This window comes from Mytilus edulis, chromosome 7 (assembly GCF_963676685.1).
Source record: "Mytilus edulis chromosome 7, xbMytEdul2.2, whole genome shotgun sequence".
Classification (NCBI taxonomy): Eukaryota; Metazoa; Mollusca; class Bivalvia; order Mytilida; family Mytilidae; genus Mytilus; species Mytilus edulis.
Window position 1 is genome coordinate 79,250,042 of NC_092350.1, and position 144,179 is coordinate 79,394,220.

General features: G+C 31.6%; 4 protein-coding genes across 8 annotated transcripts; 1 reads left to right on the forward strand and 3 right to left on the reverse strand.

Annotated features, from left to right (window-relative positions):
• Positions 1-7,609: 7,609 nt before the first annotated feature.
• Positions 7,610-26,014, reverse strand: LOC139482290 (glycerol-3-phosphate phosphatase-like). 2 transcript variants are annotated; one of them, XM_071266087.1, is made up of 8 exons: positions 25,873-26,014; positions 16,238-16,305; positions 15,369-15,461; positions 14,333-14,470; positions 13,581-13,646; positions 12,872-13,019; positions 9,772-9,913; positions 7,610-8,195 (listed from the first exon to the last, which is right to left on the reverse strand). In XM_071266087.1, the coding sequence occupies exons 1-8, from the start codon at positions 25,949-25,951 to the stop codon at positions 8,003-8,005; spliced, it is 927 nt and encodes a 308-aa protein (XP_071122188.1). In that variant the 5' UTR covers positions 25,952-26,014; the 3' UTR covers positions 7,610-8,002. The 2 variants fall into 2 exon arrangements, with proteins under 2 accessions (XP_071122188.1, XP_071122189.1); XM_071266088.1 differs by lacking the exon at positions 7,610-8,195 and adding an exon at positions 9,015-9,292.
• A 228-nt stretch (positions 26,015-26,242) lies between these two features.
• Positions 26,243-114,660, forward strand: LOC139482291 (C2 domain-containing protein 5-like). Of its 2 annotated transcripts, none has more exons than XM_071266089.1 (31): positions 26,243-26,328; positions 31,023-31,142; positions 32,257-32,343; positions 32,953-32,993; positions 33,250-33,380; positions 34,006-34,101; positions 34,368-34,523; positions 34,912-34,972; positions 36,107-36,235; positions 40,699-41,027; positions 43,883-43,983; positions 44,992-45,100; positions 46,921-47,035; positions 47,400-47,603; positions 50,299-50,403; positions 52,141-52,230; positions 55,184-55,241; positions 55,695-55,748; positions 56,536-56,610; positions 86,318-86,380; positions 87,423-87,521; positions 100,273-100,377; positions 101,333-101,461; positions 105,010-105,096; positions 105,520-105,609; positions 106,756-106,858; positions 109,375-109,476; positions 109,759-109,802; positions 111,576-111,701; positions 111,990-112,136; positions 114,338-114,660. In XM_071266089.1, exons 2-31 carry the CDS (start codon positions 31,053-31,055, stop codon positions 114,473-114,475), a joined length of 3,264 nt encoding a protein of 1,087 aa, XP_071122190.1. In that variant the 5' UTR covers positions 26,243-26,328; positions 31,023-31,052; the 3' UTR covers positions 114,476-114,660. The 2 variants fall into 2 exon arrangements, with proteins under 2 accessions (XP_071122190.1, XP_071122191.1); XM_071266090.1 differs by having other exon boundaries at positions 40,879-41,027.
• On the reverse strand, positions 87,676-97,506 carry LOC139482292 (uncharacterized). Of its 3 annotated transcripts, none has more exons than XM_071266091.1 (7): positions 97,410-97,506; positions 94,387-94,439; positions 92,959-93,091; positions 90,667-90,765; positions 90,114-90,212; positions 88,967-89,068; positions 87,676-88,534 (listed from the first exon to the last, which is right to left on the reverse strand). In XM_071266091.1, the coding sequence occupies exons 1-7, from the start codon at positions 97,416-97,418 to the stop codon at positions 87,860-87,862; spliced, it is 1,170 nt and encodes a 389-aa protein (XP_071122192.1). In that variant the 5' UTR covers positions 97,419-97,506; the 3' UTR covers positions 87,676-87,859. The 3 variants fall into 3 exon arrangements, with proteins under 3 accessions (XP_071122192.1, XP_071122193.1, XP_071122194.1); XM_071266092.1 differs by lacking the exon at positions 97,410-97,506 and adding an exon at positions 96,502-96,583; XM_071266093.1 differs by lacking the exon at positions 97,410-97,506 and adding an exon at positions 96,316-96,412.
• An 11,235-nt stretch (positions 114,661-125,895) lies between the features above and the next one.
• Positions 125,896-143,189, reverse strand: LOC139483441 (uncharacterized). Its single transcript, XM_071267464.1, has 5 exons — positions 142,970-143,189; positions 142,444-142,604; positions 138,742-138,908; positions 130,873-131,045; positions 125,896-127,601 (listed from the first exon to the last, which is right to left on the reverse strand). The coding sequence occupies exons 1-5, from the start codon at positions 143,187-143,189 to the stop codon at positions 127,561-127,563; spliced, it is 762 nt and encodes a 253-aa protein (XP_071123565.1). The 3' UTR covers positions 125,896-127,560.
• Between the last annotated feature and the right edge of the window lie 990 nt (positions 143,190-144,179).

The window sequence follows — 144,179 nt, forward strand, 5'->3', positions numbered from 1 at the left end:
AAAAGCGATATTTACTATAGAATACTATGTACTGTTTTTTTTTAAATATATTTAGAACAGGTACAGAACATGTATAAAACTTATATCATTTATCATATATCATCAAAACTGCTAAAGACATTTGTTAATTCTTGTCTGACAATGTTCAGAAGCAAACACGTGTAATGCCCCCAACGGGGACTTGGTTGAAATTAAGCAGTGCTTCAGTGCCATGTTCTCTTTGTGTTTTTCGAATCTGCAATGTTTTTTGAATTGCATTATACAGGATATTAAAAATCCAATAGCATAAATAAAAATAGACAATGCATTACAATGAACAAAACCAGTTCAACTACTTTAGAAAGGCGGAAAAGAAAGTCGAACCGTCAAGCCATTAAACAATATCTTTTTAATCTGAGCGTGCAAATTATATTATATATTTTACTTAAAACACATTCGCTAAACAAAAACACCCTTGAGAAACCCAGACACTATATTAGTTGACAGTTTTCCCACCTGTTTTAAGTGGTAGTAAACTCGTAGTAGCCCACAATGCATTGTAGTTTATTGAAGCTGTTGGTCAGTTTTTCAAGGCTATGTTTTCTTTCTATTAGGAAAAATACTATGGTTTGCTGTTCGACGTGAGCAAATGTTCTGTGTTGAAGGCCGTAATTTGACCTATAATTGTTAACTTTTGTGCATGGTGACTTGGATGGAGACTTTTCTCATTGGTACACATACCATATCTTCTTATTTCTATAGAAAGCTTATTAACCAAATACAGTTAGCTTATATTTTAACTGGTTACAGAAATATAAAACAATTTTTATGATGTATTGATTGAAATAAGCATCAAATCATCAATTTTACAAAAGATTGTGTCGTTGTTTAGATTACAACCAAGAAAAACATTGCATTTAATCGCTGACACTTAAATACAAAAAAAAACCACCAGGATAAGATCAACAAATAGGTCAATATGACTTAAATTGTCAGTTAACTGATTACAGTTATTGTCCTTTCATGATAATTTTATTTAAAAAAAATGCCTTTGCTCACAATGTAGGCCTAGGAGAGCAACACAGGCTTTTAGAGCCTCTAGTTTTTATATCAAATTCAGCAGCATTCATATCTATACTATTAAACGAGAAGACCTCATTTTGGGTGTCGCTTCTCTTCTTTCCACAATAAATTAATCAACACGCCTCTGTGTCCTATAGGTACAGTGCATAGTCGCATTTGTCATCCATTCATATTATTATTCAGATTGAGTTATTTTGGGAGAAAAACGAGAAAAAAGGCATCCGGATATTGTCCCGTCATTGGACGAAATTTTAAGTCAGATTAGACTTCCGGTTTGCGTTTTTCTGTATACTTTGAACATACATATACTACAAATAAAGTATATTTTCAGAATTCTATCTGCTATCATTTTCAAGTTTACTATCTACGGCGGTCACAGAGTTTATTAAATAGAGAGAGTCTGTATACCCTATCAATGACCACCATGGATCGAATGATTAGTAAACTTAGAATTTACTATCTACGGCGGTCACAGAGTTTATTAGATAGAGAGATTCTGTATACTCACGTGTGTATACTATACCAATGACCACCATGAATCGATTAGTAAACTTAGAATTGAAAGTAAATACACTATATTTATATAGTTACTGTAATGAATGTTCATAATATACAGATAAGCGCTAAAAATATTCATGTGAACTTTTGATACCTTTTCTAAAATTCTCCAGTCATTAAATCTTTTACAAAATTCATTGATTACAAAAAAAGAACATGTGGTATGATTGCCATGTTGAGACAACTCTAGATAAGCGCTAAAAATATTCATGTGAACTTTTGATACCTTTTCTAAAATTCTCCAGTCATTAAATCTTTTACAAAATTCATTGATTACAAAAAGAAAGAAGATGTGGTATGATTGCCATGTTGAGACAACTCTTCACAAGAGACCAATATGACACAGAAATTAACAACTATAGGTCATCGTACGACCTTCAACAACGAGCAAAGCCCATACCCCATACTCAGCTTTAAAAGGCCCCGAACTGACAATGTAAAACAATTCAAACCAGAAAACAAGCGTCCTTATTTATGCACAAAAAATGAACGAAAAACGAATATGTAACACATAAACAAACGACAACCACTGAATTACAGGATCCTTACTTAAATGTTCATAACATACTAAATGTATGTTCATATTGAAATTGATAGAAAACCAAAAATTGGGAATTTTGGAAATAATGACCTATGACTTAAGATACTTTTGCTGAAATTCTCCAGTCATTCAATATTTTACAAAATTCTTCCAACAACACTTTACATACTTTAAACTACGCTCTGAATGACCGCGATTTCGCGGGTTTGTTCTAGTTCATACTTATATGTTCATGTCCCAAGTCAAGACCCTGTAACTCAGTGGATGTCGTTGGTTTAGTTTGTCACACTTTTTTTTATATATACATGTTATATAAATTAGGCAGTTAGTTTTCTCTGTTTCCTTATCGAAATTTGTCAATATAATGAACTATAAACTACTGTCATACAAGAGGGATATTTAGCTAGCTATTCAATCAGATTAAACCCACCATTATTATTACAAAAGTTATGAATGACAATATACAAAATAACAAAAATACCGAACTCTGAGGAAAGTCCGCAATCAAATGGAAAAATCAAAAGCTCAAACACATCAAACGAATGGATAACATCTGTCATATTCCTGACTTGGTACAGGCATTTTCTTATGTAGAAAATGGTGGATTAATAAAGGCAACAATAGTATACCGCTGTTCGAAACTCATAAATCGATTGAGGAAAAAACAAATCCGGGTTACAAACTAAAACTGAGGGAAACGCATCAAATATAAGTGGAGAACAGTTTAACGACACAACAGAACCACAACGTTAAAATGTAACACACACAGAAACAAACTATAATATAACAATGGCAATTTTCTTGACTTGGTACAGGACATTATAAGAAAAAATTGGTGGGTTGAACCTGGTTTTGTGGTATGTCAAACCTCCCGCTTTTATGGCGACAACATTACATGACAAGAATACAATACAAATAAATGAGAAAACATATAGGACAGAGAAACACACGAATAATAGCTGACAAAAGGTACCAGGTTTAAAAGGAGTAGGTCCAGTAAGAACCTTTTTTGGCCCCAAAATATAGCAGTTTTGCAAAATTGTTAAAATGTCAACTTTTAGTTATTTATTGGAAAGTAGAATGCTTCTGCTCCATAAGGGACGACATCAAAAGTTAAATGAAGGATGAAAAACTTAATTCACATAGTTTTTTCACTGACCCCCACACCCCCCTTCTTCACTTAATTTGGGAAAAATTGATTGACCAAAAGGGATATATGTAAAATCGAGTTTAGATTAACAAAACTTGCAGCAATGTTGACCCCCCACCCCAAACTATTTGATTTAAGTTTTTTTTTTTATCCTACATCGATCTTTTGATGTCGTCCCTAAATAGGGGCTGTTTTTGACAATACAATGCACATATATCGGGTACTTGCATCATTAAGTCATGCTAAATTACTGAAATCTTCACAACTTGATCATTTTAGTTAAAATTTTAGACGGTTTCCGTCTTAAATAAAAGTGGCCGCATTTGTGTTCATTCATAATATTGAAATGTAAGTTGTATTTGATGATTATTCATAACATATATAAAGGTTGAGGATGAACACGGATGCGGCCACTTTCATTTTTGACAAAAACCATCTGAAAAGTGACATTTTTTGGCATATTTGATAGATTTTTCATATTTAAGCTTGAGCGTTTTTAATGACTTAATCAGTTACAATCTTTCACATAAACTAATTGAATCAACTGAAATGCATTATGGACACTTAAGTGTTTACAAAGTGTCCAAAATCTTTCGTCAGATGAACCTGAAATTTGAGGCCAAAATCGGCTCTTACCGGACCTACTCCTTTAATACGCCAGACGTGCGTTTCGTCCACACAAGACGAACCAGTGACGCCCAGATGAAAAAGTTTGAAAGCCAAAACAAGTACAAAGTTGAAGAGCACTGAGGACCAAAAGTTTCAAAAAGTTGTGCCCAATACGGCTAAACCTGTTTTTATAGCTAGCTAAAGCTCTCACTTGTATGACAGCCGCAGAAAATTTCATTATATTGACAACGATTTGTGAACAAAACAAACTGACACAATAGGTACAAATGTTAATAAACAGCTGCGCCATGAGCGCATGATACGCCCGTCGTTTTGTGAAAAAAAACATAATAAATGTTTTTGGAATAACACGGGGGTTGTATAGGAAGTCATGCTAAGTATATCCTGACTCATTTCTTATTCCTTCTCAGTTTATATAAGAGACAAAAAAAATTGCTCACAACATGTTTTAAGTTTTAAAACAAAAAGCTCAATTGAAATTCAATAACTCAAAAATAAATTAAAAGAATCGTCACGAAAAATTATACAGATCTTTAGATTAATAACTAAGATGTGTGTGAAGTTTTATGCAATAATCATATATGGTTTCTGAGATACGGCGACATGTGAAACCTAACCCCCGATTTTACAAAAAAAAATAACTCTAAAACAAAATTTTGAATCATCACAAAAAAGTATATACAGATCTGTAGATTAATGTAACTAAGAAGTTTTAAGTAAAAATATTTTTCGTTTTTGAGGTACCAGGCAACATGTAACTCGAAGAATTCAAGCTCTTACCGTCTCCGATTCTCTCCACCTTTCGATGTAGTGATCGATAGGGATCGTAATATAACGACTGGATTATTCGGGTTAGGCAACATGTGAAAAAAACACACCCCTGTTTTAGTTAAAAAGTTTTAATCTTATTTTCACTTAAAAGTATTCAGATCGTTTGACCATCATAAGAAACCACTGTATTTAGTTTTATGAAATTTGGATGATAAGTAACAGTGCGACAGGTTTACGACGGATATACGGACGGACGGACAGAAAATGGGGTACAGCAGTCAACATTGTGTTACAATCTCAATGTAATAAAATAAATAGTGTACAACTTGAATAGTTTTACTACGTATTAATGGTTTTGATGTTCTTAAAGATACTACTCAAGATTAGGAGTGTGACTGTCAAAGGCGAAAAATATAGTTCAATGGTTTCACTTTTTTAAAGTATTTAACTGCACACCTACTCTTAATACTGTCATTATACTTTGGAACAATTTTGTTTATGGTGAAAAAAATAAAACTTGGGATGCGTTTTAAACGAAACTGAAACAATATCAAGACATACATTTCATACAGCTTTATAACTTGACGCAAATTGATAATCAAAAGCAAAGTTTGCTAACTGTAACTTAAATACTAAGAAATTCTGTATGTACACGTATCTGTGGAGGACGTAATTTCGTTCATCAAAAATGTGTCAGACTTTAAAACAACTTACTGGATTTGTAGAAATTGTCATTGTAAATAAAAAATTACAGTAAATAAATTGTATGTTATAAATGTATGTAATAAATGTCCTCAACTTTTACTATTTAGTACATATTACTAGTCCCATCGTACTACATTGCCTTTTTTCATGTAACAATAACGCAATGTAACCGTAGCCTCAATAATTATTGTTACATTCGTAATTAAACAGGTCCTTACCCAACCATATATTCCGGCATTTAGTCTCCAATGTAACAATAATATTTTTATTATTGTTACATTTCCATGTAACCGTAGCCAGTGCCCACATTTTATGCATTGTGAACCTGATGAAACCGAATACATGCCAAAACCAAACAAAATCTCAAGTCCCGAAATGGTTCGGTTTAGCCAGGTTTCAATGTATTATGCCCTAGACCCCAGATGGCTAACCCCCAGATAAAATTACTACACAGTAGATATTACTTAATCCTCAATGATTATCTGAACTAGCAAGACAAAAATGATTTTTTTCAATAAATTAGTGTTTTTGTTTTGAGATTTTTTTGTTTTTGTTTGTTTTTGAGATTGTGACTTTGATGACTGCTGTACCCATATTTTGACAATTTTACCTATTATGTTTGTTTTGTTCACATATCGTTGTAAATATAATGGAATTTGATGCGACTGTTATACAGCGCTATAAAACCAGGTTCAATCCACCATTTTCTGCATTTGAAAATGCCTGTACCAAGTCAGGAATATGACAGTTGTTGTCCATGAGTTTGATATGTTTTATCATTTGATTTTGCCATTTGATTAGGGACTTTCCGTTTTGAATTTTCCTCGGAGTTCAGTATTTTTGTGTTTTACTTTTTAATGAAAATAAGTGACAACCAGCTTATTCTTGATACTTCTTTACAGCAAAGTCTCTAACAATAATCTTCCTTAATCTGGATTTAAGTCATGTTGACTTATTTGTAGATTCTGTCTTACTGTTCTATCCTTGAGATCAATTATAGACTTGATGGTCAAGTAGATTGACTGGGGGAATTGTTGAACTCAAAATTCTTAAAACTAAGTTTGGTTCTTATTTGGCTGAGTAGTTTATTTCAAAGAAGAATTAAACTAAAAAAAACATTACTAGAGGAATAATAAAAATCATAAGTTGAAGGAAGAAAGACAAAACTAGAAAAAAAATATGAGAAAGAAAGTTTATTTTTATATAGCTTAATGTTATAAAAAGATATTTGAAAGTTGTCTCATTGGCAATCATACCACATCTCCTTATTTCATATTATGATACAGAACATGATAATCCAATCAAACATACTTTATTTTTAAATTTTTTTAAAGGTAAAGTCTTCAGCGGTCAATTATATGCATCTTATTCTGAAACAAACAATTTCACATGCATATTCTTTGTACAGATTCCATATAAATTTCATTTAGAACCTTGGAAAATGACTTTTGATTGAAGGCTTTAACCCATGGTGACCAATTGCAATGGGGGAAGTAAATGGTGAATACCTGATCCTTATACCCGTTAAATTATGGTCAGTGTAAGACGTATTATTCCACTGTTTATACATATTGAAAGTCTAATCAGTATTTGATTGGTTGAGACTATCCCATGTGTCATTGAACAAATCTTCATATTCCTTTCTAAGGATCATTTTCCCCTCTGAAATGTCGGTTAAGTTCTTATTCTTCATAAAATAGCGATAGTAATAATCATTATCATGGTCAAACGTATTTCATACAATAAAACAAAAAGACTAATAATTAATTTTCGATCCGTACTGTTTATCAATTGGTATGTCGTGTTTAGTTTAACTTATAAAAACAAGCGGATAAGAAAACAAAATGTATGCAAACTAATATTTAATGTATTGATAGTAAACAAAGCATAGGCAGTGGAATAAACATTCATTTTCCTTGGCCTCGGGAGATATGAAGATTGGCTCACCCTCGAAAAATCATATTTCCCTCAGGCCCAGCCCTCATGAAATATTCTTTGGTGAACAAAACTTCATATCTCCCTCAGGCTCGGGAAATAAATGTATAATTATTATCCCACTTATTTCAGTCACTTTAACAGGTAAACAAATTGTGATATCTTTATGGTTGTGTCATTCCAAAATTGATTGCACATAGCCTGTTATGAAACACACTATGTTAATTTCAGATACATTAATCAGTTCAAAAACTAAAGAAAATCTATATTTATTGTAAAATTATGTAACAAATTATAATATATTGTAAAACATTACATATTTGTGCTATATGTTTTGATAATATGTATTTTTTGTTTGTTGTGATCCAGAAGGTTTCTTATGGTTAAGTGGTCAAGATACAATCACAAAAATATTCCCTTGCAGTGTTACTTTGATCTTAAAAGGTTTCACAGACAAAGAAACAGATTAAAAATAAAAACTTGTAAACTTGTTTCACCTGACAATAGAAATTGTGAAATTCAAATTCTATAGCAATAAACAAGTTAACAGTAATTTAAAGGTTAGTTTGGATTATAATGAATATTCAGTACTAGTGGTTTTTGTTTGTATGAACACTATAAACAATAAATTATTATAAAACCTATGAATCCTATATAAACTGTTGTATAAAACTTCCTAGATCACCTAATTTATCACAATAATATTTGGGTATATTAAGTTTCTTGTCGTCTGTATCAGCCGACTTCTGGAGATCCTGTAATCTTTCATAGGACATATCACCACTGAATACCATTAACGAGTCCATACCACACAGATTGGCCATATGGATGTCAGTATCACTTCTGCAAATGGTAAAATATTAAATATCGTACAGACTCAAGTTGGGAGTAAAATTTAAAAAAATCAATTGTTTGGCTAAATGTACATTGCAGACTATCATCTTAACTTTTTTTGGTAAAATTAAAATTAGGACTGATCAACAGATATATGTTTGGATGGAGTAAAAGTTTTTGAAAAAATTTATTGACTTTTACAAATCCGATTTATTATCCTAGCAGTTAAATTTCAACATAATCTACAAAATAGTCTGATGGCTTCATTTATTGAAATAAACGCCTATTGTTATTAATTAAAATTATTCCTTGTTTTTTTTAATATATTGAATAATAACTTATTATTCAATATATAAAAAAAACAAGGAATAATTTCAATTACTATTCAATATATAAAAAAAAAACAAGGAATAATTTTAATCTTGAATACTTTTGAATTTTGGAAAGTTGATAAGAAATGTGTGTTGAAACCAAACCTAATAAAGGAGGTATTTATGGATAAGGGGCTTAGTTAATTCATACTAAAATAGCAGTGACTGCACTTGAATCTTAACCATGTATGGAAAAACACTATCTGTTTAGTTTACTTCAATTTAATTGTAAATAGAACAAAATTGATTTTATAGTAAATATAACAAAACTATTGCATATATGAGGTATAATTAATGTTTTATATGATCCCTGGGAAGTGAGGACTGAAAATAAATACATTAGCACCTAAATAAGCTTTTCCTGACTATCTACTAAATTAGTATGTCAAGTGTTTATATACATATAAATATACATAAGAATAAATATATAAAGAATAAAAAAACATAATAAAATGTAAAAATAGTTTGCACTAAATAAATAAAAAGCTGCTTAAAAAGGATGGTAACTCTGAAAATACTTGAAAATAAAAAAACATTGTATAAAAAAGTCATTCAGTTTATATCAGATTGCCAAATTCCTTCAGATCTGTACAGTAAAAGTCGGGTATATTGAACTTGGACTCAGGATCAGACTGGTCTTGGTATCTCTTAACATCCTCTAAAGAAGACACTCCTGTCAGTACAAGGAGACTTGACATGCCACACTTCTGTGCCACAAAAATATCTGTGTGGCAACTGAAAGCAGATATATGTTTACTAAATATCTGTTCATCCCTTTTTAAAATGGTTTAGTAATTGGGTTAGTCAATAAATTGTAATTCTTTTATACACCCACACTTTCTGTATTTTACAATATGACCTTACATTACACAATGGTTAAATTTATGTACGGCAGAAAAAAAAGAAGGGAAAACCTCTATATTCTCAAGTTAAAAAATCTTTTATTTGTCAGAGTTTTGGTAACTATAAATGGTTGATATAATTATCAAAGATCCACATGTTGCTAAGCATACCCTGGCCTTACTCATAATAAAAAGTATTTGAAATATTAAGTAGGTTCACAAATTGCACAAATATTACAACTTTATCATTAGAGTTATCTAAATCATTAATGTCTAAACATCATCTACCATGTCAAACCAGGCCAAGGTTATAACTTTCTAAATAAAGCAATGCACAACAATCAAGTTACTATGACAACAATAGCTACTTACCTATCTCCTACCATCATACATCTTGAAGGGTCAAGGTTATGTTCCTTCTTCAGAAGGTCAAACATGACAGAGTTTGGTTTTCCCACCACAACTGGTTCCTTTCTTGCTGGTATTTTAATGGCACCAACTACAGCACCAGTACCTGTGAACAGTAATTTCAGTTAGTGATTAGTGATTAAGGTTAAGTATATGACATTTTCAGATATAATTAACCATTAAGTGTGGGATCTATATCAATGACACAAAACATGCAACCCCACAATAACAAAAAACTACAAAACCAATAGACATGTAGATTTCTCCAAAATAGACAAGTGTGTAAATATACACTACACAAAGCTGTAAATGGCACCAAGTCTTAAAATCTTGTTAATAAATTTAAGCGTTGAGTCCTTAATATCAAATGCTGGTCAAAACAGGATGTCACCACTTGGGTCAATATCCCTAATGCACCTCTAATTGGGAAACTTAAAAGTTGTTCCTAAACAAAAAATCTTTGTGTAGTGATATTGGACATGTTTCTATTTTTAGCAAGTGACTGTCAGCTTAACCATTTGTGTTAATTTGAAAAGAAGAAGACCATATCATAAATGTGTAAAAACTAAGGAGCTATTGAATGTGTAAAAAGAACTTATAGTGTGAATAAAAAGATTTTTTCACGATGAGCAGCATTACAATTTTACAAAGGATTTTCATGGTCTGTTGATTTACGGAAAATTAATCTAGCTAACTTTAAAATTAAAAAATTGAACCACATATATGAAAATGTCTCAGCTTCAAAACAAGCCATCATACATATTCAAGTTAGCAATATGGACTGAGCTACAGAATTTTTGCATGAATCTCGGGGGGTTAACAATGATTGACATCAGAATATTTTCAGAGTTGCAATTAAGAAATAAGTATTTTATATGACAAGATACTCTGCTTTGGTATTTTTAAATATTCATTTGTAAAGGAAACATAATAATTAAATCTAAATAAATCCTTGCATCCTACAAAAAAAATGTTTATAAACAACAATCATTATATTTCTACGTTAATTATTTCTTACCATTTTAGTATTAAGTTTTATGAGTAATTGTTATTTATTTTTTAGTATTGTAATATATCCATAAAAGGGAAAGTAAGATAAATTAATTAAATATTTGAATTTTAAACGGTTGTGAATAAAAATATGTGTGTGTTTTCAATTCACAAAGCATGATTTTAAATCCTTGCAGCTCACAACAACCGTAATAATAATTCACAATAATCACAACAAAATTTAATTACAACCATAATGTTGATTATTTTATACTGTTTTAGTATGGATTTAGAAGTCTTTGCTTATATTTTGTATAGTAATATATTCACATAGTGGAATGTTAGAATTTGAAAATAGATTCATTTGATAAACAAAGTGTCCATCCATAATTACTTGACGTTTGTGTTTATTGATATTATATATATATTCAACAGAATTTGATTAAAAATTACTAACAGGAACATTTGTTTATTATAAAATTTCAATTCTTTTGTTTGTTTGTTTTAATAGTTTAACCTTATAGCATCTACATATTTGTACTATGGTACGGTTTTGAAAATTGTAATCATTGTGTTGATCAACTATCCTACACGTCTTGATTCATTCACATTATAGATCACATGTCAAAAGCACACTATCTGTTTGTGTTCTCAAAAATTCCGGATAAAATTTCAATAAATCTGTAGTCAAAACATTAAATGTAGGCCGTTTTACATTCAAATTCAACTATTAGATTAAGATATGTGAAGATGCAAATGCATATTCTTTTCCTGAGTATCAGTGAGATGCTTTCTATTTACTATGTCGTACGCTAAAATACAGCTTGCATGCAATACTATTAAATTCACTCGAGAAAGCATATTTTTGTTTTTGTTATCTAAAATCAGGACACAGCGGAAAGAGCTTTACATGTGACTTTCAAGCATGGTCATCATTACTAACGGAATTCTGACTTCGAGTTGTTTCTCTTTTGTTTCTTTTTTGAGTCATTGTCCTATTATAAACTTTGACCTTTTTGAAAAGCTGAGGATTGCCTACCCAAGGAATAGATTCCTTAACTGTGTAATGTATTTAGCCGATTAACTTTTTTAACATTCCAGCGTCACTGATGCTTTTTTTGTAGACTTAACTCGTGTCTGGCGTACATCATTTTAATTCTGGTATCTTTTTATATCTACATACCTTTTTATAAAAATTGGTTATTTTGAAAGTGTGTACAGGTATTCATAAACTTCTGAATTAAGAAATTCTTTGTGCAAAACAAATTTTCCCTGTAGAATGTTTGAATTGATTTAAGTAAAATCAGGAAATCCTTAAAATTTGAGAAGTTTTATGAGACCAAAATAAGTCTCTTCATAAGAGGTCCAAATCAATTGCATGCCACAGGTTTTACCGCATACAACATCTACCATGAGTAAAGACAGCTTCAAATACGAGTTGAGAAAAGAGCATTGTAGGAAACAAAATATAAAGATATGATGGATAAAATAAATGCATCCAGAATTCCAGATTATAAAGCAAACTGAGTGCATAAAATTTAAATTGCGATAGGTTTGTGCAATTTGCATAAGTCATCCGGTTAGCAGAAATTAGGATTTGCCAAAGGGTTATAATCGGAAAAAATTATGTACATTCCCAAGTAATAAACAAAATAGTCGAGCTTTAAAATAACTATTCAAATAGAAACTGTAAATAAACACTTTCAACTGGCTTCATCTATTCACAGTCAAGCATTTCAATTTAAAAGCAAACACAATTTCAGCAGCAATCTTTCAGTGACCTGGCAGTCAGCAGTCTTAGGTTCATGTATTGCTTTTCTTTTTTTAAAGAAAGCAACTTGTTTTTACCATTACTGTCTTTGGAAAATCAAATGTTAATTATTAAAACATTGTTCTAATCTTTTAAGAATGTGTAAGCAAAACCCGAGAAACAATAACCAAATGCTCTAATCCTTTAATTATTTGTAAATTGAAAAATAAAAAAAAATGGAAATCTGTATTCCATAATCTTATACATTGTACATATTTTGTGATAAGGGAACTCCTTGCTGGTCCATTTTAAACCTTTACTCACCAGGTACAACTAGATCCCCTGCTAAGGGTAAATGTGTATCCTCATTTGTGGCTACAAACAATGTTCCATTCTTTCTTATATAGCTAGCAGCTTTTGTCATCTTCATGTAATTTATATGTGGATCAAATCCAACAAGCACACAGCTCACCTGTAAATAGATTAACAAACCTTCGTCTGAGATATATTAGAGTATAGGGAAACTATAGAAAAAAAAAACATGATATCAATTTCATGTGCACAGCAATCTTTAAAAAAAAATTTAATTCAGAATTCGTTTATTTCAGTAACAATTTGATTGTTGTACAATAGCTAAAAAATTAATTATCAATTGTTGCAATTACAGAAAAAGTGGCATACAAACAATGCTATCCAAATTTAAATGACAATTTTTATTTTTGCTAAACCATGGCAAAAATAAACGAACTTACATTTGATTAATTTAGTCTGAAATATGAAAAAAGGGAGATGTGGCCACACATTAATGAAACGGCAACCTACCATCACAAATCAAAAGTAGATGTGGACACATGATTATTTCATTGTTTCACAGCTGTGCACAGTCTTTGTTCATTAAAATGTTTGGTCAATTGAGGAAGTGTAAAATAGAATAAGTATCATATGCTTTCAATAATGTATGCCTTTACCTAGCCATGGAACTATAGGACATATTTCCAAAAATATTGTTTTCATATAATAAGTTTTTGCTTACCTCTGGATCAAGATTTATGTGTTGTGGAATTCCAATTTGTTCAAAAGTCCCTGGAACTTCATCAGGCTAAAATTTAAATGAAACAAGTGACATTACCTATTGATGCTTTCATACATGTACATGATGTAACTGCACATTTATTGAAAAAAAATAGCTTATTTTTCATCTGTACGAATGTGTTGACTAATATTTGGATACTTGAGTTTTCTGTTTCTTACATCTATACAAGCTTCATTATAAACCAAAGAAGCAAAAAACACTGTCATCTAAAAACTATCTTTTTTTAAATCTACTTTTAGTAACATTGACCTTGATCTTTGACCTTTTGACCCCAAAATTAATAGGCTTCTTACTTTTCTTCTAAATATATTTTATTTAAATCAATAATGGAACCTTGCACAACCATCTGGAAACCATTTTTTCAAAGATTTTTTATCTTTACAGTAATACTTTCTATTTAATGAAGGAGCATAAAAAATATAAGTGCATTTAACTACCATCTTGTCTTGAATATACATGTAATGTCTGCTGCTGAACATTAAGCAGTCAATCAAAACAATCAATCATCCAGCTTCATGCAACCAGGAAAAATGAAACATTTTTTGAGGATATTACCATGGTTTCTACATAAGTAAAAATTAAGAATGCCTCATTTTGAATTACCTGTGATACAATATTTCCTAGATATCAAATTTGTATCAAAATATTACAAATTATTTGAAAAAGTGCATCCATCCTTTATTTGTACTTACCCCAATTCCAAAATGTTTGATACCAAAGCTATCTAACTCCACTCCCATGGATGTATTACCTACACAGTAGACTTTACCCTTTAGATTCTGAGCTTTGATATATTGAGCAGCAGCATGACCAGTACATATTACATCTTCCTGAATTATATAACATTATATTTTTATAATTTCTAGCTTTGTGGTGCTAGTGATGGTGTAGAGTTTCATTCGCAAGTTAAAACCACAAAGAGGAAGATTGAATATCCTATTTTACATAGTAGTTTAAATTTGTTAATCTTCATTACAAATAACTTTTCTGAGTTCCAATTGTTCCAAAGGATTGTGGTGGCAATCAGTATGATATATATATATATATATTTCAAATCTCATCTGGGCTTTGTACAATGCTTGCTTGTGAATTTTATTGCACTGTGTGAATATATCAGAACTATCCTCAATGATAATTGTTTGAGTGTGCTGTACAAAAACCGATTTTATTCTTAGCTCTCCTGGTCTACAGGGCCAAATCAACTTTTCTTATCACTTGTTTTGCATTGTTTTCTTCTGTTCATTTTTACAAAATTCTTATCTTCAATTGATCTACTGGTCCCAAATGAAACTAAACTTATGCACAGTCATCTTTGGGGTATCTTGTCTGAAGCCAATATATATAGGGCTAAAACTAAGAAAACTTGTATAGTTACAGACAACTGAAATTTCACTATAAACGTATATTGCATTTGTTTGCATCTGTCCTAACTCCTACGTCAGGAAACTGTTGTTGAGTGGTTGTCGTTTGTTGGTGTGGTTCATAAGTGTTTCTTGTTTTTCAGGGGCTTTTATACAGATTAGACCATTGGGTTTTCCTATTGGAATTATTTTACACTAGTCATTTTGGGTCTCTTTATAACTTGCTGTTTTCGATATGAACAAAGGCTCTGTGATAAAGACCCTACTTTGACCTATAGCTATAATAGTTTTCTTTCACACAATGTGATTTTGATGGAGAGTTGTCCACATCTTCTTATTTCTATGTACTAAACCTGAAATAACTTACCTCAGCAGCATGGAAGCCTAAACTTTTACATTTCTGTACATATTGGCTTCTAGTTTTACCACTGTTATTTGTAATGTAAAATATCTTCTTCCCCTGAAATCACAGATAACATTTCTTACTACAGATACTTATAATCTACTAATGGACACTACTAGTTTAACTGTCATTAGGAGTCTGTAGTTCAGTGGTAGTTGTTGGTTCATGTCATATTTGTATTTCCTAAGTTGTTTTGGATATAATAACCTGTTAGTTTTCTCATTTGAAATGATTCATATTTTTCATGTTGGAGCATTTTATAATTTACTATATCGTTTGAATTTTTCTCATTATTGAAGGCTGTATGGTTGTCTATAATTGATAACATTCACTTTAATTCAATTTTGGTGGATAGTAGTCTAATTGGCAAGCATACAAGATCTTTTTATTTTCATATTGTAAGTAATGATACATTCAATTAATGTAACACTGGTCCACTGGTCACAACCCTTTCAGAGGCACAAAAAAAACCCACACTGTTAGTGCACATTTGTGCTAATCTTTATTTTTCTATATAGTGTTTCAAGAATTCTTTTGTTCTCTTTTCTCTTGTCATTTTATTTTCCGACATACTACTTTTGATTGCCTACATGTAGATGTAAATTCTTGCAATATAAATTTTATGTTATCTTGTGGAAAATTTTCTCATTGGCAATTATTCTGCATCTTGTTATCTTTTAATTATATTAGTAATGACACAGACAGTGATTTATATCTATCTTTAACACATGAATTTGTCATTGTCTAATTGCACTTTATCCTAGCATCAGCTCCAAACAGTACTGGTATGTCTTAGTGACACAATATAACAACAGATACATGTATATACATACCAACTTTCTTAAAGCTGCAATAGTATCAGCACTACCGGGTATTTCTTTGCTAGCTTCCCATAAAACTCCTTAAACAGAAATTATTGGTGAAAATAACTATACACACACACTGATTGCTATTAACTGAAGATATAACTTGAGTGTTCCTGTTAAAGATAACCAAGAAACAAACTTCAGATTAGTATTTACAAATCTTTTTTTTACCATTTAGATCGTCAGAATTCCTTTATCCATTTTTATCACACAACATGCACAATGTCAATTAACATGATTAAGCTACTTCAATGATATTGCTGCTATCAGTTTTTAACATTTTACCTGATGCAATGTGATTTACAATGATATAGGGTGACTGCTGGTGATTGGATATGAAATTTGCACAATGGTGGATCAAAAAACTTCTTTGGCAAAAAAAGGGTCCAATATTGGCATCTTCATAGAAGTCAAGTTTAAATACAGTTACATATCAGTAAACATGGTTAAGGAGAGACTTTAGATAAATATCAATTCCAAACATGTTTATGTAAAATTAAGAATTGGAAATGGACAATGACTGTAAAAGAGACAAAAAACTGTCCAGGCCCCTAAACAAAAAATTATACTAGTTCAGCAAAAAAAAAACCAGAAACATCAAGTTGTGCTAGAGGCTGCATCCAAATCCAAATATTTTTACAAAAAAATTACACAATATATAACTATGTCCTTTAAGCACCTGCATTTGGATAACTACATATTAATCTTATTTATGTGCATTAGCCACGAGGAGGACTATAATATAGTAATTCTTTTTTGGTATTAGAGTTTGTGCTTGTGTTGTGAAGTGTTTAGTTATTCATATTTCTGTGTATTGGCTTTAGTGTCCTTTAAACACCTGCTCTTGGTGACTCCTGTATATACAGTTGGGTGCAGACCAAGCATTACATGTAAACGGGCCTAAAAAGTTAACGCGGCGTTTACTCGCATGCACTTCATGTAAACGCCGCGTTAACTCTGCGTTAACTCCGAAATTTTAGTAGACATCAATAGTAAACGGGCGTTTACTTTCGCGTTTACCTCCACGTTAACGAGAAAACCTCGCGTCTTCTAATTTTCTAAAGAGTAAACGGGTGTTTACTTTCGCGTTTACTTCGTGTTAATGCGAAAAAGGCGTGTCTTCTATTTTTGTAAAAAAAACGTAAACGCCCGTTTACTGTTTGTAGTAAACATGTGTTAACGCAGATTGTCCTCGTATCCTGGATACACTGACCTAATATATCACATAATGTACATCAAAATATCCATCTGTCCATTTTCGATCAACATATTGACGATTGCATTCAATGAAATGACACCTCTTTAATTAATTTATTATGTTGACAATTTACTTTAACAACATAGTTTTACATGTTTTACATGTACACATAGTTTTGCAATATTCAATTTTGGCATATTTTTTTTTTTAAATATGCCGGTTTAATTGTGAGTCGATATTTGTACATGTAAATTTTGAACGGCAGAAAAAATAGAAAATCGGGTGTTGAAAGTTTTTGGAGCTGACTTTTTTTGCAATTAATATATGTTGATATTTCTAATAAAAAGTGTTTTTGAATGTTAAGGTTTAAAACACATATACGTAAAATATTAAGTCATTTTAAGAACATAAATAAATGTACAAATGCACACGACGATTATTTTATAATATACACAATTAGTTAACGCGAAAAGTAAACACGCGTTTACTTTCAAGTGCACGTAAAAATACAATTGGGAAATCTGTAGTAAACACCAGTTTACTTTTACGTGCACATAAAACGGCAATTTACTAAACGGACACAGAGTAAACGCAGGTTTACTAGAGTAGACATTAGAAATTTCCATTTTGACCGTGTTAACGTAAATGAAGAAAAGGTGTGTTTACTAGTAAACGCGAAATTTCAAGTTAACTAACGAAATATGTGCAAGCCGCGTTAACTTGCGTTTACTTTATGTAATGCTTGGTCTGCACCCAACTGTATACAGCAATACTATTTGTTCATATACATCAACCACGAGGAAGGACTTGACACAAAAAGCTATTTTTATAATGGATGTGATGCTGCTTCTGGTGCATCAGGTCAATAAACACTAAACAAATTGGTTTAATCACTTCATGTATTATTAACTCAATTTATATTTCAAGTTTTTTCAGTTGTTTTTCTTTTTACTTTTATTAATTGTGTATTGTCTATTGCAATTGTTTGATATAAAAAAATCAATGTACTGACTTTACCGATAATGAGGTCCTCTATTGGAAATATAATTCATCTTATCTTATAGATGAACTAAAAAATTTTTAAAACCTATATGTGTAAACTATAGTTTATTTACAATTCCCTAATGACAGCAATGCTGGTTGTCAATTATGAGAACTCAATTTTGCCGAATAACTTGTACAATATAGCATTATAGTTAGTTTTCCAACCAATCGCTCAACATTGGAACGGAAGTGACGACACCCCTAAACGCACAAATGACGTTCACAAAAAACAAAGGTTTTGACGAAAAGGCAACTCAAAAGTTGTCTATTGAATAAGGGCAATAACTCATTTAGTAGATCTTATTGTATTGGAGATAATTTCTGTTTACATTTTCTACCTATGTATTATCATTTTCTAGATACCCCCCTTCTTGAAAAAACTAAAACTAAAAACTAAAACTAGTCAAAAATAATCATTTGAAGTGTACTAACACTAGGTCACCTCTAGTCTGGTGTTTTCCCAGGAAACACATGACGTCCTTGTGACGTTATGTATTGGTCGCCGGAAGGTCATGACTGACGTTACGTTAGTACGACGCTGTTGCAACGTTGTGAGAATGTAATTTTACATCACGTCAGATAAGACGTAGAACCGACGTCAGGACAACGTTATTATTGTTTTTAATAACGTTTATATTACGTTGTTACAATGTCATATTGCGACGCATCTGTCACGTATCTGTGACGTTATAGCAACGTCGTCAGGTTTTTGGTCGATAAAGTATTTTATTTGATTTTTACGCTATTATAAAAGAGGAACCATATTTTTGTCATCAATAATACATCGTAATAATAAAAAAAAATTAAAAAAAATAATTGCAATATGTACTGTACATCGATCAAATAAATCACGTTATTAAAACGTTGTTGCAACGTAATTGTCGACATCCCTAAAATTTACAATAGCAAAATTTATTCTTTTATTATGCACTAAATTTAATTTGTCTTGTTTCTATTGGTAGAACTAATGAACAATATTTGATATGAGGCAGGCATTACCTGTGAAAGGGGACGAAGTCTGTACGAATTTATTCATGTTAAAAAAAAGATACGGAAATACCGTAACGTTTCCGATTTTAGTTCCGTTGTTAGGGCTTTTAGATGTGACGCTATTTAAGTGATGACGTCATATTCAAAGTAAACGCGATCCACCAAGCCACTGCACTTAGATTCAACGTAAGTACATTTATCTGTATTATTTTACTGTTGTTTTTTTCTTCTTACTTTTTATAAAGTTTCTATTATAAAGGAACAGAATGATGTTCCCGTAAAATGTTGACGTCATAAAACAAAATATCTGACGCCACAATGGAAAAGTTCAAGAGGCTGGTATATGTCAAAATACAGTATTTGGTGTTTCGAGCATGATTTTTGTGCTCCAAGCATTATCACTATCAGCGACGTCATAATGTGCAAAATGATGTGAGAGGTGAATTTATAAGCAACGTCACAATGCGGGTTTTCTTCGTATAAATGTCGAAAAATGTCAACCGCTCGTCAAAAAGCTTCACATTGTGCCTCGGGGCTGATATTTTACGATATCAGCGTGTAGAAAACCAGAGTAATCTATACATATCGCACAACTATTCTGGTTTTCACACACATGCATGATGTAATATATAAAACCATTTTAAAAGATAGACATGATACAATGTAGATAAGATATTAAATGTTGTTGTACTCTTGCTTTATAAATTATTTTTACACAGACACAGTGATGGCATACCTTGAAAATAACTCAAGTGTATTTACAATATAATGTCTTGTGCATTGAACTCATTAACTAAAGAACTGATAAAAATTTAGTATGAATAAATACAAAAGATTTTTTACAAAAATCAACTTTGTAGTTTTTTAATTTCTGTGTCATTTTGGTCTCTTGTGGAGAGTTGTTTCATTGGCATTCATACCACATCTTCTTTTTTATATTTATATTTCTGTTTTTAAATTAAGGGTATTTTTTTTTTTAATTACATATATTTTAATTTTTATTATTATTTGAAAAATCCGGATAATTTTAAACATTTTTGACATTTTACTATGTTTTACAATTTGTATTCGTTAAATAGGTATATATTTGTATATAGTGTCTCATAAGCCTATTTAGGCTGGGCATTTGTCTTTTAAATGTTACTATTGTGCAATGTATATATTATCTGTATATATAAACATCTGTAGACGAGAATGTGACACTTTAATAAAATAAATTATTATTTATAATTATTTATTTTTGCAAGGGACAATATAAAAATCATACCACGTACTGCTCCTTTAATTAGGTCTTTCCACTTTTCTTTTTTTTTTTTTCCGCCAAATTTTGTTCTTGCGATAAACATTTGTTTCGCAATATGTCGCTTAGATATTTGGTATATGATATTGAACAGTTTATGCGCTTTTGAAATTTACCCTGCGTAACCGAAAACTTTTCTTTGTAGGAGTTATCTCCCCAAACACTGTTTTCCTTGTGTCCACAACTCCTTTGCAACCGTAAAAGATTACGACAAATTTATTTTATAAAATTGCTCTTTATATCCTTCGCATGATTTGTCCAATTTGGACCGAAGCAATATGAACGCTCCATATGAGAGTTATTTCCCTTTTCGTATTTGAAATTTTAAAATGTATTTTAAACTGGAACACCATAAGTGATAGAGACCTAGGATCTTTTTGATTTGAGGTCCTTGGTCCAAAAAAATGAAAATTAGGTCAAGGTCAAAGGTCAAGGTCATTTTTGAATTTGTCTTATTTTCACTCATTTTCATTAACCTTATAAGATATCGACAAATTATTTTGTATAAATTGTTAGTTGCGACATGTTGTAACTAAATAATTTTAGTTAAAAGGGTGCGTAAACAATGAATGGGAGTTTTAGCCCCTATCATATCTTAAATTATGTTTAAAGTGATATAACTTATTAACCATACATATTAGAGACTAGGGTCTTTTGATTTGAAATCCTCAGTTTGTGACCTTGAAATTGAGGTCAAGGTCATAGGTTAATTTGACGTTCTAGATTTTGACCTTTGCTTTAAATTCATATCTATACATCATAAAGCCATATGAACTGACATTTTAGACTGATTTTTTATATTTTAATATCAAAATAGATATTAACTGGTGGAAAGACCTTCAATTGTTCTCTGAACAATTGGTTTTTAATTATTATTATTATATGTATATAATGACTGAATAAATAGTCAACGATTAATCTTTACTTATATATATATATGTGCCAGACCGTATCTATGAGTTTTTGGACCGTATGCGCCGTACTTTTTCAAAATACTCATACGGTCGAACTAATATATTATAAAGAAGTTGGTCAAGTTTAATGCAAATGGCTTTTAATGCATAAATAGATCAAGATAACTTAACTCTCAAATTTATATAAAAAAGTTCAAATGTAATTGAAATAAAAACTTTATATTTTAACTATTCAAAAAATTCGCGCTAATTAAATCTGTTAATTTCTTGTATGTCTTAACATGTCGACCAGTAATACATTAATTGAATTATATGATCACTGAAATTGAATATATGGGAAGAAAACATAATGTGGGAGGACAATATTTAGCAATTTTACAAACAAAAATGTTAATGCAAGGGAACATGCATGAACAGCAAACATTTAAACGCAAAAAAATTATGTCCATCTAATTGTAATAATAACAATTTGTAATACTAAAAATAAAGATTGTGATAATGGTTGTCTAAATGAAAGCCATATGATCCAATAACATGTATGGTCAGCTCGTACTGGACCATAAGCGTGTACTCATACGGTCCAACCGCACACGTATGGTCGGACTGTACGCGTATACGTATACGGTTCGGACCGTACTTGTACAGTCCAAATACTCATATGGTCTGGAACATATATGTGACCCGCCATTACATTTGCAGGCTTATGGAGGTAGAACGTCATTGTTAGAAAAATTACAAACATGATAAATATCGAGATTCAATGAAATACATATTTGTGAAGAAGAGATAAACACTTTCGTTGGCTTCCTTTTTGCGGACGCCGAACTATACATCATATATAAGTTTGAAGAAGTTTTACTTTATCGTTTGAAGTGAAAAATATTTGAATCTACATTTTAAATTGATACAAAAAAAAATCAAATTCCTGCTTTATAGATTTCCTTTCATAAATGAAGTCTGAAATATATCCATAATAAATGCACCGTATCAAATGCATATAAGAGAACACCTACTTATAAACTGTTACGCATCGCTTACTATGTATAGAGACATGCATAATAAATCTAAATTAAAAAAAGGAATTTTTAAAGCTTACTTTGATAAATTTTAAACTAACTTCATTTCGACAAGTTTAAATTAAATGTTCAAAAATAGAGCTACAAACAAACAAATAATGCTCAGCTCTAAAGTTTTTCTTTCATAAATGAAGTTTGAAATATATCCATAATAAATGCACTGTATCAAATTAATATATGAGAACACCTACTTATAAACTGTTACGCGTCGCATACTATGTTTTGAGACGTGGATAATAAATCTAAATTAAAAAAAAGGAACTCTTAAAGCTTACATGTACTTTGTCAAATTTCAAACTAACTTCATTTCAACAAGTTTAAATTACATGTTCTAAAATAGAGCTAAGAATTGTTTGCATTGTAGTAAATTTAAGTCTTTGAATTTTTATTCAAATACGCTATTGAACATCACTTAAAGCCGATAAATACAATAATTTTGTGTTTTATAAATTAGTGGCTTCAATAAATAAAAGTCGTCATAGAACAGTCTCATTTTCATACCGGTATTCGAAATGACTTGTTTCATTGCTATTACAACAAATATGTCATAATAACATGACAGAGAGTTTTGTTTCGGAATATTCTAGATAAATATACAAAAATCTAATTTAGACAATGTACCCTCCTAAGCCTGAAAATGGCTAGTCACATATAGTTAACGGTGATTTTCTCACAATGACGTTCTACCTCCATAAGCCTGGATATGTCGTGGCTGGTCACATATAAGGCAAATTTGTAAATGTAAAACATACATTTATTGATCCTAATTTTCAATTATATTTATTTTTTTATATTTTGGCAGTGGCTTATTTGCCGGTGAAACAGTAATTATGATCTGATTAAAATATCTCGATTAAAAGCGAGCTATAAATAGCATAATCCAAAAGTAATGGCTATTTTGCCGGCGCTAGCAATACTGTGAATTTGGTTATTTTACTGAAGATTGAATATATATGTCATAATGTAAAAAGTAATAAAAAATGTAAAAAAGCTGTGTATTTAATTTGATAAATGATAAATCATTATGCCATGTAACAAAATCAATCATATAGCTTCAAACTCATAAATATTTAAAGAAAATACCGAATTTGCCTTTGAAATAAGGGAACCACCATTTAACTATAAAAAAGGGGGGAATCATGGAGTTTTTTCTTAAGATTTCCAAATTGATGAAACAAAATATTCTGTTCGAGTACAGGACAAAAAATATACTGAATCCAGATTCCTCCCATACCTTATAGTGTTAGATTTAAACAAATTTGATTGATATCGTTGAAAAATTAAATAAAATTGTTTGCACTTCATTGACTCAAGCAAAAACCATGACCCTCATTGAAGTTAAATTGTTGCTCCCTGACAGTCTAAGGTTTATTTTCAAATTATATTTAATATCACTATGCACATTTTATCAATGTCTATTTTTGTAGAGTCTTACATGAAGAACTACATGTACCCCTCAGCAAGGACATCAGATATTGAAGAATTGATTGGGGAAAACCCTAAAACATACACGCCCAAAACCAGGCGGAACACGCTATAAGGTAAGAATACCCTTATTTCCCCCGTATAGTGCAACCTATATTGGAATATTTCCCAAAATTATTATTGTTTGTATTCTATGTTTTTTTTTTTTAATTCAGTACGAAATTGTTATAATAGATATGCATTTGTAACTAGCATTGTGAAGACCAAGATATTCTTTTGGGACAATAAAGGGTAACATTAAATTTAACTGAATATATAATTATGTGGTTTATGTGTTTTTCAAGGAGATTTGGAAAGCCACGTCTTACACACAGCTGCATAGATCTAGTATTTATTTGCAATAATGTTTGACCTAGAATAATTACAATTTAACTTTTTGTACAAATAAGTTTTTTATTGTCATTACAGGAACCAATTGCTAAGAGGGTAATTGCAGCAGATCCGGAAATACCACTACCAGGGACCCAGGAGAACATTTAAAATAAACAAAGTTATTAACGATCAATTCTTCACTTTATTATATATACAGGCATTATTTACTTTTCATAAACTTTTTTTTATAACTTTCATGGGTGGGTATTTAGCTAGCCAGATATTATATTCAGAACGTGAACATGCTTAATGAGAAATGTAAACTACGATGAAATAAATTGAATCTAAAAAAAGAAGATGTGGTATGATTGCCAATGACTCTCCACAAGATACCAAACGACACAGAAAATAACTATAGAGGTCACTGTACGGCCTTCAACAATGGGCAAATCCCATATCGTATAGGCAGCAATTAAAGACGGGTTAAAGAGACCGGGGCAACATCTTATACCTCTTATAGAGTTACATATATGATAAATGCATATTATTTTTACAAGCACTAATTCTATCAAGAACTGCATACGAATAGGCAGCCTCTCAGCTATAGATGGCCCTAGGATTCATTTCTGTTATATCACAATTGAAGCTACAAAAAAAAAGAATATACGAATTCCTTCAGAGAAAAACACCAACATATATCATCTAGAGGTGACCACATGGTCCCAAACACAGTTGATACTATGTATGATCATTTTTGGGCCAATTATATAGCATAATATAAAAGTGCAAGTATATTACGTCGACATAATGTGATATTTACGTTGTAGAAACGTAATTTAACGTCACCACAACGTTAATGTATGATGTTGTGATAACGTGATATAAACGTTGTAATGTCAGGAATAACATTGTAGAAACGTAATTTTACGTCACCACAACGTTGATGTATGACGTTGTGACAACATAGATATAACGTGATATAAACGTTGTTGTAATGTCAGGAATAACGTTGTAGAAACGTAATTTTACGTCACCACAACGTTAATGTACGACGTTGTGACAACGTCAAGAAAACCCTACACTTTTATGTAAATACAACGTAATAACCTGACGTCAATGCGACGAAAACATGACATTGTCACGACGTAATTATGACGTAACATTGTTAGCTGGGTTACTGTACATGTTTTTTATGATAAGGTGTGGGAACAGGGTCAAAAATGCAAAACAAACACGTAAAAGTAAAAGCAAGAGCTATTTCATCAGCATAAAAATATTTTTACCATCACAATCGAACAGAAAGTTATCGATACTATCAATTATTTTCCTGGCAATCGCTCTGTCAACTTTTCTGCATGCCATAATTATTGACCTTTCCGATTCAGTAAATCTTCTATGTGGAGTCTAGAAAATAAAAAAGACTATTTCAAAATGTACTATTTATCTTTATGAAAATTAATGATCATTCATTCAAATGATTGACAGCAGTGGCGACATTTCTATAACACCAGTTAAATTAAATTCATTCAAAAATAAATTATTTTGTACAATGAAAGGTAAATCAGGAGAAATTATAGTATTGTGAAAGTGTACTTTGAGATGACATTCTTAAAAATTTTCCATTCGGAACGTACATCTCTTATTAATAAATAATTCAAAATGGCTTTACAAGCGAGCACATGCAGACGAAACTCTTTCTTCGTTTAGTTGATTCACTTGCGAAAGAATAGTTACTTCAGGTTTTAATTTTCATCATAACTTCACCATCAATTAGTTGGTATAACATGCAACGATTCAGAATAGCTGTCAATGTGTGTTTGTCAGTAGTGTATGTCAACAATCTTGAAATAATCATTTGTACAAAAAAAATGTAATCACATACATCAGCCCCAGAAATATATTGGTTTGTCAAACAGGCTGCTTTAGAGACCTAACAAAAGTTGTCAACAAACTATTATTCCTCTGAATAAATACCGGATAATCTGAATAAATACCTGATCACCTGATAACTAGTATCCAACTACATACATGTGACAGAGTTGTCAAGCCACAACTGGAGATTTGGAAATTTTCAGCTGGAGTTTAGGTCTCAAAACTGGAGATTTATTATCGACCTTTTATCGACGTACGCAATGATTTTTTTGTGTGTTTAAACTGCATATCTTCCTTTTTTTTTTTGGTTAAAGGAACAATAATTCCATACCTGTCAACACCTGATACTTGATAAAAATAGAAGATAAGGGGTTTTCAAAAATTTATTCATTATGTATAATTCAAAATAAAGTGATCAGCCATCATACATAGTTGGCAAAAAGTATCTCTGATAAAGCTAAATTGTCAACTTTGGTACCACTACTGGCTTGTAACAGAAGGTGTTAAATTGATAGATATGTAGGCTTGCTGGTTGGTAGCTGTCTCCATAAGTGTGGTCAAGTCATTGGGGCCATCATAGTCAGCTTTGCATGAAGTGTAGTAAGCATGGTCTTGACCCTTGGTACTGGATCTGCACCATTTGAAATCAAATCTCAAGACAGAGTTGAATTGGGCTAGATACTTGGTCTTCTTTTATTTGCTGCTGGGATTTGGTGATAAAAAACAGTTTGCATTTTGTCAAATTCAAAAATTTCCAAGACAACTATACTTATATAGGTATTCCATTGGCTTGGATAGAGAACTAGCCATAAATATCATATTTGAGTTGATTTCATTTGTCTTTGAGGTTCAGTAAATGTTCCATGTTTTCAACAGCATCACATAGTGAATTGCATCGTTGTTTATACAACTTGTACAATTAGTCAATTTAATCCTTTGTCAGTATTAACTATTTCACTTTTAATCAACCAGGCTTGTGTCTTAGACTAGCTAGTTGTCACCAGGTAATTGCCTATTATCTTTAATTTATTGCTGTATAAACAGTTTAATCCTAAACACCTTGGGCTGATTTTACCTATTTTATGATTTTGACACAACAGGCAATTTCCGTTTTTCTCGGACTTTTCCCATATCAATTTCGAGTTTCTCGGACTTTTTCTCTGTCCCTATCGATTTTGTAAACAAAAATGTGTATTGAAAATTTTACGAGGTTGACATTTTCAAAAGCGGAAGATTTCAAATTTTAACGGGAGGGACGGAAGAGGGTCTGAAAAGCGGGAGATTTTGACTCCCGCCGGAAGAATCACATGTATGCAACTATTGAATTAAAACAAGCACCTGCCAGATATTATATACTCCAGTTGTGATTAAGAATAAAACTTGATCACAACACGCATTGTTGGATTCAATATCAGGCCTCGACAATAACGCTTGTCCGATTGTCTGGTACCAGAGGGAAAAAAGGTCGGACAAGTAAAAGCTGTATCAAGCTTGTCCGTCGGGACAAGTACAATTATTCAGCAGAAAATAAATTTAATCCAACTTTGATGAACAATAATTATAAACAAAAAACAAGAAAACAAATATTAGTTTGACATGTTTCTGCATTCTGTTTATTCAAATGCAAAACCTTTTTCTTCAACATGTGTACTTGTTGCAATCGATAATTTTTAACTGATTCTTTGTCGGGTAGTTTTTAACAGGTTAAATGTATACTATTCTCGGAAACCAGTCTTACTGATCCGAATCAATGATGTGCTTTGTAGATAAGGTAACTTTACAGGACAATTCGTCACCTCGACAGGTTTAGCTCCAAGTTTAATAGACAGTTTGGCACCGTAGGAGACATATTTAGTAGACATGATTGATAGACAGTTTGACAAGGCAGGAGACATTTTGGGACCAAGACTAATCAGTACCTCATTTTGCTACCTTATTCTGTTCCATATAACAAACACCATACTGGTAATTTTTTCACAAAATTTCTTTTTTTTTTATTTACCATTAAATTCACAAAATCATATTTAATCATAAGTAGAAAAAAACAATACTGACAATATCGTGACCTATAGTCGTTAATTTCGGTGTCATTTGGTCTCTTGCAGAGAGTTGTCTCATTGGCAATCATACCTTATCTTCTTCTTTTTATTGATTGCATTTCAATAAACTTTTTTCAACTGAAAAAAAAAACAGGATTATACAAATCCAATGAGTGTACAGGCCTATCAGATGATGCCTCATGTTTAGAGTCTGATGAGACTGGCATTGATGAAAAACTAGAACCTAAGTCCTGTGACATGACTAGATTCAGTTGAACTTGACTCATATTTTTGAAAAGAATTTCAAATCAAAAGAAATACATCAAATCCTGTCTATTGTTTAAATTCGGTTTGTTCATTTAATCAACTAAAAAATATAAAAGGTTATTTTTAATAGAAATATTTTGGACAAGTAAATTTTGGTATGTACTTGTCCTACATGACAAGTTGAAAAGAAAGTTATTGTAGAGGCCTGAATATGAATATAAAATAAGGGAAGCTTCATTTCATAATTTATAGATATTGGTGATGTATAATTGAGTATAATATATGTAATTGTTGGGGTATTAGTAATTATTTTCTTTAATTCCTCACTTAACTTCTTGAATATATAAAAAGCAGTACTTAATGTAGCAATGTACATATGTACTGTTACATGGATGTGACCTTGAGCGGTCATACTGGTGTTATATTGTAGCAGAAATTTCCCTTTTGCTTTTATAGGATTAAACAACAGAATCTAAAATGAAATAGCACCAGTGCCTCAAAAACTTCATTTTAATTAGATATTATCCGAATTTGATGCGTCCACGTAACGAAATAATCTTTCCTTTGAAAATTTTCATTCGTGTGACATCGTGTTTTGCTATGACGTAAATTCGCTAAATCCTTCATGAAATTTCATGTAATTTTATTAAAATTTTATTTTTAAACATTTTCTAAGCTTAAGGACATTTACTTATTTCTTTTTCTTTTGTTAATTTTTTGTATGCATTCGAATAGAAACAACTGTTACGCAAATTGTTTTATAACCTCAATTTGCTGAAAATCACAGTATCCTTGCAAGAATGTGTATCGCGCATGAATAGATTAGGAAAGTAGTTTCGGAAACATGGTTTATCGAAGTGTAAACCAAGAGAAAAATTCTAATTGACCAGTCCAATTCAAGTATTTATAGATATGCAAATGATATAAGAATTATTGACTGATAACAGAAACGTATTTATATAAATACACAGACATTATGGAGAGCAAAATAAAATTCCTTATTGTTTATTATAATTTAAATTAAATTTCTTCAATGAATACTCCTGAAAATATTTTTGAAGAACGTAAATAAATAATATTAAAATGTTTTTTTCATAAGAAATATATTTATAGATGAATACGTATAGATTATTGCTTTTTTTACACATTGATATGGTTAAATATCAACAGAGAGACAGAATGTGAACATTTTTGGTGAGTGAGCGCAGTGTGTGTGGAGCGGCTGATATTTTCAAATATCTATAAGAAGAAAACGCTATAATCTATTTTTAGGTGATATAAAAATAAAAAAATTATCGTTCTATTACTGATTACTGGTCTTTTCCTTTTCCCTTAGACAGTTTTACGCTTGACGAAAGAAAGATTGATAACGTCTCCTCTCGCGTTGTCTTAGCAGCTAACCATGATTTTTTTTTGCTTTAATGTGCAACTGCAATATAATGGATATATTATTAAGATATGGATCCAGGGGTTAAGAAATTTTGTTATAGCTCACTAGCCCAGGGCTAATTGGTTTCAAGATTTTACTAGCCCTGTTGGAAGAACTACTAGCCCAAGAAAACTGACTTGCTAGCCCTAGTATGCCTTACAAATTCAGAGTTTTCTGCAATAACAAAGAATTCTATAAGCTTAACATTTTTTATCCATTTACGGCATTGTACAGTAGATTTTTGCAAATTGGATATTGAAAACTTATATCAGCAAAGAATCCATTAGCATATAAATTCAATTAATGGATAATTGAATATTCACTGAAAATTCTGATATACTGAGTTGACCAAATCCAGGGATGATACAAGTCTTGACCACTGCTATACGTGGGTATGTAAAAGGATTGGAGGGGTTTTATCAGATACAGTTTGTGTAAAAGAATTATCAGCACATATTTCAAATTTATATCTGACAAAAGTCAGGTTTCTGCTGTCAAAAGGGATTCACATTTATATTGCAATAAATTAATCAGAAGGAGGTAAATCAGGTTGCATAAGCAAAGTACAATACCACCCCCTGTACTGACACATCGATATTGAAAGTACAAGATCCACCCAGAGTTATTTGTTCTATTTTAAAACTTGCAGATCATATGGAGATTAAATTAAGTGGTCTTCTTCACAAAAAATCACTTGTGAAAATGTGAGATAATTTACAACAATTTTAGTGTGGTAAGATATTTTGTAAAAAGATAATTTTGAATTTTATATAGCTCCAGACTTTTACATTAATGTTGATAAATTTCATCTATTTTTATGTTGTAGTTACAATTACATCTTGGTTAGAATAATAGGATGCCTGGAAAGTTAAAAGTTCGTATTTTAGCTGGAAGAGATTTGCCAGTGATGGATAGGTCTACAGACCTTACTGATGCATTTGTGGAGGTCAGTATCATAGTATATAACCTACAAATGTACTGGTATTTTATGTGCAACCTTGAGTTAATATAAGAAAGATTTTTTTTAAAGTTTATACATGTTATATTGGCATATCTTGAGATTTTTAGCCTAAAGAAATAAAGCCACATCAAAACCGTATATATAGTGTAAAACAATTCAAACATAAAAACCAACGATTGAATCTATAAAAATAAAAACGTAACACTTCTGAACCACATGCTTTGTTTGGAATAATGTGAGTCTAACAAACTTCTTCTTCCAAGTGAGCAACCGAATTCATATTGAATGTGTATGGTCCCGCGAAAATAAATGAATATGGTTTTTTTTCTTGCTTGTACCAGAAATATGGTATCACATCTATATGATTATTGTTTGTCTTAAATGAATTTCAAAAAGTATGCCTGATTAATGTAAGATCTGCATTATTTTATTAAATCAAGTATGAACATAAAAGCAAAAAAAAACTGTGCTTTCAATAAATAAAAGTGACATATATATAACTAAAAAAAAAGTAAAGATATGGGGTATCCATCCATGAAACATAGTCAGTATGTGTACCAGGTGTACAGCAAGAAAAAAACACATGTAAAGCAAATTATAGCAACAGCACTGTTATTGCTGTTCTTCATCTCAAAGTCACAGTGAGACATTCACCACAGGGCAAAAAACCTCACCTCACTGCAAGTTTAAGACTTATACCCAGCCCCATAATACCGGCTTGCGTGGAATTATATGTATACCGTCCTGGTAAAAATTTTAAAATTGCTTTATAATTGCAAATGAGACATCTATCCACTATAATCCAAATGATGTGAATTTTAGCAACTATAGACAACCTTTCAATAATGGACAAAACCCTTATCATAGAGTGAGCTTTAAGAGTACACATCATCACAATATGCATGATATGTAAAACAATTCAAACAAGAAACTTAAGGCCTGATTAATGAACAAAACAATAAATGATAATATGACGGATAGCTAGTAAGGACATCCATGTGGATACATTTTGTACTTTTGAATTTGACTTTTATATCCAGAAAATAAATGAAATTCTACTAATAATTCTGTAATGAATTTTTTGTGTCTATATTGATAGGTAAAATTTGGCAGTGAGACAGTGAAGACAGACGTGTTTAAGAAATCGTTAAATCCACATTGGAATTCTGAATGGTTTATATTTGAGGTAATTAGTTTTTATAAGCCTGTCAAAATTTTTAACATGTAAACATGTCGCCCTGTAACTTGGGAACAACTTATCCAAATTTCATGAAACTTAATATAGTTGTTTCTTATGATGGTCAAATGATTTGTATACTTTTTGGTGAAAATAAGATTAAAACTTTTTGTGTTACGGCACTTTTTGAGTTACGGCACTTTGTAACTAAAACAGGGGTGTGTTTTTTTCACATGTCTTGCTGTATCTCAAAAACAAAATATAGTTATTGCTTAAAACATTCTCAGAAACTAGTTATGATTATTGCATAAAACTTCCACACAAGACGACGGGTGTATCATACGCTCATGGCACTGTTATTATTGATTATTTAGCATCATCCAATTGTTAAAGATGGTGTTTATTTTGGCATATTCTTATGCTGCATCATTCATAGTCTATTGAAACAATTTTTGTACTCTTGCTTAAAGGACTGTGATGTATATTGGTAAATATCATGTAGATTGCCACGTTCCTCATACTGTGTTGTGTCAATGTGATGAAAAATATATAATGTTGTATATTAAAATGAATACTGTCATGACTGTATTTTAATCTTGATTTTGCCTCTATTTGCAGGTAGAAGACAACGTTCTACAGGATGAGCCCCTAGAAATCAGGTAAGGATATTCTTAAAATCTTTAAGACCACTATTTTATGCTCTACAGCATTTATTTTTCTACCATAAGATTTTGATGCAGGTTTTGTTTGAACTTTTGAAATAAATATCTACTTATGTGTGAACATATTTTGATGTAGTATGTAACACAATTCAAATGAGAAAACTAACAGCCTGTAATAAAACAACAAACAAACTACAATGCCTGCTTTATTTCTGGATATTGGTATAGTAATGGCAATTATTATGTATTGCAGAGTTTTAGATTATGACACCTATAGTGCTCATGATGCAATTGGTAAAGTTTATGTCGACCTGAATCCCCTGCTGAGCAAAGAAACTCCAAATATGATTAGTGGATGGTTTCCTATCTATGACACTATGCATGGTGAGTGTGGCCCAACAAAATGAAAATTTTCCTTAATAATAAAGAAAGGAATTAACAAATCACAATATCAATTTTTATAATTTTTAAGTGAAGGAAAATGTCTGTTAGTAGATAAACACACATCATTTGCTGTATTTATGTGATTTTAGAACATTGGCTTCTAAAGCCATAATATGGATATATTAGAATGATACTGTAGTTATAACAACTTACAATCAGCATGTCTAAAATTGAAGTAATATCCACTCCTCTTCTGAATAAGTCTCAACAATTTCTGAATGCATCTTGTTTCGATAGACCCATAAGAAAAAACTTGGGAAAATATGTCAATGTGACAGGAACCCAACTACACACAAAAACTAAGACACATATATAGATTAGCTTAGGGTCCTAAATTGACTATAGTCTATACACAATGTAAAGCTCTTAATCACTCCTGCAGTTGAATTGTAAAAAAAAAACATTGAATAAATCCTGAAAGTTTTGAATTTGCATTATAGGTTACCAGTATTTATTCTTTTTTACAAAAGGTTCCACAGATCGGATTACAAGCACAATACAGGAATAAACTTTATTTGTATCTTTGTATTTTCTTGATGACTGGTTTTCTTTATTCCTTTATTAGGTATAAGAGGAGAATTAAACATAATTGTGAGAGTAGAATTGTTTACAGATGTTAATAAGTTCCGACAGTCATCATGTGGGGTACAGTTCTTCAGCAGTAAGTAAACAGATGAATAAAATTTCTTAATTGTTTTATACTGGTCATGCTAGTATAAGTATAACCTTGGATCCTTTACAATTAAATTCATAGTCCCAAGGTTTAAAAATCATTTGTATTAGTAATCAACTGTATCTAAAAATATATTGATATTAGGGAAAAAAGGGTATAATAATTATAAAACAACATTTGTGTTTTATTTTTGCTGATGTGGAATCCAGTTGGTATAAAAATTGAAATTGAAATGTTGTTGATGTTTATTTCAGCTGCTGAGGTACCCAGTGGGTATAGGCTACAAATAATACATGGTTTTGTTGAAGAGCTTGTGGTTAATGATGACCCAGAGTACAAATGGATAGACAAGATTAGAACTCCTAGAGCCTCTAATGAAGCTAGGCAGAGGCTTTTTTCTAGGTTGTCAGGTAGGTATACTAAGTCATTAGATAAAAGGATAATTCCAGTGATTCCAATGAAACTAAACTACTCATTAACATCAATTTGAGAAATGAGAGAAACAAAAGAATGACTTCATAATTGGTCTGAGGTGCGATAGTGATAAGTTGTAACAATTAACTTGTGAGCACTTTTAGAAGGTCAGAAAAAACTTCCTGTTTGCCTATACTTTGAATTTTTCAATATGTTGAATTAACTTAAAAAATTACTTCACACATTTGTCCAATATTACTATTATAGACAAAAAGTCTTCATATCTGGTCAGTAGCTCAACAGTGATAAGTTGTACCATGTGTGTACTTTTCAGATGGGTCCCAATAATGTATTAAAATGTACCAAACCCATTTTACATTTCAGGTGAATTGCAAAGGAAGATTGGAGTGAAAGTTTTAGATCTTGGTGGAAATGCCATTATAGGGTAAATTTTATGTATGGACAGAAATTCTATTTTACTGTAACTCTTATCTCACAAGTAATAAATGGATGATTTTCAAGCGATAACTTGTTTCGAGTAAGCATGGTTGGAATGTCTTATATTTCTAAAGCACATCCTTCATAATATAAAGTATATTCATATAAATAGAAGTGTGTGGTATACATTATAGAGGCAGCAATCCAACAAAACAATAAAGTAAAATCATTCAAAGTTTAACATTCAGTCTTCAGCCTTAGACAAGTGTTTATACCACATCTCAAGTTCTAGACTATCCTGAATTTGAAGATGTTATGGATAAAGGAAGAGATTTGAGTAGATGCATGTGTTCATTTTTATACCCCCGCTTTGAAAAAAGGGGGGGTATACTGTTTTACCTCTGTCTGTCCTTCCGTCAGTCCATCAGTCCGTCCGTCCCATGAATATTTTTTGTCGCATTTTTCTCAGGAACTACAATACAAGGATTTCTGAAATTTGGTTTCAGGATTTATACAAGTCAGCTATACCGTGTGATGTGTTTTCAGATTCATCACTCGACAACTTCCTGTTAACCAAACACTTGTATTATTTTACACATGATAACCAAGTTGAAAATTTCCGTCACATTTTTCTCAGGAACTACAATACAAGGATTTCTGAAATTTTGTTTCAAGGTTTATATAAGTATGCTATACCGTGTGATGCGTTTTCAGATTCATCACTCAACAACTTCCTGTTTACCGAACACTTGCATATTTTTACACTATTAAAATTATCCACTTGCGGCAGGGGTATCATCAGTGAGCAGTAGCTCACAGTTTCACTTGTTTTGATAGATGAACATGTTGATATAATGTGGAAATTTCTTAGCAGAAGGTCACTTCTGGTGTCTCAATGATATCATGAACACATTGAAATTATTATATTTAAAATTACCAATTTGCAAGAAGTTTTTGGACAAAACAGATATGAGCCAAGAGATTACCCAAAAAGATATTTTACGCACATTGACATATTTGATTAAAAACATTCTCTTAGCAAAACTTTCCTTATACAATATATCAGGTCATTTTCCAGACCTGTTTTGTTAGTGGTTTTAGCTATAGATGGGACAGTTTAAAGTTTCTTATTTACTTTTAGTTACTACCAATGTTTTGATCTAGAAGGGGAATCAGGAATTGTAGCACGAGGTATAGGGACAGTAGTTAACATAGCTAAGATACTCCAACAACCTCCCTCACCTCAGGGGGTGTCGCCACTACTTAAAGAGTAAGTATAAGGAGGGATTATCTCCCTTGCATGGTTATAGGAATTTGGTATGTCAGTAGATAACTTGATTGCTTACTATATTAGTATGGCGATGAAATAGAAATAGACTGGATGGAGAGTTGTCTCATTGGCACTCACACCACATCTTCCTATATCTGATTATACCAGCCAGTTATGTTAAATTATTGTCTATGCAAAACTACTGGGTGTTGACTTATAAGATGATCTAATTTATAGGTGAAAACTAGTTTGTAGAACCACATTTCCATTTTTAGCTCACCTTTCTTTCCTATATGGTCAAATGATTTTTTATTTACAATGTGATTATATATGAAACTATAGGCTAATTTACTATTGGTGAAACCCTTTTGACTTCAGTTTTTGACTTTCTTGTTTATTAAGTTAATTGGAATAGTCAGAATTCTGCAATTTTGAATTCCTGTATATCATTGACATCAATTTTGAAATTGGTAGAAAATCTATTTCTTTCTAAAAACATCATCACTTTTGTTTTAACTTTAGATGATTTGAATGGTTTTTGTTTTTTATGCCCCACCTACGATAGTAGAGGGGCATTATGTTTTCTGGTCTGTGCGTCCGTTCGTCCGTCCGTTCGTTCGTCCGTTCGTCCGTCTGTCCCGCTTCAGGTTAAAGTTTTTGGTCAAGGTAGTTTTTGATGAAGTTGAAGTCCAATCAACTTGAAACTTAGTACACATGTTCCTTATGATATGATCTTTCTAATTTTAAAGCCAAATTAAACTTTTGACCCCAATTTCACGGTCCACTGAACATAGAAAATGAAAGTGCATGTTTCAGGTTAAAGTTTTTGGTCAAGGTAGTTTTTGATGAAGTTGAAGTCCAATCGACTTGAAACTTAGTACACATGTTCCCTATGATATTATCTTTCTAATTTTAATGCCTAATTATATTTTTTATCCAATTTCACGGTCCATTGAACATGGAAAATGATAGTGGGAGTGGGGCATCCGTGTACTTTGGACACATTCTTGTTTGGAAATATCTTGAATTGAATTGCTGTTTATAGATTGCATCTTGATTTATTTTATAGTAAACGGTAATGTAAACATTATTTTAATTGAATTAGTCTAACTGGTAGTTAAACTTGGAGAGTGTTTGTTGCTGAGATTTAAAATATATTAACATTTTCATATGACATCTTTTTCGATAGACTTATAAGTATCTTTGACAGATTAACTTTTGTCAAAGCTGTTTGAATAATTCTTTTTAAACAAAGATGGATTCACTTGATATCAGCTTCACAGAACAATGTTCAATTATGATGTCCAATTTTTTTGCTGTCCTAGGATTTTACTAATTTTGACATTACCAAAACAGGCACCCATACCTGATAAAAGAGGGACGAAAGATACCAGAGGGCCAGTCAAACTCATAAATCGAAAATAAACTGACAACGCCATGGCTAAAAATGAAAAAGACAAACAGACAAAACAATAGTACACATGACACAACATAGAAAACGAAAGAATAAGCAACACCAAAAACTAGGGGTGATCTCTGATGCTCTGGTTGGGTAAGCAGATTCCGCCGAACATGTGGCACCCAGTGTGTTGCTTATGTAATAACAAATCCGGTATAGAGTCTAATTCGGTAGGTCAAATTCATGAAAGGGAAGGGGATTGTAGTTACGACGTAAGGAACATATCTGATATCATTTGTGAAACGGTTATTCCATAAATGATAACTTTATGTAGAAAGAATATCTTCTTTAATGATGACCTAATATCATATTTTTTTATGCATATTAGCAAACACACCTTGGTTACAAGTGGCATTAAATCTCCATAACGTTTCCAACTCAAATAAACGCAGTTATTAGAATTTCTCATTTTGTGTATTTCACTGTCAGATTCCAATGGGATGTTAACATCAAAATTTAAACTGTGATTGAGCGCAGCAAATAGCTATTGCAATTTAAACAAAAATTATACTACACTTCAATGACATACAATCTATTTGAATTCTGTCTTGCATAAAGTTTTTTAATTTATTTGGCTTCCAAGTTCAAAAACTTATTTTTTTGTGTACATTTTACCATTTCATGATATTAAGATTCCTTGAAGTGAGAGACATGCTGTGCCCACTGAGAACTAATGGCCTGTGGTATGTAGTCGCTAACCCTATCACATACCATACTGGTCAACCAAGTGGACTGTTTCTTTTCTGGTGATGTCTCCGTTGTTGAGGGTCAAAACATCATTTTAAGCTCAGCTGGCCCGAAAGGCCAAGAGAGCTTTTCCTATCACTTTGCGTCCTTTCTTGTTTATGGATGACTTTATCCACAAATTTAAGTGTCCCAACGAAAGATAGCAAATGGCATCCAAATCAAGACATGGAAAGATCCCTATTATTGTAGGTTTGACTACATGGATACCAGTATATGATATAGAGCATACATGAAATATCACCAAACGCACTATGAACTAAATATACAACTTCAGCCAAATTTTACCCATATAGTTTTTTAAAATTTGAACCACATGATTACTTTTTTTCTCAAGAAAAAATAGTTTTGATTGATAAAAGTCAGATCCGGGGAGGCCACTTTCAAATTTTAGCTACAAGTTGGTATCAAAAACTGATTGTTTCTTAAATTTAAGAATCTCCTCTATAGGTAGTTTCCTTTATGAATTGTCTCCCTTGGGTACTATGTATGTTGAAAATAAACCCTGCTTTGTCAATAAACAATGAGTTTACCCACTTTTACTTAAATATTGGAATGACCAACTGTATAAAATGTTTCTCTATCCTGTCAAAAAGAAATTATGTTGCATATATGACCAGTACCTGATTTTATTTGTTGATATGATTGATTTTAAGTTTTTCTACTAACTATATTCTATCATTTTTCTAAGTCTACCTATGTTTATAATTTTGCATGACATAATTATGCTTTTTTGCATGCATGCATGTGATATAAGTTTTTGCACAGAAAACAATTAAGTTGATTAGACATCCTTACCCCCTTTTTAACAAAATTAACTTATGAAAATAAATTATTTTAGAGGTATAATGGTTAAGTTTTTTATTCATCCTGCAACACATTGTGAGGCACATAAAACTCTTGACAGATTTCAAAAGTTTATATCATTAATTTCTCTGACATTTGCTGTTCCCTTATTTTTACTGGGGTTATAAAATTGAGAATGGAAATGGGGAATGTGTCAAAAAGACAACAACCCGACCATAGAACAAACAACAGCAGAAGGTCACCAATAGGTCTTCAATGCAGCGAAAAATTCCCGCACCCAGAGGCGTCCATCAGCTGGCCCCTAAACAAATATATATACTAGTTCAGTGATAATTAACGCCTCTTTGAAATGTAATTTTTATTGAACATTGCATTGTAAGCATACATCTACATTTTTTGTAAAATTTATAAGAAGTTTATTTCAAAGGCTGTTATCAGCAAGGTCTTGGATGGGTGCGAATAAAGTTTTTGACAGGACTTTTATTTTATCTATGTCTTGGACAGATGCATGCATGTGTGATTACTGCTTTAAATTCTAATATTGATTATTTCTAATAACCAAAGTTTTTTTTTTATTTGCTCATGCACAAAAATCTTTTGAATTAGAATAGAAATGTACAATATTTAATTGTATAGATAAGAAAAATAATTATTTGATATTAATTTCAATTTGGAGGAGAAATGGATTAATTAAATTTTATTATTTGAATTTAAGATATTTTGAAAATATCTTTGAAGATCTGTTAAATATTAGAAAAATTACAAAGCAAGTGACTTATAAAGACATTTTATTAGCAAAATTAAAATTGATTGTAGTCAAAAGAATGCATCATGTACAGTGATTTTTATTTTAAATGATGAAAGGTGTAATTGTAATAGCCATTTGTTCAAATTTTGGATAAGTTATATATGAACAGATCTATAAATAAGAAATGAATGATTTTATGAGGGACTAGGCATTATATTCAGTCACATTAGTTTAAAGGAAATATTTGCCCAGAGGTCTCAAACAAGCAAACTCCTATCACAATGTAGTAAAGAGGGAGGTTAAGAAAGAGTCGGACAGAGATAGTATTTGGGTTGTATGCCATTTACTACTGTTCTTTAGTTATGCCTATTTAACTCGGTAAATTCCAAAGCTCATGTCCTCATACACATATACAACCTTCTTCTAATAATAAATTTGATTCTTTAAGAAATGTAAAGAGAAGCTTAATTGTTTCATGAATTCAGTAGTGGACAAATACTGTGGTATTTATTGTACTGCTTTACAGCATTGGGATAAAGGGTTTGCTTGAATTGGGCTGTGATACAAAATAACAAGATAACATCACATGATTATACTCTCACTGTTTTTGTTTTGTTTTATTTTGTATAAACTTAATATTTTCATTTTTTTGTACTAACAAGACTAATTTTGTTTTTTCTGTTTCTTTCTTTTCTTTATTTACAGTTTGAGGCTATACTCCATTCCTCATAGACAAACCCAACAGAGTGTAACTCCGCCCACAAGATTCACCCAACATAGTGTGACTCCGCCCTCTAGACATGCACGTAAAATACCCACTGCCTCTCCCCCTCCCTCTGCTCCACCTTCTCTGCCTGGCCAATCAGCATTTAGCTTTGCTTTCAGTTCCCCTGTGCCTGAGGATACCTTGGCCCCATCGTCACCTCCTGTCCAGCCTGTCAGAAGTACAACGTCTCCTGTCAAGATGGTCCCGCCCTCACAGACCAACAGAAGATCATCAGACTCAGATATAAGTACCAACACGCCTCCTAAAGGTAAAGCTATTAAACTTATATTATTTTACATATACAGTCATCATTGGGTGGCATTTCTTATTTTTAGGAATTTCTGGATGCATTTGGAACTTGTTGAGCTGCATCTGAATATTGAAAATTGATGTATGTAACATTTATGCATGGATATAAATGAAATTTTTATCCACATCAGTGACTTCTTTGTCAATTTAAAGTTTTGTTTAAAATATGTAAAGTGTTTTAAAATAACATTTATTTTCTTGCAGAACAATTGATAATAAGAAGCTATATAGTTTTATCAGTGATTTTGCTAGCGCTCGTCACTTTCGTATTTTACGAAAAGGTTTTCTCATTGACGAAAGTATTTCAAATCAATTTCGTCACTTTAATTTTGAAAGTGTAAAAAAAAATTCGCAATAAAAACCATAAATCTACCTGTCTTCATGTTTTTGACAAGTTTATGACCTCCAGGTAATTAACATTTTCAACAGGTGTTACAAGTTGTGATTACAACTAATCCGCTTATCGCCATCAGATGGGTCACTTATCCGTAATTTATTAATTAACCCCATCATTGAATGACCATCATATTTATTTCCCCAGGAAAATCTGTCAGTCGGCATTTCAACAACCAGGAGTATAATTTCGTCATTTAATAAAAAAATGTAACAACCCGGACAGTTCGCATTTGAATTTCAATATTTCCCAAACGATCACAATCTGAAGTTAGTTTGTCGTAGATTCGTCATTCAAAGGTATTTTCGTCATATTTGATTTAAATTTTTCATCAAAAGCTTTCGACAATTTCCATTTAAAATAAAGAACTTTAATGTGTTTATTCAAAAAGTTCACGATGTTAAACAGGTGCTTCCTGTACTGTGTTCTACGCATGCGTGAAAGTATTCTTTTTGACTATTTATAGACATTCAAAAGTAAACGTAAAATATGAAATCATTTAGAATCAATTAAACGAGAGAGACAAATATATATCTCTTACTAAAGGAAATTAAATCGAAAAATGACAATTTTCTGATGAATCCGGACTCGTTTTGAATTTATTATCCACGTGTCACTTCCCGTGTTCGTTTCATTTTAAAACCGAAAGTAGTAAACGTGATCTATTGTTGATTTGTTTACAACCTCCTTTCAGTCATTATAATCGTTCCAAAAAGGATTTTATACATTTCAAACTTGATAGAAATGATTTCCAAATATCGACTTAGACGTTTTATAAGGATAATGATTATACAGTGAAATAATCATTGCACATTAATTTCTGCTGTGATTCCTTGTTTAAAAAAAATAGAATCCAACTTTTGTTGATCAGGAATGACCCCTGGAACAAACTGAAGAGAAATTGTGAACTAAATTTCTGGATTCCATGTCAGAATCTTTCATAATGGCCAATACAGTCAAATCATACAATAACTGCCAATCATGCTGGTTGGTGCCTCAATCCCTTAAAATCTGACTAAGCTAGTAATATAATCATTGGTCCATTGCTTTTACACAAAATAAGGAGGTTGATTTTAATAGCGCGCAAAAGTGACTAAAGCCCTCAAAATCCTAGCTTAAACCCTGGTTTTATTATATGTATTTTAAGATTTCATCATTTCTTCTATTCTCTTATGGAATCGTTTTTTCTTGTATATTATATTTTCTTAGGACAAATGTATTGTAAGTTCATTTTTATTTATCATTCATTGGTTATTCAATCATGTGTCAGGTTATCCTGTCTTATATTGGTCATATTCATTGAGTTCACAAGTTTTACAACTCTTTTTGAATATCCTTGTCAGAACATATACATACAGTGGCCATAAATATTTCTTACGACATCTATACTATTAAACGAGAAGACCTCAGTTTGTGTGTCGCTTCTCTTCCTTCTACAATAAATTAATCATCATGCTTCTGTGTTCTTTAGGTAACGTGCATAGTCGCATTTGTCATCCATTTTTATGATTATTCAGATTGAGTTATTTTGGGAGAAAAACGACAATAACCTGAAGCGGGACAGACAGACGGACGGACGAACGAACGTATGGTCGGACACACAGACTAGAAAACACAATGCCCATAAATGGGACATAAAAATTTATTGTTGAAAGTGAAAGTAGTGATTTGGCCTAAATGAAAGTAGGGTAGAGATTAGAGGGAGGCAGGACTTATTCAGGAACTCGGGATCGAGTGATTTCAAGCTCGGGATTTCGGGATTGAGCCTTACGGGATGCGGGAATTTGTTTATTGAATTTCGGGATATCGGGATATGAATTTCGTTACAATAAGCACCTCGAGATTTCATGTTTTTAAGGCCGGGATTTCGGGATCAGGGCCCCTCCGACCACCCCTCAAATGAGATTCAAATCCTACCATTGGCATGTTAATACGGCTCTCAAAAGGAAAAACACTGTTGGATTGTCCTAGAAGCATATTTTATAAAAATAATAATGGTCTATAAACAGTTTCATTGATTTCATGTTTGAAGCGGTGCATTTTTTTAATTTAATTTGACTTTTATTAGATAATGCATTGTAGCAAAGGGGAAGAAAAATTGTGGTAAAAAATGTATAAGGCAAGAAACACGAAAATAATTGAATTTAACAGAAAGGAAACAAATAACGGACTTTGGAAAAAAGGGAGAGGGTCTTTGATACCTTATACATGTTATATGAAATTCTACAGTCATAATATCTTTTACAAAAATTGATCCTACAACAGTTTACAAGCTATATATGCCCGCGATTTCGCGGGTGTGTTCTATTAAATATAATTATACAACTCAATATTTCCTTGCATCAATCAAGGATTTCATAGTTCCATGCCATATTTGAACACTATGAATTATAATGACTGCATGAGACTGATTTATTTAGGATCCAGTCTAACAGGAAGCAGTGGTAGTGGCAGCGGCATAGGAAGTGGAGGCAAATCTGTTTCTAAGTTATCAGCACAGCAACCAAGTATAGACTTGATGGTATGAATACAGTAAAATTGAATAAGACATCCTGTTATGTAAGAAGGTATCACATTCCTGACTTGGTATAGAGTGGGTGGCGCATATTCCCAATGGACATATTTCGCCGTTTTGCTATTTTTCTGTAAAATTTGTGTGCCTTTACCCAGTACTTGCCTAAATAGATGGTAAAGGCTGTTAGTAATGTTTATATTCTTAATTTATCCCATTTCCAAGGTTATTTGCACATATAAAGAAATATACAGGTGTTTTTAAACAATTTTTGACTATTATGTAAGATTTATATGACAATCAAGCGCAGTCTTAAAGTAAATATTTGAAAAAAATGGTATAAGAATGATCTCTCAAGCTTATTTATGTAATTACAAACATTCATTTTCATAATATACCAGGATAATCATAATAAGGATGGTCATATCAAACATTGAGGCCAAAATAAGTCCTCCATGGTACATGAACAACTTGATTTTCTTTTGAGTTTGTATTCATTTTTAGAACAATTAAAGATTGTTTTGAAGATAATTACCTTATCAAACATTTTTTTCATATAGTAAAATTTCTGAAACCTACATGAAAAGTTCCAAATATTCAAATGTAGGTCGGATGTAAGTGAAAATGAATGAATTTTTACGCTGAAAATGGGTCACTCACTCTTAGCATTTTCAAATGAATATGATCTGTAACAATTATAATTATATGACCATACCTGCCAAATTTCACGATTTTGGTGTGTTCTACATGATTTAACCTCTTGTCACGATTGCATGATCATGATTGTGAAAAAAGGTCTAAAACACATTTTTGTGAAAATCTACACGAAAAAAGTGATCGTTCCTGATTTTAAACTGTTCCGAAGGGTAACTGGGATGTAGCTGTTTTGGCTGAAGACATTACATTGACATGCAGTTTCTTTATAAATAAGCAAACAAAGAGGACCTTTTAAAAAGATCAACCAATTGCATGAACTTAAGCAATTCTGACTTCCCATATGTACTTTTTATATTTCAGGAATACCCATTTTTCACTATGACCAGTTTTCCTGTAGGGTTTATATCACATCTTGGTGGTGTTGTGTCTGCAAAGTCGGTCAAATTATTGGACAAGATCCACAATCCAGGTATGTTGTATGACTACAAATTAGTGTTGTCAAATCGTACACTTTTGCCTAACCGGTTACTCGGATAATCGTTCGACCGATTAACCGGTTAACCGGTATAGTTTAAGTTGGGGTTTGAAAGCCTTATCAATAGTACCCTACACATAGATATAAGATGTGGTATGAGTGTCAATTTGACAACCTTTCATCCAAATCATAAATTTACGCTTTTAGAATTGAATATTGTCCTTTGGCATTATAAGGTTGTCTTTGAGGATTCCTGGCGAAGTTTGACTTTTAATAATCAAATACACCGTACCAACTATATCACATTGGTTTGCATTTCACAATTTTTGAGGTAGCATTTCGTTTAAAGTAAGACTAAGCATTGCACGACGGAGGTTGCACATTTAGATGTAGGTCTACACAAAATTAGATAAAAAACGAACCAATGAAGTAAATATTAACATTTAATCGCATTACTGATTTAAAGTTACTGTTAAAAAAACATGTATACTAATTATGTTTCTATAAGATCCTGCCCCGAGCTGAGAGACAAGTTCTAATTAATTTTATGGTTTGAGATTTACAATAGCAATCAATATACTGGACAATGGATAATAATCTGTCTAATTAATTACCACGACAATAAAACATAACTATTTAATGATTTCAATACAAATTTATATAAAATCTACCAAAATTGAAAAAAGTCCGGTTAACCGGTTAGCGATTTTGATATTCGGTATTCGGTCGTTCGACCGGTTAACCGTTGACAACACTACTAAAAATGTGTATGTGCTATTATCTTATTTCAAATGTAGTTCAGAGTTAAATATTACGTCCATTATCACTGAACTAGTATACTTATCAGTTTAGGGGCCAGCTGAAGGACTCCTCCAGGTAGGGGAGTTTCTAGATGCATTGAAGACCCATTGGTGGCCTTCGTCTGTTGTCTGCTCAATGGTCGGGTTGTTGTCTCTTTGACTTCCCCATTTCCATTCTCATTTTTATTAATAGAAAAACAAAGATGCGATATGAGTTCCAGTGAGACAACTCTCCATCCAAGTCACAATTTGTAAAAGTAAACCATTATAGGTCAAAGTACAGCTTTCAACACTCAGCATTGGCTGACACCAAATAGATTTATATTGGTGTGGGGGTAAATGAGCATTACTTGCAACACCTTTAGTTTTTCTCTGGGCGTTAGGGCTAAACTATTGTTATTCCAAGCATGAAAAATATTTTTTTTACTTGCTCCTGTAGCATATGCTCATAGTTATACTTTAATTTTTAAATAAATATTTACAAAATTGCCTGCCATTATGCTTAGGTGTTTTAGCAATACATGTACAAAAAAAGAAAATGTGGTATGATCAGACCCGTAGCCAGGAATTTCCAAGGGGGGGTTCGTTGGACTCATGAACTCGACTTTAACAGTCACAATTTGATCAAAACGTTGACTTTAACAGTGCTTATTTGATTTCAAAGGGGGGTTCCTCCGAACCCCCCGAACCCCCCTGGCTACGGGTATGATGATTGCCAATGAGACAGCTCCCCTCAAGATCCCAACTGACACAGAAATTAACAACTATAGGTTACCTTACAGCCTTCAACAGTGAACAAAGCCAATACCACATAGTCGGCTTAAAATAATTCAAATGAAAAAACTACCAGCATAATTAATGTACAATAAATGAAAAAAAAATTTAAAAAAATACAGCAACAAACGACAACCACTGTGTTACTGTCTCATGACTTGGGAATACGTCTTTATGTTTTTAAATATTTTGTTACTTATTCTTATTTGTTAATTACTGAAATTGACAATATAATTATAGAGGAGCCAGAAACAAGAGATGTTTGGTGGTTAGAGATTAGGACAGAAATCAGATCACATATGAGGGCAATGGGATGTCATGCTGTCCTTGGTTACACTGAACAAACCTCTATCTGGTAAGCTATGTAAATAGTGTGAATAGTCACATAGTGTGGAATCATTATTATTCAAGGTGTACCAATTTTCATCGATTGAAGGGGAAAAGGAAAACATAGGCCTTCTTCGGTTGATTTCATTTATTGCTGTCTTCATTTTAGTGTTTGCCTGCTCTTATGTCAAATACAACTGTTAGTCTATGCTCAAATTTGTGTAAGCATTTTATACCCATCTTAATAAATCTTTAACTGAAAATATCAGACAATATTCTTAAATATTTTTTACTAAAGTCACTCGTATCAAATATGTACTTCAGAAAATGAAATAAGAAACACCCAAATTTTTGAAACTATCCAATACTATTGCTCTGTATTCTAATTTCAGTGATGAAATCATAGTTTTGTCAGCGTCAGGAACAGCTGCCAGAGTACAAGTGACCTCTGACCCTATCCCATCAGTCAAATCTTCTACACAACCACTTGTTCCCAGTATGGATAGGTTACAGTTAGATAAAGATAGGGAGAAGAGACTGTTTGTAGATGTTAACCTAGCCAATCAAGTGTCTCAGAATAGACTATCATATGAACAGTAAGTTTACATGTTAACCTAGCCAATCAAGTGTCTCAGAATAGACTATCATATGAACAGTAAGTTTACATGTTAACCTAGCCAATCAAGTGTCTCAGAATAGACTATCATATGCACAGTAAGTTTACATGTTAACCTAGCCAATCAAGTGTCTCAGAATAGACTATCATATGAACAGTAAGTTTACATGTTAACCTAGCCAATCAAGTGTCTCAGAATAGACTATCATATGTAAGTGTACATGTTAACATAGCCAATCAAGTGTCTCAGAATAGACTATCATATGAACAGTAAGTTTACATGTTAACCTAGCCAATCAAGTGTCTCAGAATAGACTATCATATGAACAGTAAGTTTACATGTTAACCTAGCCAATCAAGTGTCTCAGAATAAACTATCATATGTAAGTGTACATGTTAACATAGCCAATCAAGTGTCTCAGAATAGACTATCATATGAACAGTAAGGGACAACATCAAAAGATCAATGTAGGATAGAAAACTTAATTCACATAGTTTTTTCAAAGACCCCCCTACCCCCCTTGGTAACTTAAGTTGGAAAAAAAACTGATTACCCAGTATGATAACTGTTTCTGCAACCAGAAAATCAATGTAGGATAACAAAACTTGCAGCCTCTTTTACCCCCTACCCCCAAACTATGCGAATTAAGTTTTTCATCCTACATCGATCTTTTGATGTTGTCCCTAAGTTTACATGTTAACCTAGTCAATCAAGTGTCTCAGAATAGACTATCATATGTAAGTGTACATGTTAACCTAGTCAATCAAGTGTCTCAGAATAGACTATCATATGTAAGTGTACATGTTAACCTAGCCAATCAAGTGTCTCAGAATAGACTATCATATGAACAGTAAGTTTACATGTTAACCTAGCCAATCAAGTGTCTCAGAATAGACTATCATATGTAAGTGTACATGTTAACCTAGCCAATCAAGTGTCTCAGAATAGACTATCATATGAACAGTAAGTTTACATGTTAACCTAGCCAATCAAGTGTCTCAGAATAGACTATCATATGAACAGTAAGTTTACAGTATACCAGTGTCCTTGTGGATTTATTTGATTCATTGGTTACCAACTTTGAATAGTTTGACAAACTTTTGATATATAATGCTATGGTTTATCATCAGGTGATATGTCTATTTTTCCAAACTTTTGATATATAATGCTAGGGTTTATCATCAGGTGATATGTCTATTTTTCCAAACTTTTGATATATAATGCTATGGTTTATCATCTGGTGATATGTCTATTTTTCCAAACTTTTGATATATAATGCTATGGTTTATCATCAAGTGATATATGTCTATTTTTCCAAACTTTTGATATATAATGCTATGGTTTATCATCAGGTGATATGTCTATTTTTCCAAACTTTTGATATATAATGCTATGGTTTATCATCAGGTGATATGTCTATTTTTCCAAACTTTTGATATATAATGCTATGGTTTATCATCAGTTGATATGTCTATTTTTCCAAACTTTTGATATATAATGCTATGGTTTATCATCAGGTGATATGTCTATTTTTCCAAACTTTTGATATATAATGCTATGGTTTATCATCAGGTGATATGTCTATTTTTCCAAACTTTTGATATATAATGCTATGGTTTATCATCAGGTGATATGTCTATTTTTCCAAACTTTTGATATATAATGCTATGGTTTATCATCAGGTGATATGTCTATTTTTCCAATACGATACATATTACAATTATAACATGTAAAACATAAAAAACAATAGATGTTTTAGCAAAAATATTCCGTTCTCTCCACTTCACTTTGAAATTTCTTGGTCGGAGTTTGGACCTGAAAAAAAGGCTAAAAAAATGTTTGTAGTCATGTATAACACTAACCCCTCTTACAAGAAACTTGACCCAGGCTATAAATGTGTGCGTTATACATACCAAAAGACGGTAATCCACAAATAATATCTACAGATGGACCAAAGTGAAATATATATATTTTTGTGTTTGAGAGTTATCTGAACCAAAGTTATTAAAAAATTAATCATTGTAGAAATGGCATTTAGAAATGAAAAATTATATAATGTACCGTAATCAGCCATGTATAATCCGCACAACCTTTTTAATAGGGTAATGGAGGAAAAAAGTTTTTGTCAGTTGTTGAAAAATCTAGTTAAACTTGGCTAATATGAAATATAGTGTGATTGTTTGTTGTATTTTCATGGAAACCCTGCTTTCAATCATCAAGTAGAAGTGGAAGAGTTCTCAATAGAAATAAGGGCCTCTCTTTTAATTTTTACATTAATCATGGTGGAACATAAACAAACTTACTAAAATCAAGTTTTTCTCTGATTTCTCAATTATTGTACTCTATAATCTGCACCCCTGCCTGACAATTTTAATTTTAGGGATAAAAAACTGTAAAATTCAAGATTAAATTCAGTTTAGTTGTTTGGAATGTTCAGCTGAAGCAAGTAACTTCTAGAACATGCAGACAAAAACTCATGTGTAGGTTAATGTTTGTAAATGGGTAAATATTAAAAAGTTTTTAAATTACTATATAGAAAAATTGTGATAAAAATAGTAAACTTATAATCCTTGAAATAGTTGACATTAAAAGTCTAGGAGCCAAACTCATATTTGATTGGATTTCATGTATAGTAGGAACTGACATAATCATACATATACATATATATTTGTAGAGGAGATGAAGCATCACCGACATTCCAGTGTAGTTTATGTCATATACCCTATAAATCTACATCCTTACCATTTCCTGTCAACCTGTCATCTTGTGCCATCTGCAGGTAAAAGTTTCATTAAATATAAAGACATTTATTTTAAAACCTTGTCTTGAATGGAAAAAGGGGGAGATCCAAGTAGTATTTAATGAGTCTCATGTACCTCCATCTGTTCCTCTCGTTTTTGTGACAAATAAATGCAATAATATAAAAATTTCATTACGTTTTTTTGGACCACTAAATCCAGGTTATTTTATTTTTTTGTCATTTTGTCTCGCTTTGACTGAGTCAAAAAGAGAGACATAGGTATGCTGTTTCCGGTATCGGCAACGGCGGCAGCGTCAATAATGAATTAGTTTGTGATTAGGTCTAGTTTATGGTGAACCACAAGTGGTAGGTCAATCATATTTGGTATGCAGTTGCATTATAATTGGCACATCTCATTTCCATGGAGATTATACAGCCCTGCCCCCTCAGTCATGGTCTATTGACTTTGAAAAATTTGCTTAGTTTACTTGTATTAGTTTGTGATTAGGTCAGTGTATGGGGAACCACTAGTGGTTGGTCAATGATATTTGGTATGCAGTTGTATAAGCATTGGCATATCACATTTCCATGGAGATTATTTTGCTCTGCCCCCTTAGTCATGGTCTATTGACTTTGAAAATTTTGCTAAGTTAACATGTATTAGTTTGTGATTAGGTCAGTTCAAGGGGAACCATTAGTGGTAGGCAAATGTTAATTGGTATTCAGTTGTAAACGTATTAGCACATCTCATTTCCATGGAGAATATTTGGCCCCACCCCCTCAGTTATGGTCTATCGACTTTGAAAATTTTGCTTAGTTTACATGTATTAGTTTGTGATTCGATCAGTTTAAGATGAACTGCTAATGTTAAGTTAATGATATTTTGTATGCAAATTTATTGGCATTTGCAAAAATCTTTTCCATGGAGATTAAATAGCCCCACCCCCTCTTCATGGATCATTGACTTCGAAACTTTAACATAGTTTACAAGTTAATGTTTGTGTTAAGGTTTGTTTAAAGGGAACCACTTATAATAAGTCAATGGTATTTGGTATGCAGTTGTTTTAATATTGGCACATCTCATTTACATGGAGATTGTTTAGCCATGTACCTCAGTCATGGTTTATTGACTTTGAATATTTGCATAACTTATGTAACATGTTAAAATATTGCTATTTTAATTTCAAGATTTGAATAATCAAAATTACAAAAAGGTAGGACATATATCTGTGATAACAGTTTATTGCTTTAAACATTCCAGAGTTATGGTTACATAACATTTTGAAAATTAGACGATAGTTGATGGATAAAAAATGTAGAACCACTACGCAAAATGAATTGTATATAGATGGTTTCAGGATGATAAAAAAAAATTGTTCTTGAAATTGATTGGGATGTAATGGAGTGTGTTTGATGACTTACCGCACCTGTTCATTTTGAACAACGTTCCATATAGCAAGGAAACAGAATCAAACACTAATAAATTAATTTAATCATTCTGACTCAGTAGTATTCCTTATCCTATGGCAGAAATATCTTTTAAATAGGTGGTTTCCTAACAACAAATATTATTTATATTATTTAAAAAAATATTATAAATTAATTCTTATAGTAAAACTGTTTGATATAGATAGTTTTACTTTGTCTTCTGTTCGAATAATCTAAACACATGGTCTCATCCAAAAAATGACTTGTATGAATATAATACAACAGAAAAAAAATATATGCTTATATTGTGGTATATTTTTGGAAAATATGTGGTTTATATGTTTGCAGAAAGAAGAAAGTTCCAGATGTTCTTTTTACAACTATAGATCTACCAACAGAGATACAGACCTATGGAAAAGGGTCCCTTATACAAGCCAGGTAAATAGTCCAAAAAATGTAATATAAAGGGTCTCTTATACAAGCCAGGTAAATAGTCCAAATAAAAGAAATACAGTTTAAAAAGGTCACTTATACAAGCCAGGTAAATAGTCATAATATGAGAAATACGGTTTAAAAAGGTCACTTATACAAGCCAGGTAAATAGTCCAAATATGAGAAATACAGTTTAAAAAGGTCACTTATACAAGCCAGGTAAATAGTCCAAATATGAGAAATACAGTTTAAAAAGGTCACTTATACAAGCCAGGTAAATAGTCCAAAAAATGTAATATGAAGGGTCTCTTATACAAGCCAGGTAAATAGTCCAAATACAAGAAATACAGTTTAAAAAGGTCACTTATACAAGCCAGGTAAATAGTCCAAATAAGAGAAATACAGTTTAAAAAGGTCACTTATACAAGCCAGGTAAATAGTCCAAATATTAGAAATACAGTTTAAAAAGGTCACTTATACAAGCCAGGTAAATAGTCCAAATATGAGAAATACAGTTTAAAAAGGTCACTTATACAAACTAGCTATAAAGTCTAAAGATCAGAAATACAATTTAATAAAAGGTTTTCTTTCACTAGCTGGATAGAATAAACCTCCATTCCGTCATTCTGCCATTCTGCCATTCCGCAACAAACCATTATACAGAGTTTTTTTCTAAACGCCTTCAGATATTGGGCTGATTTTTGGTATGTGAGTTAACCATGATGTGTTACAGATCAAGATTAAGTTTGGTTCCGCTCCACTAATTTTTACTGAAATTACAGGCTTTGGACTTTGATAAATTGTTGAAAATCACAGTTATACGGACTTTTTTGTAAACGCTTTCATATATTGGGCTGTTTTTTATAGCTCACCTGCCCAAAGGGCCAAGTGAGCTTTTCCCATCACTTGGCGTCCGTCATCGTTAACTTTTACAAAAATCTTCTCCTCTGAAACTACTGGGCCAAATTTAATCAAACTTGGCCACAATCATCACTAGGGTATCTAGTTAAAAAAAATGTGTCCGGTGACCCGGCCAACCAACCAAGATGGCCACCATGACTAAAAATAGAACATAGGGGTAAAATGTAGATTTTGGCTTTTAACTCTGAAAATCTGACGGAGTTAAATTGTTTATCAGGTCAAGATCTATCTGCCCTGAAATTTTCAGATGAATCAGACAACCGGTTGTTGGGTTGCTGCCCCTGAATTGGTAATTTTAAGGAAATTTTGCTGTTTTTGGTTATTATCTTGAATATTATTATAGATAGAGATAAACTGTAAACAGCCATAATGTTCAGCAAAGTAAGATCTACAAATAAGTCAACATGACCAAAAAGGTCAGTTGACCCCTTAAGGAGTTATTGCCCTTTATAGTCATTTTTTACCAATTTTTCGTAAATTTTTGTGATCTTTTACAAAAATCCTCTCCTCTGAAACTACTGGGTCAAATTTAACCAAACTTAGCCACAATCTTTTTTAGGGTATCTAGTTTAAAAAATGTGTGCGGTGACCAAGCCTACCAATCAAAATGGCTGCCATGGCTAACAATAGAACACAAGGGTAAAATGTAGATTTTGGCTTATAACCCTGAAACCAAAGCATTCAGAGCAAATCTGACAGGGGTTAATTGGTTGTTGGGTTGCTGCCCCTCAACTGGTAATTTTTATAGAAATTTTGTCGTTTCTGGTTATTATCTTGAATACTACTATAGATAGAGATGAACTGTAAACAGCAATAATGTTCAGCAAAGTAAGATCTAAAAAAAAGTCAACATGACCAAAATGGTCAGTTGACCCCTCAAAGAGTTATTGCCCTTTATAGTCAATTTTTAACAATTTTCATTAATTTGGTAAATTTTTGTAAATTTTTACAAAATATTTTCCTCTGTATCTAAACGGCCAAGTTTATTAAAGAAAGAGAATATTGTAAGTAGCAAGAATGTTCAATAAAGTAAGATCTACAAACACCACACAATTTTGTCATGAATCCATCTGTGTCCTTTGTTTAATATGCACATAGACCAAGGTGATCGACACAGGCTCTTTAGAGCCTCTAGTTTGGTATGTGAGTTAACCATGATGAGTTACAGATCCAGTTTAAGTTTTGTTCTGCTCTGCTAATTTTTGCCAAAATGACAGGCTTCGGACTTTTGATAAATTGTTGAAAATCACAGTTATACAGACATTTTTTTCTGAACGCTTTCAAATATTGGGCTGATTTTTGGTATGTGAATTGACCATGATGAGTTACAGATCAAGTTTAAGTTTCGTTCTGCTCTGCTAACTTTTGCCGAAATTACGGGCTTTGGACTTTCATTAATTGTTGAAAATCACAATTATAGAGACTTTTTTTCTAAACGCTTTCAGATATTGGGCTGATTTTTGGTATGTGAGTTAACCACAATGAGTTACAGATCAAGTTTAAGTTTAGTTCCGCTCCGCTGATTTTTGCCAAAATTGTTGAAAATCACAGTTATACAGACTTTTTTTCTATACGCCTTCAGATTTTGAGCTGATTTTAGATATATGAGACTACCATCATGTTTGTGTCCACATGTGTTATTGAAATTGCAGATTTTTCAACTTTTTGAGACGGGGCCAGTCGTGTCGTTTTGACACATCTAGTTTTGTATGTTTTAAAGTTAAGGTATTACAAAATAAAAACAGTAAGCTGCCAATCCATGGCATCACAATAAAGACAGTTGTGAAGTCGAGGAAACATTTGTCTTAAATTGTAAACAAATATACATAGAAAACCAAAGACCAAGCAACATGGACTCTACCATAAACCATTAAGCTACTCACTGAATAATATAAATTTATTGATTTTCAATTTAGAAGTAGGAAGAATATTAATTCATGTATAAATACATATCAATGGGAATAAAACATGCTGTAAGAATTGGAACCCAAGAAGAAAGAAAGGAATGATACACCTGATGTTTTTGTTATTTTTACAGAGTATGTAAAGGCAAGCTTAAGGCTAAAGGTGAACTAAGTGCTAAAGAAGTCAGTGATGTGAGTCTATATTCTATATACTCTGTCAGGATATTTACAGACACTATACTGAAATGTTTGGACCAAGTATATCAGTATTAATGCCTGAAACTCTGTATGGTCTTCAACAATTAGCAACACTTTAAAAGTCCATGACATGAAAAAAAGGGAAACAATTGAAACAGGAAAACCAGCAGCATGATTAATGTTCAAAACAATATTATAAAGAAAAACCAAAATATGATATACAGCAACAAACAACAATCACTCAATTAAAGTTTCTCACTTTATGCAGGCAAACATAGAATTTTGTGTGGTTTAAAGTTGTTTTTGAGAACTCATTTCCTCCCCTTACTTGGGACAGTGGTATAACATCACAACATATAAAAAGAATAAAATCTAAAAGTCAGTTGGCTCAACTTGCCAGATCAACACAACACAACAATAATTTCATTCACTCGTTTTATTTTATAGAGTTTGCCATTTTTAGAATATGAACTACATAACCAGTTGATGAACAAATTAAAGGTATGATCTTAACATTTAAAGTTGGATGTACGAGAAACTGTTTTGAAATATTGTGGCAGTACCGGTAGTATTGTTTTTTTACCATTTCTGTGCTTGTCAATTATAGCTGCCAATTTTGAATTCTATTCAATAAACACATGTAAAGGTTTTAGAAGAATAGATGTGAAAGAAGCTAAATTAAAAAAGCTCAAGTAGGGATCTTAGTTGCAAATCAATTTACGTTTTGTGCATAGCAATAATAAAAATCCCAAGGATATAGGACATCAGATGAGTTCAGAGTACAAATTGGAAAAGTATGAAAGAAAGTTAAAAAAAAATAGGTTTAAAAGATATAAGAAGATGTGGTATGAGTGCCAATGAAACAACTCTCCATTCAAGTCACAATTTGTAAAAGTAAACCATTATAATTAAGTCTGATTGTTGCCATATGACTAGTGCTGATGGCAGAGGAAATATATACACTTTAAACGCAATTATCATAAGAAACTCTGGTTAGATAAACAAGATATAAATTAAAAGAATAAAGGTTAATAAACAAAGTCACAAAATAAATAGGACAAAAAGTCATAGATAAAAATAATAATTTCCAAGTGTTTGAGAAGATGTAAAAACTGTCTTGAAATAATTCCTTTTTATTGGATTTCTGCATTTTTCACCTGATATTAAAAGCCAATAATGTGTCTGCAACTAGCCAGGTAATGAACATTTTTAATTTTTTTTAAATTTATTTTTTAACTTTGTTGTGCATTTATGATAAATCATATGATATTATTGCTTTGTTTTTCAGTTACGAGGGATGAATGGTCTGTTTGGATTAAGGATACAGATATCTGTAGGAGACACCTATCTTATTGGTATAGCTGTAAGCATTCATAACTATTTAATGTTAGATAATTAATGAACAGAGTCGCAAGAGACAGAAAGATTGAAATAAGGAACCAGTTCTTTATTGTCTATAACTTGTCTCCTGGTCCCTATTATAAGACTGCTCTGATATCTGAAGGCCTTTTGATATCATCTTTGTTTTTACATAGTGTAAATGTAAGTGAAATTTTAATTTGCCTCTATAGGTGGTTACCCAATTTTAAAGTGCCTTCCCTCAGTACCATATATGTTTTAATGGAGCAACCCTTATTCACCTACCTCCAAAATGTGTCCTTTTATTCAAGAAATTTTCAAGCAGGGCCAAGGTAGGAAAAATTAAGAAAATATTGTCGTCTAAAGATCTAAGAAAATTTAATTGAAAAACAGGAATTATTTCCCCCTGTTTTACATATTGTAGGTTTAGATATGCTATTAGGCTCAGAAAAAACTTCCAGCTTTACTCATATTTTCACCAAAGGCTTAATAAAGGTTCAAAACCTTAAGGAGTTACTTGTTAACAGGGGAGATAATTCTAGATTATCTTCAACATTTTGGTAATTTTAAATACAAATTTGGAACAAGGGAAAAAAAGTATCATATCTGGTATAGAACAATGTAAAAAAAAAAACATCACTGATATAATCTCATTTTATTTTTTTTAAGAAATGGTAAGAATTTCATGTTTAGCAGCAAATGAATAACTTTCCCTGATTTTGTTGAACATACAAAAATTTATCCATTAAGAAGTCAAGTGTTTACATCTATACAAAATAAGTTTATAACACTAATTAGCTGGCTTCATTTGGCTTTTGAATTTTCCTTTTACCTGTCTAGATATGATATATCACTGTCACATATTTGAAGATACCAAATTATAAATCTAAAAGTAGATATTAACAATAATGTGGGTTTTTTTTTTTTTTAAAAACGCCAAGGAATTGTATATAACAATTCCTTGATTTCACCAATAAGATTGATTAATAATATAGTATTTAAAGAGATAAGAAATGAAATACTACAAAAAATAATTTTTATACTGAATTTGTAATGAAAAAAATAATGAAATTAGGTTTGAAAGATTAACTTTTTTTCTGCATTTCTGTTTAATTTTTTTCATCGCTTTCTGATGTCCCACTTTTTGTTAAATTTGCAAAAATTTGAAAATTGTATATGGTTTTTTTTGTGTTTAAATTTTTCTTGTCTCTATTTTTTTGGGAGGAGGGTTGATATTTAGTATGTTACAATTACCACATGTCTTCCATAATGAAATTTTTAGTTTCTTGTGCCTTAATAATTTTGATAATTAAATTTTTCAATTTTTAATCAATTCTCTTAATATTTTATTTTATTTAATTTTTAAGGTGACATTTTTGCTGTCAAGGTGTGAAAATGAAACCCTACCTCAACTCCTCCAATAAACATATATTTAGTGTGACCCCCTGACAGGTAGATCTGTTTGTCATCCATGGTCAGATTTGTTTATTGTGCTTCTGTGTCTGTCTGTTGTGTACCTGTATATTACGGAATTAATTGATAATTCGAAGTTTTGTGTTGTTTTAAGGGATGTCAGTATGTACCTGTGTATTACTGACAGGGTTTCAAAAAATATTTATATAGTTTACAGATTTACTAATTATTATTATTCAAAGACTTGTTTTTGATGATGCAAGAGAGTTTTATGCTCTAAAAGAAAAAAAAAAGATCAAAGATTTTGAAGAGTTTGGTAAGTTTATTTTAAATATTTGAACTTTAGTAATTTGAAATGAGCTGAATTTAAAAGAAACATTCTGTTTCTCATATAATTCTGAAGTGGTTTATACTTTGACTTTTGACTGTTGTTTATATAAAAGTTATTACGTAATGATGTTATCTATACTATTAAACGAGAAGACCTCATTTTTGGTGTCGCTTCTCTTCTTTCCACAATAAATTAATCAACACGCCTCTGTGTCCTATATGTACAGTGCATAGTCGCATTTGTCATCCATTCATATGATTATTCAGATTGAGTTATTTTGGGAGAAAAACGAGAAAAAAGGCAACCGGATATTGTCCCGTCATTGGACGAAATTTTAAGTCTGATTAGACTTCCGGTTTGCGTTTTTCTGTATACTGTATTTTAAGAATTCTATCTGCTATCATTTTCAAGTTTACTATCCACGGCGGTCACATAATTTATTTAATAGAGAGGGTCTGTATACTATATCAATGACCACCATGGATCGATTAGTAAACTTAAAATTGAAAGTAAATACACTATATTTATATAGTAATGAATGTTCATAATATACAGATTTATATAAGCGCTAAAATTATTCATGTAAACTTTTGATACCTTTTCTGAAATTCTCCAGTTATTAAATCTTTTACAAAATTCATTGATTACAAAAAAAGAAGATGTGGTATGATAGCCATGTTGAGACAACTCTCCACAAGAGACCAAAATGATACAAAAATTAACAACTATAGTTCACCGTACGACCTTCAAGACAACAATGAGCAAAGCCCATACCGCATAATCAGCTTTAAATGCCCTGAACTGACAAGGTAACACAATCCAAACCAGAAAACTAGCGGCCTTATTGATGTACAAAAAATGAACGAATTACAAATATGTAACACATAAACAAACGACAACCACTGAATTACAGGCTCCTTACTTAAATGTTCATAACATACTCAATGTATTATGGTCATATTGAAATTGATAGAAAACCAAAAATTGGGAATTTTGGAAATAAAGGAGGAGGGATACAAAAAAACATTCCCCAATAACCTATGACTTATGATACTTTTGCTGAAATTCCCCACTAAATGTATTATGTTCATATTGAAATTGATAGAAAACCAAAATTGGGAATTTTGGAAATAAAGGAGGAGGGATAAAAAAAAACAAAAAACATTTTCCTGTCCCCCATAACCTTTGACTTATGATACTTTTGCTGAAATTCTCCAGTCATTCAATATTTTACATAATTCTTCCAACAACACTTTACATACTATTATAAACTACGCTCTGAATGCCCGCGATTTCGCGGGTGTGTTCTAGTAATTTTTATGACACAAAGTTGATAAAGATGATTGATGTAATTTTATGTGAGAAACAAAATATTCCTTTTTTAATAAAATAGAAATAAAAATGAGAAATATACCTCTATACTTAAACCATAATTCCATAAATTACCGTACATAAATAATATAAAAATAAGGAGATGTGAACTGGTTGCCAATGAGACTAACTATCCATCAAAGTTCAAATGAAGTGGATGTGAAAAAATGGGCATTGAGATTTATTTTTAAATGTACCTCTAACATTTTATTAGGACAAAAAGAGCAATGGACATTTTGGTTTTAAACACAAAATAAACATTTTTTTTTACTAAAAATATTTATACATTTTTGAATTCCTAGAACAAGTTTATAATAAGACCATAAGTTTTCTCAATTTATTTGTTCCATATTTTTCATGTCTAGGCATTTGATAGCTGACTATATGGTAACGTATAATTAAATCTCAATGCCCATTTAAGATCCTTTTTTTTTAATTTCTTCCCCTTATTTTAATGTTATTGTGTTTCTATGGAATTAAAAGATGTAAGTGTCAACTCAAAACAAAATTACGTTAGAAGTACAGTTTCTGTATCAATAAGTTTCACAATTTTTCATGACTGTTATATGAATTAGAAAATGTAAACAGTTTGCAAATTTAGAATGAAGAAGACTAAGGCAAGAGAGTTGGACACATATTAACATAATTTTTGAAAATGTGAAAGGAAAACAAAAAAGAACTTTTCTCAGTTTTCTGGACTCTTTTTGATCTATTTAAAATGTATAAGATTTGTTAAATAGAAAACTTGAATAGGGCAGACCTTTATCAAGCATTTATGAGATCAAACAGACCCAGAGTCACATAAATTAAGATTTAAACAAGTTCAAAATTATTCGTAGTTTTTAGTCTTAAAATGATTATTAACACATACAATTTAATAAAAACATGAAAAAGAGAAAGGAACCAGGATTTAGCAAATATATCTTTTTGAGGAAAATCATCAAATTTCTGATCAGGATCTCTACATAATTTATTGCACACTTTATTGAATGTATGGCATAACCTTTATGTATAAACCGAATTGAAACAGTTTCATTCATAGTATTGTAATAGTGAAATGTAACTTTATAAAAGGTTACTGAATATCGAAACTTACTGCATGTACATGTAGTTATGCTTTTGTGAAATTTGTACCAAGACTATGGTGATTTTGTAAATGTTACGTTCTATATAGGACTTGATTGAAAGTCATCTCATTTGAAGTGGCACATATACCTAATTATATTGACAATATTTGATAATTGGAATATATAAAATAAGTTATGTTTGATTATAACTGATGTCGAGAAAAAAAATCCATAATATTATAATGTATGAAAGGAGTTAATTTCCTTTTCTATAGTTTTGGCCCTTAAAAAATATGGAAAATTTTAAGTGCATTGTCCATGAAAAATTATATGACTAATTGTTTCAGTTTAAAAAGATTGTCACCAAATGCATCATTTGGGATGTATTATATAAGTTAAATTAGGATTCTTATATACACCCCCCTCCCTCCCCCCCCCCCCACCCCCAAACTACAAAAAAGGCACCTAAGAGTTGGGGCCTTCAGAGGCATATTGTTTTGTCCAGTATCTATCCCTATGGTCCATCTGTCTGTCCCATTATTCCCAATAACTCTTCTTACAGTTTAAACATTAGGAAGTTTACACTTTGCAGTCTGTTTGTACATATATTGAAGGTGTGCATGTGGTCAGGGTTTTGATTTTTATTAATATTTGCTCTTTTGGGAGATAGTTGAACTTTCTCTTTTTTGGGGTATAATTGGTTAAATTCATATCAAGACTTGGTTGAAAAAACAAACTAATTTCTAGAAAATGGACTAAACAGAAATTTATTCCTTTTTCTGTTTAATGTATTTATAAATATGAAGCAGATCAACACTTTTTCTTATTGATAGTTTCAAAATTAAAACATTTAGCTATACATTCGCATTAGATTTACTCAAACAATTTAAGTTATTAAAAATGCATTTATTAAGGTTACTGGCTGTACTCCTATCACACATAGTTAAAATTCAAGTAAGGTCTCATAACAAGACTGGCTCTGGTCAATTTATTGTTAAGAAACTGTTTCTTTGATTTGAGGCATTATATTGACATGAAGAATTATTTGTTTTTGATTGAGTCTATCTAAGCCTTAACTTAAATATGAATTGAATGTGATGTAGGGTAGTAATCTTTATAAAAAGTAACCACAATACATACCTAGACCTATAATGGTTTACTTTTATAAATTGTGACTTGAAAGGAGTGTTGTCTCATGGGCACTCATACCACATCTTCCTACATCTACATAAAGTTAAACGTGAATTGTTATATAAAATTTATTTGTAAAAGGTTTAGATTACGGTGATGTAAGGCTTAGCTAATCATTTATCTCTTGGTTCCAGCCCAGTTTGAAGAAAATTTTTATTTCTAGACAGTGGATTAATGTAATCATTAAACTGAAACCCTCACAACTGCTCCCAATAAAGTACTATGGGTTTAAAGGGGCACCAGCTGTCAAATCATGTTCACCCATTGTAAATTTTTTTACAAAAAGTCTCAAATAAATTATTTACAGGGCATGGGCTCAATAATGTGCAGCTTGTGTATTTTAGTCATGTTGCCATATAATTAACTATCCAGTTGACCTCATATAAGCAATATAAATATAGATATGAATAGAAAGTGAGCTTGTGTTATTAGATTTTTTGGAAAGTTTGCTATAGCTTGCTTAACTTTCTTAAGGCATCAGTCTCAAACCGGAAGTGACAGACTATCTTTCTTTAGGATGTGTGTCCTACTTCTAGATGTAGTACTGGTGTACTTAATTATAGATGCTTTTGAAATTTTGAGTAACTTCTATTTTGATTTGCTTACAGCTTGAATGTTCATTGATAATTCAAATAATTCAACTTCATTTTGAAAATGGCTATCACAAACACTACTTTGCGGATCTGCGCTCCAGACATGTTTCAGTTCCATATATGTGTGCCTCCAAACAGGAGTACTATGATCCCGGTGTCGAGTTTCCTCCTGTCCTCCGGTTGAAGAGAAATTGATACGGTGTTTAAGATATTTCATGTATGAACATTTTTGACGCTTACTACAAATTTTACAAATGTTAATTAAAGACGTACAAGGCTGAAGTGTATCGAAAGTTATCTTGTATCTTAACTCATCCCACAACAAACTCTTGACTATAATAAATTTTTCCTATCACATAATCGGCATCAGAAAATCAGACTTTAACAAAATTCGTAATTATACTACTTGCTATTAAGTCTCCCAAACAAAGTTTGGAGGCTTATTGTTTTTGCTCAGTTCTTATTATTTTTCTTCTAGGGGTCTATTTATGGGCATTTTGATGGCCAATAGAAGGGAGGGATTTACTATAGAACCCTATGGGATTATTTTCAAATGACTATAACTTAAAAACAGTAAGTGATAGACACACACGGTTTTCAGTAATGATCACAGAACCATAAAACAATTGAAATGAAATATAGGTTGAGTCCCTGGGGAAAACTTGTATATGGTCAAGATCTCCACCCCTAAACCATATATATTCTTTAATGGGGCAACAAAACAAATCAAATGAAATATAGTGGGAGTCCCTCTGGGTTAGCCCCACCCCCTCCTGTTGTAAACAATCCAGATCCCCACCCTAAACAATATATTTTGCTATTTTGGAAAATAAATCAAATCAAATGATATATAGAGGGAGTCCCTAGGTGTCACCCTCACCCTCACTCCACCCTGTTTGGAGAACTTGTAAACTGTCAAGATCCCCTCCCCAAACAATATATATTCTTGTACGGGATAATAAATCAAATCAAATGGAATATAGGGGAGTCCCTGGGTGTCACCCTACCCATTCCTGTTTGAAAACTTGTAAACGGTTGAGATCCCCACCCTTAAACCATATATATTCTTGTGTAGGACAATAAAACAAATCAAATGAAATATAGAGGAAGTCCACAGGGGTCACCTCACCCCCTTCTTTTTGAAACCTTGTAATGGGTCGGGATCTCCACCCCGAAACCTTATATATTCTTTTACAGAACAATACAACAAATCAGATGAAATAAAAGATGAGTCCCCTAGGGTCACTCTCACCCCCACTTCCTGTTTGAGAACTTCTTAATGGTCGTGATCCCCACTCCTAAACCATAAATATTCCTGTTCATGATTTCAAAAAGATTAGAATGACATAGTGGTAATCCCTAGGCGTCTCTTATGCATTTAACTTTACTAGACCATAGCAATTTGTACTGGACTTTGTCCATGTTAGGGACCGTTGCAATGACTAATTATGGGAGCTTTGTTTCGGAGACTTTGTAACAGCATCCTGCTACAATTATTTCTTGTATTAAGTAAAAAACAATTTCAAGTTAACCAAGTAATCAACACAATTACAACCTATTTGAAATATAACAATCTACCTTAGCAAACGTTCCACATGTGCTATCCAGCACATTGATTTTAGATCTCTTTAATTGCATATTGGGTGCAATCAACAGTTTTTTTCTATGACGTCATATTTTGAGGCACCATGCACAAGTGACCCTTAGTGGTGGACTGATTAATAAAGATACTTGTATAAAACTAGATATCACTGGAATCAGAATGTTCTCTAGTTTATGATGAAATAAAAATAAAGTGTGCTTTTATCATATTAAAAAAATTCCATCCAAAGAACATGGGGAAAAAAATGCCTAATTTGAACATGAAATCAGGTCATGTTCATACCCATAAAGACAAGATACGTGCACATTTTACATATTCAAAACTGTATGAAATTTATTGTTTTTTACAAGGCCTTTCAAAAAAATCTTGTTTCAGGGTACAGTCTCCTGCTCCGAAAAGAGCTACAGTGGCTGCAAATGAGTTTTCATTTTTCACTGCCTAAAAAAATGGATGTTTACAGTGTTGTCTCCCCTAAAAACATGTATATTTAATATAATTTTTATACGACCGCAACATTTTTGGGGTTGTATAATGGTATCACAACGTCGTCAGCGTATAGACGGATAGTTTCCGGATAATAACTTGAGTATAAGTAAATAGAAATCAATAAAATTTTCACACAATGTTTATAACCACAAAAGAAAGCTTGGGATTGATTTTTTGGGTTATGGTCCTTAACTGCTTAAGGTTTAGGAATTAGGGGCCAAAAGTGCCCAAAACAAGCATTTATCTAGTTTCAGGACAATAAGTTGTGTATTTCAATTGTTCTGAAATTGTACCACAATGTTTAATACCATAAGTCATGTAAGTATAGAAGGTTGGGATATACTTTTAGGGTTATGGAGCAAACAGTCTAGGAATAAAGGGCCAAAATCAAGCATTTTTGTAGTTTCAAGAAAATAAATTGGAGTTTGTCCAGAATGGTTGTTGAATCACCTAAAACCAATGCTTTATGAAATATTCTTTGAAAATTGGAGTTGTCTTTCTTTGTCCAGAATAGTAGTTGAAACAACTTAAAATCAATGCTATATACAATGCAATATTCACTTTCACTTCCAACTAATAAATTAAACCAATCTTTACCATTCAGTGATAACAAGCACTTTGATTACCATTCTAGGGTTATGCCCCTTTTCAAGTGGAAAAATTAAATTGAAGTATTTTTTCGTTTCTGTTCTCTTACAATTAAGTTTGTAGCAACTAAATTTAATGAAATGTGTATTTAATGCTTATTACCTCTAAACTCAGTTTAAGTTCAATTTTTGGCAGCTTCACTTTTACAGTTTTTGAGTTATCATCTGTGTCCCTTTGGACGTATTCCCCATTTACTTTTTTAGAAGTTACTATTTATTAATATTAATATTAACCATGACTGTATGACATTTTATGTTTTAATATTTTATAATGTATTTAAATGAGTATATATTGTTGCAAACTCCATTAGAAATTTGAATTGAGATCAGTTTTGGAATAAGGAAATGGGTGGGGGGGAGGGGGGTCAATTTTTCTCATTTCAGATTTCAGAAATTAAAAGCAAATTTCATCCAAATTTTTTTTTTTGAGAGGATTAATATTCAACAGCATAGTGAATTGTTCCAAAGCAAAAAAAAAATTTAAGTTGATTAGACCACATTCATTCTGTGTTAGAAACCTATGCTGTGTCAACTATTAAATCACAATCCTATTTAATTCATTTCTGTATCAAGCTTGAATGATGTGTCCATACTTGTTCAGGGTTTGACCACTGCAGTCATATGAAGCTGGGACCTGGGGAACATCTGGTTTAAATTATCCCAATCATTCAACCTGTTTTAATTGAAAGCTAATTAACTATTTTTTATATGATACAAAAAACATGATACTTTTTCACCAATTAAGTAAATAAACAGGGGTTTCCCTCCATGGTTATTTTTAGTCGGGTAATAACCCTTAGTTTTTTATACAAAACTGTTTATAGCACCCATTATGGATTAACAAAATATATGTTAATCATTGTTCTTACCAGTATAAGAAAGCTTTGATTGTGGATCGAATCAGCAAATCAAATGATTTATCTTTGTTTCCCTTTCAATGTTGTCATTCTTTTCCTTTAAATAATGATGCATGCATTAAATATGAAAAACTATACAATACCAAAAATGCTTTTTGCTTTGATATAAAAAGGATTTTTAAAGATATGTTTTTTAATGTTTTTAAATTTATACAGCACTGCAACTGTTACTTTATTTCAATATTTTTTTGGTAAAGTAAGGCCACAAATTACAGCATTTTTTGATAGAATGTGTGAAAAATACCAAATGAATGAAACAATATTATGATAACATCTTCCTCTCAATATACATTCTAAATTGTTCTTAAATTACTAAAAAACAAGAATGTGTCCCCAGTACACGGATGCTCCACTTGCACTATCATTTTCTATGTTTAGTGGACAGTGAAATTGAATTGAAATTGAATTTGGCATTAAAATTAGAAAGATCATATCATATCATAGGGAACATGTGTACAAAGTTTCAAATAGATTGGACTTCAACTTCATCAAAAACTACCTTGACCAAAAACTTTAACCTGAAGCGGGACGGACGACCGGACACACAGACTAGAAAACATAATGCCCCTCTACTATCGTTGGTGGGGTATAAAAAATAGTTTAATGCTGATCTTGAAGGGATATGTCAGTGCTTAGAGGGGAGAAGACTGAAATATATGGCAGTAGTACTAGTATGCCATCCTCATTATGATTGGCATCTAATGTGCATAATGTTAATGGCATTCTCCTAGACAAATCATAGACTTTAACATCAGCTTTTTATGGGGATTTGGTATCATTTTATCAGGTTTGATAGCAGCAGTAAATCTCAGCTTAAATCTACATGAAATATTTTCCAATGGATATTTGAGTAGGCAAAATGAACTAAGCAAAGGAGCTAACTTTTCATACAAGTGAATCAGTTGTAAAAATTGAGTTGAGTAAATCTATATATTAGATATAGGAAGATGTGGTGTGAGTGCCAATGAGAAAACTCTCCAAATAACAACCTAAAGTAAACCATTATAGGTCAATGTACAGCCTTCAACACAGAGACTTGGCTCACACCGAACAACAAGCTATAAAGGGACCCAAAATTACTAGTGTAAAACAGTCTAATCCATATAAAAAACTAGAAATATGTATAAGTTACATAAACAAACAACAGATTCCTGACTTAGGACAGGTGCAAATATTTAAAAATATATTATTAATAACGGGATAAGCATATCTCGCAAAAATTGGTAAATTCAACTTATATTTATATCAATGTTTTGATATAAATGAATTGATTTGTGAAAAATTATTAAAGTTTACATCAAATTAACTAAGACACAGATATACTGTTAGCATTTGTATCTCTGTTTTTCATGTGTATATATGATTTCAAATGTTGAAATAGGATGCTTATTTGGTCTATTAGATTGGTGGTTACATTTCTGTCATATTTTTTTTTCATAAATTGTTAAGCTATAAATAAGACAGATTTTTTTTCAAATTTTACATGTCTGATATTGACTTTTATAGCTCCCCTGGACCAAAAGGGTCAAGTGAGCTTTATTCGTTACTTGTCATCTTTAGTCCATTGTTAACATTTACAAAATCTTCTCCTCTAAAGCTGCTAAGCCAAAGTTAACCAAACTTGTTGACAATTGCCTTGGGGTATATAGTTTAAAAAATGTCAGATGTACTAGCCCACCAACCAAGATGGCCACCATGGCTTTAATACAATATAGGGATAAAATAAAGATTTGGCTTATATCTTATTAGGCCAATTAAAATTAATTGCTAGATTTTCATCCCCGCCCGCCCCTCTGAAATCGTCCCACCCCGATTTTTTTTATTTTGAAAAATTTACGATTTCCGGATTTTGTTCATTTCTGTTACCGGTAACCATCAATAATTTCGTTTCATTCGAACTTCCTGTTTCAAATTTCGGTTTTCATATTTCTTGTTTCGAGTACTTTAAAACCATTGTTATGTCGACAAAGATGACAATATCATCTACGGAGAATAGAGATAGATTACCAGAAGGGCATGAAATAATTCGGGTTACGAGTAATACGCTGTGTCCAAAAACGCAAATCGCGGTATGTCACAAATTGGAAATTTTTGTCATTAGAAAACCGTGGATTTTTTTCAATAAAACATTGACTTGTGTCAGCAAATTTGGGCTCTGAAAGATTTCAAAAGCGCAAGAATCGAGGAACACATTGGTAGAAAAAAAAACATAACTGGATTAAAGAAACTGACAAAAGCACGAACTTGTTAGATCTATGACCGTATATTGAGTTCAAAAAGTCGGCAAACATACACATTGTTTTATAGAAAGCCCTTAGATTTACCCATGGCTATTGTTTTTGTTTAAAAACACCAAATACCTTAACAGAGTCATTAAACAACTTCATGTTTTACATTGTAATTATATTTGCTTCAGTCTTGCATAACTTAGGAGTCTTAAAAGCACAACCCTACTATTACCAACACTGTTTGAGTTCTCATTTCATTCATAATACTTGTGTTGCATACCATTGTATTTGCATAATTTTATGGGGACTACAAACCATCACTTAAATAGTAGTCCAATTTCTCTATGATTTTACTGTTTACCATGTTTACTGGAAATATGTTTCTAAAGTAGCAAATAATTGCATGTAGAACAGTCGTTGCCAATCAGAGATATTTATTTAAGAATTTGAAAAATTATGTACGATTCTTTATACATGTTTACACATGTACATGGTATATAGAGAATAATACATGGCAATATCCGTATCATATGCCGTATCATCCCGAGATACCAATATCAGCACGAGGGCCTTTAGGCCCGAGGGATGATATTGGTCGAGGGTGATACGGCATGTGATACGGATTTTGCCATGTATTATTCTGTTTATCATATATTTTTTAAAACCAAATTAAAATTGTAAAAAAATGCATTTGTGCAGAAACAAACTTCACGAAAATTATGACCAAATAAACAATAAAACTTCAGATATTTCTACATTTTATTGTACTATTTTAAATACAAATCGCTCGTGAAGTTACTGGGTAATAATTATTTGGAAAAAATCGATTTTAGTTGAAATGATAGGACATTTTTTTTTAATAGAAATCATTTTTTCCCTAAGCCTGAAAATGCAGCAACTGGACGTCATAGGTCAATCGTTGACGTCATTTTAATTATGACGTCACGCAAGGTATGCGATACGGATTTTGCTATGCGATACGGGTTTAGCTATGCGATACGGGGTATGCGATACAGGGTAGGTGATACAGACTGGAAAAAAGAACCTTTATTAGATATACAAAATTGCTGTATTTTGTACTAAATATATGATAAAAGCTAATTATAACACTTGCATATATATATATATGAAGTTTACGTCACAAAAAGGTTTCATATTAAATAAAATTTAAAAAATAAAATTCTCCCACCCGCCCCATTTTTTTCAAAACTTTGGATGAAAATCTACTAATTAATTTTAGTTGGCCTTACCAAAGCACTCATCAGGTCAACATTTATGTCCCATGAAATTTTCAGATGAACCAGAAAACCTGTTGTTGGGTTCTGCCCATGAATTGGTAATTTTAAGGAAATTTTGCAGTTTTTTGTTATCATCTTGAATATTATTATAAATAGAGATACACTGGGAACAGCAATAATAAAAGAGTATCAGTAAAGTAAGATCTACAGTAAGTTAACATCACCAAAATTGTCAATTGACCCCTTTAATACCGAGTTGTAGTCCCTAAAGTCAGTATGTAACAATTTTTCCTAAATTTTTGTAACCTTTTACAAAAACTTTTCCTGAAACTACTGAGACAAAATTAACCAAACTAGGCCACAATCATCATTAGGGTATTTATTTGAAAATTGTGTCTGATAATCCTGCTTGCTAACAAAGATAGCCACATTGCTAAAATAGAACACAGGGGTTAAATGCAGTTTTTGGCTTATATCTCTAGTTTTATTAAGGGCAGTTTGAATTACCTCATTTAAGAAAACTGATAAGAATCGGAAACCAGATTTAATCGACCATTTTCTACATATTGTTATTATATGTCTCTACCAAGTGAGGAAAAGGACAGATGTAATAAACTCGTTTAATTTACTTTAGCTAGTCAACACAGGTGTTAAAAGCGTACAAGTTTTAAGTCTATAAACATCTTTCCTAAAATAGCACCTTTTTAAAATAAAAAATTAACAGTTTGATGGCAGAATCAAATTTTCATATTTTTCCCATATGAGTATTTGTATGCAATACTTCTAATGAACTGTACCCTTGTTATATATTCTCTACAACACATCACAAAACATGTTTAACCCTGTTAAGTCAGGAGCTTTGGTCTTTGATAGTTTTGTACAATTTATAATTTTAGTACATTTATATATTTTGGATTTTAATATGACATCCATTTTGACTGAACTAGTAAACATTTTTGTTCAGGGGTCAACTGAAGCACGCCTCTGAGTGCAGGATTTTCTCACTGTGTTGTTTTTAATACCTATGTACACTTGAGAACTCAAATAATTCAATTGTTTATATAACTAATGTTTCCAAGGGGCATAACTCTTTTAAAAAGCTGATATAAACTTATGATATAAGTTTGATGTTATATAAAAATCTAGCAAGAATTGAATACATGAGAGTGCTAACATTGCAATTCTCCATTTAATTAATGGGTGGGGTTTTTTCGGCTGTTTTCTGCTCTTTGGTCAAGTTGTTGAAACATTTCCTGTTTTCATCCTTAATTTTATCTTGAGACTTTTCACCAACAAAGTCCATTTTTATTCCTTTTTCATATGTTTTCATACAGCTGCTGCTTTGCCAATAGATAAAAATTTTACATAACTTATTGTACATATTTTATATGTGACATCCATAAAAATGTAAATTAATTGAGTGGTGTGAGTAAAAATGTTTCTTAAAGTCTAAGTGAAACAAATCAGTGCTGTTGTTTGTTCTTTTAGTCTAAAATCCTTATCTGGTTAAAATCAAAATGGCGCAAATGATTGGCTATGTGCCTGGCGCATTGATTTTCAAAGTTGGAGCAAATGAAAACTATGTGCCTGGTGCAAATGATATATTCAAAATTGATGCAAATGTTATGGTGTATTTTGGTCATGTTACAAATAATTGACCAAATATTGTTAAAAATACAACATAAATATCTAAAAAAAGAGTAAATAACAAAAATAATATAAGTTTTGTTAAGTATATTTTAAATCAAGAGCAGATAATTATATTGAATTTGATTGGACGTTTTGTGTCTGCATGAAATGAACTGGATTCACTGTAAAAATTTCAATTATAGGTTGCACTTTGTAAATACAGCTGTTTCTCAAACCACGCCTCTTTTGGGGAGATATTCATAGATAATTAATTTTGTTTACATACTGGTTCCCAGTTCTGATCTGTAGCTTGCATCTCATCCAGACATAACTTGGGAATATTATTTATATTGAAATCTGTGGTAACCCTACAGTCGAGGTAGGGGTAGTTAAGAAATTTAGTGTTAGTTTAAACTTTGGGACCTATAAACATTGAAAATATGCCGCACAGCCCTATATTTGAACTTTGAAAAAAATAGTAGTGCTTATGAACTTTCCATTCCAGGATATGATTTTTTTCAAAACTTCTTGGTAAAAGTGGTACAGTTTTAGCTGTAAAGGGAGTTTCTACGTATGGGAAAATACATTGTCAATATTACAAAAATGCAACCTATAGCATACTTTTGAATTTCTAAAGCTCTTTTGCCTATAATTGCTAATAACCAAAGTGTCTACTACCTGTCTTCCTTAATGTTTCATCATAGCGATTTTTTAATGGATTTACACCCTCAATAGTATCCACAAACTGATCAAGTTTAACCTGGTCTGTCAATCCTGCTTTGATATTCATAAAATTGAGAATGGAAATGGGGAATGTGTCAAAGAGACAACAACCCGACCAAATAAAAAACAACAGCAGAAGGTCACCAACAGGTCTTCAATGTAGCGAGAAATTCCCGCACCCGGAGGCGTCCATCAGCTGGCCCCTAAACAAATATATACTAGTCCAGTGATAATGAACGCCATACTAATATCCAAATTGTACACAAGAAACTAAAATTAAAATAATACAAGACTAACAAAAAGCTGTTTCTGTGAATATCCTAATCTGTTTTGGATATTTTTGTGAATGAATGTATGGAACACAATGTTTTTCATTAAGTGAATTACAATTTACCATTTTCGCAAACACATTATTCTTTTTTAAATATTAGTTCACCAGGGCCAAGGGCTAGGGAGTCTGTCGTTGTCTGTTAAGTTTTACAAAAATCTGGTACTCTGATACAACTGGGCCAAATTTAAACATACTTATCTATAATAATCATTGGATTATCTAGTTCTAAAAAATTTCAAGACAACCCTGCCTGCCAACCAAAATGGCATACTCGGCTAAAAATATAACATAGGGGTAAAATGCTATTATTGGCTTATATCTCTGAAAGCAACACGTTGACAGCAAATCCGACATGGAGTAAAATTGTTCATCAGGCCAAAATTTATCTGCCCTGAAATTCTTGGACCAATAAGACAATATGTTTGTTTGGTTGCTGCCCCTGAATTAGTAATTTTAAGAAAATTTCAGGTTTGGTTATTATATAAAGTATTATCATAGAGATAAAAAGTAAACAGTAATTATGTTCATTAAATTAAGATCTACAATTAAGTTAAGGGGGCTTGCGGGTCTAAATCAACTTTTTTTTCTAATATAGAATTTTGCTATTTTTTTCTATGATTAAACTTTATCATATACCTAATAGAAATATAAAATAAAAATATGAGGTCACCGTTCATTTAAGCCCACAATCTGCCTCCGAAAGAAGCATACATTTTTGTTGATGTCCTTTTTTTCTGTTGAACTAATAGGAGAAATATTGGTTATATCGAAATAAAAAAAGAACTAAATTAGAGAAATCGCTTAAATTTTACAATTATTTACTCTATGTACAGCTTGTTTGAAAACAATGATAAAAAATATAGGTCACCTATGAGTTAAAAAAGATATTTCAATTAAAACGTCAAAAAATGACATTTTTGCACCAAAGGGAGGTAATTTGGAGCTTGTTCAATGATATAATCATTTTTAAAGTCATCTGTGGCCAAACCAAATTGATTTGTCTGGGTGATTTTTGTACCATATTATAAAGTAATAACTAATAGTGTAATAAATAAAATTTGTAATGAAAAAACAAATGTTTAATTTTTTGCTGAATTTTTTATACCCGCGAGCCTCCTTAACATGAGTTAAAATTGTCAAGTGACCCCTTAAGAGTTATTTCCTTTTAAAGTCAATTTTTAACCATTTTTCGTAAATTTTTGTAATTATAGGCCTGTTTACTGGATGTGTTATGGCATACTGATGTCCCTCAATCTGTCTGTCTGTCTATCCCATGTCAACATGTCGGATATTAACTTTAAAAAGGCTTTACCAATTTGTATAAAACTTTGGTGAATTGTATATATCTATAGTTGTTTTTTTATAAATTTTAGATTTTGCAATTCAGAGTTACGTGCTTTTTTATTCAGAATAAAAAGGGTGATTTTCCAGTTTTCAAACAATATCTCCAAAATGCTTTCACCAATTTGCAAGTAATCCTTTTCCATTTTTCGAAATTTTTATACGACCGCAAAAATTGAAAATTTTTTGGTCGTATATTGGTATCACGTTGGTGTCGTCGTCATCGTCCGAATACTTTTAGTTTTCGCACTCTAACTTTAGTAAAAGTGAATAGAAATCTATGAAATTTTAACACAAGGTTTATGACCACAAAAGAAAGGTTGGGATTGATTTTGGGAGTTTTGGTCCCAACATTTTAGGAATTAGGGGCCAAAAAGGGCCCAAATAAGCATTTTCTTGGTTTTCGCACTATAACTTTAGTTTAAGTAAATAAAAATCAATGAAATTTAAACACAAGGTTTATGACCACAAAAGGAAGGTTGGGATCGATTTTGGGAGTTGAAGTCCCAACAGTTTAGGAATTAGGGGCCAAAAAGGGGCCCAAATAAGCATTTTTCTTGGTTTTCGCACCATAACTTTAGTATAAGTAAATAGAAATCTATGAAATTTAAACACAAGGTTTATGACCATAAAAGGAAGGTTGGGATTGATTTTTGAGAGTTTTGGTCCCAACAGTTTAGGAAAAAGGGGCCCAAAGGGGCCAAAATTAAACTTTGTTTGATTCCATCAAAAATTGAATAATTGGGGTTCTTTGATATGCCGAATCTAACTGTGTATGTAGATTCTTAACTTTTGGTCCCGTTTTCAAATTGGTCTACATTAAGGTCCAAAGGGTCCAAAATTAAACTTAGTTTGATTTTAACAAAAATTGAATCCTTGGGGTTCTTTGATATGCTGAATCTAAAAATGTACTTAGATTTTTGATTATTGGCCCAGTTTTCAAGTTGGTCAAAATTGGGGTCCAAAATTAAACTTTGTTTGATTTCATCAAAAATTGAATATTTGGGGTTCTTTGATATGTCAAATCTAACTGTGTATGTAGATTCTTAATTTTTGGTCCCATTTTCAAATTGGTCTACATTAAAGTCCAAAGGGTCCAAAATTAAACTAAGTTTGATTTTAACAAAAATTGAATTCTTGGGCTTCTTTGATATGCTGAATCTAAACATGTACTTAGATTTTTGATTATGGCCCAGTTTTCAAGTTGGTCCAAATCAGGATCCAAAATTATTATATTAAGTATTGTGCAATAGCAAGAAATTTTCAATTACACAGTATTCAGCAATAGCAAGAAATCTTCAATTGCACAGTATTGTGCAATAGCAAGAAATTTTCAATTGCACAGTATTGCGCAATAGCAAGAAATCTTCAATTGCACAGTATTGTGCAATAGCAAATATTTTCAATTGCACAGTATTGGGTAATAGCAAGAAATATCTAATTGCATAATATTGCGCAATAGCAAGAAATTTTCAATTGGAGTTATCTTTCTTTGTCCAGAATAGTAGTTGAATCAACTTAAATCATTGTTTTATACAATATACAATGTATATTCACTTTTACTACCAACTGATAAATTAAAACAATCTTTACCATTCAGTGATAACAAGCACTTTTTTTACATTTTAATATTTTATGATGTATTTAAATGAGTAGTTATTGTTGCAAACTCCATTAGAAATTTGAATTGAGATCAGTTTTGGAATAAGGGAAAGAGGGATGTGAAAAAAAAAATGGGAGGAGGGGGTGGGGTTCAAATTTTTCTCATTTCAGATTTCATAAATAAAAAGAATTTCTTCAAACATTTTTTGAGAGGATTAATATTCAACAGCATAGTGAATTGCTCAAAGGCAAAACAAAAATTTTAAGTTCATTAGACCACATTCATTCTGTGTCAGAAACCTATGCTGTGTCAACTATTTAATCACAATCCAAATTTAGAGCTGAATCCAGCTTGTATGTTGTGTCCATACTTGCCCCAACCGTTCAGGGTTCAACCTCTGCGGTTGTATAAAGCTGTGCCCTGCGGAGCATCTGGTTAGATTTTAAGTTTACAAGTTATTGGAGTTTATTCATTAAAAAAAATGGGGGATTTTCCTCAAAAATGCAGTTCTCATGAAACTTTGGTGAATTGTTTATATCTATTGATGTAAGCTCCCTTTAAATTTTTGATTTAATGTTTCTGGGTTTTATTCATCATAAAAGATGTTTTTTTCCAGTTTTCGGACAATACGTCAAAAATGTTTTCAGCAGTTTTCATGAAACTTTGGCGAAGTGTTTAAATCTATTAATAAAAGCTCCCTTTTGATTTTCATAAATTTCTGATATGATATTGAGAAGTGATTGAACTTTATTTTTTGAAAATGTAACTGGTGTATCATGCTAATGTTGCAATAGTTTATTTTTTAGTCGACCGGTATTGCTAACGCTTTCATGTTTAAAAGACTTATGCCCTTTGAAAATATTCATTATATTGAAAATAGCATTATTAGGGCTCACATGGGTACAATTATACAGAATGTTGTCTTATGAGTGCTCTAATGTGTACCTTTCTGGCCAGATCTTTATGAAATTCATATTATGGGTTCCTTGAAGATTTCATAGATCAGTGTTGATCAAGTATTTTTGAAAGAAAAGAAAAGAGTTTTTCCCACCTGAAAATATTGATAATATGAAAAAAATTGTATTGTAACAGCTCTCATGTGTTCTATTCTCACCAGAATTTAATGAAACTTGTATATCATAGGTTAATATCAGCAATACGAAATAGTACAATCCTGTTGTAAGACCAATCAATCAATCATTGAATCTAATTCTCTAATCCTGATTTTTACGTGAATATCAATATTGCATGAACTTTTCAGGTTCTTAAGAGCCTTTATGATTATTTATTACTTATGTTATACTTGAACGAAGAAATATTTGGTATTTTTTTGTTATTAATTTGTTAATTTGTCATGGACAATTGTGCCAGGAATTAAAATTCAATTGAAATGGTAATGGCTAATTTATAGTTGAAATTTTCGTCTGAAAATGTTACATTGATTAGTGTCAAAAAATATATTCATATATCGAGAAAAGTTATTCATATTGTGGTATTGATAGAGTCTGTTCAAAAGAACAACAATATTGTTTGCAACTATACCAAATATTGTAAAATGTAGTATTATACTCAATGAGTCCAACAAGACAGGGCATATAGAAGGTGTTTACTTTGAATTTAAATGTATTTCTCTTGAAAGCATTGCAAATATATCATAAAACATTTTGTAGTTCATATATATAAAATCTTTGTTTAGCATTCTTTATTACTGATATCTTTTTAATTTTCAGATAAATCCAAACTTTGATGACTACCAGACAATTACACACCATGTCTAACCACTGTACAGCACCTTATACCAATGAGTGGAATATGTCCAATCAACGGCTTAGCTGTCTTCTATCACAAGACATCACCTACGCTGATTTCTCTCAACTATTGTTATTCGATCCGGACATATCTACACCTAACCACTCACAGATATTTATCTCCATTTTACCAGAGGCCCCTATATTACCTGTACCGCTAATGCAAACAAACAGGACAGAGATTTACCAGAATCGGTCAACCATATCTATATCCAACTTGTCACCTATAGTGCCACCACCATCATTTTGCTATCAAAATCAGTCAACCATATCCATATCAAACCTGTCACCTATATTACCACATCAATCATTTTCCCACCAGAATCATTCAGCTGTATCCTTTAGCAACTTTCCAGATACTCCAACTGGATCTATGTCTTACCAAAATCAGTCATCCATATCTACAACCAAACAACCAGCCATATTACCTGTTGCAGCCTATCAGTCAATTTTACCAAAGACCTGTCTTAATCAAACAGATATGCCTACACCTAACCAGTCTCCATTATCCAATGCACAACCAAATCAGTCATCAAATGTCAAGGAAACAAGTCTCCATAATAGTTCAGAGTTTGAACATGTAACATCCACTCAGCCAGCAATCACAACACCAACCAACAAAGTTATGACATCACCTCCATCAGATAATCCTTTAGTAGCAGCCTTCCAGTTACCATACTATACTGGAGCTAGTGACTTTTGTGACAAGAACACACCACAGCTTACTCCAACACCAGTTAGGTCAGTCAGAAACCTGATTAATGACATCGAGAAGAAAATCAAATCATCAGGTAGCTCAGGCTCCTCTCGTAAAGGGACTCCTCTTCCAGCTAAATCATCTCCTAGACAACAAACTATCATCAACTCATCTACTAGTCAACTACCAGAAAGTCAACTACCAACTGTCACAACTGTACTAGAAGTAGGTCCAACCATTTCAACACCTATTTATCAACAAGACAGTTCTATTGAAGGTCAGTTACCACCATCCCAGTGTACCAACACAGAAAATCTGTCAGTGACTTCATCAAGTCAACCATTGATCAACCAATCAACCAGTACTTCTAATCATCCAGAGACAGCTTCAAGACTTCTTGACCAGATGTTAAGCGTCTGTTTGTCATCACCTAGTTTATCAGAGTTATCTGTTCACAGCTCATTGCTCAATGAAGATGAAGCAACAGAACTCCAGAGCATCCTAAGAGATTCCTTCATCTCCATGACAACACTGCCCTCTAGTGACAACGAAAAAACAGAACAGCAAATCAACAATGAACTGATCAACTCATTAAATCAAACCTACAACCTTCAACAGAATGTTACCATGCTACATGATGATCTAATAGACATTAACGTGGACTCTACATTCGATGATCTCTTCTATTATGTCCACCAAGGTAGTCCATTAGTCTGCACTGAAGTCAGCCCTCAGCTTTTATATGAACATTCCGCCACAAATAGACAGTCTTCTAGTATAGATATTCACCAGATTACAACAGGTATCAGCCAATCAAGTTGCAAACAACCAAATCAAACAACAACCAAGTTACTTGTCAACAGACAACAAGACAATCCAAACACTTTAGAATCGACTTTATCAACAGTTTCAACCCACCAACCAGATCATTCTGACCATTCTGACCATTCTGACCAACCTGTTAAACCAATATGTTCTATACAGTATAGCAGTGATATTGAGACTGAAGAAGTTATTGGACTTACTCATCAGTCAACACCAGATACTAGACCAGTAGGTGTCACTACTAGACAATCAGCTCGCAAACGTCTCTTTGAGTCAACACCTATGAAGATGTTATGTGATGTCAACTTTGATAACTACATGTCATGTGAAGACACACCTCTTGGTAAAAGACGGAAGGTTTGTGTAAGCTGTGATGGTCCAGTGTCTGTCAACCAAGTATCTTCATCTACTAATCTTACCACTCAACAGACAGCAAGTGCAATACAGACCCCACCATGTAGTCCCTCAACCATTGCTGGTTACATCTGTCATAAGTACAAGGGGGAGAAGGTCACCAACTCCTACCCTGCTCAGAACAGCAGACGCAACATTCAGAGTTTAATGAAGATTCCGCCACATATTCTTAACTCCAGACTTCCTGCTTCCAAGTTTGCAAATTTAATGGAGGACTATAGTGACATTCAGTATGAGTACAGGCAGCTCTTTGATTACACCACCAAACAGATCAGTTCGTTTGCCTTTATAGGGATCAATGAGACGAAACCACACCTCTTTGCCCGAGATCTCATGTGGCAGCTTTTCTCTATACCTGAGCTGTCCCAGTGTGTTACCATGCCGAGGTTTACAGCACTCTTCCCTCTAGATTCTGACATCATGACTGCAGTAAAGACTGTTACTTGTCAGAAGTTTGGTATAAAGGAATGGGATAATACCGTTGTACCCGGTATTAAAAAACTCATCAGAAATTTCTTCAGTGTTAAACTTCAGTGTAGCGTCTACTTTGATATCTTAATGAACAGACTTTATTAGTGGTTAATATGATAAACTGTTATATTTCATCACTAAATACTGCTCCAACAATGAACTCGTCCTTAGCAATTATATTCAAGTAATGTGCCATAAACTGGAATTATTAATAGTTGGTCCAAAAGTCTCTGTGTAAGATGTACTAACTTTCAGTAGTATTATTCAGAACTTTGTCATCACACTAGATATTGTTATGCTTTGTTTTAGTATATTTTATTGTTTTATTCTGTAAACTTTTTTTTAAAGTTTTTTAAAAGTTTTTACTTTGATTTTATTAATGAAAGTGTTAGGATTGTATGTCTTCTTCCAAAATGTTTGTCATATTTAAGACCTTATTTGGAATTCATTATGTTGTTACTTTTTTATTAATCAATTTATCTTTTTGTTCTCTTAACATAAAAAGTTTCATAATTTTTTTATATAAGGATCTAGTGACCTCAAAACCTGTATAATTTGCCTAAATATAGAGGATTTTTATTGAATTTCTAGCAAGTATTCAAATATGAAAATTGAGTAAAAATAAAAGATAATTACAACGTGAGAAAAAAAAATCAGTCTTAATCTGTTATATAGAGAAGATTCAGAACTACATGGTTACTAAAATGCAATAAATATGTTATAAGTTAGTGCTTTGTAAATAATGAAGTGTGTATATGTGTATAGACAGGTGTAAATATACCGGTATGTAAAGACATAGATAACTGTATATTATTTATGAAAGAAAGTATTTATTAATTTCATGGTTAAATGTTTGTAAGAGTATGTAATGTGTGGTTTAGGATGTGTATTAATTGGCAACTAATCATTCTAATAGTATAATGTTTTTTTATAAGTCCCATTGTCAATTGAACATTTTTTTATAATTTTGTTTGCTTGTAGAAGAATGTATACATTATGTGTGAATGAGTTTGAGTTTAAATTAAAATAATGTTATTGTTTTGATTTTCCCTGTTTCTTTTCCATATTGGATGTTTTATTTAATAAATATATGAAAGATAATTGATTTGTTTGGTATTATTTAACAGTGTTGTGGCATAAATGTCTTTAATAGCACAATTTTCACATTTAGTAAAAAAAAGAATGGTTGGCCAAAATTGAGCAGAATCCAATACAACACCAAATAACACCAGTCCAGAGTTGAGATATGGTATGATTGCCAATGAGACTAATGATTATAGGTAATCATATTGCCTTCAACAATGTGTAAAATGCTTCTAACATAGTCAGCTACTATTCAAACAAGAAAATTAACAGCCTGATTTAGGTACAAAACAAGAAAAAAAAAATATGACATACCTCAACAAACAACAACCACTGATTTACATGCTCCTCACTTTGATTTTGCACATACGGAATATCTGCAAGGTTAATGGACTACTGTGGATTCATTTATTTTCGTGGGTATCAATTTTCCTGGACTACTGAAAACTTGCCTATTCGTGGATATTTGATTTCGTGGTTTTGCCAAATCTCTGCATACAAAGCCTATTGAAAAAATGATGTTCGTGGTACATTTGAAATCGTGGTTTACCCGTACCCTCGAAAACCACGAAAATTGGTATCCAACGAATAATAATGAATCCACAGTACTTGTCTAGAGTTCCTTTATTTATAGTTAGATATATGATCAAGACACATCTCCAGATATAAATTAACAGAGATGAGGGGTGCATGTATATGTCAATGTGACTGCAACTATTATTGGGATAATTTATGTTTTGAGAAACTCATCAGCACTTTTTATGACCCACATACAATAGTAGAGGGGCATTATGTTTTCTGGTTTGTGCGTCAGTTTGTTTGTTTGCTGTCTGTCCTCCTTCAGGTTAAAGTTTGTAATATATTGTAACTATATGCGGTTTCATGAAGTTTTGCATTGTTCTGTAATTTTTTTTGGTGACGTTTTGGTGCAGTTTTAATAGATTTCACTTCTCAATATTTGTTTGCATTATCCTATATCCCGTTAGGGTTAGCATGATATATAGAATTCCTTCTACAAAATACAAGGTTTTCTTGAACTTGATTTAAGGAGTTTGCTCTTGTTCCTAGTTGAAGGTTTTACTGTGATAAAATAGCACTTAAAGCACTTGCCCTTCCTCTGCATTTGGTTTAATACATCTGGATATCTGTCCAAATGTCACAACATGTTATGAAACTTGTACACTATGAATTATATCTACCAATCACAGAATATATAAAAGAATCTGGGTATGATTGCAAAAAAAAAAACAATTCTTCACAAGAAAACCAAATTACACAGAAATTATCAACTATAGGTTCCTGTGCAGCCTTCACTAATGAATATAAGATATACTGCTTATAGCCAGCTATAAAAGGCCCCGAAATGACACATGTAAAACAATTCAAATGAGAAAACTAATGGCCTAATTCATCATTATGTACAAAAAAAATAATGAAAAACAAATATTTAACACATCAACAAACAACAACCACTGAATTACAGGCTCCTGACTTGAGACAGGCACAAACATACAGAATGTGGGGGGATTAAATATGTTAACAAGATCCAAACCCTCCCCTAACCTAGGACAGTGGTGTAACAGTACAGGTAGCAATACACAGTTAGGAAAAAAACTTAAAATTGACACTCATAATTTTTAAACACCCCCTTTCCCCTCCTGTCTAACAAAGAAGGCTTTATATGTGTGTTATGCATGTATATACTTGTAGAAAGAGAATCTTCCATAGATTTGATTTCTAATGGTCATAAGGGTGAAATATAATCCCTTTTGGGTGTAACCATGGCAACAATCTGCATTTCTTAGATACAAAATATAGCAAAAAAGGGGGGTGAACATGTCACAAAAGTCTCCAAAATTTGGTCTAAAGGAAAATTTCAATGAATTACAGTGATACCTTTCCTGAATCCATAGGTTTATATCTATCAAGTGGTCCAAAAAAAATCATATGTCTTCCTGCTCGTTTTTCCATAAAATTGAATTGAAAAGATCGAGCGCAAAATATTTGTTGATAAACACTACAATAATTTATGGACCTATGAACGGTACGGATAGGAAAATACGGACTGTCAATCATTGAAATGGCCTATAAAACATGTTAAAATCAATCTAAATGTTCATATAAACCCACTAAGAAGGCTATATTATTCTTCAATTACCTAAAAATCAATTTTATTGTACAAAAACTTTCATATTTAAAAAATTCACGGGGGCCATAATGCGAAACTAAACTTCTAACTGTGTATTGCTACCACAACATAAGAATGAACTATTAAGAACAGTTCTGGTTGTTACTGTAGATTCGTTTTGTTACCAATTTATCTTGGATTGAGGAAAAATTAAAACTGTTAAGGATGAAATTTTTAGTTTGTCAACATTTGCATATTAAGCTTTTTTTCATTGTAAATTATAATTCTTTCATGTTTACCCTCAAAATCCTCAATTTTTATCAGATAAAATTGAGGATGGAAATGGGGAATGTGTCAAAGTGACAACAACCCAATCAAATAGTTAAAAAAAACCAGCTGAAGGCCATCAATGGGTCTTCAACACTATGAGAAAATCCTGATCCCAAAGGTGAACTTCATTGACTCCTAAACAAAAAAATGTATTAGTTCATTGAAAATGGAGAATCATACAAAACTCTGAAACATATAAATGAACTAAAATTAAAAAAGAACAGACAAGAATAACTAAGACCAGAGACTCCTGACTTGGGACAGGTGCAAAATTGTAGTGGGGTTAAACATGTTTGTGAAATGTCAACCCCTCTATACCTCTAGTCAATGTACAATAATCAAACAAACAGCAATCAAACAGTAAAACTCAGTTAAAAAAGTCTTAAGTATATGTAACACAAGAAACAAAGCAAAATGACAATGATACATACGTTAACAAAAAATACTAGCAGCTATACTGACATGCCAGCTCCAGACCTCAATTAAACTGATTGAAAAGATTATGTGTTCATCATTTGAAAATCAAGCACAATCCCTCCCGTTATGGGTTTAGTATCATACTATCATAAAATAGATTTCCCTGAGGGTTTTAGTTTCACACCATCATAGATATGATGAGAAGGACTTATCTACTAAATAATAATGAATCAACTATTACAAAAAGGTCAACCTATTTTGGGACATAGAAAGATTGCTCTATTGAGATTCCTTTGAACTTGATATCATTTTCACTAATCATCGGTTAACTTTGAATTTCATGACTAGGTCCTATTCTCAGCAGCTACAAGTGATAAATGAACTACCATTAGACTTAGAGTTAGTGTCCAGAAACAGCAAACTCAGCGATGGTCTTATCACTTGTAGCTTTTGAGAATAGGACACACTAACTCTACATTGTCACAACAGAATGTTCTGATTGGGCATTAAGGTTTACCCTTGGCCTACTGTTTTCTGCTCATGGGTTGGGTTGTAATTGTGTCTTTGACATATTCCCCATTTCCATTCCCAATTTTACCAGTATATAATTTGTTTTGAATTATTATAGTGTGAACATGTCTGTATGACAGGGTTCACATAACAATGACCTCATTTGCATGGTTCATCGGTGAATGTTATGCTTAGTTTCTTGGACAATGTTTTCTGCAGGTAACAGTCTGCTCTATCACCCTCTCAGCTATGTGTATTTATAAAGTATCATCAATTTTGTTTACTGTCTGTTCTTCCTGTATGAAACAGGTTTGTCATGTCAGGCTCTATTATAACTGACATGTAATTGCTTCTAGTCCCTTCATTTAAACTTCTGGTGAATAGTCTTCATTAGCAATCATACCACATCATCTTATTTATAAATTTAACAATTCAGGTGATATAAATTATTGAGATATTTTTAAGCCCCGCCTACGATAGTAGAGGGGCATTATGTTTTCTGGTCTGTGGCTACGTTCATCTGTCTGTTAGTCCGTCCATTCGTCCCGCTTCAGGTCAAAGTTTTTGATCAAGAAAGTTTTTGATGAAGTTGAAGTCCAATCCACTTGAAACTTAGTACACATGTTCCCTATGATATGATCTTTCTACTTTCAATTTCAAATTAAAGTTTTTACTCCAATTTCAAGGTCCACTGAACATAGAAAATGATCGTGTGAGTAGGGCATCTATGTACTTGTGACACATTCTTGTTCAATATTAATACTATATACCCCAGAGTTTGATTGCAGTGCATATAATAGATCACTGTTAATCCTTAAGCAAATAGAAAAACCAATACAGTGTAGTCAGCTATAAAAGGTGCTGCCATTAGAAATGTGAAACTATACAAACCACGAAACTAGGGGCTTTGTTTATGACAATGCAAAAAACAAATATGACAGACGTTGAACAATTGCACTGAAATATATAATCCTGACCTTGGACTAATCACTAAACCAATAGTTCAGGTTAATAGACTTCTTGTTAGTAATTTATACACCCACTCTTTGGCTAATTGGTCGTTAAGGTTTACCCTCCTCCTACTCTACATCCTTACTTCTTTCAATCACAAAATTGTTTTATGTTCTTTAGTTTGCCTATGAAAGTTATTATGAAACTTATACACAATGCTTATTATCATCAATGAAGTCCAATTTTGGTTGCCGTGGTGTCACATTCACTATTTTCAATTATGTTTCCCATAGAAATGGAAACATTGCTGAATTTGCAGTTTCCACACACTTAAACTTTACATTGTCACAACAAAATGTTCTGAAACTTATACACGTCAAATTCTTCAATGCTTATTACTAAAAACAGGTCAAATTTCAATTAGTGTCTGATCACTTTCACCATAATCTTTGATTTGTGTTTCTTTTATATATGGAAAATAACTGAATTTGCTTCCAAACAAAATTTACTTTGTGCCTAAATCAAATGTTCACAAATATATGCAGCCCAATAAATATGCAGTTAAATAGCTGGTGTCACTTTTACTGTCTTTGAATTATGTCTTTTATTTCAAAACAATGAATGAAATACAAATATTGAATATATGTATACTTATGAATTGCATCTTATCTTACCTCCTATACATTTCCAGGAATATGATTGGTTAAAAGCGTCCGCGTGCAAACCGTGTATATTTGATATTAGGTTAGTAGGGAGGCGGGGCTTATCTCATACACGGTTAGTAGTGGAGTTACGTCCCTTTATATTCCTTATTAGGTAAGAAGGGGGCGGGGCTTATTTCATACACGGTTAGTAATGGTGTTATGTCCCTTTGTAAAAACGAAACGGTACTGAGAAAAATTCTTAAAAGTTCCAACAGACGAAGAAATTGATGATTAAGATTGAAACAAATTCATAAAACACATTTAAACCTTACAAGTCGTTATTGTTGGCATCTGTTTTAGTAGGATCAATGGAAGTATTTTCTTAGCGCTAACAGTATTGAAGACTTGCTCATTTTGAGAATCACTAGTCTTAATTTCACACGTTAAGATAGTCGGTAAGATAAATTCGTTACATAGTGTGCTAGTGACGTAATACGGTATATATGGGGTCAGTAAATTCCATATGGGGATTCGAGCTTCGCTCTCACCCCATATGGAATTTACTGACCCCATATATACCGTATTAGGTCACTAGCACACTATGTAACTAATATTATTATGACCAGCGGTGTATAATATATTTCAAGGGTCATAGAAAAGCATGTATGAATATTAGAACTTTGCTGTTAGAACTAATTATGTTTACTTATTTTGCTTTCAGACTGCCACAGCTGTGTTCCTGTCAGCCTTACCACCTCCTCTTATACCTAAAGTTTCGGGACCAGTAAGTTTTCTAAGATATGATTACATTTGTGCTAATACAGATCAAAACTTGTTATCATATTTTTACTTTATTTATTGTAATACTTGTATCGTGAAGAACTGCTTGTTAAAAAAAGTCTCATTCATAAATGTGTTTTTTGATGGGTATAATTTAAGATTATTTTGATTTCATTGTAAGCTAGACAACTGTCCACTACAGATCAAAGGAAATGGTGCAAATAAATATATGTCACTGTGCAGAATTAAACAACAGAGTAAAGTCATGGTTCATTGATTTGAAATTTTTCCTTGTCCTATTAAACAGACATAAGCTGTCACAAACTTTAACATATAAACTTTCTGGAGTCTGTTGGATAGTTGTCTCATTGGCAATCATACCACATCTCCTAGTCCAAATAATTATGAGGTCTTGAAAGGCTATTATAATTTTTTTCTTTCACGCCTTACTTCAAAGAAAAAAAAATATAGCCTATCAAGACGTCATAATTAGTTGGACTACACATCTCCTTACTTTATATGGAAGAGTTTCTGTCTCATTGGCAATCATACCACATCTCCAAGTCCAAATAATTATGAGGTCTTGAAAGGCTATTATAATTTTTTTCTTTCACGCCTTCAAAGAAAAAAAAAATATAGCCTATCAAGACGTCATAATTAGTTGGACTACACATCTCCTTACTTTATATGGAAGAGTTTCTGTCTCATTGGCAATCATACCACATCTCCAAGTCCAAATAATTATGAGGTCTTGAAAGGCTATTATAATTTTTTTCTTTCACGCCTTCAAAGAAAACAAAAATATAGCCTATCAAGACGTCATAATTAGTTGGACTACACATCTCCTTACTTTATATGGAAGAGTTTCAAAGTCAATGGCATATCTTTTTTTTTCTAGTGAGAACAATATTTACCCTCTGTCATTGTTCATTGACTGATAAGTTTTGCATAGATTTTTACATGTTAAAAGTGTGTTTTTTTTATTGAACTTTTTCTTTAAACTATAAAAGAATATGTTTGTGTCAACAGTTTATTTTGTTTTACAGGTAACATCAGACAGAGAATGTAACCAGTTAAATGATTTACAGAAGAAAATCACAGAAACAGTTCAAAGAAACAAAGAAATTCATGAATTGAATAATCTGGTAAGTGGAGATAACTCTACATTTGGTAGATAGGGTTATGTCCCTTTATACTTTCACTATTGGGATCATATTTCTTTTAATGATGTGTCATTTAGCTGCTGTCTAGTTGACATATATCATTTCATCACTGTTTATTTCAAAATATAAATCGAAAATCTTGGAACAACTTTATTAAGAATTTATAAAATAATCAACTGATATTTGTCCATTTGAAGAATTTGAATTATCTGTACATAGAAGCTTAATATTCCTTTGAGAAAAGCACATGAACCTTGTCACTTGCATCAAAAATGTTTTTCGGTGAACGATTTATTTTTCTCAAATTGTCTGAAGGTATATTACTTTTTAGATAATCTGTCAAAGACATTCATTTTCCTTGCTTTGATTTTCTCAGAACTTTCAGCTGAATCCACTTTTTGAGAATCATCAATTGGTTCAATTTTTGGGGATGAAATTTCAGTTGGTTCCATTTTGTGAGTATCTTCCGTTGGTGCCACTGTTTGAGTAACTTCTGTAGGTGCCACTTTTTGAGTATCTTCTGTAGGTGCCACCTTTTGAGTATCTTCCATAGGTGCCATTGTAGTGGAAGCCACTCTTTTAGTATATTGAGAATCTTGCTTTGGTGGCACTTTATATTCGTCAAGCTTTTTCTGGATTAAATCCCTTGTTGATGAAATCTTGCCCTCTGTTCCTAGCTCTGTATTGAGAGAGAATTGCTTTGGAACAACAGGGTCTCTTTTATATGATTTGTTTGATCCTTCATCACCATTTTTTTTATACATGTCCTCAAAAGTAAGTGGTTTGAATAACTCCTCAATCTGACCACTATCCTGCGGATTTTTGCTTTCTTCTTCATATTTTTTCAATATGGCGTCAATCTCTGAGTCATCTGTTTTTGGTCGGAATCCATTTGTTTCGTGTGAGATGTTGTATTGTGGGTACCTCTCTCTGAATCTCTTAAATAAATCTTTTGTGGCTTGGTTTGCTGCATAAAATTCAGGAATCTTATTCATCTGTAATGTAAGTTTTAAAGACAATGTAATTAAAACCAAGAAATATTTGAAATTTTTTACAAATTTCAAAAATTATATAAGAAAATGTAATCTTAGTCCAAATATAAACAAGAAAGTAATGCAACAGCAAGCATCAAAAAGTGGACAACACCAAAAGTGTAATAACAATTTAAACTAAATTTCAGATATTCATTCCCCTTCAGTATCATTTAATTTCTGTAATCTTGAGTCATACAAATTCCTGTAATTTTAATAGTCAAATAAATTCTGTAATCTTGATAGTCATACAAATTTCTGTAATTTTGATAGTCATACAATTTTAAAACTAAAGGAAACTGAACTTTCCAAGGAAATATTTCTTTAATCGATTAAAGTAAAACATATCTTGTCAAAATTAATGCCATTGTTTTTTAGTAATTATGTTGAACTCACCTTATCTAGAGCATTGACATCTGCTCCGTGCTCTAACAAAGTTTGTACGACCTGATGATGACCTTTGTGTGAAGCTTCATGAAGAGCTGTCATACCACTGAACTATAAAAAATAACAAAATTAATTTTTTATCAAACTTTACAAGTAAAAATCTATGTAAACTTTTTATACTCTTACATAATTTGTTTACAAGATGACAACAAAAAACCATTGCCATTAGGTATGAATTTGAAACTTACACCTAGGCAATACATTAATGATTTATTTGTTTCTAAAATTGACATAATTTAAATCAGACATGGCTTAATTTGCAATAATAGATCAAGAATGAACCTAGTTTCCTTGGCAACTTTAAACAAATAATATGGCAATTACTGTGGATTCAATATTATTCTTTGGATACCAATCTCCATGGATTTCGTGGGTACAGGTGAACCACGAAATTAAACGTTCAACGAATAACAAATTTGCTGTAGGCGTGTATGCAGACTCCAGCAAAACCATGAAATTAAATATCCACAAACATGTAAGTTTTTCTGAATCCATGAAAATTGGTATGAACGAAAAAATAAATGAAACAACAGTACTATAGGCTGCAATGATAATTTTTTTCATAGATTTTTAATACTTTGAGAAATGTTTGTAATAGATTTGGACATAGAGGGATGGATGGTTTTGTTTTCAGACATATATAAAAAAAGAAGAGGTGGTATGATTGCCATTGAGACAACTCTCCACAAGAAACCAAATAACACAGAAATAAACAACTTTAGGTCACAGTACGGCCTTCAACAATGAGCAAAGCCCATACCTCATAGTCGGCTATAAAAGTCTTTACTCTTTCTCTAAAATGATGTGTGCTAAGCAGAGAAATAGAAAATATCAATTTACAAGTTTGGTTTGACCTTGCCAGTATTGGAAACAACAACATACAAGTATGCTCCTACCAGAAAACTGAGGCGGTCTGACTGAGCAGAGGAGAAATTGAAAACAAAATAATTCTGTATGCCCATCACAAGTTGTGTTGGTTTTTTATGGAAAATGACCTTTTTGTGAATAAATGGCTTTTATGGGTATAAAGTTTCTTAGTCAACTTTTTCTGAAATATAAGCCTCCCCCTTTTTCCCATTCGATTGCTATAATTTACCTTTGACATGGCATTGACTCTTGGTTTATAATTTAATAATAAATCAACTATTTGGTTGTTACCATTCTTAGCAGCCAAGTACAAGGCAGAATGGCCGGTCTGAAAAATACAAAAAACAATTGATTATTTTTCATATTGTGATTTCTGATCATTTAATAGCATAACTCTTAGCTGACATAATACCAATATTCTATGGGTCATGTCAGGATATCTTTCTTTGATATGATAAAAGTTAAATCCTGAAATTACTTGGCAAACTTTCTCTTTTCACATTTTTACTTCTTTTAAAATAATCTAAACTATATCCATTAAATAGATTGTCAAATATATTTTGTGTCTTATTATTTATGTGAGTCACTGTGCTTGTTTTGTGATTATATTTCTCCATGGCCAATTTGATACTAACGTTAACATTGACCTTTTAAAATTGGCACTACTCCAGAAAAAATAAGGGTAAACTTTGTTTTTACACTTTATTTTTTTCATACAAGGTAGAAAATGTAAAAGTTGTAAATATTTGGAATCCTGATAACCCTAGAGAGTTTTTACTCACATTATTAACACTGTTAACACAAGCATCAGCTCTCAGTAGCTCAGCCACTAAGTCTATGCTGTCTATATAGCAGGCTACCAGTAGTGGTGTCATTCCATTCTGAAAAACAAGATAAAAAAACATTATATCACTATCTATAATAAATTATATACCTGATTATAGAAATTAAAGTTGAAAATTCATATTGAAAGTACAAAACCAAGGCATTGAATACATACAGGATGGTAAATCTTTTTCAGATGCAATATTGTGAATTCAAAAGTTGTTTAATGCATTCTTCAGCACTATGGGCTATTTTGTGGCGGTCAGTTTTTATTGTTGGAGAAATTTGTAGAGAATCAGCAGAAGAATAAGCAAAGAATCTAAAAAATACTTTGAATTTGCACAGCAAACTAGTTTAATTTAGAATCAATACAAACTTTGAGAACTAAGGATCATATTAAGAAATTTTTTAAATAATTTGACCGAAAAATAATGTATCAATTGGAAAATTGATAGCATCACAACACGATATTAAATTTTTGTTTGGTAATTTGGCAGAAAATATTGTATGAATTGCCGAGTTAATACGAGTACATCAAGATAATTGTTGAATGATTTGGCAGGAAACTATACATTACAAATAAACTTTTACAAATTATGATTTGGATGGAGCGTTGTCTCATTGACACTCATACCACATCTTCTAATATCTATGTTTAAATTGGTGAATTCATAGGATCACATCAGGATATGTGTTGAGTAATTTAGAGGGAAATAATGATAACGTATGAATGGGGCTATTAATATTGATGGACTGCACAACAATCATGACTTTTATCAGATGACTGCTGATGTTTCATACATATAAACATTCCCATAATGATCGTTCTCATCAAAGCCTACACACTGTAGTACATTGATTTACTATAGGATGTCACATGACATGTCACTCCTTAAACAACTCATTTGTCATTTATTTTATTTGTGACTCAGTTTCATACAATTCTCTGCATTCAATGTTAGAGATTTAAAAATAAACTTTAAACATGTGTTGAGTAATAGATCCCTGTCATGTTACATAAAAATCCCTCCCTAGTAGTCCACCTCCTCTACAAAAATGATTTGTGTTTCTTTATGTAGAAATCATGGAAACTACTTTAAAGACTATCAAAATGGATCACTTTATGCTTATTTTGTGAGCAACAATCTAGCTTTTTATCAGTTGTTTGTTTCTGAAAACAATAGATGTTTTCCAAACAGAGGTGGGACAGGACACAACTTTCATTGTGTTGAAATTATTATTGTCTTTTTATTTGCTACGTCATAAAATATTAAGATTGTCTTTATTGAACATCAAAAGTTTAGGATGCCAACTAATTTTAATATGTTTGTAAGAACTTGAACAAATGGGCTGAAACATACATAAGGGAGCTACATTTTATAGTCTGATCACACTGTTATGGAGATAGAACAAAATACTATAATTGATGATGCATAAACGTCACTGACATTAGTCATACCCTGGTTATTGTAAGTTTAAATATACATTAAATATACGTCTAAACATGTGACAACATCACCACATTCTCCATTAGATAACCTGTGGTCATACAGAGTAAACACTATATTTAAATATAATTCACCTCAAATTTAGCACAACAATGTTAGATCTGCGAATTTGAGTTAGCATTTTTTTGTCTTTCCCTCAGTGGGCAATACACACCTCAACCAACACGGTTATATTTATATGGGGACGAAGTCCCCTATTACGGTAGAAAAATCAATAAAAAAAATTTTTAAAAAAATCGGGAAAAATTTCCCGAATTTTTCATTCTACTAATGAACTCAAAATCGTTAACTTTTTTTTTCAGATCTACTTCCTGTTCCGGTTTTCTCCGCTTTTGCGCAGATATCTGTCTTGTTTGCATGAGACTTTGAAAAAAATTATATTTATCAGTCTTGTAAAATATAAGATTGGATATCAATACAAATTCAATTTTAATAACTGTTTGATATGAAAAAACGTTACCTGATGAAAGCGTTTCTTTTGTATACATCGAATATGACGTCATAACTTAAAGAACATCACAGCTAATTCCCTAACAACAGAATCAAAATCGGGAACGTTACGTACGGTATTTCGGTTTCTTTTATCAACGTGATTGAATTAAAAAATAATCATACAGACTTCGTCCCCATTCACAGGTTATGCCTGCCTCATATTATAGTATTACATGTAAAGACAATACTGAACTGTTATCTGACACTTTCCTTATGAAAGACATCAAGTCCTAATTTAATATGACTTACAATATCTGGTTCATTGACATCTACTCCGTCTCGGATCATATTTTGCACAGCTCCTATGTCCTGTCTGTGTAAGGCTGCCCACAACATAACTGTAGCCCTTTCTTCAAGAGCACTCATGTTGTCTGCTCTCAAACTTCAAATATAACCAAAAACTCAGATCTTGGGGAAAGGGTAAACAGAACATATGGCAATAGCAATTACAGGTTACAAACAGCAACCAAACTTTTTCTTTTTATATTTTCATGTCTTTTTATTTATTTCTTTTTTTTATCAATTTAGGTAAGTTTCCACAAGTGCAGCTTTTTTATGGTGTACAAAAATTACTGGTATATCATGAATTTCATGATGCTTCATAGAATTATAAACGTCTCTTTTAATATTTAATGAAAAATATTATTGTCTTTAGTGGCAAGACAATTAATTTGTTTATAGTGTAATAACATTTGTTTGGTTCAATCATCTTTTTTTGAACAGATATATCATGTTAAGGAGGGGTATTTGCGAAAAATACCAGTCGAGAGAATGTTAAATTTCACGAGCCGTAAGGCGAGGGAAATTCATTCTCAAGACTGGTATTTTTCGCAAATACCCCTCAATAACATGATATATCTGTTTAATTACACCGAATGTTAATGTACTAAAACGCATTGATGATCGTGACGTTACAAGCGTCCAGTCGGATAGAGTATTTTTTGGCAAATACCACGGCAGAGAGGGTAAAAAAGGCATATCCTTTTAGCAAATACCCCAGCGGCGTTAAAAATGAACGATATTCATTTGATAACAGTAAATTGGTGAAAAATACACTGGCTATTAACCAATCAAAACCCTGGATTCTTACATAAGGTGTAATTATATCAAATAACTTGGAGTTATATCCTTCCTAAATTCGGAGGTAAGGAAATACAAATATTACTGCTACAATAAGGGGTTAGACCAAGTATTTGAAAAACCAAAAGACTTTTACAGGGCTATTATACATATTCTGATCATCACAGGTTTTTATTCAGTCCTGATATTTGTTTCTGTTCTCTAACTTTAGTTTGCCATGATCAAATGTTATGAAACTTATACTGAATGCTAATTACCACCAAGCACAAAAGGCATTTAGGTTGCATCACATTTGCATGTCCCTTTGTATATAGAAAACTTGTCAAATTTGCCATTTCCACATTCTAATTTACTTTAGCTACTGTTTGATATTGAACCTTGAGAGCACTCAAACCCCCCAAGCAATCTATAATGACAACATATAGAAACAAATGTCATTGAGTTTCAAAGAAAACAAAATGTCAGGTTTGAATTGACTCTTACATATTTATGAGCCGGGCAATCTGTGTCTCATAGGCACATATTCTTTTATTTTTGAATTCATATATTCCCCCCAAAACAACAATATTAATATTGGTTGTTAAAACAAGTGCTCACCCTGCCCATCTGTTTATGGCCATCTGGTCATCCATCTTTCTGCCTTGCTGCATCTATAGGATAAATAACGTTCATTTCTTTACTACATTCAAATATAATTGTTTAGTCATGCTTTTCATATGAATGTTTGAAAGATTGATAAATTAAGCCCCTAAAATGAACTATTTTTTAAGTTCAATTCTAAGATGATGATTTGAAAGATGAAATGATGATGTATGGGGTTCTTTTGATGTGATAAGTATTAATGAAAATATTGATTATTAGTCCCCTACGGTCTGTCTGTTGGTCTCTCTGTCAGTCAGGCAAATCTGTTTCCACACTTTTACTTCTTCATGCTTGAAGATATTGATTTGATAGATGGTATATTATTTTATCAGGACAAGTTACAGATCAAGTTCTAATTTTGTCCAGGTCTGATAATTTCGTTTCATGGTCCTGGGACTTAAAAATTTACTGAAATAGCAAGTTTTCCACACTTTTGTTTGTCATGCTTGAAGTTATTAACTTAATATTTGTTATACATGTATAGTTAACACCATGACAAGTTATAGATCATGTTATAATTTTGCTACAATGAATTTTTAAATGGTAAGGGAATACGTATTGCCATATACGTATTGCCATGCAATACTCTCAGAATGCTTGTTTCACTTAATTTGACTTTAATTTAATTTCAACATATAAGTAAGTTTACTATTCAGGAGTTATTCCCCTTGGATGATATGATTCAATGAATTTTGAATGACAATATGACTTTGTTTCATTTTCTTTATTATTTTCAAAATGTACTAAATTAAATACACACTAAAAAAAGGGATGTGTATATAAGAATTAGACAGTAACCCAATGACACAAGTAATTAAAAGACATCTACAGGTCAGTTTGGATGGTCATGTGTCTATGACTGTGTAAATGCCTACCTCATGTTGATGATATAAAAATGAGAACATTTACATTAGTGCCATAATGATCTTTGCATGTTTTATGGTACACCAGCCTAAACTATTGGTATCTTTATTATGATGCATATGATGAGCTATATACTGTATGTGTGATCATAAAAAAATACAGACTTATTTCTCTGTTTGTCTCTGAACTGACAATGTCAATCTATACACCTCAAACATGTGAACACTTTATAACTATAAACCTCAGTTTTGTATTAGAAATTAGTATGATTCCACGGTTTTCCAGTTTGAATTGTTTTACAATATCTATTTTTTGGGCCCTTTATAGCTTGTTATTCAGTGTGAACCATGAGGCTCTGTGTTGATGACCGTACTTTAGTCTTTAACCTATAATGGTTTACTTTTACAAATTGTGACTTGGATGGAGAGTTGTCTCATTGGCACTAACATGCCACATCTTCTTATATCTAAGAACAATTATCCAGGAAAAATACTGTAGAAACAAATCGTATTCACAATACAGCAATGAATATTTAACTCTCCACTATATGTTACCTGTATAATGTATTACCTGTGAAATGGCGCAAATGAAAAAGTTTTTATGTTTTGGCACAAATGAAATATATCCTTGTGGCGCAAATGAAAGATTTGATTTTTTTTAAATTAGCGCAAATGCAATGCGCCTGAATATATGATACTTTTAATTTAATTTCAACATGAAAATATATATATGTATAGTAATGAATGTACTTATTAACTATTTTGTCTTAATCTGTTTAAGGCATTTGTTTCATTTAATTTATTATACATATACCTCTAAAAAATCATTTCAATTTAAAGACGAATTTGAATAGATTTCCCTCCAAGAAACTTTTGAAGGCTAATTAACAACTTGTATTTCTCTTATACTCTATGTTAGACTTCTAAGCCCCTTGATGGTCATAACAAGAATTCTATTAAAAATTCTGAATTTCGTACCATTATATGAAGTAGAAATAAAATTAAAAACATTTGAACTTACCAAACTTGATGTTTGATTTGAATTCCATAAGTTAAGTTATTTACAAATAATGTACATGAATTAGAAATAAAATCTTATGAATCTTCTTACTCTCCCAATGTATTTCTTAATCCTACAACAAATAGTTCAGTTTATGAATTAAGTTTGTATAGGAAATAACGTGATATTTTAGTTGCTGAAACATACCTTAATAGCTGTTACAGTGTTCCTTTGTCAACACACCTATGTAATAAACGTATCTGCCAGGTATATATTTGTCAGGACGCAGAGATGTTGACTACTAGCTGCTAGCTATATTGTACTTTTTGACAAAGATCAAATATAGTGATTCAGACATCCTTAATTTATCCTTTGATAAATGTGAAAATGCGTATTATTTTTAGAGAGAGAATTTTCATTGTTTTTATTGAAATTTTGCAATATTTTGGATATTAGAATTTAAATGATTTTTAAATATTTTTGACCCTAACAACACCTTTTTAAGGTAGATGTACTTATAAAAATAGTTTTGGGTGTGGATTAAGATGTTTATGATTATTCATGGTGCATGTCTTAACGGATTGTAAGGTCCTTGCTGGAAGCCATGTTTCAACATAAAACTTTACATGTGTATATAGTAGTCAGTATTGTCTGTATATCAAATTTTATACATGACTTAATTTTGTGAAACAATGAATTATATGATTAAGATTTAAATAAAAATAATAAAAATAATCATTCATGATAATGATAGGTAAATATTGATAATGATTTTGATTAAGTAATGATAATGCATAATAAAACCAAAAAAATATTCAAAATTAATTTAATTTACTCATCTAAATTTGTGAAGAAAGTTAAAGATAAAATATTTTCACATTTATCACTTATTTCTTCTTTTCTTTCACTTCTTTTTCATTTTTATTGTAAACAAAAAATAAGTTATGTGAAAATTGCACCAAAATATGATTAAAAATATGATATGACATTTAGAACTAAGAGATATTGAATAATGTGAGAATATGACAATGAGACAACACCCAATTGACATAAATAACCAGAAGGCATCTAATGTATGTAATAACTGTCATCCCCCTTTTTTCTTCCTATCTTACCTTATACATTCTTAATCAGTCTGATATTATAATAAACCTGTGTAATTCCAGTGCATTTACTTATTTATATTTACTTTGATTATACATCTATTCACAATGATGGGGGTTTATAGAAAGGGATTGTACATTTAGTTTTTATGAGGGGATGATTGCATAGACATCGTCCTTGGTGATGTGGAGATGATCACAAGTATGCATTTGAATGTGCAATTTGTCATCAGCTTGTCCTTTTTTCATTGAATAATTTTATTGTCTCTTTTGAGGTTTAAATACAGTTCAACACAAATTTTTAGAAAGTTATAAACTAGTGTGTGTTTGATGGGTTTTTTTTTTTTTCTCCAAAGAAAATGGAATATTCTAGAATGATATGTTTTAATTTTAAGAAGTACAATATTTTATTTCTTAGCACCTTTTTTAAAGTGATGTGAAATGGATACATATTTTGCAAAATATTATGATTTTCCAGTATAAACACTTGGTAAAAGAGTAAATACATAACCATTCTTAGTAAATATTTTAAAAACTAAATTCTTAATAAGTTGATTAGTTATATAACCACTTTTGAAGTTATTAGATTTTTTAAAGATTTTATCGATACATTTTACAAGGTGTCTAAGGGTTAATTTATCATAGAACCAAATGAGACAGAAACAAGGGTTTAAGAATTACTAGGGCTGGTGGAAGTTAAGTCACATGGAGTGGGAAGAGAAACCAAATTCTTATCCCATCTAATCAAACACATACTTGTGTGGTCAGATATGTGGATTATGGATGAATTTGGTTGAATTGAAAGATATATCATTATGCCATTTGCAGTGAAGTCTGGATCATGACAGTCATCCATCCATCTTAGATTGAATAATCTGTCTTAACAATTTATTTTTTACATTTCATATTTCCTATTTATCATTTAGATTTTTCATTATTTTTTTTACACATGTCCAAAAATTTTTTTTTTAAAAGGTCAAAATGAGGAAAATAGAATATGGGAGAAAAATTCAGTCTTCAAACCATCTATACATTCACATAAAAGGCCAACATTCCAACAAATTTAACTTACATATAAGTAATAAATCATATGACAGTGTACATGAAATCAGATAATTCTCTCTGATAAATATGTATTATTGGAGGTTAATGTATGTTATCATTGGATTAACTGGGAGCTAATTGTATTATTGAAGTCTAGTTTAATATCCAGCAGCAAATATTTCATATATTTTCAATGCGAGAACATGCTTAAAAGCTAATGTTTTAATTACATAAATATTAAAGAGAAGTATTTGGCAGAGTACACTTTGAGCTCATTACTGGTATCAGTACTAATCAGTTGTTTTGAATGTATACATGCTCAACTGTTTAACCTCATAAGATCTTGATATAGGTGATTAATTGACCATATATAAACATGGTTACTGTTTCAAAAGTGACACCTCTTTCATCCATTTCTATGTTGACAACTGTTATCCCTTTTTTCCAAAATGACAAATGTTTTAAGAAATGATTGATAAATTATGTTTGTAAAATATTTTTAAAGGAGATGTTTAAAGAATTATTATTTTTAGCAATAAGTTTGCCTCATGAAAAATAGAGTAAAACAAAATCATATTGAAGGTCAGTGCTATACATACAGTACACTGACTAGACAAGTGACAGAAGTGATCTGAAGAGATATCTCTCTATAAAGATCAGAAACAAGATGTACAATTCTCATCACAAGAGGCTCTCCTATATTATCTGCTAAAGCCCACATTTTCTCTTCTGATGTGTGCAGAATGAGGAAGGGGACTATAACATAAATAAGGCCGTTAGTTTTCTCATTTGAATTGTTTTACAATGTCATTTCAGGGCCTTTTATAGCTGACTATGCAGTATGGGCTTTGCTCATTGTTGAAGGCTGTACAGTGGCCTGTAGTTGTTAATTTGTGTGTCATTTGGTCTCTTATGGAAAGTTGTCTTATTGGCAATCATACCACATTTTCTTTTTGATATTAGATAGTCTAACATATAACAGGCTATTATTTGAACTTGGAATTATTTTTAATTATGGAATTTGCATAATTTCTTGTGCTTGAAATTTTTAATAAATTCCATGTTTATTCTGTACTTAAATGTTCTGTGCTGTGCACAACACTTTCTATTACAAAGAAGATAGTACCTTTTCAATAGAATGTACTGTGCCGCGCACATCACTATCTATACAAAATACGTTGTATGGAAAGTGTTATTAACCGCTCAAAATATTATAATACCAAATAAACATGGAATTTATTAAAAATTTCAAGCACAAGAATTTAAACAAATTCCATAACTAAAAATAATTCCAAGTTCAAATAATAGACTGTTATATATGCATTTTATAAGAAATGTAGCTTCAAAAAAGTCATGAGAATAAAGATCCAATGTGTTTAATTATAAGGCACCGGGGTTCCATTTATTCAATTAACACCAAAGTTCTAAGAAATTAAGGATGAAAGTAAGGTTTAGAGCTAATGTTTGGAAACTGACATAAATATAGACAATAACTTCAGCACTACTATTTCAGAATGGTTTAAAGCAGTATATATATTCAATCATTTAGTAGCTGAACTTAAAGTAGAATTACTAGAACAGGAATTTAAAAACCAACAAAGATGTAAATATTGCTGAAACCACGAAAATTGATACCCACGAATTAAAGTAATTTCACAGTACATAGAGTATACATTAAATACCTGTCTTTTACAGAATATTTGCCAAACAATCCTTTATTTCCAGCCTATCTCTGCCAGCTTTGATTGTATCTTTTAATTGTATTTTTTGCCCCTCATTTGTATTGCCTCACAACTGTAATAAATTAAACAATTTTATGATCTCTTTACAGGACACCGGTCAGACGAGTCCTAGAAGTTTATTAACAGATGATAGTGAGGATGATGTCTCCGAGCTGGAACTATCTACAGGGAACAAAGATACATTCATTTTAGAGGTAGAGTAATATATGTAAATATATATTCTTCCACTGTTGCTTATATTTTTCTGTCTGACATATTCTAATACCTTAGATTCAATGGTTACAAAATAAGGAGATGAGGTATGATTGCCAATGAGAACACACTCCACCAGAGACAAAATGACATACAAGAAAACAATTACAGACCATTGTATGGCCTTTAACAATGTGCAAAGCCATAACGCATAGTCAGCTATAAAAAGTCCTGAAATGACAATCAATTCATACAAAAAAACTAATGGACTGATTTAGAGTACAAAATAATGAACGATTTATTTTTTTATTATACAGCAACTAACAACATCTACAGAATTATATCTGTTTCTCTTATACTTTTAGTGACATTAAGGCATCATTTCACTTCAAAATGGATGAAAAAGTGAACCACATATTGGTTATTGAAAAGATAATTCACCTGAGAATGAGAGAAAACATTTTGTTTTTACATGTTACATGAAACCTGATTTGTAGCCACTGACTAATATAAATGAATTATTTGTTCCAAGATTCCCCTCTTCTATAAAGACAGATCTATCAAATTAGGTAGATATAAAAAAGAAGATGTGGTATGATTGCCAATGAGACAACTGTCCACAAAAGACCAAAATATCACAGAAATTAACAACTATAGGTCACCGTACGGCCTTCAACAATGAGCAAAGCCCATACCGCATAGTCAGCAATAAAAGGCCCCCGATATGACAATGTAAAACAATTCAAATGAGAAATTACAGCCTTAATTATATAAAACAATAATCAAAAAACAAATATGTAACACATAAACAAACGACAACCACTGAATTACAGGCTCCTGATAGTCCGATTTATATACTTGTCTTGGAAAAGCCACCTAGAAAATCAATCATCATTTCATTAAGGGAGACAATTTGTAACAAGAAAAAGTAACATTAGATGGATTTTTTTATTATAGGTGGATGACACTAGGGACCAAAACATTGCCTCTTTACTGAGGGATTCTGTCTTACCTGATTGGATCCAGATGTGTAACACACAGAAAATGCCTGGGACTACGGACCAAAATATGATTTGTAATCTACAGGTAACTCACAATTATTTCTGTTTCTGAACAAACTTATAAATCAGTACTTGCTTAATATAAGAAAAGATATTTTACAAAAACTGATATTTGTTGACAGACAATAGACTGCTGATACATTACAAGTTAATTACAAGCAACTATAGGTGTTTAGGAGAACAATAGAATGAAAGTAAAAAGGTAATTGGGCTGCAATGCTACTTTAAGTGTCTCAGTTTTATGGATAGAATATTATAAGTTATGATTCTTAGGTAAATAAAATACATATTTATTTTCCAAATTCTACCTCTTCCATCTGATGTATTAAGGAGACTAATTTTTGGTGTTGTGGTTCTTTTATTTGATTTGAATTTTTATTTTACCCGGATAAGTATAATGTTTTATCCCTGTCTATAGATATACCGGTAGGAGGATGAATGACTATGAGACAACTCTCCATCCTAGTTACAATCTATAAAAGTAGACCATTATAGGTCAAGGTATGGTCTTCAACAAGGGTTATGTCTGTCTGTCTATATGCAGTGTTCCAGCTAGGATTTGAAAATAGAGGGGCACGTTTTTAAAAAGGGCACTTTAGGGCGTTCTCACTGAAAAAAATCAAATACTTTATGTTACCACATAAAGACATATTTTTAGCAAGCATGTAGCTAAGTTAAATAGCTATTATATACAAGTTTAAAAATCATTTATTTAGAACGTATAACATTTATAAGTTAAAATCAAACTGATAGCAATAATAATAGACATTACTATATTCATTTCTCTTTCAGAACTATAGATTTTTTTCAAAGAAGAGTTCAAATGCAAATAAATAAACAACAATGACAAATCTTCTGTTTTTCTTTTTGAAGAAGGTTGTCACACATTGATCAAGATTTTTTTCAAATTTAGTTTCATCACAGTTTAATTTTACAGTTAATATTTTTGTTAATGTCTGTGTTTTCAAGTTTGCCCTAGCTGCCTGTGACTTGTCTTTATCAATTTGACCTGAAAGAATATTTTCTCCACCTCTGCTGTACTGAGTGGTTGTACATTGTACATGTCATATTGCAACACTGAATAGTTTTACAACAAGAGGGTACATAGATAATAGGTTTTTATCCTAATGACAAGGTGAATGAAAAAGCTCTAGCAGACTAGATAAGGAAGGATCTGTAAGTTCTGCTGATGACACAAGAGCTATAAAGTCCTGTTATTGAATAAGGAGAGTTTCAGGGTCCATGTCAAATGTATTTGCCAGAGCTTCTATCTCTGTATAACCATACATTGTTTCACTGTTGTCTGTTCAATTCAACAAGCATCTCCTTATATTTCATGTTGAGCGTATCTAATAAAATCAATAAGTTTGTCAAAACGGATTTCAATCACAGGCACTTGTTCATTGGAAGACCCCCTATCAACGTATATTTACGGAAATATACGTTGATAGGGGGTCTTCAATGGATAGAAACAAGTGCCTGTGATTTCAATAAGAAAATTGATACAAAAATCGGACTTTCGAGAGCTCCGTAATCGTCACAATAATAAATTGATTCAATTTTGTAAGTTTATTATCAATTCAACAAGCATCTCCGTTTACTTCATGTTGAGCGTATTTAATAATATCAATATTAAAGTTAGTCAAAACGGATTTCAATATAAGAAAAAATGATATAAAAATCGGACTTTTGAGTGCTCCGTAATCAGCGGAATTTACAATAGAAGAACAGTTGCGATATTTGATAAAAACTTTTCTTCTCGATTTTTCATAAAGGTAAAGAATTAAATTATTATTTTACTTTTGATGGTCATTATTCTTGAAAAAAGATGTAATAGACTGGCAAGTCTTTGACATTTTCTTCTTGTCATTTCCGAGTTGGTCAATTTTTCTTTTTTTGCGTGTTGACCTTTTGGAATGATTTTTTTGTCGAGCCTGCAACTTTTGTTGCAGAAAGCTCGACATAGGGATAGTGATCCGGCGGCGGCTACGGCGGCGGCGTTAGCTAACTTCTTAAAAGGTTTATATTTTAGAAGGTGAAAGACCTGGATGCTTCATACTTTGTATATAGATGCCTCATGTTACGAAGTTTCCGTCAGTCACATGTCCAATGTCCTTGACCTCATTTTCATGGTTCAGTGACCACTTGAAAAAAAAGTTCAGAATTTTTGTAATGTTGAATTCTCTCTTATTATAAGTAATATGATAACTATATTTGGTATGTGCGTACCTTGCAAGGTCCTCATGCCCGTCAGACAGTTTTCACTTGACCTCGACCTCATTTCATGGATCAGTGAACAAGGTTAAGTTTTGGTGGTCAAGTCCATATCTCAGATACTATAAGCAATAGGGCTAGTATATTTGGTGTATGGAAGGACTGGAAGGTGTACATGTCCAACTGGCAGGTGTCATCTGACCTTGACCTCATTTTCATGGTTCAGTGGTTGTAGTTAAGTTTTTGTGTTTTGGTCTGTTTTTCTAATACTTCATGCAATAGGTCTACTATATTTGTTGTATGGAATGATTGTAAGTTGGACATGTCTAGCAGGCAGATGTCATCTGACCTTGACCTCATTTTCATGGTTCAGTGGTCAAAGTTAAGTTTTTAAGTTTTGGTCTTTTTATCTAATATTATATGCCAAAGGTCAACTATATTTGGTGTAGGGAAATATATTATGATCTATATGTCAGTCCCGCAGGTTTAATTTGACCATGACCTCAATTGCACGGTTCATTGCACAGTGTTAAGTTTTTGTGTTTTGGTCTATTTTTCGTAAACTATAAGTTATAGGTCAACTATATTTGTTGTATGGAAGCTTTGTTAGCTGTACATGTCTGCCTGGCATGGTTCATCTGACCTTGACCTCATTTTCATGGTTCATTGGTCTTTGTTTAGCTATCTTGGTTAATGTTAAGTTTATGTGACAGTTGTAATAAAGCATTATACTTAGGACTATCAACATAATATTAATGATTAGTAAAGAAGGCGAGACATTTCAGTGTGTGCACTCTTGTTTAAATGAACGTTATTTTAAAAGTAACAAATACAATAGAATTGAACACCATTCCGCCTTTCACATTTATTTTATAAATTCTATTTTGCATCGTCAGGTGTTAAAATAATCAATTCATTTAACTTCGATGTTTGGTGCTTCAGGACAAAGGGATTAGACAGGGTCGTAAATTTCACCTGATTAAGTAATTGACTCTAATCAAATAGGTGATTATATGTACAGGTAACAAGTGTGAACAATTTTAATCTGTTCTCTTGATGAAGTGTGTGTAAAAAGACCTCAACAAAATGGCGACGATATGAGGAAAACAGATCGTTTTTTAAACTTTTTTTCAAAATGGCACAGAGGGGCGCAGGGGCGCCTAAAAAAGGCAGAGGGGCGCAAAATTTCGGGGGCGGGGCGCGGTGCCCCTCCATTTCATGCTAGCTGGAACACTGATATGGACTTTGTTTTTTCACTTCTTTCTATATGTATGTGTCATTTCAGATTTTAAAGCCAATAGAAGATGCAAGAATATATGTTTTATGTTCAAAGATGGTATTTTTTTGTATTTTTTTTAGATGTTTACCCAGGTTTTGCGGAGAGAGTTTAACCCTGCTGTAACAAGTAACAGTGCACTGTCAGATATGTTTGAGAACCTCATTAGGGTAAGTAGGAATAAATATTGAACACTTTTAATCTTATATATAAGATCATGTGTTATAATTGTAGATGAGAAAAGGATCCACTACCAGGTACCATACAACTTGGGTATACTATACATGGTTGATTACGGTTTAGCAAGAAATTTAAACAGACTTCAATTTACCATAATTATAATTTTTTATCTAAGTTTTTTACGTTATTTGGCATGAGCACTAGTAACAAATTTTAATCTTAACATCCAAAATATGCTTGTGACCTAAGTAACAGTTTATAAGTTTCATAGTTATTGATAAATTTAGTAACCTTCAATTGTAATAAGAGTTTGGATTATGTCTTGTGGTCCAGACGACCTTAACAGGCCTTTTTATCTGAAGATTAGATACAGAACTCTAGAAACCATTACTAAGCTGTTTTTTTGTTTACAGAAAATTTGTTTCAAGTTGAGAAAAATGGCTCCCTGTTGTGTGTGTAATCTGGACTTTAACATAGACCTTCCAGAGGAAAATGAAATACAGGTATGAAATTATAAATTTAGATTATCTTAATAAGTAACAGTTTTATTTTAATTTTGAATATTTCTTAATCATTTAAACTACTGGTAAATTTGTCCCTAAGAGATGTTCAAACTCATTCAAATATGAGAACTAAAGATTGAGCTACATCAACTGCACAAAAAATTAACCCAGGTAACTTATAAAGGTGGTGCACCTCCAAAACAAATTATTCATGGTAATCTGTCACACAAATATTCAAAAACCACAAATAAAATCATGGTTACCATGGTGATCATAAAATTTTCCTTTGAAGAGGATGAATGTAGCTTTACCATTGAGAATCCTTGGATAAATTATTTCTTCTTCTCTTTAATCAGCATCTTTTATAGAAAATACCTGGAAATCTAAACATACATTTTCTACTGGGAGATCTATACTCCACATTCAGAGACTGCTGGAATGTTGCTTCATAGATATAGAAAGATTCAAGTGGAAATTTAAGTTAAGTTGTCAATGTCAGTTTCAATGTGATTAAAATTGTGTATTAGGTTAAACCATTTCAGATTAATTTAATTTGACTATATATATATATACATTCTTCCTTTATGATTTCAGATAAATTCAACAGGAGTGTGTATTGGTTTAACTGATGTTTGGACTATGTATTTTCCTTTATGATTTCAGATAAATTCAACAGGAGTGTGTATTGGTTTAACTGATGTTTGGACTATGTATTTTCCTTTATGATTTCAGATAAATTCAACAGGAGTGTGTATTGGTTTAATTGATGTTTGGACTATGTATTTTCCTTTATGATTTCAGATAAATTTAACAGGGGTGTGTATTGGTTTATCTGATGTTTGGACTATGTATTTTCCTTTATGATTTCAGATAAATTTAACAGGAGTGTGTATTGGTTTATCTGATGTTTGGACTATGTATTTTCCTTTATGATTTCAGATAAATTTAACAGGAGTGTGTATTGGTTTATCTGATGTTTGGACTATGTATTTTCCTTTATGATTTCAGATAAATTTAACAGGAGTGTGTATTGGTTTATCTGATGTTTGGACTATGTATTTTCCTTTATGATTTCAGATAAATTTAACAGGAGTGTGTATTGGTTTATCTGATGTTTGGACTATGTATTTTCCTTTATGATTTCAGATAAATTTAACAGGAGTGTGTATTGGTTTATCTGATGTTTCCACCAGAACTTCTTCTGTACTTGATTTACCTACAGTCAGCAAAAGTAGTTTGCTAAAAACAGGTTTGTTTATACAACACAAGTTTGAAAACTTGAATGTTTTCAAGTGATACACCTTTCAATACAATGTTTGATTGATTTTTCGTGATTAGACATAAATTGACAAGAAGTCTATACTTATTATGACACAGAACAATAATAGTCCAGTCAAACTAAGATTTACCCTCAAACTAATTGCAACAGATAATGTTTTAGTTCTTATCTATAGCATTATGCCCTTAATATACACAGAAAAAAGTCCCATAAAATCCAACTTGAGGAAAATTCAAAATCAGCATTTTTAATTTCCTATGGAAATTAACATTGGAAGGGGAGATAAGTCCTTAAAAATTAGTCTTTTTTGGTCAGTTTTTGGTTGATTTTCTGGAAATTTATGTAAAGTATGATACTTTGATGGGGTTATAAGTTGGTATTTGACTAAATTATATAATCTTCTGCTCATGAAATGTACAAAACCGAAGTGTTATGGGTAGTTTTTTTTTTTTGTGCATTTTTCGTTAAAGAAATTGCAGTGCAGATTTGAAGCTTTGTGACCATTTTGAAAAAATAATGTGAAAATTTGGTATTGTTTATATCTGTATATTATATATTTTCAGCATCTTACTTATCTAAAAAAAAAACTTAAAACCACAAGAAGAAGAATACATGCAGGGATCTCCATGGCCTGTTTAACGATGGCGCCCCGCCATCGTTCAAATGTCTTGCGCCATCGTCAAATGACTTGCACCATCGTTCAAATGTCTTGCGCCATCGTCAAATGACTTGCGCCATCGTTCAAAACTATGATCGTTTTTATAGCCTGATGCCATTTTTTTATCAATTATAATCAAATGCATGTAATCATGAATTGCATAACCTTCAGGCTTTCTTTATAGTATAATCCAGTTCTAACGCCTGAGGGATATCCGGATTAAGATCGCTAATCACTTGTACCTGAGCTTGTACAGGTAGATCAACAAAGCAGACAGGAGAATATTATCTGAAGACAGACGATTCATTTGTCGAATTATTTAATTAAGTTTCCGCAAATGCTTATGATAATTCAGATTAAATAAATAAATTAATAGTCCAGTTACAAAGTTTAACAAGTAGAACACGTGCTTTTATTTTGACTTACGCAATCAGCATCCCCCTTTTTAAGAAGTACAAAATAAGACGTAAAACAGTAATTATTATTTCATCGCAAATAACTCGAGTACAGCTGTATTGTAACGATAATATAAAATTACTTTAAAAGTTAAAAAGTAAAAACTTTTAATATTTTCTGTAAATAAATATTGTATCGTAATTCCGACTTCATTTCGTAGTTTACAATCAAATTGATACATCCGCGTTTCCGGTTTCTGTTCAGACTCGAAAGATGCATGTTGCATATAGCATCGATTTGCTAAATAAAGTCATTAAAAACCTTTTCATTTGACAACGTTTGCTTTACAAATATTTTAACCTTTTACATAACCTGTACGACTCGTTTTGTCGTTGCTGCAAACCAGCCATACCGGTAATGGGTTCATGAATTCTGAATTTGACAATGTCCGTGAAAAATAAGCTGCACATGAATTTTAACCCCCATTACAATTACTAAAAATAGCAAGAAAACTACATTGGGACCTTCGTGATAGCTATTGATCATTCTCGACTAAGGGAAAGAGAGTGGCATGAGGGCTTTGAAGGGTTACAAACGGCAATTATTGAAACTATATATACTTTTATATAGTATTTATAATGAAAATTCAAATAAATATAATTTAAATAAGTAATGAATTAGCATGTTCACCTATCCTTATGTGGAGGGATGAAATACTTTCGATCGGCTACACGGTACGGCGTAGATACGGTTTATGATGATGAAAGTTCCTCTATCGTTCAATTTTCATCCATGGAGATCTCTGTACATGCCTTATTATTTTTATTAAATTTGAGGTTCTTTACCTTGACATGTTGGAAAATTCAATAAATGATCAACTAATGAATTAAGAAATCTAGATTATAGCTTGATAAAAGATATGAAAACACCTTTAGAGTTGTTTTTTATACTCTAAAGACTGCTAAAAAATCAAGAATCAATACATTCTGATGAATAGAAGCGGTAAAGTTATAATTTTGTTTCAACTTTTATTGATATTTCTGCCTTGTTTGCAAGAGTTATCTCCCTTTTCAATGCTAATCTCCATAGAAATTTTAAATGGTGATTTTTTTTAGTCTTCCTCAAGTAAGATTTTGTGGGACTTTTTTCTGTGTAAATTTGGGGTATAATGGCCTGATTAGAACTTAAAAATCTTCTGTTCTGCAATTACTTTCAGGTTAGGGTCAAATTTTGCTAGATTGACTGGACTATAAAAGTTAACATGTGTGTGTTCTCAAAAAAAGCTCAAAGCCTAGTTATACTATAAAACTTCTAAATTTTAGTAAAATTGTTGCAAACTTTAGATGTATAAAAGTTTCTTTTTTATTTTCCAATTTAGTTGTATTTTGCAGTGATTGGTTAAATTCACTAATATGACTCCATTTTCTTACAGCTGTGAGTGAAACCAGTAAAGGAAGTGAACAAGAGGACATGATGTTCCAGATGGAAGAGTTGTCAGACAGTTCATCGTGTAGTATACAGGGGCTCTTAAAGGGTAAATATTACTATTGTCAGCAACAAATTATATATTCTTGATCAGGTGAATTGGCCCTTGACTATTGATTTCCAGGCCCAATACAACTAACCTTGAATCTATAACAGGGCCAGTATAGAAACAGCCAGTTAATATCACTTTTAATATTAGATAGATGTTAAAACATCTATAAATTATTAGTGTGTTTTTTGTCAAAAAGTTATTTAATCAAAATAGTTTTCTAAGTATTTTACAAAACAGTTTGAGAAAAAAAGAATTGTAAATATTGTTTGCTTCTTTTAGGACCAAAACAGACAAAATCAGAACAAACAAGACTTTTTCCTGTGGTAAGATAGTTCACTCTTATTAATTAAAATGGTATTAATGTATATAATTTAAAAAAAGTAGATGTGGTATGATTGGCAATGAGACAACTGTCCTTAAGAGACAAAAATGTCACAGACATTAACAACTATAGGTCACTGTACGGCCTTCAACAATGAGCAAAGCCCATACCGCATAGTAAGCTATAAAAGGCCCTGATATGACAATGTAAAACAATTCAAAAGAGAAAACTAACTGCCTTAAACAAATATGTAACACATAAACAAATGACAACCACTGAATTACAGGCTCCTCACTTGGGACAGGCACATTCATAAATAATGTTTGTATATTAATAGATTTGAATATTATTAAAGTACTTGTCTTTTTAAGAATCTGATTAATGTCTTTTGTTTTTGCATGTTTTGTAATCTGAGAAATCTCCAGATAACTTTTTGTCAGAACTATAGCACATTACACTCTCCAGATAACTTTTTGTCAGAACTATAGCACATTACAGAATTATCTCCCCTTAATTGATAATTTCTAGTGCATTTTAACCAAATTATATCTTGTAATACTAGATTAGGAAAAAGAAACCAATGTTTTATTTGTATCATTATACATTTAGAACTTTGATTAGTGTAAAAGAGGGACGAAAGATACCAAAGGGACAGTCAAACTCATAAATCTAAAACAAACTGACAACGCCATGGCTAAAAATGAAAAAGACAAACAGAAAAACAATAGTACATATGACACAACATAGAAAACTAAAGAATAAACAACACGAACCCCACCAAAAACTAGGGGTGATCTCAGGTGCTCCGGAAGGGTAAGCAGATTCTGCTCCACATGTGGCACCCGTCATGTTGCTTATGTGATTACAAATCCGGTAAATAGTCTAAATCGGTAGGTCACATTCATGAAAGGGAAGGGGATTGTAGTTACGACGTAAGGAACATATCCGATATCATTTGTGAAACGGTTATTCCATAACGGTCAACCAACTCGTGATGGCGTCCGTAAAATTTACAAAGGGATGATTTCAACTTTACCATTTGGAACTCTTGGTTTAACAGCTTCCTTGTGTAAACGTGTAAACTGGGGTGTAATTATAAACCAACACCAAAGGGTGTGTCATAATTTATGTGCAACTTCCTAGGTCAAAGGTCAAGGTCAAAAACTTTGGTTTCAGTTGACAACCCCATGTCCTATGGTAAAGATCGTGTCCGCTCTATATCTTGAGAACCGTTATCATTTCAAAGTTTATACTTGACATGTTTATAAACCAACACCAAAGGGTGTGTCATAATTTATTTACAACTTCCTAGGTCAAAGGTCAAGGTCAAAAACTTTGATTTCAGTTGACAAACCCATGTCCTATGGTAAAGATACAATTTTTTAATGCACATTATTCACAGCGGGGCCCACAGAGATGGCTCCCATCTCAATGATATCTAGTTAGTTATGTTTTCATCACTGTCTGATTATTTATGCAGATTTACACTTACCGTAATTGGTCATTGCTAAGAATCTTCTGTGCAAAATAGTTAAACCATAAAAGTATGATTCATTGGTACCTATTAAGATATATGAATCAGTCCCAGTGTTTATGAATAAAAGCCAAAATAAATGAATGAGATTGGTGTATAAAAAAAACCAAGAAGGATGCATGCAGCTGCAGATCATTTCAAATTTTAAAACTGACTTTGGAAATAATTCCAGCAAAAACATAGACAAGTATTTCAAATAGTTGGGATAATTTGACACATCCATTTACTGATGATTTACAGGTATTTCCAAAACATCGAGTGGGTATTGAATTGACACCTCTGCCATATATTCCTAGAGGTAGAATTGAAAGATACTTAGGGCACTATAACTTCTTCTTTATCAGAGAAACTGGTTCCCTTAGAGAGGTATGTAGCAACTTTGTATTGTAGAGAAATGTCATTTCTAAATAAACAGGGGGAGAATAATAGATTTTTTTTTATCTAAGGGCGGCTTTAATAAAAATGAATATTCTGTATGTGTATTTTTACAATGAACCTATGTTAAGATTTTGTTTGACTTTTACACCTTCTTTCTATTCACCAATACTTCGAATAAGAGCAAGGGTATGCTAAGCATGAGAATAAGCACAGCTTCTCTCAATATAATTGTTTGATTTTAAACTTTTTGATTAGTTGCTTTGTATTGTATTTTAGATTGGTGGCCTTGGTGGATTCATGCAAAGCTTTATAGCTGAAGTGCTAGCCAATGTCAGAGCCACAGTGGCAGGATTGGGTGGCAATGGTATGGTGGCATATAGGATGACAGAATGTGTCCTGATGTGTAATCCACATAAAAATCAGGTAAACATTTGAAGTAGTCCAATATTTTTTTGTCAAAGGATCTAATAAAATGCATTTTTGGGGAAAGACGGCTTCAAGCCGTCAATCCCCTATGGGGTTGACCAGAGTGACATTCCCTCACATCATTCATTTTGTTTTTATAGTGTGGAAAACCCCCCAACAAATCTTACTGAAATTGATGAGAGGGAGACACACAAATGAATAGTTTGACTTTAAACACTTTTTTACATATTTCCCCTCTGTTTCTCGCGAAATTATCACATTTTGAGCTCTCCTTTAAACTATTTACGTTTCTTTTACAATCCGGAAAAATCAGTATGACGAGATATTCAGAATTCTAAATATATCCAACCTACATTGTATTTTATAGTGACGTCATTGTTGGAATGCCACACTATGCAGAAGCAGGGATATCCTTCACTGGTTATTTAAATCATTATCAGAGATCGTGTACTAATTAAAAATTGGTATTTGTTAAATGTTTGCTAAATGTTTTAAATTGTAATGTTTGCTGTAGATGATTCAAACATCAACATGCAATACTTTAATTTGTAGGTCAACAACTTTCAAAGTAAACACAGATCGTGGGGATACATGAGATAGGGGAGAGAAACGATTTTTATGCCCCACCTACGATAGTAGAGGGGCATTATGTTTTCTGGTCTGTGCGTCCGTTCGTTCGTTCGTTCGTCCGTCTGTCCCGCTTCAGGTTAAAGTTTTTGGTCGAGGTAGTTTTTGATGAAGTTGAAGTCCAATCGACTTCAAACTTGGTACACATGTTCCCTATGATATGATCTTTCTAATTTTAATGCCAAATTAGAGATTTTACCCCAATTTCACAGTCCACTGAACATAGAAAATGATAGTGCGAGTGGGGCATTCGTGTACTGAGGACACATTCTTGTTTTCATTTTTTTCTGTTAAATTCTGTTTTGAGAATCTTCCTCCAATTCAGGAGCACGTCAATTGATTAGTAATTATCCACTTAAATAAAAGTTAATGTATCTGAACACTTAAAATGTGACATTTCATTTGATATATGATTAGTAGTCTTCCATTTAAACTAAATCTTTGTGTACCAACATAATCATTGTAATGGTAAAAATAAATTGAATTACATTGAAAATGTTGCATTTTGTTGTGTTTACCTATTTATTCATGAAATTTAGAAATATTTCAAAATGTAGGATTTGGAAACAAGCTTCATACAGTTTACATCAATCATATTGTTTTTTATTAGTACCTGTATCCCTGTGATGAGAGTTGTAACTGGGAACTTTATCAATGGAAATCTAAAACTGAATAGATTTTTCAGTCCAAACTTTCCAAAGAAAAAACTTTAAAATCTTAGAGTACTGTCAAAAAAAAAATGGAAAATGGCCCTAGCCTGCAGTTCAGTGGTACACAATTAGATTTCCTAAAATATTGTAGTTGTTGTTAAATGACAGAATTCAGTTGAATTTTAGATAATTAACTATCAACTTTAATCGAATGTTTAGATTTAGAAGATGCAGATCTCTTCCATTGGTCCAAATTGGATCCTAAACTAAGGAAAGGAAATTACATTAAACAACAATTGATTTCAATATTGTCAACCTTTCTGCATGTTCTAGCTGTTCTTTTTTTCATTCTTTTTATGAAGACTATCAAAAGATAGCCCCCCCCCAAAAAAATGAATAGAAAAAAGGGCCGTCTTTCCCCTCAGAGCTATTCAGCTCTTTGATTTTTTTCTTTCAGTCTATTGCTTATAACAGATTTATTATTACAATTATAACATATAAAGCCTGGCTGCAGACATTTGAACAATATTATTATATTACACAAACTGTTTTTATTGTTATCAGTAGGTATAGAAAAACTAACACAAAGCTGACAAAATATTTTTTTGCTACATGCAGTTTTAGAGTTTATGTATCTTCTCTTTTGAAAGCCATTGCACTTAATAAGATGGAAGAACAACTATTGAAATATGTTTGAATTATGTAACAAGCAACTTTCCTCTCCTCTTCTTGTTCATAGAAAAATTCATTGCAGCCTAAATTTTGTACCCTAAATATGTTTATGTCTTCATAAGACCGGGTTGGTAAAACAGTTGGTCAAATCAAATAAAAAGTGGTAGAGCTCAAGAGGCTGAAACTCTGTGAAATACAGCAAAAGCTTAGAAAATTGTTAAAAACTATTTACTTTTTATTGTATTGTAGGCTCAGTGTTTAATCAACATAAGGGGAGATACAGTCAGTTTTAGTTATGACAGTGAAATTTACCAAGTGTCATCTGAACCGTCAAGAAAAAACAGTGACTCACCAATTATCATTAATACAGAAAGGATAAACAGCTGATTGTCATGTAACTTAATATGTGATTGTCTTGTGACTTATTATTATGTTATTATCATGTGATTTGTGTGATTGTCATATGACTTATGTGACTGTCATGTGACTTATGTGATTGTCATGTGACATATGTGATCGTCACATGTGATATTTGTAATCAGAACAGCTCAAAAATGAAAATAAACACCAAACATATTTTATATGCTGTTAAATGAATGTAAATTTTGTATATTTCAATGTGCAGACGTATGTTTTGTAATTACCTTAATAAGATATGATTGTGATTGAGACCAAAAGTCCACCTATATATAAGGGATTGGAGTTTACTTTGATCATTATTTTGTAAATTATGACTTAGAAAACATGTGTGACTAGCTGTTAATCAGAGACTTCCTATATATTTTGATGTTACCAGAATTAAGAGGTGTAAATTTATTGCAGACCTGCCAACTATCCCGATTTTCACGGTATCATCCCGATTTTTATCCCTCAACCCGAATCCCGATATTGGGATTGTAAAATTAGTCAAAATCCTGATTTTCACCAACTTTACCTGAAAAAATTGTTGTTTACCGATTTTAAAGTTTTTCTGATCAATTTAAAAAATCTATAATTTTACCTGGGGACATATTATGACAAGTTAACGACCCTACGCTAATTAACAGTCACAACAGGTGTCATAATTACTGGTTCAATGTATGTAATCAGATTACCTAATGGGTCGTAACAGTCCTCAAAATTAATTTGTATACACAAATTTGGTCAAACAGCCTTTCAATTTTAATCAATTTCATATCATACCAGCACAATTTGCAACATTTGCCGTAGTTCCACAACAAAATCATAATTAATTGAAAGTAGAGAACTGTAATGAACTCTCAAGAAAACATCGTTTATCTTGAAATCCGTTTAATTTTTGAAACCAGACAACGAATGTTTGTTGATTTAAAATCCACGCCATTTTGTATTCTCTTCTACTGTGTTACTGAATAAGCCTCCGCCGGTAAGAGCACCTCTGAATACAAAGAAAGATAACTCAAATTATCATAAGTACCATAAGTAAGAGTAAATCAAAATCTGTCTTCATCCTTCTAACTTTAGGGCATGTAGTTTTAGGTCTTTTGAGTCAAGGTTCATAGATAAAAAGGTCTTATCTTAGAGGGGAAAAAGGGGGGTGGGTCTCTACTTTGAATCCTTTATTTTTAATGCCATTTTTCTCTATTCTTCTGTTATTTTGTCAATTTTATAATTTGATAGTACAAGAATCATGCAAATAAAAGAAATAAAGGCCTACAAGCTCATCATTATTTTACCAAAAGAAAAAAGAAGAGAACTTAAGACTTTTTTAGAAGAAAAAAAAATGCACACAGAAAAGTCGCTAAAATTGTTACCCTTAAAAATCTGGTCACGTGCTAAATCCCCCATGGAGATTTTTAAAAGTTGGCTGGTCTGTTATTGCCATTATTCTTAAGTCGAAAACCAAAAGTGTCCATAAATAGACTTGTTTTATTCATTATCACAAGTTTATCTTTGCAATATTGAGAATGGGAATGGGGGGTATGTCAAAGAGACAATAACCCAACCAAAGAGCAGAAAACAGGGGGTCACTAATGGGTCAACTATAACATGTTAATTGGCTTTTTTCCTGGTTTTTGTCTTGAAAGTTAAAATATTGGGTATATATCAATGTCAGAAACCCAACGATACAAATAACCAAAAGACATGTATAGGTCATAGTTATAATATAATATATGATAATAATTCTGTTGTCAAAATTACATGAAATATATTTAAAGTTGCATTGCAATTTTGTGTTGTTTCTAGTCAATTACTAATGTAATGAACCCTATGAGACTATTGAAACAAATGTTTTTTTCCAGTTTCATGAAAACCAAATGTATATTAGTTATACTAATTCAAAACTCTACTAAAATATGAGGCAAATTAATTTATATAAATAAGATGTGGTGCGAGTGCCAATGAGACAACTCTCCTTCCAAGTCACAATGTATTAAAAATTTGTGAATTACCATTGTAATGAATATCATTTTTATACGCCTGTCAAAATTTTGACGGGACGTATTATGGTATACAAATGTCCGGTGTCCGTCCGTCTGTCTGTCTGTCCGGCTGTCCGGCGTAAACATGTGGCACCGTAACTTGAGAACGACTTATCCAAATTTTATGAAACCTAATATAGTTGTTTCTTATGATGGTCAAATGATCTGTATACTTTTTGGTGATAATAAGATTTAAACTTTTTGAGTTACAGCACTTTGTAACTAAAACAGGGGGGTGTTTTTTTCACATGTCGCACTGTATCTCAAAAACGTTTCTTGATTATTGCTTAAAACTTTACACACTTCTTAGTTATATTAATCTTAATATCTGTATACTTTTTGGTGATGATTCAAAATTTCATTTTTGAGTTTTTGAGTATTTTGTAAAAAAGGGGGAGGTTTTTTTTTACATGTCACGCCGTATCTCAAAAACGATTTATGATTATTGCTTAAAACTTTACACATTTTTTTGTTATATTAATCTAAAGATCTGTATACTTTTTGGTGATGATTCAAAATTTCATTTTTGAGTTATTGAGTATTTTGTAAAAAAGGGGAGGGGTTTTTTACATGTCATGCCGTATCTCAAAAACGATTTATGATTATTGCTTAAAACTTTACACACTTCTTCGTTATATTAATCTAAAGATCTGTATACTTTTTGGTGATGACTCAAAATTTTACTTTTGAGTAATTGAGTTTTTTGTAAAAAAGGGGAGGTTTTTTTTTTACATGTCGCGCCGTATTTCAAAAACAATTTATGATTATTGCTTGAAACTGTACACACTTCTTTGTTATACTAATTTAAAGATCTGTATACTTTTTGGTTTGATTCAAAATTTTATTTTAGTGATATTTGTAAAAAAAAAAAACAGGGTGGGGGGGTTTCACATGTCCCGCCGTGTCTCAAAAACTATAAATGGTTATTGCTTAAAACTTCCTCAGAAACTATTTATGATTATTGCATAAAACTTCCACACAAGACGTCGGGCGTATCATGCGCTCATGGCGCAGCTGTTTATTTGTTATCTAGTCAATATTAATGTTTTGACATTATTCAGAAAAGCCTTCCCCTAGATTTTTATCTACTATTTACATATACATTATTTTTCTTTTCATGGCAAAGTAACTTGTCATGGTTGTGTTCTGTTTTACTGCCGATTGACATGTGTTGTGTTATGTGTAATTATCCTTTGTAAATAGATTTATCTATATGTGTAGCAATTGTTGCATGCCTTTATGTATAAAATATGCAGAAGTTACAAACAATTTCATACATAAAGGCAAAGTTATGATTCAGACAATAAACCAAGCATAATAGACTTGATCTTCATTAATGCACATCACTAAAAACAACAATTTGTTTCAATTTTTTTTAAGTGCAACATTTTTTCTGGAAATCTACTGTAAGATAAGCTTTTATAAGCTGATAGCTAGAAAATACATTTCTTAAATTACAATAGAATACATATGTTATCGTTTGAGTTTGTATTGCATCTACCCTGCCTTTAATTGTAGAGCTAATTTTCTCTATTTTCACATTTCCCAACAAATTGTGAAAAAAATTGTTCTCCTCACTGGCAAATGATTGGTCAAAATTTAACTACCGGTATGACATCATTTTTTTTCCTGAATTTCCTCACGTGACAATTGATATTTAAAAAAAGATGACCATGCCTGATGACATCACTTATATAGAACACAACTTTCTAAAAATCATTAGAGAAACAGATTCTACCACTCTAACTCTTGTATTACAATATTTCTCCACTCACAACAGTTAGATTTTGATTAACTCAGCAAGCCTCACGCTTTAAATATTAAAATTTTGCTGTTGAGAGTGGAGAAATATAGACGTATTTACATTTGTATGCAAATTTGTCGGCCATTACATATAATCACACAGGTTCCTGTAAACTTTGACATCATAATTCAAAACATTTGACGTCATAACTAAAAAGTGATTGTTGCTTGACATCAAAAGGTTATTCGGAGGTGATATAAGGTCATTCGGAGGCAAAATACATCTTTATACCAAATGTGTAAATAAGTTTATTGAATACACTTGTTGAGTGGTGGAATCTATATTTCTTTTCTGTTCATCAATCTGTTCTTTGTTGCTGCCAAGCCTTTGACTTTTGTCGAAAAAGCGAGACAGAGATACTACATTCTGTCGTCTGTGGCGTCCACAAATATTCACTCTGTGGTTAAAGTTTTTTTAAATTTTAATAATTTTCTGAAACTATCATGGATTTCTACCAAACACAACAGAAACTTGTTTTGTGATCAAAAGCGAGTATCTACGGTAGTGTCTAAAAGGAAATTTTGTAAAAATATATTTTATGTTTTTTTGTATGTTACTTATAAATTGGCTTTTTCTTCCAGTTAACATAACTTACAGTCTGCAGTTGTAGTTATTAAAACATTTGTTAGATTCATAAAGTAGTTGAGACACTGGGTTCTGCAGAACCCTTACAATTTTTTTCAGGTAATAGTTATAGTTCAAGTTATTTTACCATGAAGTTGTGCTCACATGAACTAGAAATTCAATACACATGTTCGTTTTGATATAAGTTTTAAAATAAATTTGACCAAGACTTTGCAGATTTTCAAACATGGATTGTTTGAGCAGGGCATATCTTTTATTTATATTCCACAGAAACATACAATTTAGATATCAGACGGCATTATTTTAATTTTTACACATGTTTTGTTACATGTAATACTCAGTTGTTATGTTATCTGAATATTCATTATTTTTATATAAGTTTATAATTAGAACTACTGTATGATATGAATACAATAAAAGTTAATTTCAATACACTATTGTGTCTCAGTTCATGCATTCCCTTATTAAATAGATAAATTTATTATTTGGCTTTGAGCTAGCTGTCAGTAATTGTGAGTACTCTCAGATCTGTACCTTGTGTGTTTTGTTGTTAAGGATGTACAAATACCCTGTCATATCTGTCAGTGTTGTTATGTCCCTGCCATATTGGAAGGGGCATTAAGTTTAAACCTTGTCCAGCTGTAGGTACGTCCTAAAATTGGTTTCCTTTCTCTAATTTTAGTTACCTCAACCAAATGTTATGAAACTTATACACAATGCTTTTAACCACAAAAACACAGATCAAGTTGGAATTTTGGTGGTGTCACTTTACCGTTCTAGAATTATGCCCCTTTCTGTTCTCTAACTTAAGTTTGCCTCAACCAAATTTTATTAAACTTATACACAATGCTTATTACCACAATACACAGATCTAGTTTGAATTTTGGTGCATATATATGGCTTGTATCATATTTTCCCTCCGGTTTATATGATCCGTTCATCCTATTGACTCTTAAAATTCAAGAGTCTATTCATAAAATTAGTATGTTTTAATAGGGAATAAATTGAGGAATCAAAATAGCAAAACAAATTTAGGGGTCAATGTGCTTGTTTTCGAGATATTAGCCATTGGAATTTTGGCAGGAAAATGTTCTCTCTTGATTTTACATAGCTTTATCATTGACCAGTTAAAGTTCTCAAATACTATTAAAAAATAGATAAAATTTTATAAGACTTTTACAAATGACTTATAATTATACATGTAAAAGATTTATAAAAAGAAAAATGGGGGTTCATGGGAAATTTTTTTAAGGCATTCAAATGGATAAAAGCAGAGGATTTCAAAAATCTGACAAAAATTCCAAAACATGACAACTGTTTTCTGTTTAGAATTAAAGTTATATTAAACTCCATTTTGTTACGTCTTGTGATCAATTTTTTTTTTGCAATCCCTAATGGCAGTCAGCAGGGTTAAAGAACATCAGTTGTTCGACCTGTTAGTCTAATGCGTTTTGTTTAAATATACCTTTTCACTTTTTTGGTCTTTTGGAAAATGTTGTTTGTGCTGTATTTAACCCTTCTACAACGAAATTTGTTTTACATGCACACGTATAAAAATTCCGGTTTTTATCCAACGCAATCATAGGTTTGAACGTAGTTTTCAGTTTAGACTTGTATATATATAGTCACTTTTACTATTCTGGAGTTGTGCCCTTTACAAATAGGAAATTTTCAAAATTTTGATTTTTTTCTAAGAATATCAATCAAGCAATTATTAAAATCTTCCTATGTCCATGATTATAGTTGAATCAACTACAATCAATGCTTATTACAGTGCAATGTTTAATTTTTCCTTCGACTGATAAATTAAAGCAATTTTGACCTTTCAGTGCTCACATGCACTTTGATTAACTTTATATATGTAAGAGGGGGCATCATCTGTGTCCCATGGTTAGATATGTTATGCTACTGCTGTAACAGAGGGGGTATTAAGTTTGTATGTATGTATGTCTTCATGTCCCAAAATTGGTTTCCATTCTCTTACTTTAGTTTGTTTGAATCTTATACACAATGCTTAATACCACAAATGGTCATTTGAATCTTTGTTTGAATTAATATTGTTTTTTTAATGCCCAGTAGCAAACATTTCATGAATATTGAGGACAAGAAGTTGCTTCAGAAATAGTGTTAGAAATATTAAGTTTTACACATTTTAAAATTTCTCAACATTTGTTAAAAGGATGTTTTTTAAGTATTTAAATTGTACAAATTGTATTTTGTTCTGATAAAATTATATCTTTTGCTCTAAATTAACACATAAGATTCTGATAATGTGTATATATGTAACAGTAAATAGTTGGAATTAGGAATTACACGTAATTACTAAACAATTAAGTAAATAACTTTAATTACTAATCAATTTAATAATTGTCTCGCTTGACAGAGTCAAAAAGAGAGACATAGGTATGCTGTATCCAGCATCGTCGACAACGACGGCGACATCAACAATGTATTAGTTTGTGATGAGGTCTAGTTTATTGTGAACCACAAGTGGTAGGTCAAAGATATTTGGTATGCAGTTGTATTAGTATTGGCAAATCTCATTACCATGGGGATCATTTGGCCCACTCCCTCAATTATGGTCTATTGACTTTGAAAATCTGCTTATTTTTCATGTATTAGTTTGTGATTAGGTCTAGTTTATGGTGAACCACTAGTGGTAGGTCAAAGATATTTGGTATGCAGTTGTATTAGTATTGGCACATCTCATTACCATGGGGATTACTTGGCCCCGCCCCGTTAGTTATGGTTTATTGACTGAAAATTTTCTTAGTTTTCATGTATTAGTTTGTGATTAGGTCAGTTTATGGGGAACCACTAGTGGTAAGTTAATGATAATTGGTATGCAATTGTATAAGCATTGGCATATCTCATTTCCATGGGATTATTTGGGCCCTGCCCCCTCAGTCATGGTCAATTGACTTTGAAACTTTTGCTTAGTTTTTATACAACCGCAAAAATTGAAAATTTTTGGTCAGATATTGGTATCACAGCGTTGTCGTTGTCCGTCGGTGTCGTCGGCGTCCAAAGACTTTTTGTTTTCACACTATAACTTTAGTATAAGTGAATAGAAATCTATGAAATTTAAACACAAGGTTTATGACCATAAAAGGAAGGTTTGGGATTGATTTTGGAAGTTTTGGTCCCAACAGTTTTGGAATTAGGGGGCCAAAAAGAGCCCAAATAAGCATTTTCTTGGTTTTAGCACTATAACTTTAGTTTAAGTAAATAGAAATCTATGAAATTTTGACACAAGGTTTATGGCCACTAAAGGAAGGTTGGGATTGATTTTGGGAGTTTTGGTCACAACAGTTCAGGAATAAGGGGCCAAAAACTGTCCCAAATAAGCATTTTTCTTGGTTTTTGCACAATAACTTTAGTATAAGGAAATAGAAATCTATGAAATTTTAACACAAGGCTTATGACCATAAAGGAAGGTTGGGATTGATTTTGGGAGTTTTTATCCCAACAGTTTAGGAATAAGGGGCCCAAAGGGTCCAAAATTTAACTTTGTTTGAATTCATCAAAAATTGAATACTTGGGGTTCTTTGATATGTCGAATCTAACTGTGTATGTAGATTCTTAATTTTTGGTCCCATTTTCAAATTGGTCTACATTAAGGTCCAAAGGGTCCAAAATTAAACTAAGTTTGATTTTTACAAAAAAATGAATTCTTGGGGTTCTTTGATATGCTGAATCTAAACATGTACTTAGATTTTTTATTATGGGCCCAGTTTTCAAGTTGGTCCAAATCGTGGTCCAAAATAAACTTTGTTTGATATCAACAAAAATTGAATCCTTGGGGTTCTTTGATATGCTGAATCTAAACCTGTATTTGGATTTTTGATTATAGGCCCAGTTTTCAAGTTGGTCCAAATTGCGGTCCAATATTAAACTTTGTTTGATTTCAAAAAAAATTATATATATGGGGTTCTTTGATATATGCTTAGTCTAACCGTGTATTTAGATTTTTGATGTTTGGGCCTGGTTATCAGATTGGTCCACATTGAGGTCTAAAGGGTCCAAAATTGATCTTTATTTTATTTCATCAAAAATTGAATTCTTGGGGTTCTTTGATATGCTGAATCTAACCATGTATTTAGATTTTTGATTATTGGCCCAATTTTCAAGTTGGTCCAAATCGGGGATCAAAATTAATCTTTGTTTGATTTCAACAAAAATTGAATATATGGGGTTCTTCAATATGCTGAATCTAACCATGTATTTAGATTTTTAATATTTGGGCCCGGTTATCAAATTGGTTCATATTGAGGTTAAAGGGTCTAAAATTGAACATTATTTGATTTCATCAAAAATTGAATTCTTGGAGTGCTATGATATGCTGAATCTAACCATGTATTTAGATTTTGGATATTGGACCATAATAGGTAAATGTCCAATTCAAAATTTTTAAGTTTAAGTTCTTGGACCACAGTCATTATGTGTCAGAAACCTGTGTTGTGTCAACTATTTAATCACAATCCAAATTCAGAGCTGTATCAAGCTTGAATGTTGTGTCCATACTTGCCCCAATGTTCAGGGTTCAACCTCTGCGGTCGTATAAAGCTGCGCCCTGCGGAGCATCTGGTTATGTATTAGTTTGTGATTAGGTCAGTTTATGGGATACCACTAGTGGTAGGTCAATGATATTTGGTATGCTGTTGTATTAGCATTGGCACATCTCATTACCGTGGATATTTTTGGACTCCGACCCTTCAGTTATGGTTTATTGACTTTGAAAATTTGCTTAGTTTACACGTATAAGTTTGTGTAAAGGTTTGTTTAAAAGGAACTACTTATGATAAGTCAATGGTATTTGGTATGTGTTGTATTAGCATAAGCACATCTCATTTCCATGGTGAATTTTTAGCCATGTTCCCTCAGTCAGTTAATTGACTTTGAATATTTGCAAGTCTTACATGTTTAATAAATAAAGGCAACAGTAGTATACCGCTGTTCAAAACTCATAAATCCATGGACAAAAAACAAAATCGGGATAACAAACTAAAACCGAGGGAAACGCATTAAATATAAGAGGAGAACAACGACATAACACTAAAATGTAACACACATAGACAAAATCCCACGAGAATAACAAATAAAACATATATATATATAACATCAAAACCAAATACATGAATTTGGGATAGACAAGTACCGTGACACGTCTTATCGCAATGTGAATTTACACTCAAAAATAAGAGAAAACAAACGACACAACGTTATAATGTAATACACACAGAAACGAACTATAATATAACAATGACCATATTCCTGACTTGGTACAGGGCATTTTTAAAGGAAAAAATGGTGGGTTGAACCTGGTTTTGTGGCATGCCAAACCTCGCACTTTTATGGTCATATGAAATATAACATCAAAATGACAACACAGGACTACAATATAAATAAATTGGAGAACACAATTGACAAAGAATCACAGAATTGAACAGCATCGAGGACCAAAAGATCAAAAAGGTTGTGCCAAAAACGGCAAGGGTTTTCTGTTAAGTTACCAGAAAATCCCTATAATTTAGAGTAATTTATACTTTTGCAAACAGTAAATTTAATAAAATGAATATACAAAAGATGTACATGATAAAGCTGAAGTATTAACTAATTACAGGAAACAACTGAAATACATTTACATAACCAGACATTTGAAACACAAAAGTAGACACATCCGAATACGTTTAAACCTCTACGCCAAGTGACGTCCTATTTGAAACTGAAAAATGACGAAAAAATGACGTCATTTGAATTAGTAAAACAGAGCATCAAAAAATGAAAAATGACGTCACATAAGAATGAATAAGATAGAATTAGCTCATTTAATTTAATGATCTTGATATTTCATATTTTAGTTAAAATCTCCATCATGTATCCTTTGCAATATCAATCAGATTAACTTGCCCTATGACATTAGTAAAATTCCATTGACAAAACAGTTAAAACTATAAAAAATGATGGTTTTTACATTTACATTTTCATATTTCTGTGCTTCTCTTTTTTATGAGATTTTTAAGACCTCTCTATTCAAGCTTATACACCTGCAACAAAATTGTATTTTGTAAGGTGTTCATATGTATCAACTAAACCATCTGCCCTCTTTTACCACAGCCTTTATTTAAACAGGACTGTTAAATAGCATGTTTAGGTTGAATAATTTGAAATACAACAGAAATGTCAAGAAAACTATTACTTACTTACCTTGTAATTGTAATCATCTCAATGTTTTTTTGTCATTTTCAAACAAAAATTTAAATCTGCGGATTATAATGTTAAGCTCTTCTTTGGCATTTAGACTCAAACACATTTGACATTGTACAATTTGAACAACTTTTAAGTTTAGATTAAAATTGAGAATGGAAATGGGGAATGTGCCAAAGAGACAACAACCCGACCATAGAGAAGACAACAGCAGAAGGTCACCAACTGGTCTTCAATGTAACGAGAAATTCCCGCACCCAGAAGCGTCCTTCAGCTGGCCCCTAAACAAATATATACTAGTTTATGTTTACAGTTGTTTTTACCTGTATAAAAATGATCTTTTTGTGGAACGAATCAGTCAACCAAATGTTTCATCCCTTTCGTTATAATTTCAAAGTTGACATTCTGAATAGATGCGTAACCCACCTCCATCTTAAGGGTTTAATTGAAGGTCACATAGAATAAGGATTCATTGAGGTTGATTTATTCCCTTGCAACCAATTAACACTTCAGTCATGTTTCTTAGCTTATTTTGACAAAATTGAACCAAATTGGCTGCTAAAAGCGATTTATAATTTCACTACATCATTTTCATTAATGATTCATCAAAAAGTATCGTATTCAATATTTTATCATAGTCTCACTACTTGCAATACATACATATGCAGTACAGACAGAGTATGTACACAATATAAAACAGACAAATATAAAATGCCAGTAGTATTCTATTAAGGATATTAGAGACTGTAAAATAAATTCAATATAAAACTATTCTAATACATACGAGTGTAAAAATAATTTCATTTTAATAAAATAACTAGAGGCTCCAAGGAGCCTGTGTTGCTCATGTGATATTTTTATTTACAATTCATGCATGAAATAATGCAACCATTATACTTTTGCCTTAGTCTCAGAGATATAAGTCAAAAACTGCATTCCCTCCTATGTTGTATTAAAAGCCTTGTCTGGTTGACAGGCAGGGTCATCCGACAATTGTTTTGATACCCTAGATACCCTACTGCTGATTGTGGCCAAATTTGGTTAAATTTGTCACAGTTGTTTCAGGAGAAGACTTTTGTAATGGAATTAATGTACACAAAGGTCAATTACGATGTTACTTTGACGTCATACACTGTCAAAATTTACATACTTGGTCTGAAATGACAATTTAACGCATAGTTTTACCCCTCAAAAACATGTTATATTAATTATTTTAAGCACGTACATTATCTGTTGGGATACATTTCTTGCTCGTATTTAATCATTAATGTTAGGATCTCAAAATGATGCTGATTTGCACTAAACAAATAAATACAAGAAGTCAAGAAGTGTGGCTACCTAATGACAATATGTAAGACAAATTTAAAACTTGAAAAAAGCAATGATGTCTGACAGACTGTTGTCTCAAGATTGCCATTTGATAGATTTTTAATTCTTCTGATTTTCAAAAAAATTAAAGGGACAACACCAAGGAGGTATAATCGTAACTATGCTCTATATTTTGCTATCAAGTGTAAACAGTTATTGTAAGAACATTTACCAACAGATGATGAATCATTTGAATATAATTCTTTCAATTCAAAGTTCCATACAAAATGCTTTCTGCATTAAATGTACTGAATCAATCACATATCAGATCCATTTCCATATATTATTAAAATAATGCAAATGATCCAATTACTAACTGAATCCCTTTGGAAGCAGACAAAGTATCGATATTGTTATTTTCATTTTATATCTTCATTTATGTATCATCCTCCAATGTTTCATGTTCATATTATTGCAATCTCCAAATAACAAAGAAAAAGGTAAAATCACAACAATACTGAACTCCGAGGAAAATTCAAAACGGAAAGTCCTTAATAAAATGGCAAAATCAAAAGATCATACACATCAAACGAATGGTAACAACTGTCAGACTCCTAACCTGGTACAGGCATTTTCTGATGTAGAAAATGGTAGTTTGAACCTGGTTTTAAAGCTAGCTAAACCGCCCATTTTTATGACAGTCGCATCAAATTCCATTATATTGACAACGATGAGTGAACAAAACAAACAGACATAATAGGTAAAAGTGTCAAAAATACAGCAGTCAACAATGTTTTACAATCGCAATCACTAAAAAAACAAATATGTAATAAAACGGCATTTAGACCAAGCACCTGAGCAAAAATTAAAGACAAAAATACAAAATTATCATAGTACAATAACACAATGACAGGATGTTTAAGGAAAGAGCCACGTCATATATGTATCAAAGAAACATAGAAAGAAAGGTGGAGAAAATTAAACTATGTCATTTTTATATTTCAAATTTCAAATAAAATCAAATAAAATACGTGGGGTTTTGCACTCTGTAGTACATCTTGATTCACAATAAGTTTCATTCGGTGTCCTTTTCCGTATAGTCTTCAAAGTGTTAATTGATATTTCATTCACGATATAAATATCGAAAATGTTTCTCCCTCTACATAATCTGCAAAGAAAAAAGAGAAAATAAATCCTTATTGACTAAACTTTTCAATAATAGGCAAATTGAATTGAGTTAGTAACTAATTTTTTTTATAATTGTCGTACAGAAATGTACAGTATTCACGAGAGTAACTAAATGACTAACACATAGATGAGAGGGTAATCGATCAGATTTTTATTTCGAGAAAAACATTGTCAAATCTGCTCTATCACCCTCTCAGCTATGTATTATTTAATTTATAATACTAAATGTTCTATTATTATAGTTGTTTACAGTTATGTTTTAGCCTAATCCTCTTGCTGCCGAACGTTTTTCAAGGTTGCATCACATATACCGTAAATACAACAGCTCGACGTCTGTGACGTAACATGCTAAACAACGAGTCATTCGATATATGACGTCATGACATAATGACCGTTACATTTGGGACCCGTTAGAGAAAAACGTAACACTGTTTAATCTTCGGCCTTTTAATTGAAACAGATACAGCATTGATGAGAAGCTCGTATAAATTTAACCATGCACTGCCGGTGTGGACTTATATGTCCCTCCGGCAGCAAGACAAAACAGCTTTACAGTTATTAATAATAAGTGAAGCAAATTGTATTTACTATTCAACAGTCTATGAAAAGGTTCTGAGAACAAAACGTAGAACTTGAGCATTGTTTTTAGTTTATAGATGTATTAATTCATTGTCCTTTAAATTATCGATTTTTGATTGGTCTGCACGAGAGAGTGACATTCAAAAAATTGTCTCCCGCTAAGCCGACAGAGTAAATTATCTCTCTCGTATTAGCCAATTACAATCTTGCTTTTTAACGTGACGTATGACAATATACAATATCTGCTTTATCAAATAATACGACCAAGTTGGTCCTTCTAACGATATGATATGTACAAACCAAAATTTGCAAAGTGTAATACTATACAAATCTGTGGTAAAACTGACGACTTATGCTTATATAAACACAGCTAGGTATCAAAGTTTAACATGTTTGAAACGTAAATATTCAACAGCCTTACAGAAAGGTATTTGTTATATAACTCACAGCTTCATTTTCGTCGATCAAAAGACACCAAACAATCAGAATAAGTATTGTTTACTATTTGATTTATTTTCCTAGGCCCTTTAATTCATATTTGCTAGACGGAACAAGGATTTGTATTGTGAGAGTCTCACTATACACATCGTTTGGTGGAAGTAATCGAACTAGCATCGATTGAGTAATTGGACGGGACTTCATAATTCCTAGCAGTGTTGAACAAACTGCATGGATTAAGAAAACCTACTGTACTTTTACTTTTTTTAACGGTTTTTCAAACTCGTTCGCGGGTATTTATTTTCGCGATTTTATAAGTATTGCCTTTCAGTTGAAAGGTTTTATTGAGATTAGCGTGTATTTATTTTCGCGATAATAAACCAACCGCGAAATTCGTGAAAATAAATACACCGTTAAAATAAATACACCGCAAAAATAACCACAATTACATATTTATAAAAATTATTACATTTACTTGCTTAACTCTAAATAAAGCTGAAATATATCAAGGGGACATATCTATGAAATTTTGAAAATAACAGAGGACCAGGACAACACAAGCGTGTCCACACAATACTTTTTTTTTAAACTTAAGACTAGTTGAAAAATAAAAAATAAAACCAAAAAAAATACCTAACTTCGAGGAAAATTCTAAATACAAAACTCAAAACATCAAACGAATGGATAACAACTGTCATATTTTGTATTTGGCATTTTCGTATGTAGAACACGATGGATTAAATCTGATTTAAGCTAACTAAACCGCTCACTTTATGACAGTCGCATTAAATTACATTATATTGACAACAATGTGTGAACCATTCAAACAGATATAATAGGTAAAAATGTAAAAAATACAGCAGTCAAGATCGTGTTATAATCTTAATCACAATAAAACAAACAAATTTGTAACAACAAATCACTTTGACTTTGGTATAGATTTTGGATCAGCCTTGGTGCCAATATAGAAGACATCGAATATACCATGGTTGATATAGAAACAGTCATAAAATTAAACTTAAATATTGCAATGATTCGATATCTCCTCTTAAATGCAAGGTTAGCAGTTTTGCATGACAAAAGGGTTATACCAAACGTGCTGTTTACCTTGATTTGTATCTTAATAAATGATTTATGATATCCTACCATGGTTAAAAGATTTAAACTCTGTTGACTCAATTCAACAATCCATTATCATAAATTAATACTTTAATTATTGTTTAAATTAATTTTACATTAATTTTTTATTGCGGTGATGAATGTATTTAGAGACGCTTATCATTTTTGAGGCACCGGAGTTTCGTTTGTTTTGGAGTTGATGTGCTTTCTTTAGTATTTGTTTCTTTCTCTTTTCATACAATGTGATATTCAACTGTCTAAAGGGCTCATTTTACTTGGTCTACGTTGTAAATCTGTGAAAAAAATATTTACATGAGAAAACACGGTTTGATTTAGGAGACAAACACTTAATTTAATGGAAAGCTTTTCTATTGTCAAATCTTTGGGTTATTTTCTTGACCTAATTATCTATCCTGATTCATTAATTGTAAATAAAAATAAGCAGTTACTGGTGTATTTTAATTAAAAAAGAAACTCATATAGTCCATTATATATAACAACGTTAATAATCATATTAAAAAGATTGTTTTGATAAAAATTAATTGTTGCAGGTCACAATTGTGAGAATATAAATGTAAGAAGATAAGAGAAAATTTATCACCTGACAACCATGTCAACCTAAATAAGATATTATCATAGAAAGGTATATAGAAAAAAAAAGATAGGCAGAAGATACTACAAGATTCAAAACTTTTCCGAAGAAAACAAAGCAAAAACTAAAAACGACAAAAAGACCAGCCACTGTCTGTTCAACACTACATAGAAACTGTAATTTTGCTCTTGATTAAATTTTCAACTTAGTACTTATTTTTTCTTTAAACATTTTTATGGAAGCATCACTGACGAGTCATTAAAGTTTAAACACGCCTGTTTCATAAAATCATAAGCCCAATCTCTTTGATAAGTTTGTTATCAAGACTGACCATCAAAATTGAAGGCGCACATTGTGTCTACAGAGTGTCTGAATACTGAATAGTTGATACTCACCATCAAAGTTGAAGGCGCACATTGTGTCTATAGAGTGTGTGAACACTAGATAATTGATACTCACCATCAAAGTTGAAGGCGCACATTGTGTCTATAGAGTGTCTGAACACTGGATAATTGATACTCACCATCAAAGTTGAAGGCGCACATTGTGTCTATAGAATGTCTGAACACTGGATAATTGTCAGCTTCGTCAAATATACAATCGAAGGTGTAAGCATCTACCACAACCAACCATCCTTTTTCTAATTGTGAACAAAAGTCATAGTTTTTATATATGTAAAATCTCCTTTGTCTGTCCCTAAAAAAGAATTTATAAATCAAATTAACTCATTGATTTACTGATAGTTGTTTCCACCCTGGTACAATACATTTTGCATAAAATATATATGTATACAAGCTTAATACAAACTCACTGGACGTAGATGCTAGTTTTCAGTCTACATAATTCTAAAAACGTAAAGAATCATTCAACACACAATATCTATAATACTAAAATAACGATGTCCAATTTGTAAGCCGTCATCACGTAAAAACGACGAAACAAAGAATTCAACTTTATATATAACTAATATAGAACAAAGGTGTAGATTAAAAATTACACCACTCCAGGCCCTATTGTTTTCCACGTAACTAATATTGCCAATAATTAAGAGTTTCCGGGTCGAGTCCGATACCGATACCAATAGTATATTCACCTGTTACCTATTACCTTATCTGTACGTTCCGCATTTGACAGGCGCACCACCAAACGGTGTTTTCAGGATTAATATGCTATATACACGGGTCATAATCACAGGGTTGACACTTCTAAATTGTCAAATTGTTACCTATTGTAGTTTTTAATCAGTAAGACTTTCTAAGATAACAATACGAATACTAAAAATCTGTGACTAAAAATAAGGCGTATAGGTACAGCTTTCAATTTGTTAGCGAACATGACGTAAAACAGCGAATCAAAGAACTCAACTTTATTTATAACTCATATAGGACAATGCTGTTGATTAAAAATTACTCCATTCCAGGAGCATTTGTTTTCTAAATAATTAATATTACCAATAATTGATAAGTTCCAGTTCGACGGGTTCAAACAGAAAGATTTGATAGCAGAGAAAACTGTGTATCTTATAATCGGCATGACTTTATCAGATAACAATACTAATACTAAAATAAGGCTTGCGCATAGTTATATACTTTAATTCAGTTACGGACCCGCGATATCACGGGTGTGTTCTAGTATTACTAAAATATCAGGAGAGGGAGGGGAGTCGAAAAAATATATGACGTTTGAATGATTCGTCCTCCAATCAGAAAATTCCCATTCTAATGTAGACTATATTGCCATTCTCAATTTTATCTATTATATACCCTTGCTAGACAATTTTCTTTTCATATGAAGTAGAATTCAACAAAACATATCAACAACTGAATCTGGTACTCTATATTCATATCATAATACCAGCTCTCTATTCATAGCTTTGGTCATTTGAAGATATTTTGACACTAGGATAGTATACGCTGATTTTCATTTTGTTTTGTTGGAAATTGTATTTTTTATTGAAAAAATGACTTAATTCTAAATAAAGATAAAATTGAGAATGAAAAAGATTGAAAAACATTGAGAAAGGACTATATTATCAGCGCCTGCAGAAAGCTAATATTGATGAAGTTTGGTACATTCTTAATCTTTAATTCACAACAATATGTGCGAGTATATTCAAAATCAAAACCAACATTCTATTGGGAGTCATTTTAGATTTTGTTTTATTATACATTATGTATGTCTTTCTAAGCGCAATTTTGAGATAGTATTTAAAAAATTGTTATCAAAAGCACGTTACGTTTTTTTGAAATCTGATTTATGTAGATACGAATATTTTTTTAAGCAAAGAAGTATATGAAAGCCTGTTAATTGATATTCAAATTCAGATCTCTGCTCTTGTGCATGAGAATGAATGAAATACCTTTTAAATGGTGATATACATACTGTCAAATTGTCATTTTGGCGAGTCAAACAATTCCATTATTCTAAGTATGCGGAGATCAAATGATTAAGAAGGAAGAAAAAAAACTTCTAACTAATCAAATTAAATCTGCACTCACTTATTTTCTTTTATGCCTGATCAAATGCATACGGCCAAGCTTGAAACATGATTGAGTGGATATTTGATATTTTAAAGAAATTGAGAACTCGTGTCCGCTTTTTATTCATAACAAAGGATACTTTACATATATTAACTTATAAAGCTTATGGAAATAAAATAGTATATATTGTGTATAAAAAGTTCACGACAACTTTATAACGCGTAAATGAAAAAGCAAAAAACAACAACGCTTGTATTGCTGCTTTTCATATCGAATCCAAATAAAGACCACAACATGGATAGAAAACTAATTACACTGTAAATTCAGACGGGCTTAAAGAAAATTGTATTTACCATATTACAAGCTTTACACTCCCTGACTAACGTAAGTCGCGTTTTGGTTCACCTTCTTTCCTCTAAAGATATATAATAAATTCTAGATAACTATCTTTATCACTGTTTTACGAAATTTTCGATTGATCTTATTGACTGATCATTTCCATTTTCAGCACAGTAGACTGTTAAAAACAATATCGCTAAAACTATTGGCTCACGAATTGACAATGAAAATGACAACGTCGTCATAGGTAATACATGTATAGCGATTAACAGATTATCATTAGTAATCTCAACTCGATTGCTTTTCTCACTTTTGACGTACCGGCTCAAGCGAGAAATTCTATAAATAGCATATGAACATTATGTCAGTGTCCGATGTTATCCTAGACTTTCGAATATTCCATAATTAAGTCCAGTGTGTCAAATATTATTATAGACTTTCGTACATTCCATAATCTAGACCAGTTTGAAGTATTTTTTCCTGACAATTCAATTAATTGATAGCTTTTACAATATTCATTTAACTTTTATTTCGTCAACGCTCTTATTTCTCTTATTTGGCTTTTTAACTGTTTTCTTTTTTTAATCTCACTCGGGCGTCAATTATGAGTCAATTGTAGACGCAGCGGTGTATCTCCATGATATCATTAATTTTAAAAATGTATCTTATACTTTTAGAAAACAACAAACTGTTGAAATTCCACAGGTGAGAACCACACATTTTGGCCTTCATTCATTAAGATATGCTGGAGCTACACTATGGAATGAGTTGCCTGACACGATCCGTGCACAGACAAACCTAAACCAGTTTAAAAGTATGATCAACAACTGGAATGGCAACTCATGCAGGTGTGGCTCCTGCAGATCTTAATACCTTTATTTTATTTTGTGTTAAATGTTTGTTCCATGTAGCTTATATAAATTAGTTTGCTTTATTTATTTCATTCTGCTGTGCATGTGCTTATGTTTCAGTTTTAGTGCTTTGCTTGCATGTGCTATGCTTTTTATTTATGAACTTTTTACTTGCAATATAGCTATCATAATTTGTATGTCTCATATGTGTGTTTTATGTATCTTAATATGTGTGTTGTTATTGTTATTAATGTCGGCAAAAAGCTCTACAGAGCTTATGTTTGTATTTAATGTAACCCGACTTGAAATAAAATTTCGTATCTTATCTTATAGCGACTGTTTACAAAATAGATCCGGATATCTATGATGAGTTTATTTACTTTGGATTATTATTCAAGCAGTTGTTTGTATTTTGGGGTATTTTTGGAAAAAAATATTCCAGTTTAAATAAGTTTCTTAATTTCCCCCCTATTTGTGAAAATATTCTAGATGTTTCTAAACGTTCGAAGTTTGTTTTTTTTTTTTAAATATATGGAACGTAAAAAGCTTGAACGAAACTTAATATTAACAATACCTTCCTGCCAGTTGAACCTCAATAAAAAAAAATAACAAAAATACCGAATCAGAGGAGAATTCAAAGCGGAAAGTCCCCTATTAAATGGCAAAATTAAAGTTCAAATATATCAAATAAATGGGAAAAAAATTGTTATATTCCTGACATTTCTACAGACATTTCCTTATGGAGAAAAAGTTGATAGTTCGGATAGAAATTAATAAATTTTATCTTTATCAATTGATGATAATTATATATTCCGTAAACAAATGTTAAGTATTTGAATATTTAATTGTTCTTTGAAATCCGAGACAGACGTCACTTTAAACTCATGAATATTGAATTTGAAGATATACAGAAACTCAGCAAGCATCGAAAATATATTGTCCATTTAAAAATATCTTAGTTAAAATGGATTCATTTATATTCGTAGATACTCATTTTCGTAAAGGGGGATTTTTTTGTAAAGGTGAACTTTTTATCAGGAATAGATTACCTTAGCTGTGTTTGACAAAACTTTTTGGAATTTTTTATTCTCAATGATCTTCAACTTCGTACTTTCTTTGGCATTTTAACATTTTGTTATTCGAGCGTCACTGATGAGTCTTTACGAGACGAAACGCAAGTCTGGCGTAAATACAAATTTCAATCCTGGTATCTATGATGAGTTTATCTACAAATTTAGATATTCACCGAAGTACAATATTGTATATTTCTTTATAAAAGGGACGAAAGATATCAGAAGGATAGTCAAACTCATGGATTGAAAATATATCGACAACACCATGGCTAAAAATAAAAAGCTCTTATGGAGACTTTGGCAAATTCACGAAATGAAAATATTCACGAATTGTTTCTTTTAATCCGCGAAAATTGTTACCCGTTTTATGATATTTCCTTTCGAAACAAGGCTTTGTGTCCCTACCTCGTAAGTCTTTTGATACAGTAAAAATAAATAAAAGAGGAATAGTTGTTTGTTAGAGCAGAAAAATCATTTCATTTTTATTCAATACTCTTGCATTAAGCCATGGACTGTGTAGGTACTTTAATTGTATTTGCTTTAAGATGGAACGATTTGTGTCAATACAATCAGTCGAAAAATGACATAAAAACTTGTAAAAAGCAATTTGTTTGCTTTTATTTCTAATATAAATTGTTTAATTTAGAATAGAAATGTGTTTAAATGAAATGAAATGTCAGCATCGCTTTAAAACTACTCTTATGTAAAGCTATCAATTTGTGTAATAGTCCGATAAATTCATATTTTTACATAGATAATTATGTACGGTGGCTTAACCAACGAGAACACATACAGATTCCGGAAAAAATGATATTGTGAGCAGCAATTTTAACCTATATATTCCATTTCAAAATCGTCAAATCTGGCGGAAGTCGCCTTGATGTTGCTTGATTCATTGCCATGTAAATTAACCGACCTCTCCTGTGGCATAATTTACTATCGACTATGGCATAAATTACTACTGACTGTGCAGATATACATAAAACTCTGAATGATGTGCAATCTCTTAAACTGCTGTCAAGTGTCATGGTCTTGATAACAATGACTGCAGTGACGAACAGCGTGAGCTAGATTTACATTATTTATATATATAAATGTTCTGTAAAACTAGAATGGTTATGAAACTAATAAATATAAATAAAACACAACAATAAATAAAGACAATAAACATGGTAAAAGAGAAATGTTTGTTTTAAACCGTATCTACATCTGAATTACAAACCCCAAACACAATTGATATTTCGTCATGTTTCGCGCAGGTCGTTGCCTTCGTGCAAAGAAGCCAGACGTTATTTAGATTTCAAGCACACTGAGACACAGACTACGTACATACTGAGATATTGGTCATGGAGAAACTGATATTTCCGAGACATCACAAATGGCATTTATGCACTTGCCTTAACCGGTCCTGATCATTTATCAATAGTTCACATGGACGTGATGTAGACTTCCTGGTTTTGTTGTCGTGACATTTTAAATCTATACAACTAATCCCAATCAGAATAAAAGGTTTTTATAATTGCTATAGCAGTTTTTAGATTTTTTTTAATTCAATTACATTGAAATTACTTTTAGTTAACTCATGTGAATTATTCCCATGTACAGATAATTAAAAGCACTGTACAGAGAATAAAGAAGTTAATGTGAAAATAGTGTTCATCAAATCAAACTCCGTACATGTAAACATAATTCCTAACAGTTGGAACACGGCATAAGTTTGTTGAAAACAAAATAAATGTTTTCGAATGCATGCGCTATTGCATCTGACTATTACTGCACAAAACAGCATGCATATAGGTGTGAACAAGTTTGATTTTAACAATCTTCCAAACACCCGTAATGATCATTAAGGTAGAAATATACAAAAATATAGAAAAAAACTTAAAACTGAAACTCATAATTTTAATCACCCTTTTCTCCTTGCTTTCTAATAAATAAGGCTTAATATTTGTGCTATTTATGTGCATATGTATGGCAACATCATCTTTCATAGATTTTATTTCCGATAGTTAGAAATGGTGAAATATAATTTCTTTTCAGTGTCAACTTAGCAACAGTTTGCAATTATTTGATACAAAATACTACAAAAAGGAGGATAAAAATGTCACAAAAGTCCCCCAAATGTGTCAAAAGTAGAATTATAATCCATTTGTGTGATATTTTTTTCTGAAGTCATTGAAATTTATCTATCAAGAGGTTCAAAAGTGATCATTACCATTTCACATCATTTTCTATAAAATTGAATTGAACAGTTCGCAAGCGTTAATTATCAAAGAATTGAATGCTTCTTTTTGTAATTTCGTTGACCGAAGAACTTTTTGTATGAAGCGCAGACAACCCTATGAAGTTATTAGAAGAAGCATTCAATACTTATAATTACATTGTTTCGCTATGATAAAAAAAAGCACGATGACCATCAATCTTTTTTCTTTTATTTATCTGTGCACTTTATTGTGGAAACATGTGCCATCATGCATACTTCAATTCATGCAATTCATTTTGAAGTGAAGAATGACGCTGTTAACCAATCAAAATAACTGTACAATAATGAAACATACATCAAATGTAATTATTTTTTTAATAAAACTACAGGTAATACCGATGTGAAAATACGGACTGTCAAACAGAAAATGGCCTGTAATACGTTTAAAGAGAACTTGGTGATCATATAAACCCATTTTGATTGCTCTTTTATTCTTCAGCTTATAATGTCCTTTCACTGTTACTTAACTACTAGTATACAAGGTGAAAACTACAGAGTGCCTATGTATTTCCGTATTTGAAGCATTGAAACAACAAAAAGGATACAATCTTTAGATGGCACTTCAATACAGAAGACCTTAAAACAAATCTTCAAAAAGTATACGATAAATGTTTGTGAGATATAGCCGATATATTCTGATTATTCATTATAACTCTACGGTCATTATGCTAGCAATTTTCCTTATCTTTTTTAATTATATATATCTTTATTAGCCTCCCTTAGGAGAGATAGTGATACCAATACAATGTATTAATGCATAACCATACACCATATATACAAATTTGAAAAGATAATTACACAAAAGAAAAACTAATAATTGAAAGTACTTTAAGGATGTTTGCTTGTCATGTTTTGAAATGTTTGTCAAATTTTCGAAATCCTCTGGTTTTATCAATTTGAATGCCTTAAAAATTTTTGTCCATGGACCTCCCTTTTTCTTTTTATAAATCTTTAACATGTATAATCATAAGCCATTTGTGAAAGTCTTTTAAATTTTTTATTTTTTAATAGGTTTTGAGAACTTTAACTTGTCATTGATAAAGCTATGACAAATCAAGAGAGATTATTTTCCCGCCAAAATTTCAATGGCTAATATCTCGAAAACAAGCACATTGATCCCTATATAAATTTTTGGCTTTTTTTATTCCTCAATTAATACGCTATCAATATATACTAGTTTTATAAAAAGTTATTTATTTTGATACTGAGCAGCAAACTTCCTTAAACTTAATTCACATTCACATTATTTTATAAAAAAAATCGAAAGAAGCAAACTCTCTCATTTAAAAAAAAAAACAACAATAAGCGAACTGCTCCTTTGATAATGTTCCATCGTGAAATATATTTTATAAAAACATTTTTTTTAATATCTGTTATCAAGCTTACCCTATGACGGAGAACACCTGGTAGTCACTGATGGAATAAGTCAGGTCATTCCATGTATTTGTCGAAACATATGATGGAGAGAACCAGTTTACGTTGTTTGTTCCTAGTGGTATATCAAACCTTATCTCGGCAGTCGGTTTATTGTTTGCATGAATAACAACAAAAACCTGAAGAATGAGAATATATATAAAGTATTATATCAAATGAATATAACTACTCTACCATCTATTCAAATAAATTAACTTTATCATAATCAAATATAAAATGACAGTATGTAAAAAGGCCTAATGAGGTCACACAAAAGAAAATAATTTTGCAGATTTCATTAAAAGAATTTAATGCAGTCTTTTTAATAAATCGTCTGAAAATGATAGAGAAACCGATTCCTCCACTTTTTTTCTTTCTTCTTGCTTTACATCTATTTTTTTTTTAATTAGATGTAGCTTGTGAGCCATCAGTTTTCAAATATTAAGGTTACAATCAAAGAACCTAGGTTACTCTATTCTTCTGTTTTAAATATTATGATCACAATCGAATTACGCAGGGTACTCGATTTATCTTTTTTTTTATTATTATATGCAATGTATTAAGTTTATAATCGAAAAAAACGGATCTCGATTCAAATGTTTGATGTACATTCCTCTCTTCAGTAAGACGAATCGGAATTGGAATTGGAGCAATACGTATCTTCATCGTCTATGATGTAGGTAGCAGAATCGTCGTCAGTCCACCCTTTTTTACAAAAAGATGTATATTTTCAGTTATTTCCATATGCCACTCGTCTTTTCCTTATCCGCCTTACAGTTCTAATTCTTCTCGAAAATTTTTAGACATACGCATTATCCTTATCCTTATCAACAAAAACAATTATACCGTTACATATGTTTTAAGAATATTTAAATCAAAATCTTCGGTCGGACTGTTCTTTATATATTATTCTACCTCAATAAGAGGCAAATGATCAACGTCGTAAATCCTTATCTGAATCTACAAAAAAACGACAACGACATGCGAAAAAAACCGAAATACACCGAAAATACAAACAGAAGTCTACAGAACATTTACTAGTAATAGAAATAAAAACTTAAGCATCATAATAGTTATCAAAGGTACCAGGATTATAATTTAGTACGCCAGACGTGCGTTTCGTCTACATAAGACTCATCAGTGACGCTCATATCAAAATAGTTATAAACTAAAAAAATATAAGCTTAAGAGCATTGATTATAGACCTCAAAAAAATCAAATAGGCTCCCACTTAGTTCAAACTAGTGATAACCCTAAATTTGGTATGTGACAATCGGAAAAGAAGACGGGATTGCGATTTCAACAATTGGGTCATTCCGTAACGGTCAATGAACTCCTGATGAGCTACCATGAAACTTGCATAATTGTATAAAACATGTATTATTATGTTGTCAATTTTCATTTACATTTTCACGCATAACTAGTTGATTTTCATATGAAATTAAATAGCCATATTTGTAAACTAGTACATAGAGGGAGAAGTTCGAAAATCAGGTTCATTTTTTATTATTATAAAATATCAAATATGCAAAACAATACTATATTGAGTTCTATGGAATAACTAATCACAGATTTAAAATAGAGAAAAATATTCAACAAGTCACCAAACAACGCATTAATTCACTAATACGCGTAGCGCACGAGTTAATTATCATTGTTGTTTGGTCACGAGTTGAATATTTTTCTATATTTGAATTCTTTGGTTAGTTATGTTTTTATTACATTAGCAATTGGCTTTTTGTAATAAATGCAAGACACTCTTTCTGTCCTAAACATTCACAATTTGTTTTGTTCCGACGTTATCGACGTTTCGACAACGCCTTTTTTAGTATGACCGTGTGTGGGTCATACTAAAAAAGGCGTTGTCGAAACGTCGATAACGTCGGAACAAAACAAATTGTTCATTTTTCATATCGCATAAAAAAAAGGAGATAAATGACCACGTGTATTTCACATGTTATATAATCGGATTTTATTTCACTTGGAAATCAATCTAATTCATTGTAACCAATGTGATAATATCAGAAAATATCATGGCATTTTTCATATCGCATATATTATCAGCCCTAGGTTCAATATCAGCCCAGGAGCCGCATGGCTAGAGGGCTGATATTGACCGAGGGCTGATAATACATGCGATATGAAAAATGACATGTTATGATCTTTTTATCATATGCTTCAACAATGGAGAAAAATAACAGATTCATATATTGATCCTTTTACGTGGTTCCCAAATAAGAGTTCAAAGAGTGAAAAGTTCAAGGACGTCGGACCCCAAATTAAGTACAATTGATATGAAATCTTTCTATCATATGCTCAACAAAGAAGAAAATACAATCGACAAAAAAAAGATAATCAAAAATATAAATAATGAACACTGTTTTTTTAAAGTCACTTTCTAAATTATGTTTAAAACTTTAAAAAAGGCATTTATTTAATAATTTCTATTTTTTTTTTTTTTTTTTTTTATTATTTTACACAATTTACTTTCCAGTATCCAAATCATTGTTTTGTACACTACTTTGTAATGTTTTTCACTGAAAACGTAGCTTTGATGTGTAGTTTCCGGAATTTGCCGAGTATCACCGGAATGCCATGCGATATGGAAAGGCATGTGATAACAATCGAAGCATGTGATAAACTTTTCATATCAGCCCGCTAAGCACCAATTCGAAAAGTATGGAGTTTACGTTCATTTAAGGTAGCACAATACAAAGATTTTATAACTCCAACTCCCAAGTTTTAAAATGCTGTAACTTTCTTAATAATGCTTGAAAATTTATAAAATTGGTAGTTTTGGATAGCTAACAGATTACTCTTTCAAATATATGCAATGTTAGTATTATGCAACAATTATGTAACCAATTATAATGTTAAATGTGTCTAAAATATTTTTCACCAAATTTCCTCTTTCAAATGAAATTAGCTTCTGCATAGGTATCCCTAGAGGGTTGATTTTATTATATGTTGTTCCTATGGCCATTATCTACAAAAGGGTGTCTCAGATTTCAGATAGAATGTATAGATCAAATTTTACACCTAATTGAACATTATCTTCTTTTATGTGGTTAGGATGTTTACACTAATTAGAGATTTATGAGAGAATGGAACACCATAGAGACAATCTGAGACACCCTTTTGAAGCCCATGATGTGTTGATTAAGATTCCGTTAAAATTTTCTGTATAGTTAAAGAGATGATAGAGCTAAATTCATTCAAGTGAACTTACCCAGATTTTGCCACTAATTACATAATAATTGATTACATAATGATTGCATAATAAAAATATTGCATTTATTTAAAAGATTAATCTTTTATCTATCTATATATACCTCTTTTATTATTTTCTATGCATTCATAAGAAAGTTACAGCATTTCAAAGGTTAGTGATTGGAAGTAAAATACTCTTTGTATTGTGCTACCTTAATGCTATTATCAAACAGTAAAAATCATATTTTATTTAGTCTAAGTATATGGTAATATTTTCTTATTACCTTATATTCATAACGACATGTATATATATATATATATATATATAAGTCAGAAAATTACACCAAACAGTGTTAGAGTTAGATTTTATACTGACAAATTTTTGTCCGTCCCTCAGCGGGATTCGAACTCACACCTTTGATATATATATATATATGTTTATTCATAGGATAATTTAATACTCACTTTTTTTATATTCAGACTGTTCCAGTTGTCTATATCCGATGATCGGAAATTGCCAGTATTATCATACTTTCCTGGTTCAAACGATTTATCGATGTAAGCTCGATATGTGTCAATCCCTGAGCCTGCAACAGCATTGAACACAAGTTTCCCCCATTTGTTGACTTCGGAGAAAAAAAAGAAAAGACGTAAATATCCAAAAGTACATACTATTTCTCGTAAAGTTTTCTCGTTTGAATTGTTGTACATTTGTCATTTAGGGGCTTTTTATAGCTGACTATATGGTACGGACTTTGTTCGTTGTTGAAGGCTGTACGGTGATTTATAGTTGTTAATTTCTGTCATTTGGTCCCTTGTGAAGAGTTTCATTGCAATCATACCACATTTTTTTTAATATACCGGTATATTTGATTTGATATTCTATGTTTAAAATTATCTCTATTGTTGCGTAAATTACTGTGCATTCGTTCATCAGTTAGCACCTGTTACATTTAAATTTTGAAAAATAAAAATATTATCATACTAATACCTTTTGGATTTTTTTCATATATTTTCCATTTAGAATCTATTCTATATGTAAAGTTTCCTTCATAAACTTCTTGTGAATGAATAAAACACGATTCGTCAACAGAACTGTAGCTGTAGTAAGTACACGAGTCACGTTCATAACATTTGGCAGCACATTGAACAACCGAGGATACTCGAATGTTTGAAATATATTTTTCTAAATAACTCTTGTCATATTTCATAATGAATTTCTGCAACGCTGTACATAGAACACAGCTATAAAATGCGAACGAAATACAAATTACACATTTCATTTTTTCCCAACTTTCGTGACAACTGTGCAATCTTCACACTCTTTCGCTAGTTTAAAACCTATGACATGTGATGTAATGTGATGGTTATACTTATGTCATGTGCTGTTATGATCAACAGTTACTTTATAGTCTATAGATCACAGAATAAAAAAATCAATAAATTTAAATTTTATTATAGAGAATGTATAATGGATGAATAGTACGTTTGCTTTTGAAAAATAGTAATCGACCGGAGAGGGTCATGTCTGCCATATTTATGTTTCGGAAATTATTTTGTTATATCTTACGTCGTTAGTTTTTTTTTGGTTTAAACTGGTGCACATTTTTCGATGTGGGAACTATTATTGCCGATTATCGCTTGGCTTTTCATTATTGAACATCTTATGGTGGCTTGTAATTGTTTATTATCTATGACGAAAAAGTAAAACCAAAAACTATACTGACTTTCGAGGAAAATTAAAGATCGGAAAATCCGTGATCAAGTGGCAAAATCAATAACTCAAACACATCAAACGAATGGATTACAACTGTCATATTCCTATGGTGGCCGGATGCGGTCATTTCCCCTTTTCTTGTTTTTGCGTTTTCTTCTTTCACTTTTCCAACGCGAAATCGGAAAATCGAGAAAACGAAAAATCGGTAAATCGGGAAATCGAGAAATCGTAAAATCGAGAAATTGGGAAATCGGGAAATCGGGAACGCGAAAATGTGAAATCTAGAAATTCGATTTTTTAATTTCTCGATTTCGCTTTCTCGATTTCCCGATTTCGCGTTTGCATATTGAAAGGAGAAAACACGAAAACGCGAAAACGCGAAATGGCCGCATCCGGCCATCATATAATCCTGACTTGTTACAGGCATTTTCTTATGTAGAAAAAGGTGTATTAAACCTGGTTTTATAGCTAGCTAAACCTCTCA

Bases quoted from the DNA above. Each gene is read 5' to 3' on its own strand.
- LOC139482290 (XM_071266087.1), bottom strand. From the start codon at position 25,951: ATGGCATGCAGAAAAGTTGACAGAGCGATTGCCAGGAAAATAATTGAT. The intron at 16,306-25,872 runs GTAAAAATATTT...TTTCTGTTTAAG, and splicing joins CTTTCTGTTCGATTGTGATG to GAGTTTTATGGGAAGCTAGC. The intron at 15,462-16,237 runs GTATGTATATAC...CTGTGATTTCAG, and splicing joins TTGCAGCTTTAAGAAAGTTG to GGGAAGAAGATATTTTACAT.
- LOC139482291 (XM_071266089.1), top strand. From the start codon at position 31,053: ATGCCTGGAAAGTTAAAAGTTCGTATTTTAGCTGGAAGAGATTTGCCA. The intron at 33,381-34,005 runs GTGAGTGTGGCC...TTCCTTTATTAG, and splicing joins TATCTATGACACTATGCATG to GTATAAGAGGAGAATTAAAC. The intron at 45,101-46,920 runs GTATGTTGTATG...ATATAATTATAG, and splicing joins GGACAAGATCCACAATCCAG to AGGAGCCAGAAACAAGAGAT.
- LOC139482292 (XM_071266091.1), bottom strand. The intron at 90,766-92,958 runs GTAAGTCATATT...CTTGTTTTTCAG, and splicing joins ATGTCAATGAACCAGATATT to AATGGAATGACACCACTACT. The intron at 90,213-90,666 runs GTGAGTAAAAAC...TGTATTTTTCAG, and splicing joins GTGTTAACAGTGTTAATAAT to ACCGGCCATTCTGCCTTGTA.
- LOC139483441 (XM_071267464.1), bottom strand. From the start codon at position 143,189: ATGAAATATGACAAGAGTTATTTAGAAAAATATATTTCAAACATTCGA. The intron at 138,909-142,443 runs GTGAGTATTAAA...CTCATTCTTCAG, and splicing joins ACAGTCTGAATATAAAAAAA to GTTTTTGTTGTTATTCATGC. The intron at 131,046-138,741 runs GTAAGCTTGATA...ATTCTTTTTTAG, and splicing joins CAGGTGTTCTCCGTCATAGG to GGACAGACAAAGGAGATTTT.